This window comes from Cibotium barometz, chromosome 52 (assembly GCF_041138505.1).
Source record: "Cibotium barometz isolate CiBa-2024 chromosome 52, ASM4113850v1, whole genome shotgun sequence".
NCBI classification, from domain to species: domain Eukaryota; kingdom Viridiplantae; phylum Streptophyta; class Polypodiopsida; order Cyatheales; family Cibotiaceae; genus Cibotium; species Cibotium barometz.
Window position 1 is genome coordinate 5,908,328 of NC_141097.1, and position 144,179 is coordinate 6,052,506.

Genomic DNA, 144,179 nt, shown 5'->3' on the forward strand with positions numbered 1-144,179 from the left:
TGGTCCACTGCAGACTTCATCTTTGGGAGGAAATTTTTACTTTGTGACCTTCATTGATGATTATAGCAAATTCACTTGGTGTTACCTCGTGAAAGCAAAATTGTAGGTATGTTCTCATTTTTAATACTTTCTTGCTTTGATTGAGAATGAAACTGGTTTAAAAGTCCAAACCCTCTGTACAGATAGAGGGGGGAATATTTATCTAATGCTTTCAAAGACTTTTGGGCACAAAGGCATTAAGCATTAATGCACATCTCCTTATATACTATAGATCAGCATCAATGAGTCTTATGCCTAAATAGGTTAGAAGCACCTTGCAAGATAGTAAAGTGTATGCTTCTTTGCAGAGTAGAACCAGATCCGATGCTAAAACCATCTCTTGGTGAGTTTTCATTCCTTAGTTCTCTATATAATGAAGATGAACCTGAGTCTTTTGAAGATGAAGATGAACCTAAGTCTTTTGAAGAGGCTCAAGAAGATCCAAATTGGGTTAAAGCCATAAAGGATTGAAATTCAAGCCATTCAAAAAAATGGTACTTGGGATTTAGTGGATCTATCTCTTAGTAAGAAAGCAATTGGTACTAAGTGGGTTTACAAAGTCGAGAGAAAGGCTGATGGATCTGTGGATAGGTTCAAGGTCAGACTTATTGTAAAATGTTATGCCCATCAAAAAGGACCTTGAAGAAATCATCTTAGGTGGCTTTTGGTGTGCCTTTGGATAAGTACTTCTCAATAATTAATTGACTAATCAATGCAAACTATTACCTTATGGCTCCCAATGAGTACACTCATAATGATCTTACGAGAAGAGGAGACACTGGCAAAAAGGGAACCTTCACCACCTAAAGCCATGGAGCCTGAACCACAACACCTGAACTTAACCCTCTTCTGAATCCTATAAGATTTGATGTAGGATTTAAGGCCTTTAGATGAATCAACGCACTTCAACCCCAACTTTATCCATGGCACTTCAACCCCAACTTTATCCATGGCATCAAATCCTCTAAGATTTGATGCAGGATTTAAGGCCTTTGGATGAATCAACACACTTCAACCCCAACTTTATTGATGGCATGAACATAATCTCATGACCTTAGAACTATGGGAGTTAGTACGTCAACTTGCAGTATAAGCTCATCCCCCTAAGAAAATTCCTTTTACATAGGACATGAATTTGCCATGTATGGGGTACTGTGAACATACAATCTAAACTAGCCCTCTAACTGCAAGTTCTTTGTGGTTGAGTTTGTGTTGGTTGGAAATAGAATTAGTTATGAGATGGGAATGGATTATTTCTACCAATGCAAAAACATCCTTAAGGAGTAATACAATTGCCTTGAGTATTCACAACATAGAGATGGTGATAGCATTTTGTGATGGAGAGAATCTGACATTGAAGGATTTGTATGATGTTGCACATGAAAGCCTATAAGGTTTTTTTAAAAATCTCTTTAACCTTAAAACTTGCCTTCTCTATTGAAGGATCTTCATAACAAAACCTCCATTCTTTTAACTCCATCCTCACCATAAAAAGAATAGGCTTCCACCTTTAACTTCACAATCTCACAGTCGACACCCACTCTGGAACACGTGAGGAGAATCTAATAAATAAAATGTATATAGCATGGTGTGAAATGGATCCAAGTGGCCAAAGTGACATGGCAACCAGGTGTATTCGAGCAGGTGCGTAAAATGGAAAAACCAACAGTGTGGTGGAAAAAAGAAGACGGGTAGCGTAAGTTTCGAGAAGGAAGGCAAGGTGACGATAGGTAGAAGGAGAATCGCAGTTGATTGAAGAGTGTGGTTCGTTGAGGGGGTGGTTTGTCGCGGCGAGGGGGTGGCTTGTCACAAGAGTGTGGCAAGAGTGACCACCAAGGAGGGAGACCGCCGGTGAGAGACTGCAGTTGAGTGGGCTCCTTCATGTCTATTTGTTTTGTTGAAGGTTATAGGTTGGAGTTATTGCTATTTTTTCTAAGTTTTCAAAGAAGAGGACAGTGCAGTGTGAGAAAGATTGGTTGGATCAGAGTGGAGGGAGAGCTGGAGACCAGAGAGTCTTGAAGGAGGTGTATCCCCTTGGATCTCTGAGCAACTAAACTTTGTTAGATACTTGGTTCAGACTAATTCTGATCAATTGTAGTTGTTTTCTATCAGCTGAGTGTTAGCTTGTTTGAGTTTGTGTGACCTGTTGTTCGTGGCAAAGGATTGGAGTGTTGTCGCCAGGGTCGTCTTGCAACAAGGGATCCTTGAGCTTTTTATGCTTTCTTCTGATATGTCGATGCCTAAGTCTCAAGGTTGTTGAGACATTAAAGTTTCTTGGTTTATTTAAAGCATGAATAGTGTTTGGGTATATAGTCTATTGTCTTGATGTTTTTGTTATGATGAAAGTGTGGTTTTGGTTGAGTTTATGGAGATGAAGCTCCTGAGTGTGTAAGTCTAATGATTGGGGAACTAGTTTTGAGTTAGAACCACATAAGATAGGGTATAAAATCAATTGTGTGTCAGCTGAGCTTCAGTATCACCAGCTGGAGGTGTGCTTGTGGGTCAAAGCTGACAGTCAGGAATCAGCAGTCAAACGGTTTGTGTGTCTGAGTGGTGTTTTTGTGGCAGCTGTGAGTTAGTTGTGATTAGGTGAGTGTCTATATGGTTGGATCCATGTTTGATTTGAGTGCCTTGAAGGTATAAAAGTGCCTGCCGCCGCTGCTGACGACATAGGAGAGAGAACCTACATCAGCCGAGTCAGTTTAGTCATCCTTGAGGAGAGAGTCAGTTTGGAAGCAGCTTTGTGTCAGTTGTGGTCAGCAAAGGGTCTTTATGGGTGACGTCTCTTCGAGTTTAGCTACATGAGGACCTACGGATGTCAGAGGACACTTGGGGAAGGTTTTTGTTTCAATTGAGGCTTTTGAATCAATTGGTTGTGTGTCATATTGTTGAGGTAGAATTCAGGAGTACAGGTTGTGTGGCTGTGGACCCAGACTTGGAGGTAGGAGATGTTGGTAAGGCAATGGCGGGTTGCCCAGTTGTTGGTGAGTCTGCTGTGGAGGAGCAAGTGGTCCCTCGTATGTTGGAGATGTCACAGGTACCTGAATTGAGGAATGTTTCAGCAGAGGATGCTGGTATGGAGTGTGTAGATTTGTTTGATGATGTGGTAGAGTGTGAGGGAGGGTTTGTTAGAATTGCCTTTGTACATTGACACAGGTGTAGATGATGCTAGCATGAATCAACAACAATCAAGTGCACTTGAGTGTATGGATGGTGGTGTGGATAGTGCTATGGATGTGTTGTTGGATGATGACTTGGAAGGTGTTTTTGTTTTTTTTAAAAGAATCTGTGGATTTGCTAATGATGTTAAGCCGATTGATGCCTGGCCTATGGATGTTAGAGTATATGTCAATGATGATGAGGAGCTTTTGGTTGCAGTGAGTAGGCTATGGGAAGAAGTTGAGGATGCTGAGGAAATGGCAAGTTTTGCTGATTTGGGCTCTTTGCTTGATGGAGTTCAGGATGGTTTGGTCAAGGAGTTTTTTTGTGATGACAAGGATGTATTGGGAGAATGGAATGAAGGTGTGATGGGGTTACAGAGAATTGCAAAATATTCTGAATCATTTGGGGAGAGGAAATCTGATAAGAGTGAAGAGATTAGAGGGGGGTTGGGTAGTAAGTATACAGGAAAGATGTAACCATTTGATAGGGGTAGGACCCTGAAGATGTTTGTAAAGTTCTTGTAGGTTTTTGATCCAGGTGGCTGGATCAATTCATCTGGATGGCTATGGAGGAGGGTATTATATCCATTTGATCCACGTGGATGTTGATATCCGGGTTGATGTTGATATCCAAGTGGATGTTGATATGCTGAATCATGCCTTTGTTGTAGAAAATAAAGTTTTATAGAGTGTGGTGTGGAAGAGAGAGTTTGAAACACAAAGAGACAGTGAGTTTTCACTTAGGGGGTGGGCTATATGTGAGGAGAATCTCAAGCCCCTCCCAAGCATGATGTATAGATAAATCAAATGTCTATAGCATGGTGTGAATTGGATCCGAGTGGCAAAATCGACGTGGCAATCAGGTGTATTTAAGCAGGTGCATAAAATGAAAAAAGAAACAGTGTGGTGGAACGAAGAAGATGGGCGACATAAGGTTCGAGAAGGAAGGCAAGGCAGCGACGACGGGTAGAAGAAGGAGAATTACGGTTGATTGAAGAGTGTGGTTCGTTGAGGGTGTGCTTCATCAAGGGTGTGGCTCACCGAGGGTGTAGCAAGAGTGACAATCGAGGAGAGAGACAACTAGTGAGAGACTGCAGTTGAGTGGTCTCCTACAGGTCTGTTTATTTTGTTGAAGGTTGAAGGCTGGAGTTCCTACTGTTTTTTCCAAGTTTTTAGAGAAGAGGACAATGCAGTGTGAGAAAGATTGGTTGGATCAGAGCGGAGCAAGAGCTGGAGGCCAGAGAGTCTTGAAGGAGGTGTGTCCCCTTGGATCTCTAATAAGGAGCTGAACTTTGTTAGATACTTGGTTCAAACAATTTCTGATCAACTATAGTTGTTTTCTGTCAGCTAAGTGTGCTAGCTTTTCTGAGTTTGTGTGACTTGTTATTCGTGGGGCAAAGGATTGGAGTGCTTTCACCAAGGTCTTCTTTTTGCGAGGGATCCTTGAACTTTTTATGCTTTCTTCTGATATGTCGGTGCCCAAGTCTCAGGGTTGTTGAGTCATTAAAGTTTTTTTGGTTTATTTGAAGTAGACAGAGTGTTTGGGTATACAGTTTGCTGTCTTGATGTTTTTGTTTTGTGATGATGAAAGTGTGGTTCTTGTTGAGTTTATGGCAATAAAGCTCCTGAGTGTGTGAGTCTGATGACTGGGGAACTAATTATGAGTTAGAATCAGTTGTGTGTTAACTGAGCTTCAGTATCATCATTGGCTGGAGGTGTGGAGTCTTTGCTTTGGTGTGTTTGGAGTCTTTGCTTTGGTGTGTTTGGGCTGAAGGGAAGTGCTTGTGGATCAAAGCTGACAGTTTGGAGTCAATATTTGAACGGTCTGTGTCTGAGTGGTGTTTCTGTGTGGTAGCTGTGTGATTAGGTGAGTGACTTTAAGGTTGGATCCATGTTTAATTTGAGTGTCTTGAAGGTATAGAAGTGCCAACTGACGCAGAGGAGAGAGAACCTACATCAGCTGAGTTAGTTTAGTCATCCTTGAGGGGACAATTAGTTTGGAAGTAACTCTGTGTCAGTTGTGGTCAGCAGAGGGTCTTTATGGTGACATCTCTTCGTGTTTAGAGTTGCATGAGGGCCTATGGATGTCAAAGGACACTTGAGGAAGGTTTCTATTTCAGTTGAGGCTTCTGAATCAGCCGGTTTTATGTCAGACTATTGAGGCAGTACTTAGTCGCGTTAATGTCAGACTGTTGAGGCACTACTTAGTCGCATTAATGTCAGGGAAAGGTCAAAAGAGGCAGTACTTAGTCGCATTAATGTCAGGGAAAGGTCAAAAGAGGGTTAGCAAAGGGTCCATGAAGTTCTTGGGGATGTGGATGTGAGTTCAATTGATGTTGGAGGACATTTTGGAGGTGGCCTAGAGGACAGGTTTCTTATTGAGGACTAGTGGAGGATTTTGAAGCAGTTTATAGAGGCAGTTCTGAGTCAGCTGGGAGAGCTGTTTTGGTCAGAATGGAGTTAGTTGAGGTCAGTTGAGGCTTGTAGGTGTTTGATCAGTGCTTTCAAAGGTTTGTGATGACTTGGGAGAACAATTGAAGCAGACAGCTGGATCAGATAGGGAGGTTGGGAGGGTCTTGAGGTGTCCCATTGTTGAGTCATATGGAGGGCTAGGGACAGTAGCGAGGTTGATTGGTGCCCTTGGTGCTGGGATTTCAGTGTCCCCTATTCTAATCCCATTGTGTCTTTTTCTTGTTTGCTTGCTGGTGGTGTAATAGAGGCCATCACCCAACCACCACACAACATTCCACCATCACTGCTTGAACCTTACTCTGGCAAGGGTAACCTCTCCGCAACGACATCAATAGCGCCTATGCCGAAGCAAGTAGCCACTCTAGTGATTTCTCATTGATAATAAACACCTACCCTATACATTGATAGTATCTCATAATGAAGCTTCTACTAGGAGTCAGCAATTTCCGTCTCACAAAAACCTTATTATCAATAACCTCTCTTGAATACAATCCTAACTCATTGATGATGACACCAAAGGTTATCTGTAACTCACAAAGGTAAATCCATCCAACTAACCTTGCCATTATAGCAGATCCTCTTATGAAGACTTAAGCATGACCAGATCGATGCTACCCAAACCAAAAAAATCATTGCTCCCTTGTAAGCTAATCGTAAGAAGGGTACCAAACCTTTAATTGCACAAAATAATATATATCCACCAAATAAGTCAATGTCAAGATATCTTCATTGTATCAAAAGGTGGGAGGAGAACACCTTCAGTTTCACAAAAGGTGGGTGGAAAAAACCTTCAGTTTCATAAAAGAAGGTATATCCACCAAATAAGTCAATGTCAAGATATATACATGGTATCAAAAGGTGGGTGGAAAAGCAATCATTATTTCTCAAGGCTATTATGAGGGTGGAAATTTAATTTGCTCGCCTTGCCAACCAAGGAAACAACCATTTCGGGCGCCCATCTAAGTTATAGATTTGAACACTGTTGCTTTATAGATTGATCATACATGCTTGTGGTGTCTACTCGACCCAAGATGTTTGCCCCTCCCTAAGAAGTGAATTGTGTCCTATCACATGACAAGGAGAGAGTATCATAGAATCAGCTAGATAAGGGTTAAGGAGAGAGCTCGTGAGAGGGAATAGGAGCAAGATTGACGAGATTTTTTAAATCTCTGTGTACATAAATAAACTTGATATAATAAAATATGCGATGTTTTTTTGGTTTGCCTACTATCTTCTATTGTAGAGAGCATTACTTTGGCCAACCGTATCAACCTCTTTTTGTGTGGAGACATATTTGGGATCAAAGTGGAGCGAAGTTTAGTACATAAATTGACATTAACTATTTACCTTATTATGCTTTGAACTTATCCTTCGGCATGATCATGGATAAATCTAGTAAAGGGATATAAGATTTGTGGTAGATGCTAGTATACCTTAGACAAACATTTGTTTAGGTTAAATCATTTGAGTATGTACCTCTCTCAGATAGTTTCATTTGTTTAATTCAAAGGGGTTGATGAATTCCCTAGTGATGTCACAAAGCCTTAGATGAAATAAAGATGTTATTTTCTTATCTTTATTAAGTTATTGGATTTTCAAAGCTTTAAAATGATTGAACAAATTTTGAGAAAATTTAAAATTTCTTCAGAGCAACCATGAGCCGATTAGCGAAATCTACCCATAATGTGGTGCCTATTGTTGAAGAATTAGACAACAATATTCATGAAACCTTAGATAAACCGCAATCTTGTTGAAGCTGTATGAAATTGGATAAACACTATGTATGAGACTAGAGAAACGCCACGGATGAGTATTTTTACATAGTAGCCTATCAAGAGCATAGTCAGATGGCCTTGGCATGTTTAAAGATTACCAAGATAGCTCATGATAGCCTGATCTAGTTGGAAGATTCATTTGGAGGCAAATCAGGCACCGATCATTGGTTCTATGATTGGCTCTAGAATGGGGTCAACGATATGCTAAGGCGGGTCAAGTATGAGGTCCTCTTCTTTTGGATCTTTGGTTCAAGTTGATGCAGCCTTTGGGGCTTACGCCTCTAGCTCTGGGTTGTTGGGAAAGCCTAAGCATTTTGCTTCTTTGTTGCCTTGGATGTTTCCTTGGTCGCCAACTTAGTCTAGAGCCTTGTGTTGGCATAAAGGGGGGCTGTATAAATGAGTCCTCCCTATATGCTTAGCAAGTTAAGGCTAGCCATAGTGGTTGATGTCCCTACCTAATGGGGTGATTCACTTTGTTGGGACAATCCTTGAAGGAATGTTCCAATCCACACTTGTAACATGTGCCTCCGTATGGAATGACACTGGGGTTTGGCATTGGATGAGATGGGGTACTTGGTGCGATGGTAGCCACTCGGCTAGCAACACGGTGTGGGCCCTTGGAATGAAAACATTGAAGAGGTGTCTTGCATTATGGCCTTGAACAGAGAGGCATATAGTCTATGGTTGGAGTTTTCTCTGGATACCCGTATGAGTCGTATTGCTCATAGGTCTCATTCTCCTGTTCGCAACTTTGAGTCCGTTGGCAATGTCATTGGGTATTGCATTGGGGGTGGTTTGTATATACCTCTTGGTATAGGGTTTTGAAAAATGGGCACTGGATTATGCGCTCGTTGAGAAGCAATAGGTATGAGTGGTAGGGCTAGTTGTTACTTTGGTGCCACGAGTATAGGTTATGGTCCTAGGTGTCCATGGTACCAACAATGAGATGTGTCATGATTCCCATGGCACTCGCAATGAGCACAAAGTTGTTGTTGTCTAGGCCTCAACTTTGGACACTTTGTACTTGTATGATTCCAACGGCAAATTGTGTACCAACCATATCTCTTTGTTAGAATAGGTGTGATTATTTTGCTTGAGGTGCCAGCTAGGGTTGGCCTTAAGGTTGCCCTTGGGACTATCCCTGCTACTGTTAGCCTAAACGGTGTAGTAAATTCTATGTCATCTCGTCCATGCTTATGTCCTTACCTAGGAATCCAGTTGGTGTTAGGTTGGGCACCCTTGGCGAATGGGGATTTGGATGCGCCATCCACTATCTCTTGGTTCAAGTGGGTGACTTCTATATCCTTATCTTGTAAATTGTCTACTAGTCTATTACCTCACGGACAACACTCATTAAAGACATAGAGATAGTTATGAAACCTCTTAATCTTAAGACCGATCATAAATTAATTAATGAGCAATCAATGAGTGATGAATCATCAATCATAAATTGATCAATGAGCAATGAGTCATCTAGTCTTTCTCTCAGGGGGCTACGTCACATATGGAGATATGTGGTTCCAACAATGCAATCTCGTAATGTTTCACCCTCTTGCTTCAGGTTATAGATCTTTGTGATAGGGCTTTATCTGGCTCCACTAGGCAAGAATCCCACAATAAATGTGTGTCTCAAGACCTATTAGCTGGCCTTTTCATGTGGGTTTAGAGACATTAACCACTGGCCTACTTTGCCTTCAAGGCAAAGTCCGAATGAACAGATGCTGGTGGGATCATCAATCCTTCCCATGATCTAACAAATTTGATCGAACTTTTCTAGTTATTGAGTAGGATCTCCAGTTCTATCAAATTTGAATATCATCATTGAGACGTGGATTTTCTTTGTTTTGCCCAACTCTCAGCCTCTTGGTGCTATGTTGGTTTGTGACCCCCCCCCCCCCCCCCCCTTCCCATTTCAAATGCCATCCTAAGCATATCTTCTACGTATTCACGTGGCAAGGAAACATAAGGAGATGGTTGAGCGAAGGCCTATTTCAGGGTATGGGATCTCTTACCCCATAAGGTAGTCCCTAACATTGGCTTTTTACCCCTCCCCATGTTCTATGTTCCTCATCTAAACGGACAATAAATGAAACTAGGTTTTGTAGGTAAAAGCACTTCTAAAATGAGCTCCTATGCAGAGCGAGACTTTTGCTTACCTTGTGTGCGCTTGCTATTGGGTGTATTATGGAATCCTAGTTCTTGGTGGTACAAGAAAAGAGACATGTCTCGTTTGCGTTAATTGTAGTTATTGGGTTGCTTGTTGGTTATGGTCTGCTTGGGATAAACTGAGCTCATGATCGACATTAAATGTTTGAAACATTGTGGCATGGGATATGGTTTGATCACTTTCTGTGGGAGAGAACCTTGAGATTCTTGGTACCGCTCCCACTCCCTTTGCTGGAGCTGCACTTAAAAATAAAGTGGTTGAATGCCTTCTTCATAAAATTCAAGGTGCTGTTAACAGAGCTAGTTGGTGAATTCGAAGCTCGGATGACCGTGGTAGCTTTTGTTTCCAAGTAGTCCGTTGTTTCTCCACTCATGTATGTTATGTTGGCTCATTTCTTCCCAAAGCTTCTCACTAGAGGTGGATCCAAGGTATAGCCTTCTTAACGGAGGAGCACTCTATTGAGTGTTGGTTATTTGTTAGGATCAAAGGATTGATGAACTTGATAAAGTGTGGTTTGATATGCAACAGTTAATTGTATAGTCTTTTCCAACGATTAGTCTAGATTGGGTTCATATCAAAAGGTCTCTGGTGTTTCTGGTGCAAGTCAAAAAATGGTTTCGAACAATTGTTTTTTGGTTGGTGCTAGGCACATATCCAAGTTTGCACCTCTAGACTTGTGTCTCCAAGCTTGTGTCTGTAAGCTCACGTTTATAGATTCACATATGCAAGTTCACATATGTAGCTTCACGTCTCTAGGCTTATGTGTCTAAGTCTACGCCTCTAGACTCACGTCTCGAGGGTCACGTATGTAGGCTCATGTGTCCAAGTTCACGTATGCAAGTTCATGCCTCTAGACTCACATCTATAAGCTCACACTTTTTTTGTATAATCTCGAATAACACACTTCCCTTGTATGAAATGAGCCTACATGGGACACAAAAATCTAAGAACTAGACCTATATAGGATTGGTGTGCAATTATTGAGTTTTAAGTGTGCAATTAAGTGTACTTAATATCCCAATAATTGTGAAAGACAAGTATTTTTCTTAGAAAATTCTCTAGTACAAATTGTAGTATGATAAAAAATTCTTCCAAGAACATAAGTAGGCATATTAGTACATCTTTAAGACCGTAATAATTTGCTCCATACTATATTAGGTTCAAGGCTCACATGTCGAGACTCACAGCTCACGTATCCAGACTCATGTCTTTTTATACGACACTGTGGACTCATGTCTCTGATTTGACTTGATTTTTGATATTTTTTGATGATTTTAAAGATTTTTTTGACTTGATGAGAAGTGTGATTAATGACACGCAATTAAATATTTTTATTTTTAAAAATAATTTAGCATGCTTTTAATCTACCAATTGGAACAATGTACAAAAAATTATAAAATACCTGAACAAGAATTGATAATCCCACTTTGATTCAACCGACTAGACTCAATGTACATGTTTTTAGAATAGATTCTACTTTTAATCACAATTGCTAAGCTAATTCTTGAATTAAAACAAGAAAAACTAAGCCTCTTAAGTTCAATTTCATGTAAATCACCAAACAATTAAGATTTTACCTTACCAATAGATGAAAAAAGAATACCCTAATGTAAATAAACTCTAAATCAAAATTAAAATCAACAAACAAGTTTATCCAAAGCTATTTTTTTTGGAGTGTGATCTCCTTATTAACATCGGACAATATTGGATAATCACAATAGCTTGAAATGAACGGATAAACAGAGCCATGTTCTAGACTGATCCTCGACAGTGATGCCAAATATGTTCAAGTCAAAAGCTTATCTTAGTCTTACTAATGCATGTGTCATTGGATCTTACCTTAGCCATAAATTGCAACTTTCCAATGTGGATGCACTACTTGTCCATCATGTCCTCACTCTGTTCTCACACCGGAATGCTCCTTTCTCAAAGGGATGAAGAAAAAGCTCTCTATGTCTTAATGGAGACAACAAGAGATCCATCTTAACGATGATTCTCTCATAAAAGGCAAGAAAAGAAGAGGAAGCTAATGCAAGAAAAAAACCTATAATTAAACCTATTTAACATGCATCCACTAAGGAAGCAAGATTCAATAGCACCTAATCAAGTAAGAAGAGACAAGAAAATCTCACAAGAAACTATTACAAAAGAATAATTGTCTTGCTTATTGTAAAAATGACATAAAAATATCTAGTTTTTGCACTAGGTTGATCAAACTTAAAAATGATATAGTATCTATTGCTAATCTTGAACAACAATGTACACTAAGTCCGCAAACTTTCCCTATTTGAGGCCTAAACTAAAACCTCCCAATATGGATGCACTAGCTCGTCTATCATATCCTCACTTCGTTGTTACATAAAAGTGCTTGTTTGTCAAAGGATGAAAGGAGAGCTCTTTATGCCTTGATGGAGATAACAAAAGATCCATCTTTCTAATGATTCTCTCACAAAAGGCGAGGAAAGAAGAAGCTAATGCAAGAATAAAGCCCATATCTATCTAGCATGCATCCACCAAGTATACAAGATTCAACGGCATGCAATCAAGCAAAAAGAAAGAAGGAAAGCTCTCAAGAAAACTATTGCAAAAGAATGATTGTATCTCAATGTTGAGAAATAACTAATTTTTACACTAGACCAACCAAACTAAAAAAAGATCTGACCTTTCTTAATAACCTTGCAACTATATATACTAAATCTGTAGACTTTCCCTATTTGAACTATAACCTACAGCTTCCTAATGTGAGTGCACTAGGTTGTCCCGTTATGTCCTCACTCTGTTGTCACACCGAAATACTCCTTTACCAAAAGAATGAAGAAAGAGCTCTCTATGTCTTGATGGAGACAACAAAAGATTCCTCTTCACAATGGTTCTCTGTCACCAAAGACCGGGTTAGAAGAAGAAGCTAATGCACAAAGAAAGCCTACAATCAAACTGATTTGACATGCATCCGCCAAGCAAACAAGATTCAATAGCATGCAATCAAGCAAGAAGAAGAAGAATGAAGAGAGAGCTCACAACAAAATTATTTCAAGAAAATGATTGTCTTGCTTATTGCAAAAAATGACTAGTTTTCAAACTAGACTGACCAAATTTAAAAATGATCTAATCTCTATTACTAATCTTAAGCGATTATGTACGCCAAGTCCATCAACTTTCCTTATTTGATATTAAGTGCATGGTAATGATTACGCTATATTTTTAATGTTGTCTTACAAAAGTTAAGTGCCCGTTCATGTGGGTAAAATGGCAAAGCACCTATATGGTAAGTCGGGCGAGTGAAACCATGTAGACCAATGCAATGGTTAACAATGACTTTTATTTTTCCGAGAGACAATGGCTGTTTTTTCTTTTAGCTCTTGTTGGGTTTTTTACATTTTTTCTATGATTCAATCACTTTATTGTCTCATTGTAATACTTGCAGTCTCATGGACCCTTTGGTCAATCTCTCTCTCTCTCAATTGGCTTCTGGCATAATAAGTGAAATGTACATGCATTAGTATTATAAAGAGAGGCATGATTAGTAACATCGTGACTATTTTAAAAAAGTTAATCCTTATTAATATGGAAGAAATATTCTACAACTCCTGAAAAACCTAAGATTATGCATGATCATACAACTTGCTCTTGGCGCAAACAATAGCTTCAGATAGAATGCACTCAGGGTTGAACGTAGCACGCTTTACGCTTGCCTTACTTTTTGGGCAGCAATCTATACAGAACGGATGAGCTTTTTGACTTCAGCAGTGACTTTGTTTTTAGAGTGAAGCTCCCCCACCTTATTACAACAGAAAAATTGATACAACTCTTCAACCAAAGCTGCATGATAAGAATGCAAGGTGATTGCAACCCTTCAGCAACTTGGCAACTTGCAGACATGTTTCAGAAATTGATCTGCAATAACAACAATGAAGCAAGTCAGCATCACCACACCCACGCACACACGCTCACATTTCAGTCCCTGAGAGTAGCAGGAATTTGGTATGGAAACAGTGACCTCCTTTACCACCATTAAACAGAGACTATGGGCAAGATGGAAGCTTCTACAGTATGTTAGACATGTCTGGTAATATTACCACTTTCCAAGGATTTTGAGTTGGTTTCTGAAGCAATGGCAACACGAGCTGCTTCTGGCACCCAGTTCCACATACTACTCTTTTTGGTTGAAAATTCGAGAAAAAATATTGCTGCAAAGAACGTTGTCCACCACACCTTGTCACAATCTCAAGTGTGTTTCGCAATTTGCAAGGACTAAAAGCCACATCCAACGGAGAAAACTGAACAGCCTCTGACTTTCCAGGCAGAGAGCAAACTCCCATCCATCATAGGGGCCAATTTCAGGATATGTATGTGATGATCCTACCCTGGATCGTACTCCTACAAAGTGGGCATTCTGTACATGCTACTGCACATGATTTACACACTGTATTGACCCACAAACAGCAAGCCAGAAGTCAAAAAAGTGGTATCTAGTATCAACACCCAGAAACTACAAGTTGCAATGATGTATACGGTCTTACAAGAAAAATGGCGGCAAGGAAGGAGAACTGCTGCTGTGGGTGCTTCAAAACAGACTTTACAGATGCGGTCATTCCTTTCTTCTTTACTGGGCTCATCCACTGGTCGTAAGCATCCATTCTCTTTCTCCTCGAACTTCTCCTGCACTCTAGCCTGCAAATAAGTTATATCAAAGCACACCAACCCCTGCATCTGTGGACAACACCAAAGAACAGCCCTACGGCCTGCGAAAATCGCGACAAATTATGAAACATACTTTGGCATGGCACAATCGGGTCAATGCTTCAACATGAAGGGCACTTAGATCTTCCAAAGCAGCAAGATCTAGCCCATCTAGATCCTCACTCTGTGCAGAAAAAAAATCAAAATACTAAGAACTACCGATGTGACAAAAGTCAAGCAATTCTATCATTGAGTATACACATGTTCCATGGTGATCGTTACCCAAAAATTCTGACAAAAATTTACCTTCAACTGAGAGACGAGTGATTCAAGTTCTGCACTGTGATGCCTCTCTTCCTCTAGACAGTCTTCCAAAGCTTTCAAATCCATAATATCTTGAATCTTCTCAGCTCCCAGTCTATCTCCATGTCTAGCACACTCAATATTCATCAAATGCTCAGAAAGCCCTGACAAGTCTTGGGAGTCCAATGCACTCATGTCATCTTTGACTCTACCTTTCTTAAGATTTGAAACAAGCACCCACATTCCAGCAAGATCATTTTCCAAAGCCATTTCCCGTACACTTGCTTCTTCCATCTTTTTCCAGATCTCTGCCTCTTTTAGGTCTCTCTCTGCTAGCAAGGCTTCAAGGGAAGCCTCTCTCTCCTTGCTTGCCAGCAGCTCTCTCCTCAGATCCTCAGATATCACATCTTCTGACTTTCTTGTATTCAATCGATGCCTTTCAGATCTTCCAGTTGCACTCAATGCAATATAAGCTCCATTTAACCCCGACTTCGATCCCACCCGAGCATAAGCCAGCTCTTGAGCAGTTGTGAGCTCAGCAGCCAGCTTTGTATTGTGATAAGAAAGCTTCGTAACCTCTTTGGCTAGGTTCTTAAGCTCCACTGCCGCAGCAGAAGCTAGCTCCTTGGCATATGATGCTTCCTCTGCCAGTTTACAGCTTTGAACTTGAAGAGCATCCTTTTCCTCTAGCAACTGGTCCCTCTCCACTTTAAGCATCTCAATCTCCATCACCTAAAACAAAAAAAATCAAACATAAGCCAAAAAATAGGTCAGGCCATCATGAATTATAGGCACCATATGCCACATAATTATTACGTATATCACGAATGCCAAAGCATGAGAAAGGCAAGCTGATTCCATTTATGATGCTTTTGCTGGCACCTTGGAGATTAACTAGGCCCAAGCTAGCCATGGCACACGTCTTCATGCCACGTTCATTGAGCGAGAGTATGGTTTGTGAGAACTGAGGTTCCAGGTTCCTTAGAGCACATTGATACCGCATGTGTGCTAGGGGGTTGGGAGGGCGGGTGGCCATGAAGAGGGAGATGGAAATGGAGATGACCCTTTGGGACCAAAAATTCAGAAATGGAGATGATAACCATCCTTGTGAGAGGAGGACCTTGAACAAATAGACTCGTGGAAGGAGCTACTACTGAACCAACATCTTGTCAATGCTCCACTCTCAGTTAAGTGTGCCAAAATTCAAGATTACTCGCGAGGCCCCCTATGCGAGGGAAAGCTAGTTTGAGCAACCCAAACACCCCAATCCTCATTTGCACACCAGTATTGGGCATGGCATGATCCTGTTTTTCAGTTGTGCTGCTATCACAGCAACTGTTGTATTCTTGCATTGTCACAGAGCTTCCGCTATCTGCAAGTAGTTCCTATCCGGAACAAGTTTCGGAGGAATGGCTTTGTATGCATCATTTCAACAAAACATGACATCCTATTGAGCCAAATGATGCAAAGGGTATAAAAGCTGAGGAAATGCATCGAAAAACCTACTCAAGTGTGTAACAGTAACCCTTGCACAAATGTCTTTAATTGCTTCACATTCCTTGGTGGAGCAAGAGATAAGATGGCATCTACCCTCTGAGGTCTATATGAATGCCTTCACATGATACCTGATGGCCTAAAAGAGTGACCTTTGATTCAACTACGTGGCATTTTGTATGATTAAGGTTGCTTGTTAAGTCATCAAGCTTTCTAAGAGCCAATTCCACCTTTGCAAAATGTGTAAAGCTTCGAGCTATATATGCAAAAGTCATCAAGATAGACTACCCTGACAAATGACCCATGGACATTTCCCTTTCCATTCTCGCAATGAGAGCAACCTCAAACAGCACTAACTAGCCACTTTGAAAGCTGTGTGAAGGTAATCCTCCCACATCTTCGCAAGTATAAGACATGACATCTGATATGGAGAAGGAATCAGCACCAAAGAGGCAGTTGGAGCAAATTATGGTTTTAAAACCTACTGTTTTCAATTGACGGCAGTCATCCAGTGAGGTTTATATGTAGATTCTAATTAGTCAAACCTTGCTTTTCATATTCTCCATATTTACACGACACAAACTTTCTAATGAACTTACGCCAACACACCACCTGCAGTTACCTCACACGATTCACCCCATCCCCTTCCGTCACAACTCCACCACCTTGACTGCCTCCCTTCTCATTGGCCTAACCAAACCAAAGGTCCTCATCACTTGGCGGATGGTCCCAACTTGGCCTACAGTCAAGCTCCTCCCAAATAGCTTCTTTTAATTTCATGGTGAACCCACAATTCACAAGACACACCTTTATAAGGCCTTGCAGAGTATCGGTGATGGAGTCAGTTTCCTAGCTCTCAAGGCCCAAGTACACTGACGATCACCTCCATTGCACTTAATGGTCTCTTTCTTGTAAACGTAAGCCAAGAGCTCAACTTTTTTTTCTAACTTAATTGTTTCACGAGAATCAAAAAATTAATAATCTTATCTTTTATAAAGGGTGTACATGAGAACTTATTATGAGCAAACGTAAACAGAGCATGTAAAGCCTTGGCAAATTCATACATTCGAACAATCACAGCAAATACACTACTGCCAGATAACCAGGAATAAACCTTATACATGAGAATTACAAACATGGAGTAACCCACCTGTTGAAGAATTTCAGACCGCAGCTCAAATGCTTCCTTTGCACCTCCTTGCTTCAGAGCAAATGGACCTTTCATTTCTGCTCCCTCTGCATATCCAATGTCCAGAGACATGTTTTCGGTACTCAACAAACCATCCGCCTCCTCAATACTTTCTACAGAAGCAGTTGTCTTGTAACAATTATCAATGTGTGCAGCTGCACCCTCTCGTTGTGTAGAGTCCTTGCTTATTGCAGCAAGTTGTTCACGAAGAGCCACAATAGTATTTTGCAGTTCCTTGTTTTCTGTTACCTGCAACCAAAAATTCACAAAGATCATATAATTTTTCATTGTTATCAGTAATGGCTACGTCTAGATTCTTCATATTAAGACAAATCTCAATGGGGCCTTATTATATTATCTTTTTCCATGTGTCACAAGGGCACCTTCTTTATGATTACTTTCTATGATTTATCCTAACAGGTCATGCATATGCAAAGAAGATAATGCACGTTTTCTTGCGTTATGAACTAGTCCAGGTAAACCTTATTAGCTTATGTACTATCTATTGCTTGTCACTTCCTCTTCTCCTCTACAAGTCACATCCTCTTCCCCTCCCTTGCACCTTATGACCTCTTCCTCTTCATCTCCATACCTTCCTCTACACATCACTAGGTCTTCCCTATGTGTGAACCCACCCTTATGAGTGTCATAGTATGTTTGTGTGTGAACCACCTCTTATGGGTATGAATAATATCTAGATATTTGTGTAAGCTGTGACATAAGGAATGATGTCAGGAGGTAGACCTTTGTAACCTATAAAGGTACTTGGAACTTCATTGAAGCAAAAAAGCAAACAGTCACATCATTCAAACATGTACTTCACTCTCTCTAAAAGAGCTTTGTTCTCTCTCTTCTCTCTCTATCCTTCTGCACACACCTATGACATGAAGATCTTTCAACCACCATAGCTGAGTACTATACCTGCAAACCCTAACCCTAGCTGTTTCATCATTTGTTATTAGAGCCGGTGCATATTGCCTCCATACACTGCCTCGACTAGCACTGCCTTGCTGCTCAAGCCTCTCGTCCACTGCACCACTACTGCCAACAAATGCCACCACCAGCACTCCATCCAGCTCATCGTCTGTTCGCGTGCTGCCAACAGCCACCTGGCGCCTCACAACTCAGCACCACGTCTGCTCCGCCTGATGCAAACTGCAGCTGCCACCTTGCCGCCAGTAGCTATCCGCTTGTACGCCGACGACACCAGCCCAGCATGGCAGACCAAAAGTAGCAAAGCAACATCCCTGTTGCTACACACAATCCAAAGGCGATCAGGCTCAGAGGACATTGTGTGATGATGGTGTAAATGCAACCTGTGCAAGCACCTGTTTACATGCAGTAGTGCTTTCAGATAGAAGGTACAAAGCATTCATCAGAAAAATTTTGGGACTTTTTTTAATATTTGCAAATCCAGCTTAATCATAGCATTCATCCCAAATCTTTCGTCTTTTTTCAAAATTGAGGGGGTGGTTGGTGAGCAAGATAAATATTTAATGATTCACATTTGGGTTCTTGGACAAATAGAAATATGTGGACATCCCCAAGTGTGAAGGGGGACCAAGGGATTTATTATTTTTAATGTTTTAACCTTGGGTGGCCCCTAGGCATAAGTGACCCTTAGAAAGTTTGATAAATTTGAGAAAGGGGCCACTAGGATATTTTTGGGGAAAAGGGGCAACTCCACTTTGGGAGGTACACGCCTCTCTCTTCTCTCTCTCGGAGATCGTGCAAGCTACCTGCGTGGAGGAGAAGAAAAACACTATCGACTGCTGCATAGAGTGTGGCTGCTGATTTTGCTGCGTGAAGAGCAAGCCATACAGAACACTAGCCGTACAGACCAAGTGGTTGCAGGCCGTACAGAGCAGGCTGACAAGGACAACCCTGTCCAGCAGGTACAGGCGACGGAAACTGTACGGACAGAACAGGTGGCTGCAGTTCCGTACAGCTGGTACAGGCGGCGGCTGCTGTACGACAGCAGGTACAGGCTGCTGCACATCAACTGGCGCAGGACAACCAGGTACGAGCTGATACTGAGCAGGCAACTGCAGGCGCAGAACTGTATGTACTGGTACAGGCGGGTACTGCAGACCTGTACGGGACAGCAAGCGGGTACAGTCTTGTTCAATCCTGAACAGTTGTGGGTGGCGCATCATAAGCTGCAAGCGGCGCATCATCAGAGTACAGTCGGTGCATCAGTCAAGCAGCTGCAAGGAGAAAAGTACAGACAGCATGTTGCAAGTACAGATTGGTACGGTCAGTCCCTTTGGTGCAGAACCACGCGTAAAAATTGGTAAGCTCTGAACATATCAATCTTTCTTTCTTTCCACTGGCTTATGTCTGCTGCAGAGTTGTTTCATCTGCCCCTTTGTGAGGAAGGGTATAGCAGTTTTAAGGGTGGAAACAGAGATTGGACAGTGGATGTGTATTTGAACTGAGTTTGAAACCATGTTCATGGAACAGCCAGATGTGTGCTCAAGGCTGCCCTGTTGAATTGTCTTGGTTGATTAGAGGGAAGCACAGTGTGTTGCTTTTGTGGGACACAGATCTGTGTGTGAATCCTCTGTGCTAAGTGGTCTTGAGGGCTGCCAGATTGGACATGCAGGTTTACTTTCCTGGACTGGCTTTGTTGTACTTAGTTATACATTTCATTGAATTTGAATAAAGAAATACCGAAAGGGGCGCCAAGCTTTGGGGACAACAGGTGTCGATTTCCTTTCAGTTCTAGAGCATTCTAGCTCCTGTTAATTTGTTATTTATTTGGACTACAATTGGAAGGGTGTCTACTAGTCTACCGCACTTTGGTTTCTACCAGAGGCCGGTTTCAAGGTTCCGTTGCCGGGACCCATCATCAACTTTCTTAAGGGGGTGAGCTCGTGGTTGACTCGAGGAAAGTCGGTGCTGAAAAATTCAGCAGCATGTCAAACACAGAAGATGAATATTTTTATGATGAAGAGGAAGAGCAAGAGACCTCTCTTGAGAGAAATGAATCTGAGGATATTCTTGCAGGAGAACAGGCTGCAGATGATGCAGAATATGAGGATGTAACACAGCCAGAAGATATGCCTAGTAAAGAGGAAGATGATGCACAATTTAAAAATCGTTTGGCAGGTGTAATCAGGAGGAGCAAGAGAGAGGCCTGACAGGGATCTGGGGTAGAGACAGGCTCAGCATCGACATTGACTCAACTATTCGTCAGGAGTGGCTGACTCCTATTCCAGACCCGACCCCCCGGTGTGGCTAGGCGTGTTTACCAGACACGATATCCTCGTGGCGGTCCATGGAGCAGAAGAGGACAGTGGTATGCTCACTTTTCTATTGGATCCTATGGCAGACTAGAGAGATCAGAGCTCCCCTTGGAGGATTTTAGAGACTGCACCTTGCAGAGGGTGAGGGTGATTGGTTTTTGGGCACGGGAATGGCACATAGATCCAGCATCGGCCAAGGTGGCCAGGGAGAGATTATGGCGGCTATGGATTTGGGAGTGCCGACCTCTCACGCGGCTGCAGTGGTGGACTTGGCATGATCTCACGGATCGGGAGAAGACTCTAGATGCCCCCATTTTTGCATATACAACATGGCTTGGCCGTAGGATCCAGATGCTGTTGGGGTAAAGGCGATTATCGTCTGTGACCCCCCCCCCTCCCCCAAATGTGAGAGCCATAGCCACAAATTTTTTCAAATCCCTTCTCACGGGTGCCTCCATATCCTCACGCGCGTAAGCGGGTTTGGCGGCACACAAGTGAGGTTGTTTCCCTCGCTCTCCAATCTTTCCTATTGACTCCCTTCATAGCCGAGGAGCTGGGAGAGGCCTTGACGGCACTCCCTAGGGGAAAATGCTCGAGAGGAGCAAGCTTCCAGTCTTCTTTTTACTTCATCACTGGGACCTCATGGAAGGTGGCCTTAGCACGGATGAGAGCTCTGTCTTGCTCACTTTTTCAATTAGACCTCATGGTAGATTAGTGAGATCAGAGCCCCCCGGAGAACTTCAGGTGATGCACGTTACAGAGGGTGAGGGTGATCGGATTCCATGCACATGAGTGGCACATTTACCCACTACCGGCCAAGGTGGCCAGGGAGAGACTCTGGCGTTTATGGATTTGGGAGAGCCGCCCATCACGCGCCTCTAGTGGGACCCGAGGGAGTTGGTTAGATCCTGCAGACAAAGAGGAGACTCCGGGTACCCCATTTTTTGCATACACCGCATGGCTTGGCTGTAGGATCTAGATGCTCAAGGTCAAGGGCACTCCAGCAACAGCAACAGGACATTGGTAGTCTCACCACCTCTCACCATGCTTTCTCTCAAATTTCTAGAAGGCTCTTGGACAATTTTCGACCTTGGAAGATCACTCTCTTTTTGTGGCTGGCACATAAGAGTTTAGCGGTTGGCACGTGGTTGGCCATTAGAGGCAGACCAGCAGCATGTCTGAGATGTGGCCATCCCCACGAGTCTCAGCGACATTGTCTTTGGGATTGCCCGAAGGCTCAGCAAGTTTGGGAACGGATTCTCCGCATTTTCACTATGGACAAGGCCTCTTCCCTTATTATTACATGGGGCATTGTCGCTTGGGCCACTGAGGCAAAGGTTGTCATGGCTTATGTGCAGAAAGGTGGGGGGCTAGCCCTTCAGGTCTCTCACCTTCGCAGCTTGACAGCAGTCCCAACCCCATCTACTAGTCACTGGACTACCAGTTCGAGCCAGAGATGGGAGATTTGTAGCAGCATTGTTGCATGGCACATCTAGAGAGCTCGATGCAACGAAGCCATCGAAGGCACCCCCACTCCGCCTGCGGAGTCCATCAAGAGCATCTAGCTCGACATCATTCATACCCTCCGCGGCCAGTAATAGGGAAAGCTTCAAGGTGATTCTCACCGTATGCGGAAGCGTTGGGAAGCCTTCCCGAGGCTCTGGTGACCTAGTCCTCTTCTCACATATAGTGATGGTGAGCCCACTTGGCACTACAGAACCCCTGTGTGGTTATTCACACAGAGGTTAGGACCGCCCAAGACAACATAGACCGAGAACTGATACCATGTCAAAGTCACGCAGCAACAGCAGCACGCACGCCACCCTAGGGCACTGAGCAACGTCGGTGGCTGGGCTCCCATCTCCTAGCCGTTGCTCCCCCCCAAAAACCCAACCGGAGGAGATATCTATGACAAGGTGCCACCACACCCTATATATGGCTCTTCGACTTCCCATGCTCTTGCATATGGGATAATCCACCACAACTTCTAGTCATGCGATAACCCGAGAGTAGCTACGAGAATTGCCACCTCCAACAACCTCCAATTCAAGCACCTCGATCAAATAGAGGCTAGGACCGCCCAAGACCACGCAGGCCGGGCTCTGATACCATGCCAAAGTCACATAGCAACAGCACGCACACCATCCTAGGGCACTGAGCAACGTCGGCGGCTGGGCTCCCATCTCTTAGGCGTTGCTCTCCCCCAAAAACCCAGCCGGAGGAGATATCTATGACAAGGTGCCACCACACCCTATGACTGGCTCTTCGACTTCCCATGCTCTTGTATATGAGATAATCCACAACTTCTAGTCATGTGATAACCCGAGAGTAGCTACGAGAATTGCCACCTCCAACACAAATGCCCGCCCCACCACCTCCAACTTCTTCACAAAGGGTATGGTCCTCAAGGCCATCCGTAGACTATGTAATGGGCAGGCCCAGGATAACAAGGCACCCACTGTCAAGTACATCTAACATGCCGATGATACCCTAGCACCCCTACTAAATACACCCCTTTGTGATACCCCATCCTGAAATCCGGAGATCCACTTGATCCTAATAACTACACAACAATCATGATTGGCCACATTGGCCAAACTCTATGGATCGGTGCTAGAGGTGAAGCTCAGTTCATTTGCAGAGAGACAAGGATGCAGAGCCTCAGGACACCGAATGAGGATGAACCCGAGTTGGTGGATGACGGAGGATTATAAGAGATCTTGGTACTAGAGCAGGTTTGTTTTGCGCCAGTACAAGCGAGGTTCTTGTTGGAAGCAACTACAGTATCTTCTTGAGTTCAAGGGCTGTCCGATCCAATAGACACTCTGGTTTGATGAGGATCAGTAAACGGGTGAGTCTCGCCCATTGTTAAAAGCTTATCAAGAGGCCATGGAGCTAGGGACAACTGCAATGCAAGTGGGGGAGAATGTGACACACGGTACATCTACGGGTGTTTCAAGCACAGGCCGCACACACAAATCAGCCATGCATCAGTTTGCCCCAGCCAAGCATCAGATAGAAGAGAGCGCCCAGAAGCTGGGCGGACCAGCCAGGTGTGAAAGGCCACAAGCATGGTCGGGCAGGGTTTGGGCAGGTCCGGCAGGCCCACACGAGTGAAAACATGATTATTAGTTGGTCGTGGGCATTATTACTGGCCAACAGTAATTTACGAAGGCCAACCAACAAAGCGATGCATATATATACGTACGTAGCAAATTCGTAGAGAATCATTTGCATTTCTCAACGCTGGTCTTTCTACAAAGTGTTTCTCTTAGAGAGTGGGCTGGCCAGGAGATCTTCAGCAGTGTGAGCTGAGAACTGGCATCTTCATTCTCAATGTGTACTTGAATACAGTTGTAACACTTCTTTCTTGTACATATACAGTTCAATAGTTTAGGAGTCTCATGTGTGCTCTATGTGTGATTCCACTACACTCTTTTCTATCTTTGAAAACCCTAGCACATAGGCACGAGTGTTCTACACTTTCAAACCTTTGCAAACAAATCTTTTACCAAATATAGCCTTTCTATTTCACCTGAAATGCATGGACTCAGCAAACAATTCACTCATGGACAATACGCAATCACTTATGGACAATACGCAATCACTTCCTACACCGGCTTGACTTTACAACTGAGTTCATTCTCTGCTGTCGGTGTATCCATAGATTGCTTAGATTGTGTTATTCTGAAGTGCGGATACTAAATGATGCAGACCGTAATGTAGCTTAGACCACTGTTGACTTCCTCTATTTCCTGCCTTGCTCGTGAGGATTGCAGGAGTATATGGATTGAACTTTTGGTTGAAACGTCATTCATTTCATGCGTGGTGTTTTATTGTTCTAACAGCTGGCTGATTAACGTGGATGCGACACATTGATGCCCTTGTATTGGCCTCTCAGCTCATCTTTTAAGTACTTGCTAGATCCGGAAGCATTTCGGCACTCAAATCTTGACCCACCATCTAGCATAACTGTTAATGCACTAAAAAACTTCAAAAGCCTTTCAGAGATTCAATCTGGATAATCATGTGCATGGGGTTTCCCTACGATAAATACCCTTGCTGAGTAAGCTAATGAATCTCATGTACTGCTCTGCCTTAGAATGTGCTCATTACATATACCTTCCATTCAAAACATGCCAAAATAACAGTCAAAATATGAAGAGAGGAGCTAGTATCAGTTAACGGACCTACCTTTGCTTGCAACTGCTCCTGAAGAATCCTGTTGTCTGCACTTTTGATCTTCAAACACAATCAAATAGAATCAGTGGTTGCACAAACTGAAAAAATATGCTCATTAGGTTTACCTTTGCAGTCTAATTGATCAATCAACAAACAATCCTAGAGCTTAAGGAGTCCACCATACCTCGAGTTCAAATGATTTCTCATTGAGCTGGTTTGTCACCTTAGAAATTTTCTGCGCATCCATCCAACATTCAGAGACCTTTCAATTTGCATTTAGTGTTGTGTATGAACTGAATGGCAACTTGGTCACTTTTCCAGTTCAGTTAAAAGTCATAAAAACAGACAAAACCATTACACATATGCACATGCATGCAGGCACGCGCACACTTTTTTTTTTTGTAAAACCAGTTGAAATTGCATTATATCATAAATGTACAAAAGGGTTTGACATCAAGAGAATGTCTGAACCCTAGAACTTAAAAACAGCAGTAAAAAAGTTCTATGCAAGATCAGGGCAGTGCTCAAGAAAAGAGCCTATGCCCTATCCATCAGAAACAGTAAAAGAAAAGCTGAACACAAGAAACATCCAAATCTTCCTCATGTACGGCATCATATAAGGACTGCCGCAACGAGGCTCGGAAGAACTCATAAGGGTGCTGAAGGGGTGAATTCAGATATGCATGATTTCGCTGTAGCCAGAGGGTCCATAAGGCCCAGTATCTGATCCAATGGAAGAAAAGAGAATACTGTGACAAAAAAGCTGATAACGTGCCAAACATCCAAAAAAACGTGTAGAACCTGTGTGCAGGAAATCTGAGAGATAAAAAATAGGAGATCTTGTCCAGAAGAATATGAACAAGACCACAATAAATGCGGAATACTCTCAGTAGTATGATGACATCTTGGACAAAGAGGAGAGGCAATCCTTCTTTGAGCTAATTTCACTCCCTACACACACGCGCACACACACACACACACACATGCACACACGCACTCACTCAGAGGGTAGCATTTTGAACATTGAATACTTGCAGGTATATATTAAGCACTGGAAATGCAAGGCCATAGCTTGTAAATGCCATCCTTACGTACATATGAAGACGTCTTCATACCTGGGAGAACTCCAAAATGGCAGAATTATTTGGTGCAGATTCTCCACTTCCTATTATGCGCCGTTCAAGCACCCGCATTTGCCTTTTCTTTTCCTGCATCTCATCCTTCAAGTTTTGCATCTGTGCCTAAAGCACAAAAAAGGAATCTCGATGAAACCATGACAATCAAAGCAGTAAACATTTCCTGTTCTTGTGCAGCTGCAGAAAGTTGTCTTACTTGAAGCTGGATATCATCTGAATTTGATGCAGCTTGTTCCGATAACCTTTTTAATGAGCTAGAGCATAATGCAACTTCACCAGCAAGCATCTTTAGTTGCTCTCTCAGAAGATCCATTTGATCGGCCATAGTTGTCCCTGACTGTGATGGATAACTACTGTTAAGATTCTAGAAAAACTGCTAGATCAAACTGCAAGAAAGTTGTAAAGCAAAACAGTTGACAATATTGAATTGCTGACAGTTCCCCAACATCCCCTCTCAACACCAAATCCATATCTATTTATAATAACATGTGTGTTCATTTCTTCCTAGAGTATGAAATGGTGATTGGCAAACTCTGCTATGATGAAGGCTAGAACTCAATGACAAATGCAATAGAAGCTTCACGCGTTCCAAACTCTCAAGATCTCTTACATGTTTACACAAAGAGGGGAAGGCAACAATGCCACTAGCATTGACATAATTCATGCATGTCCCCATTACACCCACCATGTATGCTATGTGCGTACTTATGCCCGCATGTGCATGCAAGAGAAAGAGACAGAAGATTTGTTAACTTCTCTAAAGGCCAAAGTGGCCTATGAGACCGAAATAATAGAATGTGTAAGACAATCTGTAATAGGAGATGCAAGGGCATGCCCTATAACTATCGATACCTAATGGAAAATGTTATGTGATTTTTGAGTGCAGAAGTCACATGGTAGAGTTAGTGACTCCTGCTCAAGTAGTCTGCTGCTGCTATGTCTGCAAGTTCATAGTTATGGCCCTAAAGGTCATTACTTTGCTTGTGACACACCTCCTCATCATCTGGGCAGGTCCCGAACAGGCCTAGCAGACCCCGAGCACTTGCGCAGGCACTACGTGCAGCCCATATGGCAGGCAGCCCTAGCCCAGTCAGGAAGCCTTGAAGCTAATCGGGCAGCAAGCCGGCTCCTACATAATAAAGATTTGAGGAAATTATGAGGTTGTCAATAGCCTAAGGTATTTTTACAAAGTCAATTATAATATTACACTTAATACAAGGTGTCCCATCTGTCGTCACTCAATCCCCTCGGATGTCAGTTGTGCTGAGTATCTATCACAACCACCTGGTGGGATCCAAAGAAGTCAGTGATGGATGACTCAGTGGTATCCTGCTGATGCTGACGCCCTGTCTGTAGCTTCAGTAAGACCTCTCCGAGATGGTGCAGCTCTAGTACATTTTTCCACCTGAGCAAACTAGATCTTTAATTCTAGAACATGAGCGCATAGCACAGGCACGTGCATGGTTTCTATCCCTACGAGTACCTCAAGACGTCACATGAATGAAAACATTAAAAGAATTAACAAAATAATAAAGTCTCACAATATAAATGCATACTTAAAACTTACAGGGGGTGGCCTCCTGCCTTGGACAATAGCACTAAAAAGTTCACCAGCCTGTGTAGATTCCATGGATTCGACTAGCAAGACCTCGTCCACCTTTCGACTAACAGACTTACGACGACCTTTGAAGTCATAACTAGGATCCACTTGTAACCCACTTGTGGAAGGCGAAGCATTTGAAGAGTTATCTGAATCCAAACTTGCTGCAGAACTGCCATGTTCATTTTTCTACATGAAAACATCACCGACACCACCAAAGCACTCCCGAGTGTAAGCTATTATAAAGTTAGAACACTATCAATCTGCTGCTTTAGAAAAACAACTAGCCACTATAAGGCATGCGCATATAGAAAAATGAGAAGCATGATAGAAATTTATGAGATTGTTCAGGCCGTTTCCATCAACAAGCACAGAAAGAGAGTCCATTCACAAGGCTTCAAAGAGCAGACCACTGTCACCAGCATCAATAGCCTAAACGACACACTCAATTCCTACAAGTTATAGTAGCCCAGTTCCATCAATGTCCAAAATTAGGTGCATCCTCACCAAGATATATAAATTGTCAGGCCCACAAAGGTTGTTCCAGGGCTACCAAAAAAAGTGCATCCACAGACGAAGGATGCACATGAATTCCCACTGCCAACTCTATTTCCAGCTGCAAATAGAAGGCCAAGAACTTAATGGCACACTACAAAACTGAGGGGTACAGTCAACAAAGCAGCTGACAAGAGATGCAAATCGGTAGCAAATCCAGTATAGTAGCCAAGTCATGCAGTAATCAGTTGCAAGTTGTTTAACCCACACAGAAATGTGACACAGAGAGAGCAGTTATCTACTGGTATTGCAGTACCACCCTGCCCCAGCAAGTGCAATCCTTGATAGGCAATCAAGTGCTAAGAACCTAGTCCTATGAAGGTAAGTGATGACCTGGAAAACAGCATCAAACTCGAGGTGCACCTCCAAACTCTGAAAGATGATCTTAAGTGGCTTCTCAATCCTAACGAGGACCCTTTTGATCAGGGTGACCCCCCAAAAAACTGCCCCATGAAAAGCTGTTGGGCAGACCATGGAGTAAAACAAAAAATTCTTTATTTGGGAATTTTGTATATAGACCTGGAAACATTGACTCTCTAATCGTGCAAGATAACCATTTCCCTTACAAGGACAGAGAATCAACAGCCTTCTTCATGATATAGCCTATCCCCCAGCAAAGGTGGATGGAACGGGAATGGAAAGAGAAATGAAAACAGCTGATGTCTACCAAAAGAGAACAGTCCAAAGGCAAGAAATAAAATGTCAATAAAAATATCTAATATAAAAGTTTTGGTGATCTTAAGAATCAAGGAAAAAGTTGAAAAAAATGGAAGAATTTAGATTAGGTCATACTTTGGGTGAACAGAGAGCAAATTTGGGGGAAAGGCATAAATTTGGGAGCACTAAAAGGGGCAAATCAATGGGGGATATTTTAAACGGAGAGTAGGAAATGGGAAACTGATACCGATGTATGTCCGCAACTACTGGCTCCCCTTTACATTTGAAAATATGTCTGTTCTTCCCACCCTAGATCTAAGAAAGATGATAAACTTCTTATATTGATGTTTACATGCAGATTCTTCAGCTCACAGAAAGGACTAGTGTGCACACAAAAGCCCTTTCAGAGAATGAGAAATTAGTATGATGTCATCTGCATGCAGTAGAAGAGTTGTTGAAGGTGATCCATACTTTAAAGCTTTCCAAGCATTTCCTCTACAGTGCAGAACTTGCAGTGAAGATTGATCACCAGAGCTTCAAGTCATATCTATGGAAACCAGACAAAATGAAGGTCTTCAAAACACAACATTGTTCAAGGGGTCCCTGGGTCAGACACATGTTTCAGCTGACGCCGGAGATCTACGTATGTCCTGACCTGAAGACCACCTGCCTGTTTTCTTCTCCTCCTGCCCACCACTCTTCCCTTCTCCTTCTGCCTCTGCCAATCCCCCTCTTTTCTGTGCATTTCTCTCCCGTCCACCATTCACCCCTTTACCTGAACCACACCCCTCTGTGCACATTTCCCTCCTGCCCGCCATTGCCTCGCCCCCTCCTTTCTGTTTGTCCACCTTCTTCTCCCCTCTAAGCCCCTCCTCCTGCCTCTCCTGTTTCTTTGCTTGCGTCAACATACGAAAAAAAAAAAACTATGTTCAAGTCTGCCGCTCGCCCTTTGATTGGCATTATGGCTTCTGCCCAAGCCAATTATCCTCCACCCCCATCGCCCAGGAGAACAATCCTTTTCTCCGAAGACAAACTTACGACCTTAAAGGCAGATTTTGATAAAGAAGTCAAGACCACACTCATTGGAAAGATCTTCGGGTCTAAAGATAAACACATTTGTGTTCACGGGAAAAAAAAACAGAAGTATAGTTTAAAGTTTAATTAAAATAGATATACTAAAATAAAATTATGAATATAGGTGATAAGAGCTCATATTTAGAGTACTTTTACATATTTCGAGACTGCATATACTAAAAATATAGAAAAAGCGTGTGTTTTTCAAAGATGTCGCGTTTTTGGTCATATATGAACATTCCTTTGTTACCCATGGCCTCTCCCATAACAAGGAATGTGTTAGACAGCTGTGAAACATGCAAGAGTGCTCCACTGCCTGCTTATTATCAGCAAAGGCTCACTCCCCTCAAAGGTATAGGGCAAATCAAAAGGTTTGGAAGTTCTTGACTAGGATGATTTCGGATGACATGTGTGCATTACTTGATGCCCCTTTTTCGGCAAATGAGCTAAGACATGCGATTCAGGCATTACCACATGGTAGGTAAATGTCATGGGGATGATGGCCTCTCCCCCATGTTTTTCGTGAGAATTTTGGATGACATTGAGGATGAGATCACTGAGGCATTACAGGGGATATGTGAAACACGAGCTCTATGCCTCCTTTTCTTACCGAGGGTCTTGACTCTTATCCACCTCATCCCTAAGGGTGCTGATAAGACTAACATTTCCCACTGGAGGCCTGTCACATTGCTTGGGACTGCATACGAAATTCCTGCCAACACAGCGAGCATGAGATTGCAGCTAGTGTTACAGATAGTCAATCATGACACACAAAATGGATTCCTCCAAGGAAGAAGCATCTTTGAAAACATTTTGCGAGGAGGCGGTAGTGTGGGCCAAGGCAAGTAATCAACCCTTGGAAATCTTGCTCCTTGATTTTGAGAAAGCCCATGACAGAGTGGATTGGGACTTCTTAGAGGGTGCTCTCACACGTATGGGATTTTCTCAAGATTATATCAGAGGTCTCTTGCCTTCAGGAGACTCACAGCACTGTGCTTGCTCGTGCAGGTCGAGGTGAGCGCTTCCACATCTCTCACTTTGTACATCAGGGCTGCCCCTTAGCTCCCTTGCTATATCTCATTGTTGTAGAAACTTGGAGCGCCGTAGTATCTGGATTGAGATTGCCAGGAGCTTTTGGACTATGAGTTGGCTAACGATACACCGAGTTTCTTGAGGCATCTGATGGAGAGAAACCTGAATTAGGGTTTAGAGTTCATTCATGGGAGACATACACAGAGAAGCAAGGGAGAGAGAGAGAGAGTTGTGGGGATAAGTCAACTCATGAAAAAGCATGAGTGTGTGACTCCCCTATCACACATGTATATTGCACTTAGTACACATAGTGCACTTAGTACATTAAAAGTACTAAGTGTACTATGTACTATAACTTATGGGCTTGTACACACTATAAGGGTGGGCATAACGCCTTTACCCCAACAACCTCCCACTTAAAGGCAAAGTGCCCTTAAGTAAAGGAAAAGAAAAAATCAGCATGTACATGATAATATACAAGGCCATATCAAGGCTGAAAATGGCCTCATCCAATGCCCATCAAGTGTCTGCAATGAGCAAACCGCTCCGGAGGCAAACTCTTCGTCAACAGATCAGCCGGGTTGTCATCCGTATGAATCTTAACAAGCTGAATTTGCTTGTTCTCTATCACCTCTCTGATGAAGTGATACTTCACATCCACATGCTTCGTCTTTGCATGAAAGACAGGGTTCTTTGCCAACTGGATGGCACTCTGACTGTCACAATGCAACAATGGAATATCCCCTGTATAACCCAAATCAACCACTAACCGAGATAGCCATAATGCCTCCTTGCAAGCCTCTGTGGCTGCAATATACTCGGCCTCTGTAGTAGATAAGGCTGTGCACTTCTGCATCCTGGATATCCATGACACAGCACCTCCTGTGAATGTAAATACATAACCGGTAGTAGACTTCCGGTTATCTGGATGACCGGCATAATCCGAATCCGTGTAACCATGCACTAATGCATCCTGTTTGCCAAAGCAAATGCACAAATCCTGTGTGCCCTTCAGGTATCTCATGACACCTTTCACTGCTTCCCAATGCTTCTTGCCAGGGTTGGCCATGTATCTAGAAACCACTCCCACTGCAAATGCAATGTCCGGCCTAGTAGCAACCATGGCATACATGAGACTGCCACAAGCTGAAGCATACGGAATCTTGGCCATATCAGCCCTGTCTCTATCTGACTGTGGGCTGTCCATAGCACTGAGTTTCACATATGGAGGCAAAGGAGTACTAGCTTTCTTCCCCCCGTCCATATTGAACCTCTGCAAGACTTTGCCAATGTATTCCTTCTGAGACAAATACAACACATGCTGATTTCTGTCCCGAAGTATCCGCATACCCAAGATGTGATTTGCATCACCCAAATCCTTCATATCAAAGGTTTCATGCAGCCTCTTCTTCAAAGCATCCATCTCTTTACGAGATTTCCCGGCAATCAACATATCATCAACATACAAAATGAGAATCAATAGACTGCCATCCAAAGCTTTCTTGGTGTACAAGCAGTGATCTATGTCACTTCTCCTGAATTTTTGAGATTTCATGAATGTATCAAATTTATGATACCATTCTCTTGGTGCCTGTTTGAGCCCATAAAGACTCTTTTTCAGCTTGCATACAAGCTTCTCCTTTCCACTTACTGCATAACCCTCTGGCTGCTGCATATATATCTCCTCATGGAGATCACCGTGAAGAAAAGCAGTCTTCACATCCATCTGAATCAAGTCCAGATCATCATGTGCAACCAAAGCTAACACAGCTCTAAGTGTGGTCATTTTGACCACTGGAGAGAAGATCTCATCAAAGTCCACACCATATTCCTGCTTGAAGCCCTTAGCCACTAACCTGGCTTTGTATCTTGGCTTAGCATCTGATGCAACTTTGAGCCTGTATACCCACTTGCATGGCAAAACCTTCTTGCCTGCAGGCAAAGGCACCAACTTCCATGTTCCATTTTTATGCAGAGAATCCATCTCTGACTTCATGACACGCTCCCATAGAGCTTTGTCTGCCCTCTGTAAAGCCTCTTTATAACATGAGGGCTCCCCACAGTCAGTGAGCATCAAGTAGTCAACCCCTGGAACAAACCTGTCAGGGACTCTGGAGGGTCTTGTGGACCTCCGTACCCAATGACCATCATTTGCAGGTTGCTGTCCAGCCTGCATATCACCCATTGGTGGCTCCTGTTCCATGCCATAAGGCTGAAATATCATGCCCGGTATATCCTCCAACTGTGGTATATCCATAGGGATATCTTCTGCCATGTCTGGCTGTCCATTTGGACCATTTTCAGCACCATTTAAGGGCTGGTTTTCCTGCTGTAATGGCTGATTTACAGCCCTTTGTTGTTGTCCATGATGTCCATCATCATCAAAGATGACTCTGCCAGGCTCCTGTTGCCTTGCAGGCTCCTTATACATGCATGTTTCATCAAAAATGACATCATTGCTGCGTATGATCTTTCTATTCATGGGATCCCAAAGTCTATACCCCATTTCACCTATGTCACCATATCCTAGGAATATGCATTTGTGAGACTTGGGATCAAGTTTGGTGCGCATTTCCCTGCGTATGTGCACGTACGCAACGCAACCAAACACTCTCAAGTGCTTGTATGACGGAGGCTTCCCTGTCCATACTTCTTCTGGCACTTTCCCACCAAGCCTCGTGTTAGGTGACCTGTTTATAAGGTGAACGGCTGTCATAACAGCTTCAGCCCAAAAACCATGAGGTAATGCAGCATGTGACAACATAGAACGGACCTTCTCCTGAATGGTCCTGTTCATCCTCTCTGCTGTCCCGTTTTGTGGAGGATCATAAGGAGTAGAGAGCTCCCTCTTGATGCCTTTAGCATCACAAAAGTCCTGAAACTGTTTGGACGTATACTCTCCACCATTGTCGGAACGCAAAGCCTTCAGTGTTTTGCCAGTTTGATTCTCAACAAGAGCAACAAACTTCTCAAACACTGAGAATGTATCACTCTTCAAACGAAGAGGATAGACCCACACCTTGCGTGTGGCATCATCAATAAAAGACACAAAATATTTTGCCCCTCCCAAAGAAAGCTGAGGCATCTCACATACATCTGTATGCACAAGCTCTAACTGAGCATCTTTCTGTCCAAGAGCTTTCTTGTGGGGGCACTGTAGTTGCCTACCATAAATACAATGCTCACAAAACTGAAAACTTGAAAATTTGAGAGAAGGCAAGTAACCCAAACGAGACAATTGCTCCATTCCTTTGACACTCATGTGTCCCAACCGGCTATGCCACATAGAAATTTCCGGCAGCTCGGTTGCATTTACATTAGCATGGTGACAAACACCTGCATGCATAAAGTAAAGAGTGTCCACCTTAGAGCCTCTGGCAACAACCAGTGAGCCCTTACTAATCTTCCACTTTCCACTACCAAATGTGGTAACATAATCAGCATCATCAAGCTGTCCAGTAGAAAGCAGATTCTTCTTGATCTCAGGCACATGCCTGACATCATGGAGCATAAGCTGTGAGCCATCTGAAAATACAAGCCTCACATCACCTCTGCCAAGAATTTTGCATGCATGGTTATCACCCAAATAAACCACTCCTTCATTGCCAGCAGTGTACCTGACAAACAAGTCTCTGCAACCTGTGACATGAAAGGAGGCACCTGAATCAATGATCCATGAGTGCATACCATGACCACCTGTAAGAAGTGAATGGGCATCAAGTGAAGAAGTAAAGAGGACCTCATCCTCACTGCCACCTGCATGTGACACATTGATTTCTTCGATCTTGACTCCACTTTTGCCCTTTGGCTTTACATCTTTGGCTTCATCCTTCTCTTTGTCTTTGCCTTTTCCCTTTTCCTTTTGATCATTTTTCCATTTGTAGCATTGCTTTTTGATGTGTCCCTTCTTGCCACAATAATGGCATTCCAAATCCTTTTTGGAGCGAGACTTGCTCCTTCCCCTTTCTTGGCTTTTCCCCCTTTGCTGGGATCTCCCACGTGCATTCATTGCATTAGACTTGCCAACAGAGTTGTTCTTCCTGTTCATTTCTTCTTGAAGAAGAGCACCCTCAACATCTGCATATGACAGCATAGCATTCGAATTGCTAGTGGCTGTCCTGAATGTGTCCCAACTCTCTGGCAAAGTGCATAACAAAAAGGTGGCTTTGAACTCATCGTCCATTGCCAACTTTTGATTTATAACCTGGCTGACAATACCATTAAACTCATTGAGATGGGCTGTCATAGAAGCCCCTTCCTTCATCTGAAGACCTATGAGTTTCTTCAACCAATACACTTTGCTTGAGGCACTTTGTTGGGCATACAAGTCCTGCAATCTCTGCCACATTCCCCAAGCTGTCTTCTCTTCACGAATGCTGAAAAGTAATGAGTCTGACACAGACAACATGATAGTAGATCTTGCCAGCTCATCCATATCTTCCCACTCTTCAGCTGTAAGAGAAGCGGGCATCACACCCCTTTCTTTGATAGGCTTATGTTGCTTTTTCTGAAGCAACACATTGTAGCACTGGGTTTGCCAAATATCATAGTTATGCGAGCCTTCAAGCTTCTTGATGTGAAGCAATGAAGAGCTCTCACCTGTGGTTGCCATAGCAAAATGCAACCTGTCAATGCCTGACTCCCTGCAAATGTGCAAACACTGCACCCAAAAGATGTGCAAACACTGCACCCAAAGCACACAAAGTGCTTACAAATGTTCTCTTAAGCTTTATCTCCCACTGCGAAAGCAAGAATGCAACTTTTCTCCCACTTTTTGTGATGAAAACACCAAAATCTGGTTGCTGCAGATTTTGGACAGCACCTTGAATGTGCTCTTTTGCCCTTTGAAAGTACTGTACAGCAGTACTAAGTGCTTACAAATGATGTACCAAACCTGTACCGGCAATTTCAGCAGCTGAATTTGAACCTTTTGATCACTCAAAACAGTGTACAGCCATGTCAAAACATGCACAAAGCTGTGCCAAATCTGTACCAGCAGGTACAATAGCAATAAATGCTCTCCTGGCTGTCCAAATGAGTGAAAATCAGACTTTTACAGTCCTGTACACTGCATAAAACAGTCCCGAACAGAAATTGGGCAAAAGCCCCTTGACTGCAAGCTGATTTTTGAGGATTCAAGGCATAAATGGCTTGCCTGCTGCTTTGCCAAGCTCAACAAGCATACAAACTTGAAAAAGCCCCTTGATTTGAGATCAATTTCTGATCATGCATGGTACATTGGCGCACATGAAGGCATCCAGAGTGTTCACGATGCTTCCCCCTGGCCACATATACATCAAATACATGAAAGCCCCTTGATTTACAGGCACATTGAGTGCTTGTAAGGCATCAGCACATTATCCACAGCATCAAATGCAATTGCCTGCATGCAAATCAACCAAATCGGCACAAAAGCCCCTTGATTTGCACTGCAATTTGCTGCAATTTGCTGCAATTTTGCCCAAATGTGCGATTTTTCACATCATACAGCATGTATGAGTGCTTAATTGCACATTTACATCAAAAGCCCCAAATTTCAATGCCCAATTTACTGCCAATTGACTGCAAATGTGACCAATGTCACCGATTTCCTGCCAATTGACGTGGGATGTGACCAATGTCACCCAATTTTGCCAATTTTGCTCAAAAATTGAGCAATTAAGCACCTGTACCTGCTCAATTAATTGAATTGATGAGAAATTCCCAAAATTGAAGCAAAATACCTCTGATTTTCTGATTTTCGGGCTAAATTTGAGGTTTGCAGGAGTCGATTTTGATTGATCCTGACTTGTGTGTTGATTTCTGATACTTGCAGGTGAAAGGGGGGGGCTCTTCTTGCTGACTCGTTGCTGGTTGCTGGTTGTGCAGAGAAGGCGGATCAGGTCGCTTCTGGCATCTTCACCGAGTAGCAGCGCTACATACGACCAGGCGCCTATACTTGCAGTCGACGAGTTGGGTGGATGTCCGCCTGGATTCGCATTCTACGCCAGTTGGCCAGGCGTCTAGCGTGCAACACGCAGCCAGACAGCACACGCCTGCAGCACACGCTTCACGATGCCTTCGCCTACTTTTTTGGACCAGCCGACGCTACTTGTTTAACGCCTTTTCGCTTCACTCGCCTACGCCGTTTGCCTGCGCCGTGTGCTGACCTCCTCGCTCGTGGCTGCTGTGCAGCCCGCCTGGCTGCTGGGCAGTCATCGCTTGGCTGCTGGGCAGCTGGGGCAGTCCACGCTGCTGGCTGGGCAACAGCTGAGCCAGCCCACGCCTACTGGCTGGGCAAGGAATGACAGAAATCAGCACTCAAGAAGAATCTGGAGAGACCAACGCTCTGATACCAGTTGATGGAGAGAAACCTGAATTAGGGTTTAGAGTTCATTCATGGGAGACATACACAGAGAAGCAAGGGAGAGAGAGAGAGAGTTGTGGGGATAAGTCAACTCATGAAAAAGCATGAGTGTGTGACTCCCCTATCACACATGTATATTGCACTTAGTACACATAGTGCACTTAGTACATTAAAAGTACTAAGTGTACTATGTACTATAACTTATGGGCTTGTACACACTATAAGGGTGGGCATAACGCCTTTACCCCAACAGCATCGTACTTATGTCTTTGATCATTTCGCACTGCTGTGCAGGAGTGTTGTCTAGCAGCAAGGGCCTTTATAAATTTGCATAAGACTGTCAGATTTTGGGTCAGTGACTCCGAGAGGATTGATTAGGGAATAGATAATGGCTTCACATGGATTGAGAGAGGAAACGCTGCCAGATATCTTGGATAGCAAGTCGGGATAGACATTACACCTACCCAGCAGTTTGCCCATGTGCTCATGAGCATAAAGAAAAAGCTCCTTCATTGGAGCTCCAGGAAGCTTGATCTGGCGTCTAGAGCCCTAGTACGATCATAACCAAGTGTAGCTTGCCACAACTTGGTATGCCACTTCTTGTTGGTGTTATGACCGTAGATGAATGACAGTTCTGGAGGGAGATCCGTGACTTCTTATAGTCAGGGCTTGATGGTACATCAGATACCAGGGCCAGTGTTGCTTGGGAAACTATTATCCTTCAAAAGCATGAAGGAGGGGATTGAACATCATTGATCCAGAGATCCAATGCAAAGCTCAGCTTTGCCAGTTGGTGATTAGAGCATTCCTTCCTGGTACTAAAGCCCTGGTAGGATTTCTTCATGTATGATTTTCTTAGATGTGTCCTTGAGAGCAGTCGTGACTGGAGGCACAACACACGTTTTACTTTCTCTGTTGTAAATTACCGCCCCTATCCTCCCCACTGGTTTCGTCCATCATCCAGGCTTGGAATAGTATGCAGATATTTTATGTCATAGGGCCCCAAGCTCAGTAGATGAGGCTGACACCCTCATTAGAGACGATCTTGGCAAACCCCTAGGTGCATCAAGAATCAACATATATGCAATGGCCAAGCTAGGAGAGATGCACAACGACAATACTTGACTGGAAGAACTTTAAAGGTCTTCTAGTTGATCAAAGAGACGCATCTACCCACCATCTCAGAGGGAGTCACAGATGGATTGCACAGATTGATGCAGCAATACCTAACCTCTAGATCACTAGTACATTTTTAGATGAGTATCACCACTTGTGGTTGGGGGTTTTTACTAGGCCAGGCATGCCCCTTCATGTGATGGGATTCCTGAAACCAGAGGAGGAAGAGGTTGTTGTCTTCTATTCCATTCAGTCTGGATGGTGGATGGAGAGAGGTGATCTACGCGTGGATATGTAACATGCAAAAGCTTACAGACGATATACTTTGATCTACGAGTGGATATGTAACATGCAAAAGCTTACAGACGAGGAATATACTTTGATAAATACCTTCAGCCCTTGGTTCTTGACGGTAGCACACTCCCAAGCTTTCTCCCGCTTTCAAGAGTGGGTGGCTCTGGTCAAGAATGCGACCACGCAAAAGGTTCAACAAGTCCATTCAGACAATGGAGGAGAATTCGTCTCCGAAGCCGTCCACAACTTTTGTTCACAAAAAGGTATTGGCCATCAATTCTCTACACCAAGCACTCCACAACAGATAGGTGTGGTTGAATTTCTCCAATGTTGGGTTCATGCCCCTATGGCCACCCGTAATGGCGTCATGGGTGTCATGGAGAATTGTTGCCTCCCAAGGGCCAAAAATGCTTCAAGACACAGAGTCAACTTCTATAGAAAAGCCAACCATCCCATATCAAGAAATAACATGGTCCTTTGGCATCCAATGCATGTTTCCACAAAAAGCCGATTCATCAGAATCTACGTACTTGTGCTTCATATCGTCTGGCACTACACCAACGAGCTCCATTTGAGTGGATTGGATGTAGGAAGTTGTTCCTTTCTTGCTTAATGCAACAACCATTGGATTGGACTTTCTTGGAAGATACTCAATAATGCCACCAAACTACTACAAAAACTAGCTCTAGCGGTGCTGCCAATCACTCCATTGTGCACTTGGCATCGTCTGAAGCCAGCGCAAAGCCTGATGATCCGTGCAAACCTCACATCACACACATATAGAAAATGTTACCAATGCTTTATGACCTGGATTACGCCTAAGAGTTCCCGATCATAGACCGAGAAATTCCTCTGCAAGAATCAACTTATGAGACATGTAAGCCACTGGATGATCAACTCCAATGGCGATGTTACTTGCATCGATAATTACCTAGAATGGATCATACCAAAAGACAAGTGCTAAACAAGGGACCTTCGATAAAGCAACCTTGAGGTCCTTGAAACAGTGAAATGTTCCGAGTCACAACAAATGCGAAATGAACAGAACTTCTTATTTATGAAGCATCTATAATAGCGAATTTCTCGGCACTTGACCAATTCCAAATGAGGATTGGCAGAAAATGAGCCGAGCGAATTAACACAAACTGTGGGCTCTGAGTGACCTAGACTAATTCGTGAATGCCATGCGTTCACGGCAGGCGCAAAGCGTTTGCCTCGCCGGCGGCATTTGAGGCGAATAGTTGCCTTGCCGACAATTGAGGCAAATGATCTATTGTGTGTGAATTGAAGTATATATCACATACACAATACTAATCACATATGTATTAAGAGGGAACAATAGGAGTTAGCTATTTAATTGCTCCGCTAATGATTTACGAGACTTGTTTGGGCTACTTTCCCTTCCCGTTCTAGAAAAGCCAGTGTTTCCCTATTTCATTCTTATAGGGAAGTTTCGCTCACAGTCCCCAGGGAGTCATGCGGATGCATTGCCTACAAATCTTGACTCCTTTGAGCAGATCTATCAGAGTTGCTGATACATCAGAAAACTTGTCAATGTGGATGGAATATACCTCGCAAATCCCCACAAAAACCGTACATCGTACATTGCTTCTCGAATCTCCCATTCAAAATTTCTGCCACTTTGGCGAGATCTGATCAAATGCCTTCGGCACTAATTATCTTTCCAAGGTAATGAACCTCATACAAATAAAACACTCATTTCTTTTCATTGGCATAAAGCACTTGCTTTCCAACTTTATCACTTTTCCGACATCAATGTTGTTTTGCTCGACTGCAGCTGAAAAAACTAGTATGTCAAATGAAGACACTTTCCGATTAAGTCCCTGAATAAACGCATTATCATGCGATTAAATGTTGTTGGGGCGTTCATGACATACCTTCCCCTTCAATGTAAGGGCTAGCTAACACAACTTTCTCCACATCTGACTTCCTACCAGCGACAAAGTAATCCCCCAACTAATGAATCCATGAGTACAAGGATGTGTGATCGAGTTTACTATTATACTTACTAAAATTCTCCTTCTCGTGGAGGTGAGTCGAGGATGGAGCCAATACTGCCCTTGCGTCGAGAGCTGCAAGAAAACGCTCATGCTTCAAGAATCGTCTTTGTTCCTCCTATATGAGGCAACGCGAGCTACCACCCGCGTCCGGAGCTCGGACTCTCGTACCTGTAAGTCATGTAAGGCACGGACTGTTGTGTTAACTCCAATGTTAGCCGAGGCAGAGATCTAGGAAGGGAAGAGGGGCGGAGGAATGGGTGATGAGGTATCCTAAAGAGCTAGTCACTTCTCCAAGGCCTGAATCGTAGCCTTGTACTCAAGCATTTGTTCCCCGTATTGTGTTATGACATGATAAAGCCAGAGATCCCATGGACCCCTACAATTACAAGACTATTATGATTGGCCACACACTGGCCAAACATTATGGGTCAATAATTTAGATAGAGATCGCACACTAGCAAAGAGACAAGGACACAGAGCTCTTTCGGAATGCTTCCCACCCATCTAGACAGCCCCTACCATCACACCCATCCATATAGCAGGAGATCCCATGGACCCTAACAATTACATGACTATTATGATTGGCCACACACTAGCCAAACTTTATGGGACAGTACTTGAGATGGATCTCGCACACTAGCAAAGAGACAAGGGCACATAACATCATCAGGGCAAGCACGCTTCCGCAAGTCATTCTCCACTTTGGATCACATCTTCACCCTCCGAGTCATCATAGAGGAGGCCAGAGCACGACATCGATAGGTTTACTGCTACTTTGTGAATTTCCACAAAGCCTTTGATGTGGTACCTCGAGCCAAACTATTGCAGAGACTCCAAGATTTAAGGGTACCATCACACATGATATGAGGGATCATTGCATTATATGAGTCAGTCATAGGGCACGTGAGATTCCCATGAGGATTATCAAACGAGATCTTGGCGGAATATGCAGCGGATATGAGACAATCAACTGAGACCACGAAAATGCAAAACTCCACGCTAAAGATGTTTGTCTCATATCCGTTGCGTATTCCAACATGGTATCAAAGCTCGAGGTTGCTTGAAGACCTTGGAGATATTAGAGAGCTTGCGGGACTGTTGAAGACCTTGAAGACCTTGGAGAGCTTGTGAGAGTTTCGGGACTCTTCGTGATTGGTGCTGATTGGAGACTTTGGTGGACCGTGCAGGACGTGGAGAAGTGGGTCGAAGCAAGGAAGGCAGCCTTTTCTTCAAATTTTTTCCCACCCATCCTCTCTTCACTCCCCAAGATGGCAACAAATTTGCTTGAGATGGCTAAGACGCACGTAAAGATCCCTACTCTGCCCACATTCCCGGTGGATCGACATTTGGATGGGACCAACTACGTCATATGCAAGGTAATGATGGAGTCTATCAAATCCCCATAGGATCTCCTCATAGAACACCCCTCGTACAAGACTCGAAACCTGCAAACAAACCAAACAAATGTGACGGGGGTGCAAGCCTGACTCACCTCCCAACCTTGACAGTCGTGGGCAAGCCCACAAGTCTTGGCTGTCCCCACCGAGCCACGAGCAGAGCTAACTAGATGGACGTACCGACCAATCTCTACCTCTGATGTCCCATACCGCCACGAAGCTACCCTCGCGGGCCTAAAGACTGCTACCAGCCTCGGCTACATAAAGCAGGTCCACGTCTGCACTAGATCTAGGCTCCTGACCATAGAGCTCTCACAAAGACACGTGAGACTCTATGAACCAATGACTAACCTTGGCCACCCTTTTATAGGCTCTTGGCCGGTCATCGAGCGTCCCCACTTGGGTGCCCTCCCGCTAGACTATCCCTGACTCAACTCGCCAATCAGCCTGCCTAGCTCCAAGCTTCCCCAAACCTCGAAGCTAGTCTTGTGTGCGTGTAGCACACGGTAGATACACACTATGCACATGACATGCTCCCCTTCCTCTAAGAGCTCACTCCTGAGCTCACTAAAAAGCCAAGGTAATCCCTCTGAAGAGTAGTCAATGTCTCCCATGTAGCGTCCTCCTCAACACGATCCTTCCACTTGATCTTGTATTCCGTGATAAGCGTATTATGCAATCTTCTTTCACAAAATCCAAGAATCTTTTCACGTTCATGTGGAACAAATGTCATGTCCTCGACATCTATGATTTCTTGAGGAGTAACTAACTGGTCTGTTCCACCCAGTACTTCCTTAAGTCTACTGACATGAAATACAGGATGAACTTTCACATGAGAAGGAAAATCCAATTCATATGCGACTAAACCAATCCGTCGTGTAATACGAAATGGCCCACAATATCTAGGGAATAATTTCGGAGATCGACCTGTCCGTAAAGTCTCGGAATCTTTGGGAACTCGCAAATACACCATCGTTCCTTCAGAGAACTCTCTGGGTGAACGATGTCTATTAGAATAAAATCTGTCTCTGTCTTGAGCACTTCTAATAGATTCTTTCGCAACTTGTAACATTTCTTGCATATCTCTGATACCACTGTCAAATCCCCATAGGATCTCCTTGTAGAACGCTCATGGTACAAGACTCGAAACCTGCAAACATGAAGGCCTATGAAGTGTTAGGATTAGGGTTTGGAGATGCTGCAAACAGGCGTGGAGAGCAACAGAGAGAGAACACGACTGCTGTATATCCAGATGATCAAAATGTGAAGTATAATAGCCACATAATAAGTGACCTAAAGAGATGTGTTCACATGTCCGGCCATAAAATGTGCCGGGTGGACCAAAACACTTATAAACTGCTTATAAGTGAACCTAAGCTAAACTGGGGAAAAAAACCTCCACTAACTGTGTGATCACTGTACATCATCCACCAAAAGGAAACAAATTCAAAGCAGTGCGGAATGCTTCGAATTTCGGACGTGGTAATGCCTTGGTGAAGATGTCTGCCACATTCTGATCTGTAGGACAGTAGATCAGACTGATATCTCCTGCCTGGAGTCTCTCCCGAACAAAATGATAGTGAATCTCAATGTGTTTCGTGCGAGCATGAAACACAGGATTCCTGGCCACAGCAATGGCACTCTGACTATCCGTATAGATAGGTGTAGGCTCCTCCACTGAAATATCCATATCAGTCATGAGACGACGCAACCAAACACACTCAACAGTAGTAGTGTAGGCTGCTCTGTACTCTGCCTCACAAGACGAAGTGGCCACTGTGGTCTGTTTCTTGCTTAGCCAAGAAATGCATGAAGAGCCAAGAAAGAAACAATTTCCACTAGTGGAATGTCTGGTATCATATTCACCAGCCCAATCTGAATCACTGTAAGCGTATAACTGCATGTCACCCCCCTCAGGATAAAGCAATCCAAGAGACAAGGTACCCTGCAAATACCGGAATACACGCTTCACAGCTTGCCAATGTGACAACCGTGGGCTGTGCATGAATCTGCTCAACTGAGAGACTGCATACTGAATATCTGGCCTTGTATTACACAAGTAAATAAGGCACCCAACAGCCTGAGCATATGTAGTGGCATCAAAGGAAATACTGTCATCTTGTAGTGACAGTTTCATCCCAGGCTCCATAGGAGTACTAATAGGCTTGCAATCCTGAAATTTAAACTTCTCCAGAAGTTTAGCAACATACCGTGATTGCAACAACCCAATGCCTCTGTTATCCTGCACAAACTGTATGCCCAAATAGTAGTGTACAAGCCCCAAGTCAGACATGTCAAATGTCTGTTACAGTATCTCTTTAAAAGCTGCAATTTTGTCATCATTTGATCCCATGAGCAAGAGATCATTTACATAAAGACTGATGACCAGCAGATCTGTCTCTTCTTTCTTTACATACAGAGTGGCTTCTGATGGACTGTTCACAAATCCCTAAGTGAGTAGGAAAGCATCTATTTTTGCATACCAAGCTCGTGGAGCTTGTTTCAAACCATACAAGGCCTTTTTCAGCCTGCATACTTTCCCCTCATGACCATGTTCTGCAAAACCCATGGGCTGATATACATAAACTTCCTCCTCGAGGTCCCCATGTAGGAATGCAGTCTTTATGTCCAACTGGTGAACAACCCAACCACGATGTGCAGCCAATGCAATGACACACCTAAGTGTCGACATACGGGATGTAGGAGCAAATGTCTCCTCATAATCAATGCCCTTCTTTTGTGCATAGCCCTTTGCAACTAGACGGGCTTTGTACTTGTCAATGGATCCATCTGCATGTCTTTTCAACTTATAGACCCACTTAGTACCAATTGCTTTCTTGTCTTTGGGCAGATCAACCAAATCCAATGTTTGATTCCTTTTAATAGAATCAAGCTCATCTTGCATGGCTTTGTTCCAATGCACATTGTCTCGTGCATCCACAAATGAATCAAGCTCATCATCATCCTGTAAACCGGCTACCATAACTAGATTCAAATCCATGATGTGTGCATGCTCATTGGTCCGTGTCTCCCTACGAGTACGACCAGCAAGAGGACCCTCTAAATGGCTGTCCTGTAATGTCCTCAAATACCATCTAGGTATGTGTCTGACCTGTGGTGCCTGCTGCCCCATATTTGGTTCAGCTTCTGGCTCCATGTGCTGCTGAATTTCTGCACCACCTTCATCATTTGCTGGCTGTCCTGTACCCTCATGAGTTGGATCACCAACTGTGGAATGAAACTCCATAGGTAGTAGACCTTCAAACACATCATTTTCAGCCTGATTTGCATCATAACCAGCCATGGATATTTCTGATTTTTCATCAAAAATCACATCCCGACTAGTGAATATTTTCCTGGATAGTGGGTCATATAACCGTTAGCCCTTGCTCTCACGGCTATACCCAACAAAAATGCATTTTGTGGCTTTATCATCCAACTTCCTCCTCAATTCTTCGGGTTTGTGTGCATATGCAAGACACCCAAAGATACGAAAATGTGATACAGAAGGCTTACGGCCATGCCAAGCCTCAAAAGGAGTAATGGAAACCAATGCCTTTGTGGGACATCGATTCAAAATATGACAAGCACACATGACAGCTTCCACCCAAAAGATATGTGGTAGCCTTTTTGCCTTTAGCATACATCTGGCCATCTCCATGAGTGACCGATTCTTCCTTTCTGCAACCCCATTCTGCTGTGGAGTATAAGGAGTAGTATACTGATGTTTTATACCTCTACTCCCAAGAAAGGAATTCAGCATGTGTGACATATATTCTGCCCCTCGGTCAGAACGGAGAGTCTTGACCTTGCATCCTGACTCTGTCTCAACAAGTGCTACAAAGGCCAAAAATGCATCATATACCTGTGATTTCTGTGTCGCAGGATAGACCCAGCATATATGAGAGAAGTCATCAATAAATGTTGCAAAATAGAAGCAACCACCTAATGACTTCGTCTGCATGGGACCACAAAGATCACTGTGTATAAGCTGCAACTTTGCACTTGCTCGTAGAGCCTGATCACGTGGGAAGGAAAACCTATGCATTTTTCCCAAAATACATCCTTCACAAATGTGATCTGGAGGCTTCTCCATGAGAGGTAGATCTGTAAACATGTTATGTCGCTACATAAGCATAAGACTACCAAAATTTACATGCCCCATGCCAGCATGCCATAACTCCATCATCAACCATAGCTGGAGTAAGAGTGAATGCATTATAAGCAGACTGATCCATTGGCTGAAATCATCATCAAAGTGGACTTGCATACCACAATGTGCTAAAGAAGAAATGGACAACAAATTCTTCTTTATCCCTGGTATATATAAGGCATCTGTAAGGCGAAGAATGGAGCCATCAATGGCTGTGAGCTGAATCTCCCCAATGCCACGAACTGGATATGAAGCATTGTTGGCACACTGAACAGTTTTGCCAACATGGGCAGGGCCAACATGACAAAACAAATCCCTGCGAGATGTGATATGCTTTGAGGCACCACTATCAAAATACCAAGTACATGCATGCTCTGTCATACTGAGTGCCTGTGAAGACCAAGAGGCATCATAGCTGCATGTATAGAAACAATAATCCCTGTCCTCAACAAAAGAAGCAGTCTCTGGAAGAGCTTTAGAAGCATCATTTACAGACATCCCAGCTTCCTTTGCCTTCTCTTTGGCAATCCTCTTCCTACATTCAGTGATGTAGTGACCTGGCTTCTTACAGTAATGACATTTGCCCTTCTTCTTGGGCTGTCCATCACCTTTCTTGGTATCCTGAGATGAACCACCATCACCCGAATTCTGATTTGAACTCTTTGGCTGAGTTTTTCCTTTCCCCTTTTGACCTGTAGTAAATGCTTGTTCAGCACTTGTGTTCATATTCATATTCTTCCTCATTTGCTCTTCTTGTAGCAAGAGAGCAACAAGTTCCTGATACTTAAGGGGTTCAACAGCATTCCTCATGCTGAGGTTCAAAGAGGTATGAAAAGCCAAGTAAGATCTTGGCAAAGAGTGCAAGATGGTGGACACAAGCTGTGTCTCAGGAATAATCTCATCCACATTGATGAGTTGCTCTCTCAAATCCTGCAGCTTGTTTAAGTGGCTAGACATATCATCTCCTTCATTCATTTTCTGTTTTTCAAGCTCTCTTTTCAAAAATGAGATCCGAGCCTCATTACGAGCAGCATACATCTGCTCCAAAGTCACCCATGCATTCTGTGAAGAGCCAGCTGAACGAATATGAGATATAATAGACCTCTGTACTTACAATGCAATGAGTGACAAAGCTTGTGCATCCCTGGCATCCCATGTCTTCTGAGCATTTGTTCTTTGAACAGGCAATGGCTGCCCTGGAGCCTGTACCTGTTGTCCTCGTCCACGAGCACCCCCTTGGGGAGGAGTCTCTGGAGCCAATGGACCTGGACGTGGTTCATCACCACTAACAAAATCCCAAAGACCTTTTGCAAGCACATTTTTCAGCATAAAACTCCACAAGGAGTAGTTCGTGCCGTCCAATTTGTCTTCCTTAGACAAATACGTGAATACATCACTCTGCTGTTGATTTGCCATTATGCCTATGCACAATGTTGTACCTGTGTATCAAAAAACCCAATAGCAAGAACCCTGAAAACAACTGTACACTGAATACAGTTCACCCAAATATGCCTGCACTCTCAATCCTCTGAATGTGCAGCTCAATGCACCAATGACTAAGTAGAGCAGCAAAAATGGCGTACACAATGCCAAAATGCCCCAAAAATGCCCAAAATTACTGCACCCAAAACTGTGCAAAAAGCCTGTAGACTTCTTGCTAGAAAGTCTGCCTGTAGTGCCTGTAGATTTTCACAAAGAAAATAGAATTGCCCAAATCTATTGAGATCTCATTGTAACCGATTCATCTAATATAGCTGCATTGCATTGCATTGCATTGACTATCTGTCTTTCTTAAGCATCATTAAGTGCAGTTTAGTTAGCCTAAGGTTGTGTTTACGACGGTCAAATCACTCGCATGTCACAAAAGAGCTTCCCATAGAGATCTTCCTTGTGCATGAATCCATTCTTAATTAGTGAGGTAGTGTGTTTGTGTGTGAATCACCTCTTGGAGGGGTATACTGTGACATAAACAATGATGTCAGAAGGCCAACCTTCATAACCTATAAAGGTACTTGTACTTTATTGAATTAATCAAGCGACTATCACATCATTTCGTCGGGTACCCCTCTCTCTCTAAGAGCTTTGTTCTCTCTCTTCTCTCTCTATTCTTTGCAAACACACACTCCAATGACACGAAGGTGCAGCTCTACCATGAACTTCATGTCACGTGCACACCAGTCAGGTGTACAGTGACATGGCTTCATTCTAGCATCATTAGCATCACAGATTCATCAGGTATTTTTACCAGCATTTAATCAGCATTTTACAGGCATTTTTAGGCATTTTATGAGGCAGCCGACTGGTATTTTATGAGTATTTTATGGGGATATGAGCTGGCCGACTGCCTTAGTGCTGGCCGACCAGCCCTCTCAGACACATATATATAGGCGCCTCTCCATTCAGTAGTTCATCAGCCACTCAGCCATCAGGAGGCTCATCAGAGTGAAGCGCATCATCCTTGGGATCATCTGGCGTTTCAGCATATCAGCCTCAGCAGCATATTCAGCAAACGCAGCCTCCTCTGGAGCATCATGCGTTTCAGCCCACCATCAGCATCAGATAAGTTAACGCATCACTTTCAGTAGCATCTTCAGTTAACGCATCTTTATCAGCAGTCGTCCTCAGCAAACGCAGCCCCATTCAGTTCAGTCCAGCCCATCAGTGCTGCGTTTCATCATCAGGACAGCATTCAGCATCATAATCAGCAGTTCATCCCGCATTTCCAGCATATAGTCAGCATATTCAGCAGCACAGATCCAGTTGGATCTCATTGTAACCGCATTCATTCATTTAATATAGCTGCACTGCATTGACACAGACTTGTCTATCTCTTGTATATCTGTTTGTCTCTTAAATATCATTAAGTGCAGTTAAGCCAAACTAAGGTTGTGATTACTACGGTCTTCATCCCTCTCATGTTACATTGGTATCAGAGCGTTACAGGGTAACCAGCCTTAGAGCATGTTCATTCCAGTAGTCATTCAGTCAGCCATCATTTTTATCGCTTCCGCACAGTTAAACCCAGTTCTGAAAATTTTGCAAGCCACCCTTAGGGATTTTCCCTTAGGTCTGCATCAGTAACCCATCCATCTGCATTCTTGCACAGCATATAGGGTTGCACATGGTTTGCATAGCAGTCATCTTAGCAGTCAGTCCTGCATACATGTTGCCCATGAACTCTCAGGGAAGAATGACATCCATCATCAAAGGAGCACATAAGTTTTGGCTTCAACTGGCAGCAGGGAGTTTCTCTTCCACAGAAGACGGAAGTTTGCTCCAACATTCGCCTCAGGAGGTTCAGAGCTTCAGGTACGACGGAGATGGTAGGTGAAAGGTTTCCAGGAACAGGTCAGGGGTGACTCAGGTAGTTGCCATTCAGTTCCCACAGTACATAGCGTCTTGGCTCAAGGATTTTTACTCCTGCAGACGGCCTCAGTCCCAGCAGAAGACAGAAGGGGGCAGTGGTTCGGAGGAGAAGGATCGCAGACGACGAGTCGAAGGTTGCCAGGTATCCACCCAGCAACAGTTTAGCAGCGGGGAATGTCACGTGCACACCAGTCAGGTGTACAGTGACATGGCTTCATTCTAGCATCATTAGCATCACAGATTCATCAGGTATTTTTACCAGCATTTAATCAGCATTTTACAGGCATTTTTAGGCATTTTATGAGGCAGCCGACTGGTATTTTATGAGTATTTTATGGGGATATGAGCTGGCCGACTGCCTTAGTGCTGGCCGACCAGCCCTCTCAGACACATATATATAGGCGCCTCTCCATTCAGTAGTTCATCAGCCACTCAGCCATCAGGAGGCTCATCAGAGTGAAGCGCATCATCCTTGGGATCATCTGGCGTTTCAGCATATCAGCCTCAGCAGCATATTCAGCAAACGCAGCCTCCTCTGGAGCATCATGCGTTTCAGCCCACCATCAGCATCAGATAAGTTAACGCATCACTTTCAGTAGCATCTTCAGTTAACGCATCTTTATCAGCAGTCGTCCTCAGCAAACGCAGCCCCATTCAGTTCAGTCCAGCCCATCAGTGCTGCGTTTCATCATCAGGACAGCATTCAGCATCATAATCAGCAGTTCATCCCGCATTTCCAGCATATAGTCAGCATATTCAGCAGCACAGATCCAGTTGGATCTCATTGTAACCGCATTCATTCATTTAATATAGCTGCACTGCATTGACACAGACTTGTCTATCTCTTGTATATCTGTTTGTCTCTTAAATATCATTAAGTGCAGTTAAGCCAGACTAAGGTTGTGATTACTACGGTCTTCATCCCTCTCATGTTACACTTCAACACATATATCAATGCCGGAGTGACCAAGGTGTCAAATAGCCACATCTTGGTTCTCGGCTCTTGGAAATGGGCTTGGAATCACTCTCTCCATGAGAGAAGCTTACCCTCGCATTAGTCTAGTCTCTGTAGCATGGCTCATTGAGAAGATTGGTCTGGTAAAAGTGACTCCCAAGTACACGTGAGTGTGCAATCTCCACTGGCTTTGAAAAGAGGGGATGTGTTCAAGACCATAACCTTGGTTTTCCCAAGGTTTACTGTGAGATCCGATTGTGCACAAAAGTCTTGTAAAGTGTCAAGATGCCTCTGGAGAGTCTCTAGAGAATTTGCAATAATCACAATGTCATCAGCATAAAGTAGTATGGAAACAAGGATGTCTACTAGTGATACGCTTTCTTCCCCTCTCCTATCAATGAAGGCTGAAATCTCATCGATGTAGAGGCCAAAGAGAGTGGGAGACAGTGGGCATCGTTGCTTCACTCCAGTGGTACTAGAGATCTGTTGGAATACGCAACGGATATGAGACAAACAACTGAGAGCAGGAAAAGGCGGAACTCCATGCTGAAGAGGAGCCCACGTAGAAGACAAATACAATAGAGAGAAAAACGTAGAAGAGAGAGTGAGAAGCTGTATAAACTTTGCTATATACAAGATCCGGTACAATGAGGTGTGGGGAACCATGGGTGGTATTTATACCACCCACCTATGCTGGTCGGCCATCCATAAGACAACTGACAGCAGTCCTTGCTGTCCATGATTGGAAAAATAGCCAGTCGGTGAGTAAAGCCAAGTCGGCGCCAGGACAACAACAGTTGGCCAGAAGAGAATTGCTCCACGACTAGGAGAAAATGGAGAAAATACATGGAAAAATGGAGAAACACCTAAATGGGTGGGCACACCCACAACAATGGCCCTAGTGTGTATTGTACAGACAGGAGATGATTGCTAACACCCCCTCTCAGCTCCTGGATGTGGAACCAACCCTAGTGAGTTGGAGTGCTGTCAAAGCATAGCCTGAGGTAGAGACTTAGTGAAGAGGTCCGCTGCATTGTCCTCCGTTGAACAATAAACAAGTAAGATGTAACCAACCAAAATCTTCTCACGAACAAAGTGATATTGTATCTCTATGTGCTTGGTTTGGGCATGGAAGGCCGGCTCCGAGTAATAGCTATACAGCTCTGGTTATGGCACTGGATGACCGTGGGTTCCTCTAATCGACAAACGCAAGAACTTGAATGTTCCTGCCTGCTGCCATCATCTGGCAAGCCATCCACCATTTGGTCTCGGAAAGCTTGCCGCAGCGTATCCACTTTCAAGTGGATACGACGAAACTGCCACAAATCACCTAACTGAGAACTTGAATGTTCCTGCCTGTTGCCATCATCTGGCAAGCCATCCACCATTTGGTCTCGGAAAGCGTGCCGCAGCATATCCACTTTCAAGTGGTCATGGACGAAACTACCACAAATCACCTAAGTGAGAACCTGGAAGAGAGTGCTGAGACTTTGTAGATCCCATTCTCCACTCCGTCTTCCCATACAATCTAGCCTATTACTTTGTCCCGTAGAGCAACAAAATGCTCATCAAACTCCACACGTACGCTAGTCTTGCAAACCTCATGCATTGACAATAGATGAAAACCAAGGGATGGGACATAAAGAACATGGGAGGAATGCTTCCCTCCTCTGCCATTGGGAACGATCTCTAACCTGTCCTCACTGTGAATATGGATATTAGACTTGTCACCAATCAGGATGTGATTTGCGTGCCTTCTAAGATCTTGTAATAAATCTCGGGAAGGAGTCATGTGCTTGGAAGCACCACTGTCTAGAATCCAGTCCCGAGTGTCCCTAGCGGTGAGTCCAACCGCCTTCTTGCTCGAAGATGAAGCATCTGTGCCCATAATCTCCAAGTGCACAAAAGCTGGAGTCTTCACGGTTACTGCTGAGGAATCTGCACCCTTCTCGGTGCTCTGCTTAGGACATTTCCTCCAATAGTGGCCTTTCTTGCCACAATTGTTACATGTCCTCTCTGCCTTCAAGGCGTCACGATCCAAGTCGGGTTCTTGCTCAGAAGACTTCTCTTGTGAAGACTTCCCTTTGCCCTTATTGTGGCCTTTCGACCGTTGGCCTGTCAAGGCCTGAGAACCTCCGCCTTGTGGAGGGTTCGTAAAACGCTCTTCTTGGTCCAAGACCATAGGCACAAGCTCCTCCCATGTAATGGTGCTGAGCATGCCACTAGTGATCAAAGAGGAGTAGAAAGCTGAGTATTGAGAGGTTAGACGAGACAACAAAGTGATGGCCATGTCCTTTGAAGATATCTCCTTCCCAGCTTGAAGAACCTCCTACTGAAGAGCTTGCAACTTGTTGATGTGCTCCCGCATCGTTGAAGACTTTGCAAGATCCATCACCCACATCTGCACTTCCAAGGAGATCCGCTTCATGGGTGATACTCTGTTATAGAGAAGGCAAATGTTGCCAAATCCCTATGGCCAGTGTCATATGTTTGATATGATTAATCACCTGTGGTGTGCAATTAAGGAAGATGAAAGAACGCACACGGGCATTGACATGATTCCACAGTTGTGCCTAAGCCTCCTGTTCTTTCTGAGTAGAGGGTAAAAGCTCCCCGTCCTCCAACTCCGGCCGTGGAACACCAACCACAATGAAATCAGCCAAGTCATAAGACTCCAAGACAGATTATGTCATGTGCATAGTGTGTATCTACCGTGTGCTACACGCACCCAAGACTAGCTTCGAGGTTTGGGGAAGCTTGGAGCTAGGCAGCTTGATTGGTGAGTTGAGTTAGGGATAGACTAACGGGCGGGCACCCAAGTGTGGACGCTCGATGACCGGTCAAGAGCCTATAAAAGGGTGGCCAAGGTTAGTCATTGGTTCATAGAGTCTCGCATGTCTTTGTGAGAGCTCTATGGTCAGGAGCCTGGATCTAGTGCAGACGTGCACCTGCTTTATGCAGTCGAGGCCAGCAGCAGTCTCGAGGACCGCGAGGGTAGCTTCGTGGCGGTATGGGATGTCACAAGGTAGAGATTAGTCGGTATGTCCATCTAGTTAGCTCAGCTCGTGGCTCGGTGGGGACAGCCAAGACTTGTGGGCTTGCCCACGGCTGTCAAGGTTGGGAGGTGAGTCAGGCTTGCATTCCCTTCACGTTTGTTTGGTTTGTTTTGTTGGGTTTTATGCTGTGTATGCACCCAGAGGAGTGCTAGTGATCATCAGTAGATTACTGGGGCACTTTTTACTTCAGTTAGTGGAGGTTTTTTCCCCCAGTTTAGCTTAGGTTCACTTATAAGCAGTTTATAAGTGTTTTGGTCCACCCGGCACATTTTATGGCCGGACATGTGAACACATCTCTTTAGGTCACTTATTATGTGGCTATTGTACTTCACATTTTGATCATCTGGATATACAGCAGTCGTGTTCTCTCTCTGTTGCTCTCCACACTTGTTTGCAGCATCTCCAAACCCTAACCCTAACACTTCATAGGCCTTCATTTGGTATCAGAGCTGAGTAGGCCTGCCATTGCCCAGCTTGTATAGAGCCGCCTTTTGTTTCTGTCCGTACTGCACTACCCGTACAGACTCGCCAGCAACAGCTTCGCCTGCAGCTGCCGTACCTGTTCGCCGTCGTCAGCAGGTGTACTGAAGATTTCCGTACAGGTACCTGCCCGTACACTGTGCGCCGTCTACAGCACCTGTCAGCGCCGACTGCACCTATCAGCTGTCAGCGCCGACTGCACCTGACAGCACCCTTCGTACTGTACCTGCCTGCCTGCATACAGTCGACTGCACAAACATATGACCTGTACCAGCTGTACCTGGTCGCCTTGCTCCATACTGTGCTCAGTACAGTAAATGTACCTACACAGTACCTGCTACGAATATCCATCTACAGTCTCCTTTTGTTCCGTACAGTACAAGTCGATTGTACTTGCACAGTACAGTCAACTGTACTTGTTCATTTGGTGGACTGTACCTGCATATGTTCATTTGGTACCACAACCTACTCAGTACAACGGTGGTAAGCATTACAAATTTTGTCTATGATGCTGTCCTAGATGAATATCCTTCTCGGGATGAGAGGAATAAGCTGAATGTTGATGCTGAGGACTGTTCCTTGCTCCAACGCTGAGGTCCACCCTTCGATGCCTGCTTCCCTCTATGTAGGAGATAGGAATGATGACTTATATGCTGAATATGCTGCCTATATGCTGAATATGCTGATATGCCGGATGAACTGTTGTCCCACTGTCTTTCCCTTGTCTCCTAGGAAGGAAACGCTGAAGGGATGGCTTTGGAACGGATGCGATGCTGATCTGATGATGAGACGCAGATGCTCTCCAACACTGAGGAGGTGGATGCTCTCTGCGTTTGCAGATCTGATGGACTGAACTGAACTAAATGCTGCTGAACTGAGACGCGATGATCTATGCGTTGAGATGAGATGCTGAAAACACTGATCTGAGATGCGATGATGGACTGAATGGAGGGATGCCCTTCTATTTATATGTGGGTACTGATGCAGGTCGGCAGGCCTTGCTGCAGTCGGCCAGCCTTGCTGAATGCTCACGACTAGCATAAATGCCTTAAATGCTTGTCGGCTGCCCACCATGAATACCATGTAAATGCCTGACTAATACTTAGATGTCTGATTAATGCTTGATGATGCCATGCCACTTGTACACCTGATGGGTGTGCACGTGACATCTTTCTTCTCAATGATATTTGCATCTACTTTTTTGTGAAAGCAGTTCTTTTCATTGTGGTTTTTTCCACGTCAGCATGGGTTCTTTAAATAAGAGTCCTTCTCACCATGATCGTTCCTACCACAAAGGGAACATTTTATAACTTTGAAGCTCTTTTATGTGAAGAAGGAGTTGTTCCCCCCACCCCCCCGCTTCTCTATTTTTGAGCCTTCTTTCTTCTTCCTTAAAGGAGACTATGACTCCTTCCAAGGTGAGATTGGAAGATTCTTTAGTGTGGTGATGTGGTTCCCATATTGCTCTTCAGGCATTGATTTTAACAATACTATTAGAGTCACATCTTCTTCCACATTTGCTTTAAGTCCTACAAGTTGGTTCATTGGAGACTTCATTTTATTCACATGAGCATCAAAGCTCTCATATGGTTGCATTATGAGTCCATAGAACTCTATGGAGTTTCTTGCTTGAGCTTCGAAGAGCTTATCCAACTTTTCATAAGCCTCTTTGGAGGTAGCGAGATCTGCAACATGATGTATGAAATTATGAGAGGCCAAGGACTATGAGGCCAAAGGCTTTTTGATCTCTAAGCTTCCAAGCTTTCTCTGCTGCATCTTCAATCTCCGGCATCTTCTCATCCCCTTCAATGAAATGCCTAAGGCCTTCTCTCGTCAGACTAAACTTCAACTTAGTCTACCAAGTGTGGAAATCTTTCAATGAACATGTGGAAGCCATTTTATGCTTTGAAATTGGAAAGGTCTTAACACAGGAATGTATCCAATTCAATCTTTAATCACGTGCAGATAATGCCCCAAATATTAAGTTTCCAAAAATTAGGATTTTCTAAAATTAGGGTTTTTTAAAATTAAGATTTTTTTGAAATTCGGGTTTTCCAAATATTAGGGCTTTTTGAAAATGATCCTATAAGAGGCTATAGCAACACTTGAATGCTTGATATACATCCCTTGAACTCATCCTCAAGCCACTCAAGATAATGAGACGATAAAAACCATTGCTTGAGATCAATGACAAACTGGTCCCATACATAGGCAGCAACTCCAAAACGAGAATCGGCTTGGGCCCAATGAGTCCACAAACAAATGACCTCACCCTCAATATAGAATCCAGATAACACTACCTTATGAATATCTGACTTTCTACATGCAACAAAATAAGCTTCAAATTGATGAATCCAAGAATACAAAGCAATGGGATGAAATTTACCATTATATTTATTGAAGTTCACCTTCTCATGAAGATGAGTTGTTGAAAAAATCGCCAATATCGCACTTGTGTCCAGGGCCACAAGGAATCACGTGTCATCCTTGGTCTTCTCGCGTGCCAACGCAAGCTGTTGCTTCAGTTTGCCTACATCCAAAGCTTCAGCTCCCATATCTGTTGCAGCTCAAGTGGAGAATGGGCTTGCTCCATCGTTAACCCCTCATCGGAGTTCGTAAAAGTAGGGATTGGGATAGGGATATGGATGAGAATTGGCAAGAGAGGAAAAGATGACTAGGAGAAGAAGTGATTGGAAGAGGCAATCCCTTCTCTAGGGCGTGGATCATAGCTTTTTGCTCAAGCAATTGATCTCCATGTTGCTTCATGAGATTCATGAAATTCTAGAACATAAATGTCATCTGGCCCCCATTGTCAATGCTCCCTGATGCGGTTGCTATAGAAGTGGCAGTTTCTTCCTGGGTCTGTTGTTCTCTCATCATCAGAGGTCACCATAGTGGGAGTGGTCAAGGTTCTTCCTAACTGCAAATAAACCATCCACATCCACTGTGTGTCAGAGACATTTCTGATTGCGTTTTGGAGGCTGAAAACCAACCGTCCTTCAAACGCAAAAAGTCACACCGGAATGGAGAGTGCTTCTGACGTCTATAAACCAACCACACAAGAAAAAAAAACTTTCTTTTCTCGGCTGAATTTCTTCGCCAAAAGGCAAAGCTCTGATACCACTCATAGTCACAAAACAACATGTTTCGCACCAACGAAACCTCTGAAACGTTTCGTGCGAAACATTTCTACGAAACGTACAAAACTCCTAACTAAAGACATTTCGCCCAAATCCAGAAATGCTTGTTTTCTCACCCAGTTGCGCGTTTTATCATATGTGCGGTGTATTTTTTTCCGGTTAGGTCTATGTGCGTTTTTATTGGCTGCGCTCACTTCTCCATGCCCTTCACGTTGATTGTTGCCTGCAACCCAACTGTAGCTTGCTTCTCCTCTTTCTCTTCCTTCACCTCTCCTTCTCTTCACTGCTCCTTCTCTTCCTCTTCTCTCCTTCCTTCACCTCTACTTCTCCTCCTCTTCTTCTCCTTCCTTCCCCTCTTCTTCTTCTTCCTACCTTCTTCTCCTTCCTCCCTTCTCCTCATCTTCTCTCCTTCCTTTCCCTTTTCTTCTCCTTCCTCAATTCTCCCATCTCCTTTTTTACCTAATTCCAAAATTCCTCTTCTTGACCCTATTCTTAAATTCTATAATGCCTCGCCGCAACAAAAATGACAATACCCGGAATGTGTGGGATGACACTGTATTCATCCACTGATCTATGGTCTTTGATACTTTACAATTTCCATCTATCTTGAATAATGAATCTTGTGACTTGTCATTCTTGTGCTTGCAGCTTGCATGAAAGTCTCTGAAATTGTGCATCTATCTTGTGAATTATAATTTGTATGTATGTATGTATCCATACACACACACACACACACACACACACAAATTTATAATTTATTTTTGTAATTATAAATTTTCGAAACCTACAGTTTTTTTAGTGAGATGGGCGAAACCTTTTGTAAAAAAACCTTCAAAACCTCGAAACGTTTCTTGTGACTATGATACCACTGTAAGATGCGGAAGCTTATGGATGAGGATTATACTTTGATTAATAACTTTCAGTACCTTTGTTCTTGACGATGTACAGCACAATTTAATGAGAATAAGAGTGCAAAGAGAGAAGAGAGACAATACATAGTGTTGGGTCCCAAATACCCAATGAAGGCCCCCCACATATAGTGTTATCGAAGCATCAAATTACAAGTTACTGATATGCAAAAATGCAACGCGCGCAGAAAACAAAACCCCAAAAAAAAAAGTTTTGGAAGGAGAAAAAAAAATGTGACGTGGAACTAACACATGGCAAGATAGCAATGGAAGGTCACCTTATAGGCTTGGAATGATGTGACTAGCTTTTGGAAAGCAAAAGATTAAAAGCTTTTTAAATACTAAAAAGAGGACAGCTTTTATTACTAAAAAGATGCTTTTTGGACTATAAGTGAGTTTTAAAGTGCTTTCCTCAAGTGCTTTTCAACAAGAACTATAAATTCAGCTATTATCTAGCTCTAAGAACTTGTACTCAAGACTCCTCCAAGGAGTTTTATCTAATATAACTCAAACGTAGGGGTCGGCCCAAGGCTATTTCGACACCTAGTGTGTCAGCATTGAATTTACCTCTAGTCTCCTAGATAGAGCATCTGCAAGCACATTCTTCTTTCCAGGTGTATGGATAATCTAGAAATGAAACATGGACAAAAAGTCTGCCCACCTTATATGCTTCTCAAAAAGCTTAGTTTGGGTCAAAAAATATCTCAAACTTTGATGATCCGTCGTCACCATAAAATCAATCCCAAGCAAATAATGCTTCCATGAAGTAATAGCATGAATCACAGCTAGAAGTTCTTTCTCATAAACCTGCAAGTGTTTCTCGACATGTTGCAACCTTCGGCTCTCAAAGGTAACCACACACCCTTCTTGTTGCAAAACTACTCCTATACAATCCCCACTTGCATCACATTCCACCACAAAAGGGTTCACTAGGTCTGGAGTGACCAATATCGGTCCACTAGTAAGCTTCTCCTTCAATAAGTTTAAGGCATGTCTCTAACGCTCACCCCACTTTCTTCTTGGTTAGATCATGCAACGAAGCGGCAATGGTGGCAAAGAGAAGGTTTATCCTAAGTTGTCCAATAGGTACTATGGACCTTTCCAAATATTGGAAAAGATCAACGATGTGGTTTTCAAACTAGCATTACCCGATGATTGGAGGATTCACAATGCTTTTCTTGTGAGTCTCCTAAGAGACTATAAGGGTCCCGAACCTTTGGAAGGAGTGAACGAGGATCCACCAGAAGTTGAAGAGCTAGAGGAAGTTCTTCAACCAGAGCCTATCACCAGCCTTTGTGTTTTGACATCCAAGGAACCAAGAACAAAGAGGAATGCTCAAGGTTTATATTCCATTGTAGGGAATTGAGTATTCTAGAACTTGAGGGTTGTTGTCCAAGTTGTATCCAAAAGGAGCAGCTATGAGATTGAACAACACTAAATCTTTTGTACAAGTCATGGGACTAGCCATCTCGTGGAAGCATTGTTTATCAGTGAAGGAAATCAGAACTGAGTACATGGATATGAATATTGTTAGTCTACCACAGTCAAACTTTGACATGGGTAGTTGGACTACAGTTGGAACTGGTGTAAAAACCAAGAAATTGGTGTCAAAACCAAGGAACTGTTTGTGCATCCATTTGTTTATTTGATTTATGCTTATGTGAGCATATTTGTGTATGTGTGCCAAGGGTCAGGGACGCCCAGTTAAACCCAAGGATGAGCATGTGTGTACGTGTTTGTGTCTTCTGACATATAACGCAGGCGTGTTGCTCTTAACCGTAAGAGAATGGGAAACTCTGTTAGAAATCATCTCCTGTCCAGTTTTATACACCAGGGCCTTTGTTGTGGGTGTGCCTGCCCTTATGAGGTGTTTTATCATTTTTCCTCACTCCTCGCATTTTTCCCCTATTTTTTCCCATTTTTCCGTAGTGTGGATGGATGCCAGATGGTTGGCAGGAGCCCATGGGGCTGGCCGACTGCACCCCATGGCTGGCCGACCTGTTTTACACAGTCGTGTAGGTGCTGGTGGCTGGCCGACTTGGTTCTTCAGACGTAGAGGCTACTACTGCTGGCCGACTGCTTTATGCAGTCGTGGAGAGCCTCTAGCACAAGCCGACTGCATCTATGGGGCATATTTACGACTGCATCTATGGGGCATATAAATATGCCCCATGCTCCCCACTACTCATTGTATCATTCCGGGATCTTCTTGTGTATATCAGAGCAGAGTTACACGCCTACATCTCTCTCTCTCTCTTATGCTGTTTTTCTGCCTGTGTTTTTTGCTCTTGTGTTCCCAGAACTGGTCATCATCTCCGCTGCATATTCTGACAAACTCCTGCCTGAGGGCAACTCTAGAGGTGCAAGGAGTGGAAGTATCTGCCAAAAATGTCAAACCCAAGGTCACTTTATGTGAAGGGTGAAAACCATGAGGAAAAGATGCTCCCAAAGCCAAGCACAAGAGAAGAGAAGGAAATTCCGCACGAAGAACCATGTCTCAAGAGCTAGAGAGAGAGAGGAGCTGAGCCCACAGCAAGGAAAAAAAGCAGAGGAAAGCAAGATCTAACAGTTAGGACAACTGTTTAATAAGTTGGGGAGATGTCACCAAAGCATCAAAATAAAGGTTGCTGATCTGCAAAAAAAACACAACACGCATCCCCAAAAAAAGTTTTGAAAAAAAAAGTGGTGGCGCTAATGACATGGCAATGGTGACGTGGCACTAACACGTGGCGAGATAATAGCGCAAGGTCACCTTACAAGCTTGAAATGATGCGCCTATTTTTTTAGAAAGCAAAAGATTAAAAGCTTTTTAAACACTAAAAAGAGAAGAGCTTTTATTATTAAAAAGATGCTTTTTGGACTATAAGTGAGTTTTAAAATGCTTTTCTCAAGTGCTTTTGGGAAAGAACTATAAATTCAACTATTCTCCCAATGTTGAGCCATGTAAAAAGACAAGAGAGCTCTCTAGCTCTAAGAACTTGTACTCAAGACTAATCCAAGGAGTTTTATCTAATATAACTCCGAGGGGGAAGGAGGGGAGAGTGGGGGGGGAAGGGGGAAGAGGGATTGGCCATAGTCACATGGAACGTCGGTCCCGAATCCTTGGAACGTGGGAATGCCACTTAGCACATGTGGAGAGCGTGGGAACGTCATGGAACGTGTGAGGCGGCTGGTCACACAACTCGCATTCCGAGAACGGATGGAACGCGTTCCGAGAGTGGATGTATGTGGGGAGCGTGGAATGGAATGGAACCGCGTTACAGAATGTCCCCATTTTCTATCTTGCAATCTCTCTCTCTAACAACTCACTCTTTTTTTTTTCGTAATGGTTGGTTGATTAAATTACGAAAATCTAATACAAAGCAAAGGTCGCATGACTAGCTATACAAACATGTACATAGAGGCCGTCAGACCGCACACACTAAAAGGCCACATGGGGCATGCCCACCGTACGAAGAGCATGTAACCAGGGGTCATCGATCAAAGAAGAAACTTGCCAAAGCAATAGATCACGAACACGCTGGACATGACCTTTCACCCCTGATTGTGAATCAAATATGAAAGCATTTCTCATGAGCCAATTATGCCAAAGACCCAACCATCGAAAGAAAACAAAGAAGACCTCATGTTGCTGATTGTTCCCCCCTGGCTGATCATGTCCAAATACCCACTGCTTGGGTGACAAAGTGTGTCCAGTCACCATTTGCCACACTGAAGAGATGAACTCCCATATCTGGCGAGCAACCTGGCAAGAAATAAACCTGTGCTGACTAGATTCTGGACAAGTCTGGCAGAAGAAACAGTTGCCATTAGAAAGTCTCCAATGCCGAAGGGCAGCAATGGCCAAAGGCAGGCCCCCAACCATGACTCGCCAAATAAACACTTTGCCTTGAAAAGGAAGCTTGGAATGCCAACCACAAAGTAGGATGCACTTCCACCAAGAGGCCGTTTTCTTAACATTCCATACTTTATTAGCTTTTTCTGCAAGCCATCTCTTCTCTTGGACCAACTCACTCTACTCTTTAGAGTTTAGACTCTCTCTCTCTCTCTCTCTCTCTCTCTCTCTCTCTCTCTCTCATTCATGTTCCCGTTCTGAGTCCAAACGTCCCCATTCCCCATTCCAAAATCGGGCCTCGTTCCTCTCCCTATTCCACGTTCCATGTGACTATGGGGTCAGCCCAAGGCTATTCCAACCCCTAGTGTGGTGCCTTCTCTCTCTACTCTCTCTCTTTTGTTTATTTTCAGGGTTTTACGCATGAAATTGTTGTTTTCTTGAAGATAAGCTAAGTACCTGTGCCACAACCCTTACGAGGGCCTATTTCATATGGTGTATTTGCTTTATTGCATGAGTAGGATGACTAACTGCTGGCTATAAATAACCAGGCCTGAACTGACCTTGGAGACCTTCAATTGGCTGAGGTGACACTCAACCTGAAGATGACCCTTGATCTTTCACCTTCCACCTTGCCCCTGGAAATATATGAGATGATTTATGCAAGGGCCTGGAGATCACTTATATATGAACTCACATATGCTGGTTGGTTTCCTACAGATTCTATCAGCCTGTTAATATGCTCACAACTTGGAGAAAATAAGCATTAAATGCTATCGCTTTTTCCTATGCGTGGCTGGCTTCTCTTGCTTCTGCTAGCCGACACGCCCCTTGGGACTGGCCAACTGAGCAATGGCTGGCCTAGTCCCCCTAAGGCTGGCCGACTGGGTCCTAATCCCTTGGATGGCCCTTAGACACAAGCCCCCTACATGGCTGCCCATAAGAAAGACTCTTCAAAGCCTGTCTCCTGAACCCAAACTGGTGCCCATGCATCTAGTTGGAAGCCTAATAAATGCCAGGTAAACCTCTACATCATTCCAGAGGGTTACACAGACGTGTGGGACATGCGCTGACTTCATGTGCGGGACATGCACACCTGACCATGACCCTCTACAGGATCCTTGGTTGACTCATCCCGGACAAGGGCTCACAAAGGGCCAATTACCACTCTTAAGTCTTGCACCTGTTGTATATATATATATATATATATATATATATATCCACGTGACATCCAAGTGCAGGATGCACACAACACCCTACGGGGCTTTTATGGCAGCATAGTGCCCCTGATTGGTTGAGATCTCCCTACCTTTTGGTTTGAGATCTCCCTTTGTATGATTTTATTTACTTAATAGAAGTCTCTTTTCTGAATTTTTTAGACACATGTTTCAACCAGTTATGCCATGGAAGTGTGTTTCCCTTGTTCCAGCCATTTTCCCCAGAAAAACCTGCCCTTTCCCATTTCCACCCCGGATTTGACATTCAAATTAGTTCAGATAACTTTGTGTACATATTTTTTTTCTTCTATCCCATCTCTCCTCACTTTATCTTCCGACTCCCACCCTTTCTCCTCTCTTTCTCCTCCTCCCCTCCCCTTTAGGGATGGCAAACCTGGTTTAGCAGCCCATTGTCTACATACAAGAACAAAATATGAGGAAACCAGGAAGCTAACCATAAGGGCATCCCAAACTCATATTCAGCATTCATTATCCTCAGCCCATACAGCAGCCTTGCACACATTACTCAGCTTCAAAGCAGTCTGAACGCAGCAAAGAAGCAGATGACGAGCAGGGCCCCTTTGCTCTGTCCCCAGCCCAAAGGAACCAGAAAGAGCACTGTGAAAAATGCACAGTTGTTTCACCTCCTGACCATTGAGACCCCATACTGTGAACTGATCAACTAGATTCTTCAATGGTTCAAAGAGATAAAGTAGAAATATCATTTGAAGTTCTCAAACTAAACAAGTCCATATCCTTTGAACAAGGAAAACTTCATGAGAGCTCCAATGCAGACACCTTAAAAAAATAGTGTGAGACTTGAACACTTGCCTTAAGTTTGAACCATGCCAACATGCTCCGCCTCTTGGTCTTCTTGTCTCCTTTGAAAATGTCATCCCCAATTATGTTATCGCTCCTCCCATCTAAAAATAACTCTGAATCATGGCCATATTTCTCTTCAAGAACGAATTCACACCTTCTATCTGGTAAATATGCAAGCTGCACAATCCAATAAAGCGGGCCAATGAGCAAACAGGATTCTATATGCAAAGCAAACAAACAGCTTTACAATCACATGATGGAAGCTCAGGATGCATGTTAACAGATTCAAATCCTTAAGAGATGTAACATCCACAACCTCGTCCTCCCCAAAAGAGTGCCTCCTTTGATGACTTTGTCTCTCCGGAAGGCTTTGAGGAGCCGTGTTTTTGGTAGAAACCAGTATAAGCTTGGTCAGCCTTTGGATTCTGCCCATTAAGGCTTCCTTTGCTTGTTCTTCTTCCTCTAGCCTTGATTGGAGTTTTATTTGACCAGCTTCCAGCTACCAAAAATTTCAAAAACAGTGCATCAAATCATAACATAAGATTATAAAGTTGAGGCATCCAAATGATCATTGTAATGGATCTTCTAAAACAAGCACCTAATAGAAAACAGTCATAGTGAAGACTAACTCACACAAAAGCTTTGTTCTTTTTAGCGGTAACAAACTATGAAGGACTACAGTGAGAGCTAACACATGGAAAGGAGATGTTAGCCTGAGCCATAGCAAAGTTGGTTAACACAAGGGATTCCTCGGAATCTTATAAATATATATTGTTTCCCCATTCAAAGCACTGGAGAGCCTTTGAGTACCCTCACCTTGCTGACCAAGCTCTACAGCAGTTATCACTGAGCATACAGAGTGCAAGCTTCAAAGAGGAGTGATAATTAAAGATGATGTCAAGTACACAGTGATTGCCTTAAATCATGCAAGTACAGAAGCTTCATTGATGCACTTCCAGGGTTGGATGAGAAATAAGTCAACTTGACTAATGCCCATATAAGTTTCAAAACTGGTCTAAACTTACACTCTCTCTATAGTCCTTGCCATAGGTGAGTGTTGAGAGTAAACCTTGCCAAAACCAAGGTCAAGTTCTTCAGAACCTTATATGCCTACAGAGTACTTAGGATGTGCTGAAGCCTCAGAAGAAGTGGTCGAATTGATATGCACAATTAGGATTGTCTTCTCTTGGAGCTCACTTGCTTCCTTCAAGGCTAGCTAGAGGCCATGCATCCTAGAATAGAATACAGCAACCATTTTTAGGCATTCCTAGCAAGTGCATATGAAGTAGATCTTGTTTGACAAGCAACTGTATGCAGGGGCCTTGCATCTATTCAGGAGAAATTGAGTAAGTTCTTTTTTTAAAATCACAAGTCATGCTGCTTCTATGTCTCAAATCATACGCCTTGCATTCAAAAAAATGATAAGCTGCTGCCAGCAGTATGACTGCTTCCAAGAAGTTAGTGTAAGCAGAATGCAATCCTGCCAGTATGCCTAGGCGATACTAGCATTGCATGGCTTAGGTATAGATCATGCAAGCTTGTTAGCACATTTTGCTTCTGCCTGTAAATCAAGAATCCACTCCATTCACAGATGGCTCCAGGTCACAAGCAGTATTTTTATTCATATTTCTTGATCATTCAGCTGGGCCCCTAATCATCTACTCAAGATCATAAAGGAACAGATTATACGCTCATCCCACATGTTTTATTACAAGGTTGAGCTACCATAGCAATGCGTAAGTATCAAGATAGATGGATAAGTATATAAGACAACAGGATAAAGTTGTTGGAGCATCATTGAAGTGAAACAAATGATCCTATTCCCTTCACATTGGACAACTTCCCTTCACGTGGTACAGTTTAGGAGTATCGTTAGAGTGAAACAAAAGATGCACCTTCTCCCCACGTGTTTTATCTTTCGCATCACTTTAATTAACTATGCAATGCAACATACTCAGCTTTATGTTCACGAAGGGATGCAAAATCCAAGTGTAAAAAGATAGGAACTGAGCGCTGACAGATAACACAGAAAGATGGGAAAATTGAGGAATGAAGGATTACAAAGGACAAGACCTCTAACCTGCTTCTTGAGTGTTGCAAGATCTTCTCCGCTGTTACCCATAAGGTATGAATTGCCGATCATCCCTCTCTTGAGTTGTTCCAGTTCATGTTTCAAACTTTGAATTTCCTTCTGGTACTTCTTTATCAACGACTTCTCATCCATTATCTGAAACCGCAAGAGTTTCTTATGTACATGTATTATGTCCCATCACTCTTCCATCTACACAAACACACAGCACTAGTGTCTAGCAGAGAGGAAGCCAGATCTACCTTGTTTTGGGAGGCATGAATCTCCACATTCTTTGCTCTATGAGCAAACTTTAGGGTATTGTGTGTTTCTTCATTAGTGCTAGAAGCTGGGGTAACAGTGCATATGAGCTGAAACAGGAAGAAACGAAATGCTTCAATGGAGATGCATCCAGCATACTGATGCAAATTTTGGCCAAGTTTAAAGCCAAAAATTTACCGATACACGACCATGCCCACTTAAGGAAGACTGTAACAATCTGGTCAATTTTGAATCTCTGTATGGTACATGTGCTGCTTTTCCATCTGTTAATTTAGATATGACCTGCAAGCAGTAAGAAGCCTAAAATCAGTGACTACCCTAGTGAATGCCTAAAAAGGTAAATTATATGGCAAAGAGACCAACAATTTATCCAAACAGCGAGTCTTACAGTTCCCAACGTCAATAAGCTCTTGTTGATGTAAGATCCTTCTTTGCGTCGCAGCCCAGTAGTCTCAGTCTTGGAGCTCTCAGAGCCTGCTAGGTCAATGAGATTCTGTGAATGGCCAATCACAAGCCTATAAGAGGGTGTTGTGAGTAACAACAAGCTTCACCAGATCTGCCTACTCTCACTGCATCTGGCTACAAAAAGATAATGGTTGAAAGAACATACCAGCTGGGAAAGGGTCACTTCTTCATCACTAAAGTCATCCCCCCTCGGGCTACTTTCAATCGTCTGCAAAGAGTTCACATAGGCTCTTAAACCCAGGGAAAAAAGACACATAGGAGAGGATTATCTGCACTAAATGTTTTCAAAGGAAAACCACATATTACAATAAGAATAGCCAAAGCTTAAAAAGTGTGCTGGCTTGCCTACCAGCGTGAAGAGTGTATGACTGCGGCTGCTCAATAGATTGAAATTGTTTGACCCCACATGGCGATGCTCTGAGACAGAATATTTGCCCATGCAGATTAGACAAAAAACACCCAGCGTGCAGTAAGTACATCGCGAGATCCCTTAGAGCCCAGAAAAATCTAAAGCCTGAGTGCAGCATTTAAAGTTGAGCAAGCAGTCTAGATACTCAGGCAATCAATGCTTTTCCCTCTAATCTTTGCATCGGTGGAATAAGTAATCTTAACACCTCCTGCCTTTTTGCCTTAGCTTTCTCAAAATTTAGTTAAGTAACTATGAGGTTAACTCAAAACAGGATGTATCACCTTCTCCTGTAGCAATCAAAGAGAGACAATGAGCTGGAGAAAGAACTACTTCTTCCTTGATTCCTTCAACATATGTGCCCTTCAAGAAAATTAAGCAGTAAAGCAAAAACCTCTAATCGAAACCCACATGGGAAAGCCACCTTCATAATTTTGCAAAACTTTATATCCTCTTATGCCGTACAAGTTCTAGATCTCCTCATGAAGTCACTATATCATGCAATTGAGCACCAATTTGCAATCAAACTGCTAACAGCTCAATAAAAGAAATAAGTCCCACATCATATAGCTCTAGTGGAGAGTAACAAACAAATGTACTAACTTGTGCGTCTTCCCGAACCCTCAGATTTTGACCTGCAGGATCTAACAAGTCATTGATAACCTGAAAATTCATAAAAACACGTCCTTGTGACTACTCGGTCTCTGGTACCAACAAGCATTTGTTGCAACAAACAATATCCTCGCACTTCAACATTTGAGAACATAATCACTAGACTAGTAAAGAACCATCCAAATAAGCAGCGACCTCATTGTAGATTTCAAGATAAGAGACCCGAAGGAGGAACTCCCGCCCTGGGGTCTGCAAAGCACACCATAAGCCAGAACCACTTTAGTTGCAAGCAGAGGCACCACAATAAGAAAAAACTCAAAAACTTGCATTTTATAAGAACAATCAAGATGAGGAGCAAATAGAAAGATGTTACATATCCTCATTCAAATGTGAAAGGTGGAAAAAGGCAGAAGATGCACCTCTTGAATGATACTAAAAACATTTTTCACAGCCAGAGGAATGATTCCAGGAGACTTTTGATCACCCTGCAATGGTAAACCAGCAAATTAGCATAGAAAACTAGTCCCAAGTTTCAAATTAGCATAGAAAACTAACCCTAGGTTTCAAACCTACCAGACGAAACTTAAGAAGAAAGCATACCCTTCGGCCATTACTAAAGGTGTGTGCACACCATGAGACTTACATAGTCCAGGCTTACCATACCAGCAAAAAAAATGAAGTGTACCATTTGCCTACTTTCTAAAGACATGTTAAAGCCATGAGACTTACATGCATGGTGTGTGTTTTCCCACTGCTGGTGACACCATATGCGAAGACAGTACCTGCTCAAAAGCACAAGGTTGAACAGAGAAGTTTTCACAACTTCAACAACAATGGCTGAAACCATGAGAACATAGACCAAAAAACAGCTCAAAAAAGGAAGCAGCTAAATCAAACCAACACATTGTCAAAACAAACAGATCTCACCATTGACGCCCTCCATTGCACCACTGACCACATGTTGGGCAGCAGCATCATACACATGTCTGGTGGTGGTTGCAGGACCAAACACCCGGTCTGCACATCAGGAGATTCTGACAAAGCCTAGGTGAGGTTCTGATCAAGGTCACAGTAAATGTAAAATTATTGTAGCTGAATCAAAATAAATAAATGAATTTTCTTCGACTGAATAAACTAAGTGATTTTTTCAAAAACAAAATAGCATCATCCATCCACAATCTCAAATGTATGCCAAAGATGCAACACATTTGTCTAGATTTTGAATGGAATCTTCTCGTGTGCATCAGCCAACATATGCATGTTGTTGGGGTTTCGGAGCTCTCGTGTGTGTATTCACTGTCACGATTGTGACTTAGTTCATTATACACAATCTCCTCATGATTACAGATACTGAAGTGACATGATTACAGAGGACCCCTACACTTGGATGGTCACGACTATTCGCTCTAGAGACATGCCTCTTCATCAAGAGCCACACTCCTTCGACGACTGGTCACACCCCTTCGCTCTAGGGTTGCAACTCTTCACCCAATGGTTGCAGCTACTCGTCCAAAGGATGTGTCTCTTCGCCTAGAGTCATGACTATTGGTCATGGGATGTGTCTTTTCATTCGTGTCTCTTGGACTCCTATATAAGGAGCCTGTTGTATCACAATTTCAATCAATCAATCAAACATCTGTGTTCAAGTCTACTTTCAGTTTCAATCTTAAATACACAGATAGTGGATGAAATACTAAGTAATAACAGTAATCCTCACAGTGGTATCAGAGCAAAAAAAAATTTCCCGGGCCTACGGTTGTGAGCCTCTCACCCTCTCCGCTCTACTCCCCTACCCGGCGTTGTATGGAAGCAGAAGAAAGATGGAACCTACACTTACGAGTATGAGGTAACCCTAAAACTTCTTTATTAATTACACAAGACAAATGCACAGATGTGTGTGTGGCGTACCCGGTGAGTGTGCAGAGATTTCCTGCTGGTAGCCCTTCGTGAGCCTCTTCATCGGGTTGTGCCCTTTCGTGCATGGGTTCGCATCCCTTCACACGAACAATGGCACCAAGAGATGGCACCTCTTCGCATGGCACCCCTTCGCTGCTGAATTTGGACCCCCCCCCCCCCTCTGCTTCGCCTTGTTTGTTGCCAGCGTGCCTCTTGATTGCTAAGAGTGGCTGTCGGTTGTGAGCCTCCTTAATACATGCAGCGACTGCCGGTGGCACACTATTCGAAGATGCGCACCCTCCAGTCGGCGATGTGATCCAGCCTTCGTAGCGGTGCATCCTTCCAGTCGGCGAAGCGTCAACCTTTCAACAACAAAAAAAAAAACAAAAACGTAACGTTTCACATTAACAAAAAGCCTTATGATTTAAGGCTTACACACTTAAGCCTTTTTTTTTTAATACACGTGGCTTCCACCAGCCACGTAAGCAGTCGGGCGCCAGCACCCCACGGCCGCCAGCGCAAGGAAACTTGCCGCCGCCGACCAGCGCAAGGACACCCGCCAGCGACCAGCGCAAGGAAACCAGCCGACCAACGCATTTTTTTTTTAAAAAAACAAAGCGAATATGGGGCCAGCGCAACGAATTAGTCCGCCGGCCAGCCCATTCGCTCCTCTCGCACGTTGTTCCAGGGAAGGTTCGCTCCTCTCCCACGCTGCCACGCTAGGGACTTCTCCCCTCTCTGGCACACATTCCCATTCTCAACAAGGCGTCCAATGGAACCCAACAGCAATCAGCCCGCGCCTTACATCTCGTACATAGACGAGGTCCCGGAGGCCATATTGCCCGAAAATCCTCGCGAGACACCCACACCGGAGCCCGCCCCATTACCCGAACCTGTTGCAGAACCTGTTCCGGCTCCAGTTCATGTACCAGGTCCCCTGGACTTTTTATTATACGTCAGTCACCGCCACGCCACTCAGTTCCAGGCATGGGTGATCTGGCATATTTACTTGACGTGTCCAGCACACCATCTTGCTCATTATGAGTTTATTTTGGGACGGTACCCACATCTTGCATATTTCCTGGACGAGTGCCGTGTGGATGCAGTGAACCGGATCATCTCGCTCCAGCCCTTGGTTCGAGTATACAGCGAGGTCATTGTGCCAGATTACACTCCCTTAACCCCTGCAGAGACACTCCTCTCGACGAGGTGGAAGACTTCGAGCCTTCGGAGTTAGGCTCCGATTTCTTAGCAAAATTGGGAGACGATTCACTGTCACTCTCTCCTCCAGCAGTACCACATATTTCACCAGCTTCTCCGCACTACTCCCTCTAGCAGATCCAACATGCCATCTATCTCAGAGGAAGAGGGCCAGCAACAAGACGAGCAAATGCAGGCCATTACATTATTACGCGAGCAGATGGAGACACTTCAGCAGACTTTTTCGACAAGTCTCTCTACCATCAGCAGACGACTCGACCAGTTGCAGCGGCCCCATCCAGCGCGCACACCAGCCAGTGATCCACAACCATCTTCTTCAGAGACTTCGGTAGCAGAAAATGAAGATGAACCAGATCCAACTGCCGAGGTAAACAATGCAGAACTCCAACTTCTTTATAAAATATTTAATGCTGCACAAAAAAAGAAACTCGACGTCAAACTGCTTGCCCCTTATAATGGTCGCCGCGACAAGCGCGTGCTTGACCAATGGATATTCAAAATGGAGGTATATTTGACCAATACCGATTTGGTCGAAAGCAAGAAGGTGGCTTTAGCCAGTTCCCTACTCAAGGATAGGGCACTTCTATGGTGGCAACGACGTGTTGCAGATGGTAAACACACTCCTACTTGAGATAAATTCAGACGCGTCCTCCGCAAGGCCTTTGAACCTGCCAGTGCGGACTACCATGCCCGGTCTGCTCTCCGCTGTCTGAGGCAAACAGGATCCTCAGCCGCATATATCACAGAGTTCCAACGTTTAACTCTGGAAATTGAGAGCATCAGCCCCGCTGACAAGCTACACAGCTTCATCGATGGGCTTGAACCCAACTTACAGGAAGATGTGCAGAAGTTTAACCCTCTCACGATAGATGCTGCTATTGCCTACGTAGAGCGCCTTGGAGATCTACGACGACAACCCAGGACATCCTTCTTTGGCAATCGGTCCTCGAACAGTGCTCGTTTCTCCCAGCACAATCGCAGAGGAAATTTATCTCAACCTGAGTCTCACTATTCCCAATCCTCTGGTCAGCAATCTACTCGGCAACAGCCCTTTCGGCCTAGATTTTCAGGTCAGGCAGCAGCCTCCCAAACAGGATCCTCTTCCAACAACAACAATCGGAATCGAGGACGCAACTGGCAAGATCGCCGACCCAACAATCGCCGCAATTTTCGCCGCGATACCTCAGCAGGTCAGCAAGCCTCTACATCGGCACCTTCAACCTCTCAAGCCAACCCTCCAGGTCTTTGCACAATTTGCAATGGACCACACAAGTGGTATGAGTGCCCAAAGCGTAATTCTCGCCAGAATTCCAACATGGAATGTTTTCCAGAAGGTGAACATGGACATCATCATCCTTCTACGCCAGAAAAAGGCAAGCAGGTGATTCATGCAGTGCGAGTTTCTAAAGTTGTCAGTGCTTTAATGCTGAATGCCCACAACCATACTTCAGTGTCTGTTAACCTTTCCAATCAAGTTTTGAGCTTATTGGGATTTATTGGCCAGGATCCTATCAATGTTCTTGTTGATAGTGGATGCTCAACTAATTTTGTGGGAACTACTCTCGTCAGCAAGTTACGATTACCTACTCAACAGAGTGCGGAAGTTTTCCAAGTGGAACTTGCAGATGGTTCTTTCTTGCATTGCAGTAAACGGATTCAGCAGATGCATTTTCAGATTCAGGACTATCAGGATCAGCTGAATTTCTCTATTATGCCTTTGTCACACTATGACATGATCCTTGGACAGTCTTGGTTATATGAGTATGATCCTTTGATCAGCTTTCGAGATCATTCCATTCGACTTTATCATAATCATCGAGAAATGGAATTACGAGGTCTGTTTAATTCTAAACCGATTACTGTGGTTTCTGCTATGCAAGTCAAACGCTTAGTGCGTAAACGCGACAGCACTTCTGCCTTAGTTATGTTGCGAGAAGCAGAAGACAATACAGTTGATCAATCGGAATCCTCGCCATCAGATATTTCTTATTTACAGCAGCCCTTCTTTCAACCTTATATGGATTTATTTCTTGACGAGCTGCCAACGACATTGCCTCCTCGACGTTCTGTAGATCATACGATTGATCTAATCCCTGGACAACCACCGCCAGTTCGAGCTCCTTATCGAGTTTCTTATTCAGAATCTCAAGAAATTCAGAGACAATTGGCAGAGTTGTTGGATAAAGGTCATATACCTCCAAGCAAAAGTCCTTTTGGTGCTCCAGTTTTATTGGTCAAGAAGAAGGATGGATCTATGCGACTTTGCATTGATTATCGTGCCCTTAATAAGCAGACAATCAAGAATAAGTTTCCCTTGCCTCGCATCGATGAGCTCTTTGATCAGTTGCTTGGTGCGAAGGTATTTTCGAAGATTGATCTGAAGTCAGGCTATCATCAAATCAGGATTCGAATTGGAGATGAGTATAAGACAGCTTTCAGAACAAAGTATGGACATTATGAATTTTTGGTCATTCCTTTTGGGTTAACCAATGCCCCAGCTACTTTCATGACTTTGATGAATGACATCTTTGGTCCTTACTTGGATAAGTTTGTCATCGTTTATCTGGATGACATTTTGGTCTTCAGTAAGACTTTAGCAGATCACAAGCAGCATTTGCAGATTGTCTTCGACGTACTCCGTACGAATGTCTTGTACATCAACAAGAAGAAGAGTCAGTTTTTCAAAGATCATGTGGAATATCTTGGACACATCATCTCTGGACATGGTATTGCAGTTGATCCTAAGAAGATAAAGGTCATTGTTGATTGGCCTTTGCCACTTACAATTTCAGATGTGCGATCTTTCTTGGGATTAGCAAATTTTTACCACACCAAGGTTCACAAGTTCTCAGATATTGCTGCTCCTTTGACGGCCCTTACAAAGTTAGATAAATTGCAATGGTCACTTGAAGCTAAAAAGTCCTTTAATGATCTTAAGCATGCGTTGACAACTACGCCTGTTTTGACTATTGCGGATCCAACTCAGCCGTGTGACGTCATGACCGATGCTTCGGATAGAGCATCTGGAGGCGTTCTTATGCAGAATGATCGTGTTATTGCTTTTGATAGTCATAAATTTTCGGCTATTCAAATGCGATATCCCGTTTATGACAAGGAATTTTTGGCAATTGTTCATGCTTATAGAACGTGGAAGCATTATCTTCTTGATGCAGATTCAGAGGTTAAGACAGATCATCAGTCTTTGACCTACATCTCTACTCAGCCCCAGTGATGAATCCTCGTCAAGGACGATGGGTTGAATTTTTGGCGAATTTTCACATGGCGATACTCTATGTTCCTGGATTACAGAATGTGGTAGCAGATGCTTTAAGCCGCATGCCTCGAGCTACGAACTTTGCTATCTCAAATGTGCAGATGGAGATTCCTGCATGTTTTAAGCATGAGTATTTGACAGATAGAGACTTTGGAGATGTCTTTCGAGCTCTCAAATCTCTTCATCCTACTGTTGCAGAAATGAATATGTTTGCCGCATATACAATTGCAGATGATTTACTTTATTACTTAGATCGCATTTGTGTTCCTCACAATGCATCTTTGCGGAAACTCCTTATTCAAGAGCATCATGAAGTACCCTTTGCAGCTCATCCTAGAATTAACAAGACATATCGTCTGTTATCAGCAACATACTTTTGGCCTCAGATGCAACAGGATGTTATTAAGTTTGTTAAAGCTTGTCACTCTTGTTAAATTATGAAAGCTTCACGACAACTTCCTCAAGGATTGCTTCAGCCTTTGCCAGTTCCTCAGGAAAGATGGGAAAGCATAAGCATGGATTTCATCACTACTTTGCCGCGTTTGCAGAAAGGCAATGCTCAAATTTTAGTAGTGGTTGATCGGTTTTCCAAAATGGCACATTTTATTCCTTGCAAGAAGACAGTTTCTGCTCCAGATCTTGCAGCATTGTTCGTACAGCATATTTTCAGAATTCATGGATTGCCAAGATCTATTGTTTCTGACAGAGATCCGAAGTTTACTGGACATTTTTGGACTTCCCTATTCAAATCTCTTGTTCAGTTCTGCTTATCATCCTCAGACAGACGGACAGACAGAAAGGGTAAATCAAATTTTGGAAGAAATGCTTAGACATTATATTCAGACAAGATTAGCTTCTTGGGAAGAATATTTGCCTCTTGTGGAGTTTGCTTATAATAATTCTCCGCATTCAGTCACTAGAATGACTCCTTTTCAAGCAGCATATGGTCACACTCCGCTTGTGCCTACAAACTTTGTTCTTCAACACAAGGTGGCATTAGCAGATCAGTTGATTCAAGAAATGCAAGATATTCTTGTGCAAGTTCGAGACAGACTGGTTCATGTTCAGCAGAAATATCAGAAGTATGCGAATAAGCACAGAAGGCATACTGAGTTTCAAGAAGGTGACTTGGTTTTGCTTTATGTTGCACCGCATCGATATAAGACAGTAAAGTCAGTCTTTCCGAAGTTGCGACCGCGTTTCTATGGTCCATTTAAAGTTATAAAGAAGATTTCAGTTGTCAGTTATAAGTTGGATCTTCCACCATCTTGGAAAAAAATTCATCCGACATTTCACATCTCTGGGCTCAAGGAATACATACAAGGAGATTCATCTATTCCGGAGTTATCTTCTTATATTCTTGAGATTGAAGATGATCATATTATTCTTGTTCCTGAGAAGATTCTTGACGTTCGTCAGAAAGAAACAAGACGGAAGATTACTACAGAATTTCTTGTTAAGTGGATGGACTTGGATGAGTCAGATTCTACTTGGCAGACAGATGAAGAAATGCAACAATATCCTCAACTCCTCCAAGAATTCTTTGGCAGACAACCGACTCTCATTTAATCACAAGGGTTTTATTTTAAATGGGAGGGAATGTCACGATTGTGACTTAGTTCATTATACACAGTCTCCTCATGATTACAGATACTAAAGTGACATGATTACAGAGGACCCCTACACTTGGATGGTCACGACTATTCGCTCTAGAGACATGCCTCGTCATCAAGAGCCACACTCCTTCGACGACTGGTCACACCCCTTCGCTCTAGGGTTGCAACTCTTCACCCAATGGTTGCAGCTACTCGTCCAAAGGATGTGTCTCTTCGCCTAGAGTCATGACTATTGGTCATGGGATGTGTCTTTTCATTCGTGTCTCTTGGACTCCTATATAAGGAGCCTGTTGTATCACAATTTCAATCAATCAATCAAACATCTGTGTTCAAGTCTACTTTCAGTTTCAGTCTTAAATACACAGATAGTGGATGAAATACTAAGTAATAACAGTAATCCTCACATTCATCGTGTATGTGAACCATTGTTTGTGTCCCCGCTTATGTGTGTGTGAACTGCCCCTAAAGAGCTAAGTGAGTGTATGTATCCCAACCCTGGACTACCTCTGCTCCCCTGGTATACTCTGTGACCCAACTCCGGAGTCTGGACTAGACACCCGGTCTGCGCATCAGGAGATTCTGACAAGGCCTAGGTGAGGTTCTGATCAAGGTCACAGTAAATGTAAAATTATTGCAACTGAATCCTTCAAATGAATACACTAAGTGATTTTTTCAAAAACAAGATAGCATCATCCGTCCACAACCTCAAATGTATGCCAAAGATGCAACACATTTGTCTAGATTTTGAATGGAATCTTCTCGTGTGCATCAGCCATCATATGCATGTTGTTGGGGTTTCAGAGCTCTCGTATGTGTATTCACCGTGTATGTGAACCATTGTTTGTGTCCCCGCCTATGTGTATGTGAACTGCCCCTAAAGGGCTAAGTGAATGTATGTGTCCCAACCCCGGACTACCTCTGCTCCCCTGGTATATTGTGTGACCCAACGCCAAACTAGACGTAACGCCGAACTAATGGTTGAACCATCAACCAAAAGCCACTCCCACCCTTACTTCATCGCACATCGGGATAGCTCCCGTCTTCACCTGTGTCCTTGAGCCTAACTTGAGAAAGGCAAGAAATAGGCCAAAAATGACCAAATCAAGCAAGTGGGATGGATTGCAAGGGGAATAAAATAAGGGAGATTCGAACATTACATGTGCGGGCAGCAAGAAGGAGAGTTTGCCAAGGCACGCCACCATACTATGTCGGAAAATGGGCATAGAAGGCACACCATATATGGATGCATGGAGAGTAGGTGAGCACTGAGAACACTACATGTGCCCGCCCACTACTCCTCAAATTGAAGGACACCACCTGTAACGCGCGGAAGCTCTAGGTAGTCTTCTTTCAGCCCTAAACACTCTTGGAAAACCTTCTGATGCAAAAACGCACCATCTATGCCAAAACGCAGGTAGAGAGAGAGTAGAGAGAGAGAGTAAGAAGTGCTGGAAATTCAGTATATACTATGGTACAAAAAGGTACATATCTGTACAGCCATGGGCTGCCTTCATAAAAAGGTTGTTAACCCTAAAATCTGTCCCCTATGGGACCTCCTATGATCCAATCCCCTAGTGGGAGAGAATGACTAAAACAAGGAGCAAGGAGCCCTTTTTATATGGGATTTTTGACACTTTATGCTGGCCGACTGCTGGTCAGCCAGTTCCATGTCCAAACAATCCCTTTTTGCCCTGCCCGACTGCTGCTGGTCCTTGTCTTTGATGCGCATGCTGCCCACCCTTTCTGCTGACGTCAGCCGACAGCCAACATCCTCTTTTCCTTGCAGCTGACAGCCCTTGTCTGGGTTCATGTGCTTCAGCCGACTGCTTCCCTCCATGATCCCACTTGTCCTGCTCCATGCTCACCTCAGATGCTACACCTGAAGCTCCTACATTCTGGTTCTACTGGTTCATAGTCTTTATCTGTTTGCCTCTTCTGGATCTAGCCCTAGAAATGTCCATGGCATCTGTGATGCACATGACATCCCCCTCTGCTAAACTTGATGACGGGAATCCAACCTGCTCTTGGATGACTGTCATCATCCCAATCCTGTCCTGAGTCCCTCTGTCATCTTCCATCCCTGGCAAACCTTTTTCTCTGAAAATCCGATCTGTTCTCCAAACCACTCTGTCTCTGATGAAGATCTATGCATCTGGTTCCTCTAGTCCACCATCCATTCCGGCCCTGACTCTGAACACTGTCTTGGTCTTCGTTCCTGGAACTGAGTCTGGCACTCTCACATCACCCTTGGAGGATCAACCTCCCTTGGGACCGTTCCCTTAGAACCTATCTGGCTCACGGAACTGCCATCCCCATCTGGCACTGTGGAACACCACAAACAAACCTCCTGGGAGTTCTTCCCGATCTGTGTTCCCGCCTTGGGCTTCGAATCCGTGTACTTTCCTGTACCTTGGACCTGTACACCATCATCTGGGACTGAATCAGTGTTTAGCTTTGCTGAGCCTGATGCTCTGATACCAATGTAACGCGCGGAAGCTCTGGGTAGTCTTCTTTCAGCCCTAAACACTCTTGGAAAACCTTCTGATGCAAAAAACGCACCATCTCATGCAAAAACGCAAGTAGAGAGAGAGTAGAGAGAGAGAGTAAGAAGTGCTGGAAATTCAGTATATACTATGGTACAAAAGGTACATATCTGTACAGCCATGGGCTGCCTTCATAAAAAGGTTGTTAACCCTAAAATCTGTCCCCTATGGGACCTCCTATGATCCAATCCCCTAGTGGGAGAGAATGACTAAAACAAGGAGCAAGGAGCCCTTTTTATATGGGATTTTTGACACTTTATGCTGGCCGACTGCTGGTCGGCCAGTTCCATGTCCAAACAATCCCTTTTTGCCCTGCCCGACTGCTGCTGGTCCTTGTCTTTGATGCGCATGCTGCCCACCCTTTCTGCTGACGTCAGCCGACAGCCAACATCCTCTTTTCCTTGCAGCTGACAGCCCTTGTCTGGGTTCATGTGCTTCAGCCGACTGCTTCCCTCCATGATCCCACTTGTCCTGCTCCATGCTCACCTCAGATGCTACACCTGAAGCTCCTACATTCTGGTTCTACTGGTTCATAGTCTTTATCTGTTTGCCTCTTCTGGATCTAGCCCTAGAAATGTCCATGGCATCTGTGATGCACATGACACCACCAGCCGGCAAGCATTCTTGGATTGTAGAGCAGCCCTCAAAGGTGAGAAAAATTATCTTGGTGATGACCTCACTCCCACACAGGTGGAGCATAGGAAAATGAGCATGCCGCAAGTGCTTGAAGCCCGTAAGATCGGAAAGTGAGCAGTTTATAGAGATAGTAAGGTCATCATTACAGACAGACGTCCCAAATAGGGACACGGGGTCTATGGGACCACACATCTGAGAATGGCACTCTAGAACTGCAACGGGACTTTGTGGCCAGACAGTATAGTGGGCTCAGCAGAGCAGGCAACCTCTAGCCATTTTATTGTTGGATTTTATGACAGAGTGGACTTCCTCATCTAAGTCTTCATTCAAATCAAAACTTCTCTCACTAATGGGCATGGTCCAACCAAACATTGCATTGATTGTATGTTGGCCCTTCTTTTTTGGAGCCATCTTTTTTTGACTTTACTTTATGAAAACAACAAAATGATTCAATGTTTAGTATACACAAATACCAATTTCAAACACTAATAAGATAAAAGATTATTACTTGGACTCTTGGAGAAGAGCGTTACATGCACTGAGGTTGATTGTGATAGCGCACAACCAAGCCTTCTTTATACCTTTATGCGGTGAGATTCTTTAATATCCAATTCAGAGATTAGAGAGAAGAGAATGAGAATGAAGTAGATAACACCTTATTGGGTCCCAAATACCCATTGAAGCGGCCCCCCTACAAGCAAGAGTATTTGTTTATATTATTCTTTGGAGAATGTTGACAATGCTTGAGCAAACAAGCGATATGAATGTCCAATGCAAGGACAAGGAAGACCGTTCGTCAACTGAGTATCCACCAAATCCAAGGCTCTGGTGAAGACTCTTCGGGCCACTGATGCAAGTCTAGATAGCTGTCACGTGCACACCCATCAAGTGTACAAGTGGCATGGCATCATCAGGCATTTAATCAGGATTTATCAGGCATTTTATGGACATTTAAATGAATGTTTTCAACATGTACCACATGGTATGGGTTGGATTCAGCATTGTAGCATCATATTAACCATCTAGACAAAAGCATTGGGGCTTGTGGAGGCAGCCGACAGCATTCAAGTCAGCCGACCAGCCTTTAAAGCATTTATGGCATTTAAATGGCAGTCGTGAGCATATTCAGAGCTGGCCGACTGCTGCAGCCAAGCTGTCCGACCAGCACCAATTCCCCATATATAAAGAAACGCATCATTTCAGCATGGATATCTGGATCTCTTCAGTGTTTGAGTGGATGAAGGGGCATCTGACATCAGCGTTTCAGCCCTTCACCGCATACAGTCCAGCATCGCATCCAGTTGAGCATTCAGCAAAGTGTCCCTCAGCGTTTCTACTCCAGGAGGGCTGAGAACAGCAGCGCATCCATCATCATCAGCATTCAGTCCAGCAACGCATCCAGTTCAGCCAACGCATCTGTCTCCTCAGCGTTTCCTTCCCAGGTAACAGGAGAGCATCTGCGTTTTCAGCATCCCATCAGCATTGCTTCAGTCCCAAAGCCATCCCTTCAGCGTTTCCTTCCCGGGAAACAAGGGAAAGACAGTGGGACAGCAGTTCATTCAGCATATCAGTATATTCAGCATATAGGCAGCATATTCAGCATCATAGATCTATTCAGATCTCATTGTAACCGCATTCGTCATCTAATATAGCTGCATTGCATTGCATTGACACATATTTGTCTATCTCTTAAACAATCATTAAGTGCAGTTCAGTTAGACTAAGGTTGTGTTTACTACGGTCGAAGACCTCACATGTCACAATAGCTGTAGGACTGCCCATATGCTAGCTGAATGCTGAAGAGGACCTTGTTTGTACCACAAGAGGGGACGGAGGGAGGAACCAGCTCAGACAAAAGAGATATATGCCGATGGAGAGGCCCCTAGTGATGATGATCTCGCACATGATTAGGAGTAAGCCTTCAATGCCACATGAGGTTGTGTGAGTAGATGGGGGTTGCACTGATCGTGACAAAGGCTCTATTTCAAATAGTGATGTACTGGCACAGATTATGGGAGCTCCCACCAGATAGATACCCTCGGCTCGCCGTAGAGTCCTCGAGACAATTTGCACTCGACGGAGACATGTAGTGCTGGTATGCACAGGTGAGCACTTGGTTCGGCATACATGGCATGCAGATGGGGGCACTCCCCCCATTTCAAGACAACATAGAGGCCCCCTCTGCTCTCAGCCACACAAAGCTAAATAGGGTCATCGAGAAGGACATTGTGAGACTAGCTACTCAGAGGACCTAGTGTTCACTTGCTCAGCCCCTAGGGTCGAAGATGGCATTCTACAGAAATCATCTTCTTCACTTGACAAAGGACGGTTTCATCATACGCCCATGTTACATGGACACACAGCTATCATTTGGGGTGCAATGTGTGATTGGACAAATCCGCACCTCATCCCATCAATTGAGAGCGGAGACCGCCAAATATGGGCAAGGGGCAACTACACCGGAGGACAAGCTTTGTCATACAGAGGCTAAGACAAAGGCCCACTATATATGCCGATGCTCCGTATATATTGACACCAAGGGGAGGATTTGGACCACTTTCCAAGATCAATGGATTTCCCAAACCAGAGATGCTTGGGGCTCTTCCTTTTGGAACTCCGCAGACACAGGGAGTCCTTATTGCGGCCTAGACCAATCGTGCCACCCGAGGACCAACTCAAAGAGCTCTCAATGACTCCTTCCAGACTAGAGCTCCAAAGCAAATCCGCCCACTACACTCGACCTCCAGGTTAATGCAAGAGCTCGACCAAGAGGAGTGACACTAAACAAAGCCATCAAGCTATGTAGAGCCCGACGCCCCCGCCCACACTCACGTCACCACAGGAGGATCAAAGCCATCATTTCCCACCACCACAAGACTTTCTCCCACGGCTTAGCTTTACTACATTGGGTACCATGATGCAGCACCCTATGAAAGATATTTTAAGGTGATGAGAGAGCTCGACGCTCTTGTTCCTTTCATTTATTTTTAGTGTCCATGATGATGTATTCCATGGACATGATGTAATCTTTTGGTTTCATAGGTCATTTTGGCCTTTTGTAGACGTTAATATAACTCTCTCTCTCTCTCTCTCTCTCTCTCTCTCTCTCTCTCTCTCTCTCCCGGAGGATCGGGCCATCATCACACGACCTTCTCACGCCGGCTCAATTTTACCAACTTGAGCACCATGTCACAACAGCCCATGAGGGATGTATTAGGGTGATATGAAAGCTCTCTGCTCATGTACCTAGATCAGATTTTATAGTTCTAGATTTTTGTTCTCTCTCTTTATTTGCGTGGATATGCATTATGCAATGGATATATCTCCCGTGTCTGGAACCTGTAAATAGCAAGTCTTCTCAAGCACAGAACTGGTTCAGTGGGAAGCCTAAACTGGGATCCTTGACATTGGGTTCCACATCCTGGCTACACTACGGGTGACACGAGGCCTGGCCTTCTATAGGAGACGCGTGTTTTGGCCTCAGAATGGGTGACATAAAGCTCCTTGGCCTCCCATACCTTGGCATGAAATAGGGGAAGACCACTTGGGTGGCCAAATGGTGACAGAAGCTTACATACTTTGATAAGGAATATTCAACACCTTGGTTCTCGACGATTGCACAATGTAGCGGTGATGAGAGAGAGAGAGAGAGAGAGAGAGAGAAAGAAAGAAAGTTGTATTAACGTCTTCAAAAGGCCAAAATGACCTATGAGACCAAAAGGTTACATCATATCCATGAGGTACATCACCCTGGGTACAAAATAGTTCTCTACTTGCTTGAAATTGTTTTCACGTGCCTAGTTTTCGCGTGCCTGCTTGCTATGACGTGTCGAGTTCACGGGCAAGGGACGGCCACCGTGAACCATCTGAATGCCCGTATTCTGACATGGTTTATGGCATGTGAACACGTGGTAAGTATTCATTTAAACCTTTGTTTATTTCTCTAAGACTTTATAACCTTGGCAATTCACATTCTTTTAAGTAGGGCACATTCCATTGGCCGATGCTCGGGACCCAAGGACCAAGGTATGGCCAGCTTGGCCACCCTTTTATCCCATTAAAACCCATTTGTGGCACTCTTTAACGAGGAAACACCTTATAGAGGTGCCCACCTTCATTAAAGGGGGTGCCATGTGTCCTATAAACAATGGACCCTTCACCCTCATAGGATTTCCCTTGGTTGTTGTACATGTCGTGTGTTGTACCTATTGTGCATCTATTGTACCTATTGTGAACCTATTGTACCTGCTATGCACCTAATGTACCTGCTGTGTACCGGCTACACCTATTGTGTACCTCCGTGCATGGTCCAAGAACAACAGTTTTCGCGTGCACTCCCCTCCAGGTGTATGAGATTGGTGGCAAGGCTACTTTGACTCATTCGACGAGTCCGGCATTGACAGTCTACTCCAACATCCTTTTGTTTGGGTAACTTGTCTTCATGCTTGCATTGCATTGAATTATCTAGCAAGCAAGCCCTTAAAACTTTGCACAAATTAAAATACTCCAATAATATACTGAGTATTGAGGGGGACATCGGCCCGTTCAGTGGTGTCATTGTGCAGTCCTACTTTCAACATTGTTATTTACTTTGATTCAGCATCCATTGCTTGAGTGTTGATGTGCTATCTATTTCACAAGACAGTATCCAAGAACGTTCACACCTAGCCAAGTGTATTACAGCTTCCGCATGTTACACTATCCAAACCCCTAATTAATTTTTCAATTTATCCTCCTCAGATGCTGCTACTGCACTGACATGATAACTCTCTTGGAGTATGTCAGTACTAGAAGCCCATTTTGGGACAGTCTATAAAACTCTCGGTTCTTTTTATGAAAACAAAACATCATACTAAAGGGACAGTGATGCTCGGGCGACCATGTTTTTTACGATGCCTATTAAGTAAGGTGGATTTCCACAAAGGACTTGGAAATTGTTTTACACCTTGCTTAGATGATGTAGCATGAGAAAGGAGTAATTCGCAAAGTTGTTCTCCTCCCTAGGGGTGAGAAAAAATAGAGCAACGAACTCTTTTGGAGCAACATTGAGGGTGCAGACAGTATACATGCACATAAGGCCCTGTAGCTGCTTTCATTAAATGGTACTCCATCGTCATGAGAAACTGAGTGGTCCCCATGAAGCATCCATCTCCATACCAGCATAGATTATAATATAAGATTGACAGCCAAATTGAGAAGCTTATGTTTGAACCCACCCACCCCCCCCCTTGGGCCCGAAAAAAAAAGGAACAAGTAGAAGATCACGGACCGAAGGCATAAGCAGTAGCTGCATTGAATTCACTGCGCACCGTAGTATCACCATCTGCATACCAGGCTAGTTCATCTCCTTTCTGGATCTCTCTTGTACTGCATCACACGAGGACGAATAAAGAGCGTGAATAAAGTCCAATCAAAATAACAGAGCATGTGAGACTGATTACAGTGAGGACCCATCCAGGCCACCTGTGTCAGAGATAGACATGCAACCTTGCTCGTCTAACTCCCTACCGTCGCTGTCGCATAGGTGAAGAATGTGGTGTAACCAGCCTTAGCAAGTTTGAATATAATGCCATCTCAAAGTGACAGAAGAATGTCATGAATTCAACAAGCTGACACTTCAAAAAAGCAGTGAACGAAGATCTAAAGGCAATGTAGCCATATGTCAATCATGCCATAACATCCAAAGGTAATGTAGCGCATGTCAATCATGCCATGCATCCCAAAGCAATGTAGGGCGTGTTTAATCTTAATCAAGTTTACAAAACGGAAAATCTGATGGAGAAATGAGCTTACCTAAGAGGCCTGAATCGAACAGTAACGGTGACGTTCTCCTTGGACCTGGTGCTAAGGCTGTCTGATCGCTCTGAAGTGGGAGTGTAAGGGCTTCTGGAGTCGACGGAAGGGTCGGAGCTCAGTTGAAGCTTCTGAGGTATAGGCGATGGGAGGGGCCTTCCCTTGCCCGGCGTAGAGGAACGCCCTGATAGAGATGGGATCCTGGACAGGGAGCTGGATTCGAAGGACGCCACGGAAGCTGGAAGCTGGCCTGCAAGCTTGCCATTGCCATGGCTGTTCGGAGAAGATTGCTTGCGGAACCGAAATGGCGAGTTCGTTCTCGACTTTGACGACATGGATTTTCGCAGTAGGAGAAGACCAAAATTGGCAAAAATGCAGGTGAAGTAGGCGATGCATGTGCAGAAGAAGAAGAGGAGATGCAGCGATGTCGATGGCCCCGATCTGCAGAGCGAAGAAAAATGTTGATGGAAGCTAAGCTATGGTGAGGGCAGCATCAGAGCAGTCTTTGCCGATGGTCAATGAGGCATCAGGATTAGTTTCCCGAAATTAGGGTTGCATGCGCAGAGAAGCTGTGAGAGAGAGAGAGGAGAAGCTGCTGTTTAGCTTTCTGCATGGCTTGGCTGAGGCGAGAAGGCGGGAGTGGAGGAAGATTTAAGGCGTTTCACCTTGAAAATTTACTTCGCTTCAATGTTTTGTGTGGGCCTCCCGTGTGAGACACCACCATACCTAACTTCATTTTCCACCACATTTGAATCTTTGATAACATTTTATACACTTCTAGTCAAACTTACAACCAACGAGGTGCTTAATACCTAAGGGGGGCTTCACGTGAAGGCGCCGGCTTGCAGTGTACATGAATCTAATATATGGCCCTTCGGTTCACCTACAATTCAAAGCCCCCTCTCTGTCTTCCCTTTAATTAATTGTGTGCATTAATTGGGACTCAATGCCGTCTTCTCACATTCAAAGAGCTCTCCATATCTGCTACGAAATGCTTGCCTTTGGGCTTGGAGGTTAGTTTTTCCAATTTGAGCTTCCATCATTAATTAGAGAGATGACTTATGAGCAATCGAGAATAATTATCCACTTCTATAGCCCATCGTTGGAGTTTTTTCCATGTATTTGCTTGCTCCCATACTTAATGGTTTTCCATAACTTAGAACTTAATTAGATGATAATCAATGATTGATCTTGGAATTTGCTCAACTCTAATAGCCTATGTATGGTGGACGTATCTACCCCATATCCAAGGGAGTTTCCCATCCAAATGATGTAGAAAAGAACGACCCATGGAGTAAAGAGCCTTAAATCTCTCAATTTCTCATTGTTTTTTATGAACCATAGTGTTTAAAGCACCCATGCTTGAGGTCTTGTCCAATTAATCCACTATTTATGGTTGATACCCATACAAAATGTACATGTAACAAATATAACATGATAGAGAAGTGGATGTTGTACAAGACAAAAGAGGGTTAATGTGTGTGTCTTTGTAGCTAGGATTTACACATACACAGAGGATGTGGATTTAAGATAATGGGGTAGAACTGTGTTTGTGTGAGAGAAGTCTATCTAACTTACAACAACAAGACCCTGGTATCGATTGCCCATTTACATTCAGACAAAGAATACTAATGCTTAAAGACTATTTGAATCTTGTCCACCCTAATTGACCAATGTGATCATACATATTTATGTAGATGGGCTCCACACAAAAACTCAAGTCTAGCAAAATGAGCTCCTAATGGTAAGCATTCCAAAGTTGAACAAGTGGTTAACAAGCCTTTTCTAATCTACAAGAGGCTTCAGATCTTCCAATGGAGGTCTAAAATTGATTTTATTCCTTGCCAAGATCATTCAAGGTCTCACCAAAACCATATCATCATCATCTACTAGTGATCTAATAGAAGCAATGGCATCTACAATCCCTTTTCACTTTTCACTAAGTAATCATTTATACTCAGTTTCTCTTTGGTCACATGATGTATCTCCTACTTTAGCTGCATCTTTTGAGCTTGAGTATTTATGTTGTACATCTTCATCAAGGTGTCCCAATCATCTTTAAGCATTTGTGCATCTTATATATGCACAATCATAGAATCTATCACACTGATACATACAACCAATACATCACCTTTTTGGTTCTTTCATGCCATGCTTTCTTTATATGCCCACACTTGCTAAGGGGCAGGTCGAATTTTCTTTAGCTATCTCCGGCTTCTTTTCATCACCTGTGATTTGATGAACTCCCAATATCTTTTTCTCATAAGGAAATTGGTCATTCTGAACCTCCATGCTTGAAAGTTATTCTTATCTAACTTCTCGCTCACAATCTAAGATAGAGTGTTAACATGATTACTTGTAGCAACTTATTAAATAGTGTTTACAAAAAACTTCTACACTTGTAGTAAACTTGCAATCTCCAACACTATGGTATTGTAAACCTCTTATGATGCCAGTGTTTGTGAAACTAGTCAAGTACACATACATCGCCAACACTTGTAAGACTTAAATTCTTTGCACAGCACATATATTCGCCAACTCTTGTAATGCTTAAATTCTCTACATAGACTGTTGTACAACTAAATTTCTACTATAACTTTGCATAGAACTAGAAATTATGCATATACATTCAAAATTGACACTTCATAGAGTGCTTGTAGAAAACTTATAGAGCCAAAATGGGGCCAGAAACACACCCGAATCGCATCTAAATGCATAAAATTTGAGTGAGCATGTAGTTAACATAATTAACTGCACACAGTATGGTCTACTTCCTTCACCTAGGAGGATGCTTTATTAGTTAACCGCACATAATATGGTCTTCTTTCTTCACCTAGGAGGATACTTTAAAATTTGAGTGAGCATGTAGTTAACATAATTAACTGCACACAGTATGGTCTACTTCCTTCACCTAGAAGGATGCTTTATTAGTTAACCGCACATAATATGGTCTTCTTTCTTCACCTAGGAGGATACTTTAATCTAAGATAATGACTTCTTTGTCTACCTGCAGCTCTCAGAACTACCAAAGGTGTTGCTCCAAAATCAAAGAGGGAAAGATATGGAAAAACCCTTACCTATGTCTGCTTCCTTGCTTGCCTCGTAATTGCCTCTTGCTTACCTCCTTAGCTCTCACATGATCCTAAGCTCTGATACCATTAAGATAATACGGGGGAGAGGGAGAGTTTGAGTACCTTGCAAGTAAATACACACACACACACACACACAACAAGAGAGAGCAAGATACAAGAGAGAGATGGATGGCTGAATTTTCTTCTATCTTTTTCTCTTCTCTACTATGACTATTGACATAAAGAGATAAGAGTACATACTATAAGGAAAAGTAATCTCCTACTATAACATTTTAAGTTCGGTCCACAATTTGAACCCGACTACATGAGCTGGCGTTATAACTATGTCATAACTCTAGTGCTCCAAAGTAGCTTTCACACAACCTATCATCCCACTAGTAGCATATTACCCATAAAATCACCAACCATGCCAGTGGCCTAAATGTAAAAGATGTCACACAGGCAGTTCATCAATGTTTTCAATGCTAGTTGAGCTTGATATCTCCCCCCCCCCTCGATTTTGAGACCCTCACTAACTCCTTTACTTGGTTTCAAACTCAGAAGCCTATGACACCCATACGTATTTAATATTACATGAGAGTGCTCTCTATCACTACTAAGGAATACCAAAACTCTCTATCACTCCTAAGAAATACCAAAACTCTCTATCACTCCTAAGGAATACCAAAACTCTATCAAAAAATCTATAAGCATCTAGAATAGATATTGGTATTCATTGTTTATGACTTTGCTATTGAACATATAGAATACCCCACTATGACTTTGATATCATAACACAAGAAGATGAATTAGATCTTGATATGTTCATTAATAGCACCAAGCCACCTCCATCCTTAACATTTGATGATTAAGAGGGAGAGAATACATACAACTATATACATCCCCTTTATAGGCCTCTCACCTCTAAACTTCTCCCCTCTCATGAGCCCGCCTCTGACACAACCAACACTGAGCCACCTACTAATGTAGCTTCTTCTTCTCTCCACTTTGACTTTCCCACTAACAATCTCTCCCCTAAGGAGTCACCCCAGCACTAAGTCAACTTTAACTTTCATACTAACACTCTCTCCCCAACTTTGACTCTCCCACTAACACTCTCTCCACTTTGACTTTCCCACCAACACTCTCTCCCCCGAGGAGTCACCAGCACCAAGTTAATTGTGGCCCCTAATTTTTCCTTTAATACTTCACACAATCTCTTCACCTTGACCTTGAGAACGGTTCTTTACCTGAATTCACCTTTATTCCTACACTCAATTTCTTCACCTTGAACTTTATTCGTGTACACAATGCCTTTTATATTGTTGTTATAAGCCAGGTGACCTTAGATACCAAACCATCATTATCACAATAATTTCTTTGCTACTTTAATTATTAGTGTGTAAAAAAAGTGAGAACATCCAATATGGTTTTGAGCTGTATAAGAGCTGACATAGAGAGAGAGAGAGAGAGAGAGAGAGAGAGAGAGAGAATTTCCTAGGTAGAATCTTGCATGATGCAACAAGTGTACTTGAACCTAAAGACATAAGGTAACGCCATAATCTACTACCTTGCATGTAGACTAAACTAATCAAGATGTCTTAGAGAAGATCTAAGTTACAAGATATGAAGATATTATCAAAGTTGGGAACCCAATCCTATGCGTTGATGCAGGGGACACCTTTTAACCCCACAACAAGATTATTCTGCGAGGCCTATATTACAACTCCACAAAGCCTTCCCTACACACCATATCTAATCAGGGCACCTACGATGAAGTGGGAGGTATTGATGCTAATGGAAAGGGACCCCTCGAATGGTATCCTAATGCTTGATGGCTCAAATTAAATAATGTTGATTTCAAGAGACCCCAATGGCATCCAACTGCTTGGAGGATCAAATCAAACACTATTTTATCTAAGGATATTGTTCGATATCTAAGGACACTCTTTGGTCTAAAGACACCCCAATGCCATCCTAGTACTTGAGGGGGCACAAAGAGAACAATGATTTGAGGACACCCAAATGAAACACTTGAGGGCTCAAATCAAACATTATTTGGTCTAAGGACACACTTATAACATCCTAGTGTTTAAGGACTTAAAGAGAATAATGATTTGAGACCCAAATGGAATCCCAATGCACTTTAGAGCTCAAATCGACCACTATTTACTTTGAGGACACCCTAATGGTATCCTAGTGCATGAGGGCTCAAATTGAACAATATGTCTAAATTTAGGGCACTCCATTGGCATCCATGCGCTTGAGGGCTAAAATCAAACAATGTTTGATTTTAGGATACCCTCAGTAATATCCCAATAATTAAGAGATCAAGTCGAACATCATTCAAATGAGGAACCTCCAATGGCATCCCAATGCTTGAGGACTAAAATCAAACATTGTTCAATTTGTTCAATTTGAGGACACCCCAACGGCATTCTAGTACTTGAGGTCTCAAATCAAAGATTGTATGTTGATTTGTTTAATTTGAGGACACCCCAATTGTATTCTAATGCTTGATGTCTCAAATCAAGCAATGTTAATTTGAGGATACCCCAAGGGAAATTCAAGGATAATCCAATGGATGCTCGAGGGCTCAAATAAAATAATGTTTGATTTGAGGACACCCCGATCGCATCCAATTCTTGAGGGATAAAATCAAACAATGTTTGATTTCAGGACACCCCAATGGCATCTCAGTGCTAAAGGCTCAAATCAAAGATTGTTATGTAGTGTGTGTGTGTGTGTGTGTGTGTGTGTGTGTGTGTGAGAGAGAGAGAGAGAGAGAGAGAGAGAGAGAGAGAGAGGACTTGGATGTTTTGAAGATGGGGACTAAAGTGAGCTTACTTGCCAATGGTTGTGAGGTGGATTTCAAGAGCATTCTTTGTTTAGTTTCAATGGAATTGTGCCAAGGAGTTATGCTAGTAGGGGGTGTGGTGTATAGTTTTCAATGGTATTGTGCTAAGATTTTTTGTATAGTTTTCAATGGAATTGTGCCAAGGATTTTTTGTATAGTTTCGATGTAGTTGTGCCATGGAGCTATGCTCATGCAGTTATTGTTAGAATTTATGTATCTCATGTGTGGGAACAGAGCCCAAGTCTTTTTTTTATTAAAGCCTTTTTCACTCTTATGTGAGTCGGGCAGATTCCTCTATTGGGTATATATTAAACCCTTTGCCCACCATTGTATTTCACTCATTGATTGCTAATAAAGTTAACGCTTGTTCGTTATCTCTCTCTCTTTCTCGTCTCTCTCATACGTTATTGTCCTTTGCTTCCGCGGTGTCATTCTTGACATGGTATCAAAGCTCGAGGCTCTCTGATCTCGGTGTGGCAAAGGAGAAGACAAGAGTGCTGCCTGCGAATTGAAGGTTCTGTTGTGCGAGCTGTGGTGCACCTTCTGTGTGTTGTTGTGTTTCCAACTCTTGCCACCCTTATGCGTTGTTGTCTGTACTGGTGCTCGTAGTGATGCTTGTTGTGATGGTGCTGCTCTTCATGGTGATGACCATGGTGTTGTGCAGGCATGCGAGTTGGTGATGGTGATCACACGAGTGTGTGCAACAAAGAGAGAAAAACGAGTTGCATTTTCTTTTGTAGACTTGCGTTATTCTTCTTCAAGATTTTAAAGGTTTAAAGCCTTAATTAAAACCTTTCTAACTCCCATTCCCATGCCCAATCTTCTCAACTCCAGTCTTGCCCTCTTTCCCTCCAAGTGATCGTATCTAGGCATGGCAAGGATCTCAGTTATTGGTACCGTAAATTTCTTGAAACTGAAGTTTTTAAAAGCTTTGTTTCCTATGGGTTTATTGGAATGTGTTCCTGCGGGTTTATTGGAATGTGTTCCTGCGTACGTCGAAATTCGAGTTCGTTCGAACATTTTTTCAAAGATCTTTGGGGACTTTGAGATGATGACTTTCGGCAAGGTTAGGAGTTTTTGGAAAAGGGTAATCAGTTGGCATGATTGGTTGATCCAGTGGACAAGGCTTCATTGTCCAGAGGATCATTCTCGAGGATCAAGATTATGATACACTTCTAGGTTGCGGTTCACGGAGGACAACTTACCAGGTTTTCAATTGCTCGTCCTTGGAGGTATGGATGAGTTTTGTGTAGTGGACATTTGACGGACCATATGGATCAAGTTTCCCGTGATACTTGTGCGACGACACTTCGGGTTCCCATCATGCTAGCGGAGCAGAGGGAGATCGGGAGGTGTTAATTGCAAACATAATTATACGGAGTCTCGTCACATGCTTCACCCTGAGAGAGGCACGTGAGCAAGAGAGGGGGGCTACCCAAAGCTTCTGACAGGTGCATTGGATCCATGTGTCGGAGTTCAAGGTAAATGCATCTGGCATGGAACAGCTTGACAACATTATGGACGTGATTTGTTCGTAGTTCATCGTTTAGTAGACTATGAATGGGATGTATTTTGAGTTCATTGTTAGTAGAAGATTTTGGACGGGATGTGTTCCCAGTTCAATATTTGGAGATTTTTTGGATGTGATGTGTTCACAGTTCAATGAATGGGGAATCATGGTCGTGGAGGTGTCTACAGTTCATTGTTCTATGTGGTAGCTGAAGCTTAAGATGGCATTTTCTTGTGGAGACAGGTAGAGTGGTGCATTTCTCGAGGTTTACCCTCCTGTAAGGGCCATACTGGGGTGTCCATGGTTGCATCTTCATTGACTTGTTTGATCATTGATGCCCACTATGAGCTACATAGGGGGTGTTAGAATTTATGTATCTCATGTGTGGGAACAGAGCCCAAGTCCTTTTTTTTATTTAAGCCTTTTTCACTCTTATGTGAGTCAGGCAGGTTCCTTGATTGGGTATATATTAGACCCTTTGCCCACAATTATATTTCACTCATTGATTGCTAATAAAGTCAACGTCTGTTCGTTATCTCTCTCTCTCATCTCTCTCCTACGATGTTGTCCTTTGCTTCTGCGGTGTCATTCTTGACAATTATGTTAGAATGTTTTTAAAAGAAATCAAGTGTGCACTTGAACATCTTGCTAGCATATACATTTAAGTGATGTCCTGACATGGTTTGTCTTTCATAAGTGTTAAATTTTGAAGATAAATTTGATGGGAATTCGATTCAAAATGATCACCTAGTAGGAGGAATGTGATCACATGCATGTTAAAGATTGGTTGGTTAAAAGTTACAAAAAAGGATTAGATTCAGAAGGCCTTTTATGGTCATCAAGCATGGAAACAAAGATTGATGAAGGTGCAATCTTGCTAGTGCATTTCCATAATGCTACTGGATGATTTGAGGAATTAGGTGATAATCATATTGGAATAAATGGAGGGATTTGTTCTACCAAAAGATGATCAATGTCATGATGAGGTCAAGGTATAAAGTGGCATATGGATCAGCTTAAATTTGAGGATGGAACAAAGTTAACAATGCAAGAGCATCATAATGATAATGATGATTTCGTACATGATGTTGCTAAAGTAATTGATTTTGGTGAAAGAAATCATAAGAATCATGCACTGCATTTAAAAGCTGAAATACCCGGTTCTCACAAGGACAGGAAATCAAACATATACTCAATGTTGTCTATTCAACAAGTTGCAGGCATAGACTATTATCAAAACTCAATGCTATCAAAAAGCAAACCGTGAAAAGATAATGCGAAAAGGTTATACATGCCTGCCAATAATATTGGGAAGAAGAATATGGTGATCAAGCAGCCTTTATTGTTTATAATCTTTTAAAAGCTTCTATTGATGTGGATATGGAAGGAAAGCTCTTGTTCAAGTTTGTTGATTCTAATGTGTGTGCAAAAGGCCTGGTACAAAGTACATGGTGTTCCAAAGACTACATTTTATAGGTATAAGGAACAACATGAGTGGTGGGCTCATGCATGGAAATACTTCTGTTGTTCAAAAATAATAACAATATGTCGAGATGGAAAAATTAATAACCCATGACTTTGTATTAAACAATACTAAGAGAAAGCTTCATAGAAGTCATACCATGATGGATGGTGAACTTGATATACACAGTTGGTGATTGGTGTTCCGATTGGACATCTTGAAAGAGGTTAACAAACATCTTCAAAGTCTTTGATATAAAATATTATCTAAATCACTATCTCTCAGCAAAGCTATGATCAAATGTTCACCACATGAATGGTGAATGGTATGTAAGAGAGATGCTTTTAAAGAATCTTTCTCACCATGTTGTTGTCACAAGTTACAATGGATAATAATAGAAGTATTTAACCTAAGACACTACATAAGCCTAGATGTCACTATTACTTGTCCTTCTTTGCTACTTTTGACATGTGTCTCTTTGATTTATTTAATCAACAAGTAATTAACTTGGGAGATAAGAACTAAAAACACATTGAGCCCACACAAAGGCCCCTCTCATGTACACATGCATCAAAATTCTCCTTATCCCACATAAAGGCCCCTCATATACACACGTGTCAAAATTCTCCTTAGCCCACTTTGAGCCCACATAAAGGCCTCTCATATACACGTGTCAAAATTATCCTTGGCCCACATTGAGCCCACACAAAGGTCCCTCATGTACACGTGTGTCAAACTTCTCTTTAGCCCACACTAAGGATTCTTCTCTATTATTAATATATTTCCACACTCCTCCACATGCTCTCCACACTATTCCGCATGCTTTCCACATAGTCCTTCACATTCCTATAAGGATTCTTTTGTATGCATATACTTCCACACTCCTCCACATGCTCTCCACACTCTTCCACATGCTTTCCACACACATTCCTCCATGTTCCTGTGCAAGCTTACTTCCACACTCCCCACGATATGCTTTCCACACACAATCCACAAGCCTCTACAAGATTGGCATGTGCTTGCCATCTTATTTTAATAGAGTTTACCAAGCCATGTAGACATAATGCCACTATTTCTCATCCATAAATTATATGTATTGGCACTATTTCCCATACCATTGTATTTCTCATCCATAAATACGTGTATTTATGATGTAACACTCCACTCATTTCCAATACATATTTTTACATAGAAAACTTGGAATCCTTCATACAAAATAATATATTTGAAGTCAAATCATCATAAAGCCATTAAGATAAAGCATGAAGCTGCCAGGTTCTCATGCAAGCTTCTCAAGTTACCATAAAAAAGCCCCTTCCAAGTGATGAGAATTATTAGTGTACCAAATGTTCGGTTCCACATTGATAAACACCACACATATATATCATACATTTGGGGTTCCACATTGATAAACACCACACATATATATCATACATTTTGCAATATATCTAAGCCTCAATAAAAGAAAAATTTTGGTATGACATCTTTAGCTAATTCATATGTAGGTTATAGCATTCCATTAGCTTTACTAACACACATATCAACCCCACCATATCACCTTTGCTATATTACCACACAAATGAGCCCCACCATATTATAAAGGTAATATGGTGGGGCTAATTTTGTGTGTTAGTAAAGCTTATGGAAGTCTTTAACTTGCATATGAATTGGCTCAAGATGTCAACTTACGGAAGGCTTCAACATGCATATGAATTCTCTTAACCCCACCATATCACCTTTGCTTTACTATCACACAAATAAGTCATTCTATTTTTCAGTTGGTTTTTCCAATGTGCCAAAGTGCTTTTGGTAAGAAGGTTACCTTGGTAATCCCATGCTGAAATTGGCAAAGTTTGGGAAGCCCTTCAAAGTTATTATCAGTACTAGAGGATTTGTTGTTGGAGGTATCTTAATGCAAAAACGACATCCCATAGCTTATAAGACTCGAAAGCTAAGACGTGTGAAAAGGAACTGCGATGTCTATGATCTTGAGTTATTTATAGTAGTGCATGCCTTGAAGCTTTGGCAACACTATCTTCTCAGATAGAAGTTTACTTTGGTTACATATCATAAGAATTTAAAGCGGATTTTCACCTTGAATGATCTTAACATGACTTAGAGAAGGTGGATGAAGATGCTTCAAGAGTTTGATTTTGAGATTACATCTAGATCAGGCAAGGAGAATGTAGTCACATATGCACTTAGCAGAGGTAGGATTCCTTACTCATGGTTGCAATAAATTTCTAACCCTCTACGCGTTTGCTAAGATCAACGAGAAGATCGCATTTCATAATTTTTTGCACCTGTTATCATATTACTTAAGCAATAGAGTAAGACTTCTCAAGAATTTAACAAGAATTTAATAAGATTCAAGGATTCAATATTGAAGATGGATGCTTATACTTCAATAATCAGTTGTGTGTTCCTCAAGATAGAGATTTGAAGAGAAAGATTTTAAATGAAGCTCATGATAACCTTATAGCATGGCACCCCGGCTATGTGAAGACTTTCATGGCAGTAAAAAAGAGTTTATTTTGGCCCAGACTTAAGAGAGATGTATTATAGCATGTTCGAGTCATGCTTAGTCTTCCAAAAAATAAAAGTCAAAAGGATAAAGATTCAAGAAAGTTGCATCCCTTAGATATTCCACAGATGAAGTGGGAGTGCATAAGCATGGACTTCATTACTCGATTACCTTCAATTAATGCTAGATATGATTCCATCTTAGCTATGGTAGATCGATTGATAAAGGTCACTCATCTGATTCCAATAAAGAAGACAACACTTGATGTTACTAAAGTTTTTTTAAAGGAGATATTCAAACTCCATGGATTGCCCACCCAAAAGGATTGTCTGTGAAGTTCACATCCCACTTTTGGACTGTATTCTTCGAGGCTGTGGGAACCAATCTGGATCTCAGTATTGCCTATCATCTAGAGATTGATGGCTAGACCGAGAGAGCAAACCAGGCAATCGAAGGTATCATTTGAGTGGACGAGAACCCATAACTATCTTGATTTTCTAGAGTTTTCTTATAATGCATTTTACTATCGGAGCATAGGAATGAGTCCATTTAAGTCACTTTACAAGAACAATTATGTGACACCCTTGAATTGGTCCAACCCCCATTGATCAAAGTGGACGTGTCGAAGTAGATGTTAGATGAAATGGAAACTTGTTTAGAATAGACAAAAGCAATATACCGATTTGAAGCGTACTTCCAAAGAATTTGAAGAAGATGATATGGTCTTTCTTCAAGTACGACCCAATAGAAGTTCACTTTCCTTAGGAGAGTACAAGAAGCTATCACCCAGATATTGTGGACCCTATGTAATTGCAAGGAGAACTGGAAATCAAGCTTATGAACTTTTGCTTCCTCCATACTTAAAGATCCACAATGTTTTTCATGTAAGCTTATTGAAGAAGTATATACCAGATCTGAGTCATATTTGATAATGAGGTCAAGTGGAACTGGAACCTGAAGCAGTTTTGGATGTCAAAGAAAAGCCCATCTGGAATATAATCTTAAAAGGGCATCTAATTAAATGGAAGTTCTTCTAGTTGAAGATGTTACCTAGGAAAAGAAATAAGATATAGTAAGAGATTATTCCCAGTTCCCGAGATAAGGACATCTTAGATTTTCAAGTGTGGGAGAATGTAACGTCCCTCTTACTAGGCAAAAAATTTTAATTGATTATGAAAAATAAATTTATTTATTAATTTTAAAAAAATTATAAATAAATAAATTAAAGCCTTTTATTTTTAATAAATAAATAAATTAAAGCCTTTTATTTTATAAAATTATAAATAAATAAATTAAAGCCATTTATTTTTAAGAAAAAATGTACAAAAATGAAGGGAAGACCCATGGGTACACATGTGCCCATTAGTGCACACACCTATAAATTAAATTAGATCAAAAAGAAAAATAATAAAAAATAATTAAAAAAAGAAAATAAATAGTTAAATCAAGTGCTAGTGATTAAGTAGAATATTAAAGTATTAAATTGCAAGAGTTCCCCTTGGATAAATCAAACTAATCATACCTCTGTATGTACACATTAATTTCCCTAGTTCTAGAACACCATAGTTTAGGAAAAACCAAGGTAGATTGGATTGGTGGGTGGTGGTTTATCTACCTACATTAATTGTTGGTGGTTTATGCTAAATGGTTTATGCAAAACTAAATTCATGCACTTTCTATGAACTTACTTTAGATAAAGTGCATGCATAATAGTCTAAAGTTTAGTTTGGCCCCAATTTCTATGGTATGCATGAGTTACATGATGGTAGGTACGACATGAGATTAACTCTAGAGGAATATTAGCATATGGAGGCTCCCAGTCAATCAATTTCTAGTATAAATATCCCCTTCTCTCAAAAAGGAAATCCACAAGATTTTTCTTCGTTTTTGTGACTCCATTTTATTGCTTTATGTGCCAAGTACTTCTCCTAGACTAATACAACCCCCTCTCTAGCCATTAAACCTCTTCAAAAGTAGCAAAACCTTGTCATTTCGAGTATTGTAAGTACCTAGGGAGAAGTAGAAACATTTGCGGACTTCTAGGGTATTGTGCAAGTCTCCTTCATCAAATTTTGAATCTACATCAAGTTAAATTCAAGCCCAAAAATTACATGTCATATTTATCATTCAAAATTAAACTTTTTCAAGCATTTTTCTTGTTCTAAATTGGTCCAATTTAAATTAAATATTTTTTTCATAAATAAATATGTAAGAACCTCAAGAATTTATCAACGTCAAAGGTTTTCATATGGGTATATGCCCAGTTTTAATTAATTCAATTAAATGAGCACTATGTAAATTCTAAAGCTTGGAATAGACCTTAAATAAATGGTTAAATTCTAAAGCTTGGAATAGACCTCGAATAAAGGATTAATTTAATACTTTACAAGAGGAATATTCTTTGATTTTTCCTTTAAAAGAAAAATATCACTTGACCTTAGTAGTTACCTTAAGTTTAATTATTCAAATTAACCCTAGGTTTAAAAACTAGTCTAAGGATAAAGCTCAATAATGAAAACAATTGATATCCTAGAATTTATGAGGTTGAACCTTAGGTAGGATAGAATAGATGATCTGATTTTTAGAAATTACTTAGGGTTTATTTAACGAAGTACATTAAGACATAAGTGTGTAAAGGAAACTTGGCTAAAAGGATATTAATCAAGTGAGAAATTATATTTTTGAATAAGACTTATTTTAGAGAAAACCCTAAGTTTAGAGAAAGAAAATTAAGGCTAGAGTTTTAGAGAGAGAAAATAGCTTTAGGAGAATAAAGGAGGCCCTAGTTCAATTAAAGATGTTTAGCTGGATACTTAGAATTATTTTTGAACATTGATTAAAGAATTCTAGAGAGAGAATAGTCTCTTATGTAGAATTCTAGAGAGAGAAGGAGGAAATTTAGAAAGAGAAAGTGAAATGACTCCTTGAGTAAATAGGATTAAGCATAGGAATAAATTATTATCCTAGGATTATTCCAAGATAATCTAGTTGGCCTAAAAAATGATTAGATTGAGCCCGATTCTCTTAGAAAAATGGAGACTTCTAGAGAGAGAGTCTTTGACAACCCTTGACTCAAAAGTTGAATCCTCTAATCAAGAAAAGCGTGTATCCCAAAAGCATATTATGCGAGATTCAAGAAAACCCATCATTTAAGAAGTTTGATAAGAAATTTGTAAGGAGAGGTAGCCTTTAAGACCCTCAAGAATTACTAAGGAATTTTTTATATGTGATAAGGCTTCATTTCTAGTTTTAGAAATGACCATCCTTATACGTGGAGAACCTTAGACAAAGATTGGTTATTAAGAATTGGAAAGATCCATGAGAAGGGAAGATTCTTGAGAAGACCTTGCCAAGATATGTTACAGCTAGAGGAATTCGGCTTATTCATAGTTTCGACTCGAGAGCTACGATGGTTTACTCTGCTTCGGAATGAGATTATGATGTGTTTTCATTGCAATATTGCTTATTGTTTGGAATGCTACATTCATGTGTTACATATGTTTGTTTGTGTGTAGCTTGTGAAGGTACCACAGGTTCATGGATTGTCGTGTGAGTGTTATCCGAGAGGTGCATCACACGAAGGCAATCGTTTGAGGCCTTAAGCCCTCTCGACCAAATGTGGGTGCGCTCTTGGAATGATTGGTGTGTAGACAGGAAGAGACTCTAAAGTGAAACGGGCAGAGTAGTGTCTGGTGATTGAGTATGACTCCTAGTGGTGGTACCTCGAGTGTTCATGCTTCTAGGATAGGTGATGACCATAGAAACAACTCCTACGATTTATTGACATTTGTATTGAGGCGGATGTGAGACATTATAGGGCTCCTCCGATCATCATAGTGTTCGAAGAGTGTTCGGGCTCATTGGTGCATACCATCCTAGTCAAAGGATCACAATCATGGTGCAAGGAAGGCTACAGACCCATGGGATTTGACAGGGCTAGGATGTACAGTTGATCAAAGTAGAGAAAGAATTAAACACTGGAAAGTGGGTGGCCGAGTGGATATGTGTCTTTTAGAGTGATAAAAACCTGAGTAGTAGTAGTTTATTTGGCAAATCATGAACAAGGGTCGATGCATTGCTTTCATAATCGAGGAGTCGAGACAACTTCTTGAGGCTATAGAAGCCGCTCGATGTGACTTACTTGTGAGAATTATTAAGATAATACACCTGGAGAAATCATTTACCTTTCCTGCATCAGAATTATTCTAGTCAGACTGAGAGGATGTGATGGGATAGCCAAACGTTAGGCCATTATGATATGAGCCCCAGGCGAGTCGCTCTACCCTTAGTATGATTCTTCTCTCTGTCATACTAGTGGCCCTCTATTGGAATAATATTCCCTTTCCAGGTAAGATTATCAAGGCAATTCGCTCTAGTAGCTATCCATGCTATTTTTGTGCCATGTTTTAGAAATGATATGCCCTTAATCTTCTTCTTGCCTTTATTGAGAGGAATTGGTACTAAAATTGCGCGCCATCACTTCCTTTATTACACCCAAGAGGCTACGCCCTTAATCGAGGGGATGCCTTAGATTATTCGTTAGGTGTCACTAAAAGCCCTTAATCGAGTGGTTTTACAAAATGAGTAGAGGAGCATGTTTATGCGAGGGGCTGACTTGCATTTCGTTAGGTGTCACTAAAAGCCTTGTTTCGTTACGGCCAACGTAAATTCGATGGCAGCATTGAATGTAACCTTGTCATTCTATAACTTTGCCCCAATAATTTTACCTAGCCCTGAATTTAAAGGTTCAAATTTTTGAAGTTTACTTATAAAACCGATTAATCTATGCATTTTTTCAATAAAAACTGGTTGGGGTTGAAGGTCATCCTTATTTTCACTAGTTAAAAAGAAAGTTTATTTTTGACACTTGCCCAACGATATTTCGTGGGTCTCATTATAATGTTAATAAGTCTCCCTGATAGCATCAAAGTTATACAACATATGATAACGTGTAATAATTTTATGCTATGATGTGTAATAAATCTCATGATTAACGATGTGTTCAATGGTATCAAAGTTATTGAGACTTCATTTTCTTACATGTTTTCATCTTGCTCTGTCAAAGGGAAAAATGCATTCAAATAGCTACTCTATTTGACATTTCTTTTGGTTTTTTGTTCCCATTTCTTGATTTCACTTCTACTAAAGGGTTGGGTTTAACATGTTACATTTATCTTCACATCTTACTTAGTGTGGGATTATGTTGTGCATGATCTTTATGTGCTTACAATCATCCATGCCCCAACGATATGGAGACACTATTTGTTGGGAAAAAAGTTGACCCAACTAGATCAAGTATCCATGTCCTAATGTATCCGTTGGGACAAAAGTTCACCCAACTAGGTCAAGTTTCAATGTAAATGTCTAGAAATTACACAGCATAGGAACCTTACTGGGAGTGATAGGGTGTATGAGTCTCAAGGATAGCATAGGAGTCATTAGCACCATCTACTCACCATCCTTTGTCACATCATTATCTAATCAACAGATGGCTTCCAAGTTGCCGCACCTAGATCCCCAAATTAACCAATGCAGAGCTAGAAAAAGCCAAGACGGTTCAAGAGGCACTTTGGATTAAACTTCCTCATGAATGATTTCTAATTATGGGCCAGCAAACAGTCGGTCCCAAGGTATTTGCCTTCAAACATCTTGCATCTTCTCTTCAAGAATCTGTGTCTCTAGCTTTCAGGCACCTATAAGCAGAACACTGTTACTGGTGGACCTCCTTCTGGGTGTATTCACACCCACTCCGATGTTCAATAAGCAGGCCAATTCCAACATAAATTTCTTACCTGGAAGAAGCAACAAAGCTTTCTCTTGACAGTTCCATTCTGCCTTTTGAACAAAATCCAGATGCCTGCCTGCAAGTCCACAATTAGGTTCACTTGGCCCAATACTGCATCACTCAACGTCGCCAAATTAATCTTTGGACTAATCGAGTAGGTTGGGTTTGAGAGTGTTCGTACCTTCAATAAAGGCATGCCTACACATTATGCAGTTGGCTTACAACAACAAGCTTAACTGCATCGAGCGTGTCCATCAGAACCTGCACAAGAATAGTTTGAAAAAGTTGAGCATAATATTTGTATGGCAGAATTTGAGTACACTGGATCCTTTACATCTTTATTTCTTTTGATCCCTTTCTCTTCACAACAAAAGCTAATTTTTCTCATACCTTCAAAATTGGTTTTACGGGGCTTATGTTGCTTGAAAGCAGGCCACTTCCCTTCTCTTCATGTATTATGTTCACCTTTTGCTTTTCCCAATCAGCTTCATGTAAATTCATGACTAAGATGTGAAGGCAGTAGTGGTTCCCTTTGCTTCTTGGCAATGGCATCCTCCAACACACCTAAGTAGCTCCGTGGGGGTATAATCTTCGGAGCAATCAACCCAAACAGCATGCTGGGACGCTCACATCTGGATGTGGATGCTGGTTTGGCATGGCTATGGTGAGAACTGGTACTGGTGTTTACCAAAGCTTGGTGATCTTTATTGACCATGCTTGACAATCCCTTCACATCCTTTGGGCGCACAGCAGGTGTGGTGGCCATGTTAGCTCTCTTGAACTCCCTTTCAGAGCCTGCTTGTGCGCCCAACGGAACCTTCAAGCTTAGCATCTTGAGCTCTTCAGCGACCTCTGCCATGGTGGGTCTTCTGGAGCTAACAGTGTTCACACAACGCGCTGCAATTCTCGCCATATCCAGCACCACCTTGAGGCTTTGAAAGGGCGGTCTTATCTTTGGATCACACAGTAGGATAGCCTTGTCTTTGTGGATAAGAGGCAAAGCCCAATCCACTACAAATGGAGGATGGTGGTTCACATCCATGGCCTTTCTGCCACTGATGATCTCCAAGAGCAGCACACCAAAACAGAAAATGTCAGTCTTAGCACATAGATGCTCTACAGCTTGGTAGTCCGGGTCTACTGCTGCCATGGCCCTCGGTGGGCACTTTGCTGCTACTATACCAGTAAACCTCTTGCAAGCCCTCAATCCAAACTCAAACCCGCCCAGCTTTGCATTCCAGCCGTGATTGATCCACACATTCGATGACTTCACATCCCTGTGGATGATTTGAGCACTTGCACCGTGCAAGCCTCGAATGGCCACAGCTATGTGGTGAGCTATTTGGATGCGGGCGGGCCAACTCATAAGGCCATGGGTGTCATGATGCAAAGCATCATGAAGATTGCCATGGCTAGCATATTCAAGGAGCAGGATTCTCTCTGGTGTATCATCAGAGACACCAATGAGATTCAGCAGATATTTGCCCTTACAGAAAGAGAGGATTTGTGTCTCATTTTCCAAGGCAAGCTGGCCCTCCCAGTACCTGTACCCTGGCCAGGCCCTCTTCACCATCACCATAGACCCGTCATGAAGCTTTGCTTTGTAGACCTGAGAGAGAACGGCATGCCCAACAGAGAACTCTCTGTCAAAACCGCATGTAGCTAGGCCTATGTCGTTGAGCTTGAACCTGGAAATCCTCTGGAGCTTTCCTCTTTTGTAAGCATCATCGCCATCATCGTTCCTGCGAGAGGAGGGCGAGTCAAATTCTGGCCCTTTTGTGGCAGAACCGCAAAAACCCATCTTGCAGTATCACAAATGCGTTTCATCCACGCGCTTCGACAACCCTCGGTCCTGTGTATGATTTTGCATGTCGTGTGTGCACGCCGTGCGGCGCTTTTGCCCGTGTCAAAAACGAGGGCAGTGTCAAGCCAGCCTTCGAGGTCCAATGGACGCATGATCCCGACTGGTAAAATCTCCTTGCATAACAAAGTTCATTCACACAGGTATTTGTTCCTTGAACCTTCTTAAGGATCCATTGGTGAATGTCTACTATTGGCCCTCTCAAGAGAAGACTGTCCCAAGGGGGATGGGGTCACAGCTCAGTGGTCAGGGGAGCGACCTTGTAACCATTTTACATGGTAGTGATGTGTGGGCGTAGAAGGCTAATAATAGGTTGAGGCACTTTTTTCTTCCTTGAGCGTATGTACACAATCTTATTATGAGTCATTGTGTATAGTGACCTTACCATGTCACTTTACTTGTACTTCACTCATTCTTATCAAACTACTTTGAGTGGTAGGCTTCTCTCTATCTCTTCTTTCTTACTGCATCAGTATGTGTGTTGCTACCTTTGTCTCCACTCCAACAATTAGTTTCAGAGAAAGTTCTCTAGGCCATCACCCCCTCATCGTCACCTCCTCAATCTACTCGTTGATTGTCTCGGATTTAGCTATCCTTTTAGGTGGAGAAGATATACCCTATAGTGTTATATTAATTGTGTTAGCATGATTTTCAAGCATGTTTTGACGGACGCGTTTCAAGACTCATTCGCATGTTGTAAGCTTTTCGTAGACATCCCTAGGGAGTGTCTAGTTCGAACTATCTTTGTTCAATTCTTAGGTTTTCTCCATTACAACGGCATACACGTGTTGGTGTGTGGATAGGACCGTCATCGTCGCACCTCCATCGTCTCAACATCGCATCTTCGAGCTTATCATTAATAACTTTGTTAGCATCATCATCATCATCATCATGGACTTTTACATTCCCACTGGTAGCATTTCTACACTTATACAACCTACCATTTTTTATACACTTTATAGGTTTCCTCATCTTCAGGGATCTAATGGTAGCTATCTCAGTTGCATTCAATGGGCATTGATAATACCTACAGGTTGTTAGGATATTTACATTTTGTGTCAAAGATTCGTTATTTGTAGGCTAAACTGAGAGGTAGTAATATATTTGGAATGCACTAATTCGTTATTTGCAAGCTAAATTGGGAGGCAATGATATTTGGAATGCTTTCCACTGAGGATAAGCTTGATAGGACTAACTACCCATTAGGTCATATGTGATGCATCATGCATTGGTTGTGCTAAAAGCTTTGGAATATTGTTATTAGCATTGAGGCACACCTTGTCTCGCCAATGCAGGATAGTACAGGTACTTTGAATAGTGATACTAGTTCGAACATAACTATGGCATCTGCCTTCTCAGTGGAACAAGCCAAGTGGATTGGCGGGATGCACATGCACATGCATCCCTAGCATCCCACCTATCCATTGTGGTCATATATGATGTGTCATAAATTGTTATTGGCATTGAGGCACGTCGTGTCTCACCACCAGTGCACAGGATAGTACAGGTACTTTAAATGGTGATACTGGTTCAAATGTAGCTGTGACATCCACCTCCACCTCCCACAGTGGAACAACCCAAGTGGGATGGTACAGATGCATAGACACATGTATTATTAGCACTTTCAGTGAAAAGGAACATGATTCCTCATATTCACTCATGTAAAACTGCTAAGCATGCTTAGGATGCACTTTACCAAGTGTATGAGGCACAAGAGTCCGAGCATTAGTAAATGAGGGAGACTTAATGGATGAGTTTCTCATAAGGATTAAAGCCCTCAATGAGCAGCTTGCATGTATTAATAAGGCCTATCCAAACAATTCATTAGCATCTACTATTCTCACAGCTTTATCGGATTCATACTATGGTTTTGCATCCACACTTTGGCTCATGAAGGTTAATTGTTAGGATCTTATGACACCTTGGAGAAGAATTACTCAAACTCAAACACAAAAATTAATAGAACATAGACTTTGCACAAATTGAAGACCAAAACCTTACGTAAACAATTCAAACACAAAAATTAATAGAACATAGACTTTGCACAAATTGAAGACCAAAACCTTACGTAAACAATTCAACAAAATAACATAAACCATGAAAGCTTGAAAATAGAGAAGAAGTCACCATCGACACATGGTTGGGTTCAATCTCCCCTGGGTGAATGTGGCCCATCGTACTGCTCACCCATATTTAAATATATTGATTCTTGCTTTTACAAAAAGATACTCCAAAAATAAAGCCTAATAGCTTTTTGAAACTTTGAACGTATAAGCTCCTTCCAAAAAACCTAATTATAGAGTCTTAGGTCTACCAGAAGCATAAAAATACTATTTGGTATGTACAAAGGCTTAAGGTTAAGGCCTTCCAAAAATATAAATGCCAATATGAAAACCTAAGAGGTGATTACATGTCTTCTAAGATATCTCATTGTGGTTCAACACTTGTTCCACCTGCGAACTAACACATAATCCACCATTCAATTATCGCCTACACCAAAATAATATTAATCAGCAGACATAGGTGATTAAACACGTTAATCCTAACTATATCATACTAGCGCACACAACTAATTAAACATATTAATCCTAAAAATGATATAAATAAAAAGGCACATCCCATACACAAATACTGACCTGATTTATATATGGAATTAAAATAACGGCATCACCCACATTCCTATGTGAAAGCAATGACCACATGGGCGTCCCCACTTGACCATAGAGTTCATGGCTAACATTCCCTCTTGCTTGAGTTACAAAATTGACCTCAATTGCCTGTATATATGGTATCAGTGAATGGGATTCTGGTAAGAACTGAAAAACCTTTCTAGCATCCATTTAGCATCTTCAATAGGATGGTCCTTAAAGGTCACAAGATACTTGACATAAGTGTTGCTAGTGCATGTAGTGGTGGTCTCATGGTGGTCAATAATAGAATCATCTACTAATTCAGGAGGTTCTTCTAGCATATGATGAGAAGGTAGAGGTCCCCTGAATGGTCTCAAAAGACTAACATGGAAAGAATTATGAATATGCCAATTAGAAGGTAGCTCCAATTTAAAGGCATTGTCATTAATCTTTGCACTGATCTTGAAAGGTCCATAAAATCTAGGAGCTAGCTTAACTATAGTGTTGGTCTCTATAGACTTAAGTCTCCTTTTCTCAATGTGAAGAAGTACATAGTCGCCTTCGTTGAAGATAGCATGCTTGCATTTATGATTTGCATATTTCATGCACTTTTCTTATGCTTTTTTGAATGTTCTCTTTCAATAAACTATGGATTTAGTCAAAGTCTCTAACAAACAAGTTGTAGGAGTTGGCAAAGCCTTTCCATAAACTATCTCAAAAGGTGCTTTCTTGGTAATAGTGTGAGGACAGTTATTATATACAAATTGTAAAATGTGTAAATACTTGTCCCACTGCTTAGGCTGGGATGAAACATAGGATCTAAGCAAATCAAGAATGGGGCTATTGTAACTTCAGTTTGACCATTGAACTAAGGATGAAAAGTAGTAGAAAAATCAAGTTTTGTACCAAGATTGTCAAACAATGTAGTTTAAAAATCACTACAAAACTTTCTATCTCCCTGGTCATGAGTTGCTCTTTATCTACAGGTGGTGAGTATTTGAGTAGAAGAGCGAAGGCTTGGTGATATTCCTCGATGGTTTTGCTCCCGTGCTTTAGCTCTAAGAATTCGTTCATTTTGGTTTCCAAAAACCCAGGGGGACAAAATCTCTTCCTCAAATAGGTTTTAAGGTCGTTCCAGGACCGAGTATTCCTGTCCAGACGGTTGGTGTCACAATGGTTCCTCCATGCCACCCTAGCTGTTTCCACTATTTTCAGCCTGGCAAGAGCCATTTTGCTCTGCTCATTGTAGCCTGTGACGTCAAAATATTCTTCCATAGCTTCCACCCATTTCTCCACAGCTTGCCCAGGTTCTCCCCTTGTCCTTTGAAGGGTCCTGGTAGCTGAGTTCTATGAAGAGTCTTGTGAATGTCGGGGTCAAAAATGATATCATCCACGATCTATTAGAGATAATAATATTACTGTCAAGAAAAGGTATCCTATACTCCATGTAGATGATCTCTTAGACAAGTTGAAAGGAGCTAAGGTATTTCCAAGATTGACCTTGAATCAAGTTACCATCAGGTTAGAATAGCCAAAGAGGATGTCTACAAGATTGCCTTTCACACGCAAACGGGTCATTATGAGTTTTTAGTAATGCCATTTGGACTTACTAATGCTCTGGCTAAATTTAGTCGTATGATGAACCGTATATTCTTGAACCACTATAATTTCATGGTTGTCTTCTTTGATGATATTTTAGTCTTTAGTAAAGATGAAGACGAGCATGAAAACCATTTAGAGAAAGTGTTCAACCTGTTGAAGGAGAAACAACTCTGTCAATCTAGACAAGAGTGATTTCTTCTAAAAAGAGATTGAATATCTTGGCCACATCATGTCTCACTAGATGGAATTTGTGTTGACCCTAAGAAGATAGAGAGCATTAGAACATGGCCTAGACTAAAGGACATTCATGAATTGAGATCTTTTCTTGGATTGTGTTCATATCATATGAGATTTGTGAAAAATTTTACTTAAAAAAGTGCATTCTATAAGTAAATACTTACCTGATCTGCATACTTCACATATGGAATTAAAATAATGGCATCACCCACATTCCTATGTGAAAGCAATGATCGCATGGGCGTCCCCACTTGACCATAAAGTTCATGACTAATATTAACTAACCCCAATGCCTTTACATTTGATCAGCTAGTTGCAATGCTCTTACAAGAAGAGCAATCCCAGTAAAATCGAACTAGTATGCATGTGGGAGATCAAGTATTCACTCTACCAGTCAAAAAGGTAAAAGTAAAGCCTTCTCTAGCTACAAGCCACCAAAGGCAGAATCACCCCAATCTTTTGACAAGGATGCCAAGAAGGGGGGGTGATAAGCCTAAGAAGATAGGTAAATGTAACTATAATCGGAAGGTAGGCCATTATATCAATGAATGTAGAAAAGGTTAAAGAAGGAGAAGAAGAAAGAGTCAGGCATGGTTATGGCTGATGCATCAGTACCAAAAGTGTAGAAAAGAAGGAGTCAGTGAACTATGCTAATGGTGATTGGACTGACAATTTGCATTGTAGTTACAACCCTTCTGTCCATGATGTATGCATGTCAAAGACAGATCAACACGTCTAGTATTTTGATAGTGGTGCTAACAAGCACATTACTTCTCAACATGATTTATTTTCCTCCCTCGAGCTTACTCCTCGAGAGGGCACAATCACATGATTGGACTGACAATTTGCATTGCAGTTATGACCCTTCTGTCCATGATGTATGCATGTCAAAGACAGATCAACACGTCTAGTATTTTGATAGTGGTGCTAACAAGTACATTACTTCTCAACATGATTTATTTTCCTCCCTCGAGCCTACTCCTCGAGAGGGCACAGTCACATGTGCAAACAACTCTTTAAGTGAAAGGAGTTGGTAAGGTTTGTTTGCACTACTGGAAATGGTGGGACAATCACTCTCTCAAAAGTCTTGTTTAATCTAAGAACTTGTTATCCATCTCTACCATTGCTAGGGTTGGCCTAGTGGTTATATTTGTTGATGCCAAGTACACAGTTCATAATCAAAGTGATGGAGACATCACTGTGGCATATTCAATACTCTAAGCCATGGGATTTACAAGTTGGAAATGTATAAGAGATTGGCACATAATGCTTGTTTAGTTACTGTCATACATGCTATAAGTTTTGCAGAGCTATGTCATACTTTAGTCACTTGAGTTTTGGCAATTTATTGTGTCTTAAAAGAAAAGAGATGATGTCAAAGTTTCCATAATCTTGAGGTGCCTATAAACATGTACGTGATAGTACATTGTGGTCAAGATGCAACATGTATCATTCTTAAAAGATAGACCTGTAAGGGTTGTCCAAAAATTACAGGTTATATATAGTGATGTGTGTGGTCCTATGAGGACATCATCGATCACATCAAGCAATCTTTGTGACTTTTATTGAATAACCAATCCACATGTATGTGAAGGGTGCATTTTGGGCAAGATGTAACAGGCATCTAAGATGGATCTATAGGGGTTGTTTAGAAATTACAACTTATACATAGTGACATATGTGGTCCTATGAGGACACCATTAATTGAGGGTTATCTCTACTTTGTGTCCTTTTTAATGACTACTCCACGCATACCTATGTGTATCCATTGAACACAAAGTCAGAGGTTTTTACATGATTTAGACACTTTGTTCTATGGCTAAAATGTGTCTGCATATGAAAAGTTGGCACTCTTTATACAAATCGAGGGGAGTTTCTTGCATATATTGCTAAAAGAGACATAAAAAATCAATTTATATAGGTAAGCTCACATATCTAATTAGCAAAATAGGCGGAAAAGCTCCACTCTAGCTAAGAATTTAATCTCCATTTTATTCTACACATATGATGTAACAATATTGTCACACACAATAGAAGACCATATAAGAAGTTCAAGGAAAATCTAAATTTTCACCTTGTCAAGATTTGGACTAATTTTTCTAAATTGAATATACAATGGTGAGTAATTTCTCACCTCAAAATCGACAAAGATTTGGATAAGATTTAATAAATTCAACACATTAGTGATGATTTCTTAACAAATAATTTATGAAGTATTGGACTAGATTTTACACATGAAATATAATAGAGAAATTTTATTAGCACAAAATTATTATAATTAGCTTTGAAATATGCATTTTATATGGTAACATGCAATAGCTTACAACAACATATCCCCTTGGCAACATGTGATAGCTTGGAATAACATCCCCTTGGCAACATGTGATAGCTTGGAATAACATCCCCTCTAAATTACACAAATCCATTCATATTCGAGAATTTATTTTTTGAAAATATGAGCCATAATAGTGTAAATCATATAAGAAAATACACTAGCAAAACTCGATCACAAGACAAAGTACTTAAAGTCTTAAGCTCAGGAAGTTACTGATCTACCAAGCTCGAGCTGTGCTCAAGAGCTCCATCGTAGCCGCTCGTCCACCGCGATCCTCCTGCACTCATTATCACACTGAGGTGGTTACTAATCCTACGGTAGGTGGTGTAATCTCTCTCCTCGCGAAGATCGTGTGGGATCTCTGCGAAAGATAATTGCGGTGATAACCTAATTGCTCAAGCAAGAGGGAGAGAAGAAGCAAGAGAAAACAGGCGATTAGCACTAATCACACCCAAACCCTAACCCTCAGCATACCACATATGCTAGATTAGAGTTGCAAGAGAGAGGGAAAGAGAACACTCCACTTCTATTGCATAAATGGGAGAATGAGTTACAAATAAGAGAAATTGGCTTTTATAGTTCCAAGCCTTTTCCCACTAGGCCGCTTGGGAGTAAGTGACCCAAGGCGCCCAAAACATAGTTACAAGGCTTTTCTTTATGATTTGGCCAACTAACCAAGATCCTCTTGTTTGTCCTTTGACACTCAAGACTTGGGAGCGTCTTTAGGGCATTTCCCTCATCAAATGATGGGATTTATTATATAGTACAGGTGCACATTACATAAGTGTGTGGTTATAGTTGTCGTAGAAATGTGTTAACCATATGTGGTTAACATACTCCCCTTCCTAAACTCGATCGTGTCCTCATGATTAGTAAGAAGTTGTCAAGGCACGCTCGGAAGTGTCACACTTGTTCAAGGTAATTCTTCACCATTTCTTGGACCCCATCTTGCATTTATTTAATTATATGAGCATTTCTCACATTTAAAAACTAAAGTCTATTCCAAATGTAAAAATTCCTATTATTATTTTCTTATATATATATCTTGGTTATATGTAAGGCATGTGGGATTTTTTTAAGATTTCACCATATAAGATGAGTAATAAGCCTAGTAGAATAAGTTTGGTGGCAATCCAAGTCAAGGAGGGTGGGAATAATGGCTTAAATTATTTTGAATTGGGATAGTATTATAATCCACAAAGAGGGCCCAAAGACTTGGCATTTATTGGAATTTTCCACATGTGCACAAGTCTTACATCACCAAAGGAGAGGAGGTGAGCATTATGCCTAAATAATTCAAGATTCCATTTGATATTATATACATATATGTACACTTTTTCTTCCCAAGATGGCTTGGCAAAAAAAGTCTTGGAGACATGGGAGACCCACCAAAAGGACCTTTTTTCAGGGTATACATTTTTAAATTCAAATTTTGACCATCTTCCACTCAAAATTTGGGGATGAGACTTTTCGGTTTATACTTGTATGAAACCATAAGTCAAATTTATAGAGTATGTGGCGAACTTCAATTTTGGTTTTGGAAGCTCCTCAATCCGAGCTACACAGAAAAAGTTACAGCCAAAACAGTGGACTACAAAAATTCTCGATAGTTTACCCAAACCTCTTTCTCACTCATTCTCTTACCCACAATTACATTCACCATGATTTCACCCCAAACCTATTTAAAATAGCCTTTGAAAATCTTGGCTCAAAAGAAAATTGTAATCATATCTTTTGAATTTTTCTCCACCATCTTGGACCTAGCAGCAGTTGAGACTTGGTCCAATTACAACCTCTTTATCGAACCATTTTCACACCACTTAAATCCTTGCTAAGGGAGTCCCTCTCCACCTATAAAAGGGGCCATCTATCATGTTATATGCACATTATGTGTGCATATACTAGGAGGCTAACCCACATTAGGCTTGTGAGCATGGGAGCATGGGAACAGGCTCTAGTGGAGCATGGGTTAGGACTAACCTTAAGGGTTAAGGTTAGGGTCAGGCATCCAAGGGTCACACATGGGAGATAGAGAGTCAAGAGTCACTTGAGGGCCCTCCTATATAATAGGGGCATGGGGCACACTCAAGGGGGGCTTAGGCTATGGTATCTTGATGTTATCTTGAGGCTAGGTTATGTTATGTTCTCTTGTGTAGAGGATCATAACTACTCGCCTACCATTTCACACTATAGCTACATGCTGGTGGATTGGAGTTATACCTCTTGATGGTATGGGACATCAAGGTAAATGTATGATGTACTTCATTATATATCATGTGTGCATCCCTTGGGCTCGGGGGTGGTTGGGTGGATGAGTTTATGCTTGATTTATGCATGTTTATGCATAACAATTATCTAGAGAGATCTTAGGGTTTTAACAGTGGTATTAGAGCAATCTCTAGTTAATTGTTGTTATTTTTTCTTTCTTATCGTAATTTTTGGCATTTTTTGAAGTAAAATTTAATATTTACTAAATAAAAATGTTATTTTGTTGATTTGTGTTGATGATTTGCACGTGGATCGTCGATATGGCGGTTGGAATGCGTGTTACTACTATTCAATGGACGAATTGACGTTACGGGGGGATTTCGTGAGTTTAATGCTATTTTTTTCTATTTTTTATGGTTTAAAATAAGCATGAATGGAAAGTTTTACCAAAATACCACATATTTTATTGTGGATATTTTTGGTAGAATGGATTCTATAATTTTTAGGAAAATGTTCTTAATTTTTTAGAAAGTTTTTGAGCATTTTTATGGTTTAAAATATATTTTTTAATCCATTTTATGCATTTTCCGCGGATATTCTATCCATTTTTTGCTGAAATGCAATAGGGGCAGCATGTTGATGCATGAAATACTCTCCCGTGTGCGTGGGATCCTCTTCGTCTCTCAAATCTGAATTTTCTCTTCTATTTTCCTCTCGCCGGAGAACAACTCTTAGTTGGCATAATTATCATAATAAATATTATTGATTATGATTAATTTTTTAAAATCCAATGCTAACCTCTCTGATTAACAGAGAAGAGAGAAGAGAAGGAAGAGGTGGAGAGTGAAGTTTAATTTGGGGAAGAAGGAGAGAGGAGAGTGGAGAGGGAGACCCTTCTTGCTCTCTCTCAATTCTGCGCGCACGCGGGGGGGGAGGGGGGGGCTGCGTAGTAGCCGCCGGGCAAAAATTTACCCCCTCCTTGAAATAGTTTTTTTGTTGAAAGCTTAATGATAAGCTTATAAAAGCTTTTATTTTTTAGCTTTTAAAAAAATATATAAAAAAAGATTTTTTTTAAAAAATTCAAAAAAAAGCTTTTCAAAGCTTGAAAAAAAAGCTATAAAAAAGGGGGAGAAAATATGAATTTTGAGACAAAAAAAATTCTCTAAAAATATCTGAAATTTTTTCTCTTAAAACCTCTTGGATTTTCGCATTCCCAGGAAACCTTTTGGCTTTCCGAATTTTGGAAAATCTTTCGACCTTTCGAATTCTGGAAACTTTTGACCTTTCACATTCTGATTTTTTTTTTGTCTTTTCATTTTCCCGAAACTATTGGCTTTCCGTATTCCGGGAAAACCATTGGAATTCTGAAATTTTTTGACCATTCGTATTCTAATGCGTTCGGGGTAAATTAAAAATTTCACAAAATTCTTGAAAATTAGTGGAAAATTAGACAAAGGTTATTTTAAATTTCTGGAAAATGCGAGGTTGGTGTTTGGCATGTAGTGTGTCCATTCGAGCGCATGTGACCATTCAAATTCCTTTAAAAATATATTTGTGACCTAGAAAATTAAAAAATCTATTAAAATTATAAATTTTCATTGGATTCGAGAATTGTCGGGTGGAATTGGAAATTTTGTGAACGATGGGATTCTCAGGAAAAATTAGGAAGTTTCTAGAAATTATTTTTAAAAAACCCAAAAATTGATATTTTTAAAATATCAATGGTATTTTAGCAAATTTATTTGTTAAATTTTTTTTGGAAAAATATAGGTTTGAAATGCCATAAGATAGGTTTGGTGAAATTCAAAATTATCGTATTTTGAGACCCTATAAAATTAGAAAAAATTTGAAAAAAATCATGATAATTATTTTTCTCGAGAATTTAATATTTTCGAGGGTTATTTAATGTTGAAGTACGTTTTCTCGTGCTGCTAACATTAGATAGATGCGAGTTATTTGCATATTATGAATACGATTATGGCTCATATTAGTAGATATTTCTATTTGGATTAATTCTAAACGATGTTTTCATGATTTTTTACCATTGTTTAGCCATTCTTGTTGGACATGTTCCTTAATTTTTTCAATGATGGCTATAATCTGTGTTCAAAGTGTGTCTCACCTTTGACACTTGTCCATGATAATTTATTGTGCACTTGTTTAAGTGTGGTCTATGCTTAATTTCTTAAGCCTAAGACAAATTCTATCATGGGTTACTTGATCTGTTTGTTTTGGTGGATTTTATTGGATGTTTTCCAAGTTTTATATGGACTCATCAGGTTCTGCCTAGATCACTTGTGTCTAGGGGTTTTTCAATGAGTGCTACACACGTGTTTCACTTGCTTACTTTGGAGTTTTGCTTGAATGACACTGCGTTCATATACTCCGGATTGATGAGTTGGCCACCAATTTTAATGCTTCTTTTGGCATGATTAATGATCATTAGAGGGTATGCATTAATTTTTATGTTCAACTATGGTTTTTATGGATTCGAGGAGCTTCTACGCTTTTATCCATGGTTTTATAAGGATCTTGTGATCTTTTGGTAATATTATGTGCTTTGAAGATAGCATTTGCCTTCATTTTTTGGCACATAATTTTGGACTATATTCCTTGTACTCTTGTACATATTCCAACTTGGATACCTAGCTGCTTAATTTGGGCTCAAGATTGTTGCTTTGCTTACATCACTTAGCATGTTGACCTCAACATTCAAAGATAATCTCATTTTTTGAATTCATTTAAAGTTATTATTTGGGCATTCTCTAGATAAACTTCTTTTATCTATAGCCTACATGTATTGATGAGTGTAATCTCGTCGGCATTTTCACTTGTTGAAATTTCTTTCTTTAGAGTTCAACGAGTTTATCTTGTTGTGTTCAGATTAAGAAAATTTAGAATTTTCCTTTGTTGGCATTTCTTTCTCTAGTTCTGTACTTTAGGTGATTTATACAGTCAACTTGATGGTTTATGGATGGACATATGTGACTCATCGAGACGTTGATGACTCTCTATGTTGATATAGGTAACTCGGGACGTCGATAACTCCATGAGCAGATGTGGGGTACTTCGGGTCGCCGATGGATACCTGATTCCTGCTGTTATAATGCCATGTTTTTCTACTTTATTCCGAATGGTTTACAACGAGGAAACTACTTTGAGTATGAATTCCTCTGATCATCCGGCAGTCTGATGGGCAAACAGAGCGTATGAATCAGATTATAGAGGATATGCTTTGTGCATATGTCTCTAGAAAAGCATCAAATTAGAAAAAATATCTTCCAATGATGAATTTGCCTATAACAGTTTTAAACATACGGCTATTGGTTTTAGTCCGTTTATGCTTATGTATGGGTATCAACCCAGGGTACCTGTTGACGTCGGTCTTAAGGACATCGAGCTTGATGCATCGAGGGATTTCTTGCGTGATATGCAGGAAATGCTGACCGAAGCTCGGGATTCTATCAGGAGTGCTCAGGATAGGGCACGGTTCTATGCTGATAAAGGACGTCCAATTTGGTCTTTTGAACCAGGAGCGTTGGTTTATTTAAAAGTTCCTAAAGATTTTTAGACTTTGTCAAAAGAAAAATACTCGAATTTATCTCCTAGATATTGTGGTCCATTTCGATTAATACATCGGATTGGCACGGTTGTGTATGAACTTAAAATTACCTCCACATGTTAGAGTTTATCCAGTCTTTCATATCAATAGATTGAAAGGGAAACTGGGAGGTGAGGATAACATAGTTACTCCTCAAGAACTCGTTGAAGTTGAAGAATTATCCTATGTTCCACATGAACTTGATAAAAGTGAATTCAGGGAAGGAAAACTTTGTAGTTGACTAATCCCCGAGGCTAAAATTAGATGGAAAGATAGGGAAATAGAGGATTCGACTTGGGAGTCGGTTGAGATTGTTCAGCGCAGTTCTCCTTCTTTTCATTGCAAGAGTGCAATGTTTTGAGAGAGGGAAGTATGTTATATGCACATTGTGTGCATATACTAGGAGGCTAGCCCACATTAGGCTTGTGAGCATGGGAGCATGGGAACAAGCTCTAGTGGAGCATGGGTTAGGACTAATCTTAAGGGTTAAGGTTAGGGTCAGGCATCCAAGGGTCACACATGGGAGGTGGAGAGTCAAGAGTCACTTGAGGCCCTCCTATATAATAGGGGCATGGGGCACACTCAAGGGGGGCTTAGGCTATGGTATCTTGAGGCTAGGTTATGTTATGTTCTCTTGTGTAGAGGATCATAACTACTCACCTACCATTTCACACTATAGCTACATGCTGGTGGATTGGAGTTATACCTCTTGATGGTATGGGACATCAAGGTAAAGGTATGATGTACTTCATTATAATTCATGTGTGCATCCCTTGGGCTCAGGGGTGGTTGGGTGGATGAGTTTATGCCTGATTTATGCATGTTTATGCATAACAATTATCTAGAGAGATCTTAGGGTTTTAGCATATCACCATCAAAGAATAAGTTTTCTCTTAGTCCTTAAGCTCATGCTAGCCTCTTTTTTCCCCATCACCCATATCTTCACCAAAGTATTTGGTTTTCCTCTCTATGCTCACTGCATCATGTGGCTCTTGCCAACATCACCCTAGGTGTGTGAAATCCATGTGTGATTAAGCCACTCTCTCTCTCTCTCTCTCTCTCTCTCTCTCTCTCTCTCTCTCTCCATGTATTTTGAGAATTAATAAGTAATCTTTGGTCTATTCCATATGTTTCAAGCCTTAGTTTCCATTAATGGGTTGTGTATTTATGACATGGATGCTCCCTTTTTTGTTCTTCCATTGAGTTGGTTTAGGATGAAGAGCTCTCTTCTTTTTTGTCTTTGTGAGTGTGTTTCTTTTGGGAGGTGATAGAGGCCACCGTTCAAGAAAATCACCCCCATTGGATGGCTGTCGATTTGATGAAGCTTTGTACAGTGTGTGTGCAAATGATAGAGCCCAGTGAGAATTGCTGGTGTTGTGCATGGGCGAGGGCAAAAGGTGTGCCCGTGGTCTTAATCACCTCACCTACTAAAAGACTTTTTCTTTTTGAATTTTCTTCTTCTTCTTCTTCTTCTTTTTTGGGTCATCCTTGTGGGTGAGGACTTACTTGTGTTTATTGGTTAGCACCTCAAAAGAGGGTTTTGTAGTAATGAGCCCATTTGGCTAGATTGGTGAGCTTACACTTGATGTTGTCTCTGAGTGGCTCTATAAAATCTGAAATTTGTGGCTCTGCCCTTTGTTTGGTGATAAAGTTGAGGGACGAGGTGGAGCTTCGTGAACGAGGCTCTTTTCGTTTTGAAAGGACTGGGCAAATTGAACTTGTGAGTGCCCATGTTTTGTGTGTGGGCAAGTCCGCAAGGAATTAGTTGATGAAGAGGGGACTTTCTTCCTCGTTGGCCGCCAAACCATTTGCATTGATTGGACAAGAATTGGCTTGGTTTGTGTGTTTGGGAGAATTGTTAAGGGTTATTTAGTGGGACCCAAATGATGGAGTTACCATCATTGCAACTTTGGGCTTCTAAGAGATGTTTTGGCACCCATCATTTTGCCGAGTGATGAGGGCCCGTGTGGTTGACGAGGCTTCTTGGTTTTTTGTCGACGGGGCTTTGAGTTATGAGTAGGTTGTTTGACGTTGAGGACAAGCTTTTGATTATGGCATGGGGAGACACATGTGTGTGTGTTGCCTTCATGGGGAGACACATGTGTGTGTGTTGCCTTCATGGAAGCCTTGAGCTTTGAGCACGTTGGTGCCTACCCATCGTTGTTGCCTTCGTTATGCTTGGGGTTGCCTAACCTTCAGCCATTAGGCTTTGTGTCTCACACCTCCTTGGGGAGTTTTTGTGGTGGATGAGCATAGGGTGCATTATTGGGTAGCCAAAGATAAACGTTGCCTTTATAGTATCCTTGTGCTCCTAGTAGGCGATCGGGGGCTAGCTAATGTTGAAGGTTTGGCTTAGCAGGCGGTCGGGGACTCACAGCTCCTTGGGGAGTTGTTGGTGGATGAGCACAGGCTGCATTCTTGGGTAGCCAGAGGTGAATGTTGCCTTCATAGTAGCCTTGTGCTCTTAGCAGGCGGTCGAGGTCTAAGCTAACGTTGAAGATTTGGCTTATGGTTGGTTTTTGTCGGCTTGGTTTTCTTTTTTTCTCTTGTGTTTTTGAGTTGGCCATCTTGGGATCTAGAGTTTTGTGTAGCCATTGTAGAATCCTTGAGCTACAAGAAGATTCTTGGGCACCCAACATTGATTAGCATGATAGTGGTAAGAGATTGGGGTACTTGTGGTGTGGATGGTCAAGGATGTAGAGTTGAGGGTGATGGATGGTGTCGACAATACCGTTTCGACTGGCTTTGATGAGGCACAGGGTGTGGTAACAAAGGGAGACTACCGGTGATGAGGATGGGATTTGAATGTGGACGGCAGTTTTGAGGGTGAGGTTGTGTGTATGATTTCCTCTATTGGACACAAGAGGACTGTGGCTTTTTTGCCGTTAACTTCTATGGTGGCCGTTTCTTCTCGCCAATTGATTTAGCAACAATGAGTGGCATCAATCCACTATTTTCCAATTATAATCCGGCCTTGGAGTGCTCTTGCATCTAGGACATGAAATCTTCACTTTCTAATGGATATTTTAGGAATGAAATACCCAACACTCATTAGACAAATTTCATGTGAAATTTGAATGTAAGTGTTTTCAGGTGTAAGTGTGGGGTTTCCAAGAGTTTTCCACGCCTCCAAGAATATGACATTGGTGTGGACCATAGGATATAAGTGGGCTTATCACCGTTGTGTAGACCATAGGATATAAGTGGGCTTATCACCATTGTGTAGACCATAGGATATAAGTGGGCTTATCACCGTTGTGTAGACCATTCTAAGTCCAATCCATATTCTTGGTGGGTTTAGTTCTTGTGGTAGTTCAGGAGCGGTGGAAGACTTACCAGTTTTAGAGTACCCTTTGTGGATGATACTGGCATAGGGTCGGATATGGTGGACTCCCTGTCCCAGAGGATCCTCGTTACCTTACTCGTGCAAAGCTCGAGGGTAGTTGTGTTGTCAGCTCAGTTGATTGTACATGTGGCATTCTTGACCCAGCGCCCTCCAAGGATGACTGCTTCTTTGGTATCACCTATGGGAACCACATAAAACTTACAAGCCAATGGGTTAGAGATAGTATGTACCATTTGTGTAAAAGACCCAAGGTTTTCTTATCCGTTTTCTTACCCCCTAGGCAAACCATCCCTTCACAATGCTCATGCTAAAATTCAGCTAGGCTGGACCGGAAATAGTATATGGAAGTTCAATTTGGTCCTTATTTGACGGGTGTTAAGGTCAAGACTTGGGTGTTCAATTTGGTCCTTATTTGATGGGTGTTGAGGTCAAGACTTGGGTGCCGTAGGAGAGTAAAATAAATTAGCAAATTTTGTGTGGATACCTTGTGAATTTTTATTGGACTCTATGTCACTGTCCGCATTCAAGTTCTTTGATCTGAACGTGGGATTTGGTCTTGGCCTCGTGTGGAAAAGGCAATGGAGGGTTAGGAGGCATGGGTGGGGCAAGATCTTCATGTGTCAACGCCATGTGGGCAAATGGATCTTCCTCAGCCTCAAGCGTAAGCTCAGGCTCCTGTGTGAAAGTTCATGTTCTTTTCCCAGACATCAAGGAAATAGTTCGACAAGGGATTGCATGTCCTTGGGTATTGGTGGGGATAGGACACGTGTAATGGCAGTTCTTCGAGTTAAGCCTGGTAGTCTCATACCAGTGCTTGGGCTTGTTGAATACGTTGCTTCTCCAGGATGGGGTTGGGATATGAGGTTAGTCATTTTGGTAATTTGGCTCGATTCCTCAAGGTTGCTTGTGTTAGTGACATGTTGGCACGATCATCACTCTCGGTGGAGGATGATATCGTCTTTGTTGAACCACTTTGGATATGGTAACCCGATCTTCACCTTTGCCAATATGCTTAGAGCATTGTTTCTTTTTGGATGTGGCACATTCGGTTGCTAAGGTGTTGGACTGCTTTGGTGCCATGGCCTTCTTGAGTTTGGCCCGCATCCATGTGACTACATTCAATGGGACAGTGGATATCTTCCCATGTTGAACGCTCAACACGTTGAGGGATGGCATGCTGTCGATCGTAGAGTTAGAAACTGATTGCAAAGGACAATCCTTGAAGTAATGTAGTCGATCCCACAACCGTCACATTGTGGTGTTCATGGTGGCAAGCTTTTATTATGAGGGAATTTAGCCACTCTATGGGGTCCATGATGGTAGAGGAAACACTGAAGAGGTGGTTTCCCTGAGGGTGCACCGATGGTGTGCACAATTGGTTTAGGGTCCATGTGAGGCACATGCAAAGGAATATGATGTGTTATGGGTGCCTTAGGGGTGTCGGAGTGTATGGGCTCCATGGGCTTAGCAATGGATCAGGTTTTGATCTTTCTATGATCAATGGGGTTCGCCTTGAGAGGCAACAATTGGAATGGAAAGGGGGGCACTGTAAACAGTCATGGCTCTAGGTATGAGTGGTTGGTTGGGGGCGGTGCCACTCATAATGCATGCTGCTTGAGAGGAGATGAGGGTAATGTTATAAATGAGCTTTGGGTTCTCGTTCGCTCTGTGTGGCCAATTGCGTGGAATGAATTTCTTACAGATTATCATCTAGAAAGATCACCCATTTGTAAGCTTGATCAAAGATTGAGGGGTCCTTCACAAATAGTGAAGCTTTGGATTGTGCAAACCCAAGAGGAAACAATCCATTAATTGCTTGTCACTTAATTTTCCCTTTCTTCGCAATGCTAATCTAGGTACTTAATGTGTGCTATGTAGTCGTGTAAGGTTATCTTAATGTGCTTCGTGTGAGCATGGAACACCGGGTTATTTGCAATGGCCATGCAACTTTGATTGTCACACACAATAACTTAATTGGCTACTCATGAGCCAGATTCATGTCCCCCAAAATTATCCTCAACCAGAGTGCTTCACATTAAGTATAGTCTCAACCTCCTCTTACTATCATAATCTCCTACCTAATCAAAGTCTTACCTGTGGTATAGGTAATGTCGTAGTCAAGTGTCGTAGTAGTCAAGTGTACCTTAGATGTATTTTAACACCTGCATCCATGCCTTCCAATGGTTCACCTCTCAATACACCAACTATAAAGTTGATGTCTGGCAGTGTATTGCATAAGAAGAGATCAAACTCCCCACTGACCTCTTTGTACTAATAATAAATGCATGATCTCCTACATGCATTCTAGTTTGGTTTTGCTGAGATTATCAACTCATCAAATGTAAGGGCATCAGGGTTACCCTTCATCATGATCCAAACTGTAGTTTACGAAGCACTGGTATGAATCTAGTTGAGCTGTGATGAGAACAATAGACACCAAAGAACTGTTTGGATAGACCTCATCAATACATGCAAGTTGCTCCCTGAGATCTTTAATCCTTGTGAGAGGAACGAACTCATCCATTTAATCTCCCTCATTCATATGCTCGGACTCTACATGCTCACGTAAGTAGGTCACTCATGCCTCATTATGTGCCTGTTAAAGTGCAACAAGCGCGTCCCAACCATGCTTTATAGTTTTATATGAGCAAATATGAGAAAGATTGTTCCTTTTCACACTGAAAGTGCCACCAATGCATATGTCTACACATTCATGCCATCCAACATGCTGCTTGTTCCGCTATGGGGAGGTGCTGAGGGCAGATGCCGTAGTACATTAGAACTAGTGTCACCATCCAAAGCACTTGTACTATCCTGTGTTGGTGAGATAGGGCATGCCTCAACAACATTCTAAAGCCCTTTGGCAACCAATACATAACACATCATGTATGACCACAATGGGTAGTTGGCCCCATCAAGCTTATCCTTAGGGAAAAGCATCCCAAATACATCACTCCCTGCTTCTAAATTCAAAGGGGTGGGGAGCTAGCCCTGGGGGCAAGTATAACTAGATGGGTTAGAGTGTCAGATTGTGAATTTGAAAAAATGGATTCAAATCCCAAGCATTTCAACCTGCAATCTCTGACACAAAATGTAAATAGCCTAACTACTTATAGGTACTATCAATGCCCACTGAATGAAATGGAGATGGCTATGCCAAATAGATCATTGATGGGCAAAGGAAACTTGTAAAGTGTATGAAAAATTATAGAGTGTGGAAATGTTACTTAGCAAGAATGCAGAAGTCGATGATAATGTTGACGATGCTATTTATCACAGTGGGTAGTTGGTCCCATCAAGGGAAAGCATCCTAAATACAAACATCACTCCCTACCATTTCAGCTTGCAATCTCTGACACAAAATGTAAATAACCCAACTACTGGTAGGTACTGTCTGAATGCAATCGAGATGGTTGTGCCAATAGATCACTGATGGGGCAAAGGAAACCTGCAAAGTGTATGAAAAATTGTAGAGTGTGGAAATGTTACTTAGCAGGAATGCAAAAATCGATGATAATGTTGACAATGCTATTGAAGCTATTAAAGATGAGCTCAAAGATGTGATGTAGAAGATGATGACAGCCCTGTCCACCCACCAAACCCTATTGTTGTAGTGCAGAAACCCAAAAATCAAATAAAAGCAATTCCAATTGACACTCTCCCTAGATGTCTATTGAAACCTTACAACATGCGAACGAGCCCCGAATCAACATGGTTAACAACATACTATGGGGTATATCTTTTCCACGTTGATTCGGGGCTCATTCGCATGTTGTAAGGTTTCAATATTGAGATGAATTGATGAGACAATTCACACATATTTTGCCCATAATTAGCAAGAATCAAAAGGCAATCAAGGGAAATTCAATTAAATTCCATAACACTCGATTCAAAACTTATCACCATAATTAGAACATTAATTAATCCCATTTTAATGATAGTATAGCATAATTAGCCCATTTATCAATCCCATCTTAATGAAAGTATAGCAAAGTGTTATGCACATTCAAACTTCTAAAAATAATCCCCATTTTTAATTTATTGATTAAGCAAATTTATTCGTTTATGAACTATGCATATATTTAGCAATCATTTCTTATTATTCACTCTAGAATATAATCGACAAGTGATCAATAAAGAGAGTAAAAAAGGATTTTCTACACTCTTTTTTGTATAGTCTCTCCTAATCAGAGTTAATGTGAGAATTGAACAAAGTTACGCTCAAATCTTGTTAATCAGCCTGGAAATTTATTGTCTAGCTTAATTGCAGCAATCTGACCACCACTGATTCTACGAATGGGCTTCGAAATAAAGGTAATTATCCAATAATTAGAGTTTTTGATTAGTCTTTAATCAACCCTTAATCTCCACGATGAGACTATAACTCACACAGTTAACATAAATTGTTGGCATTTGCAAGAGACTTAATTGATCACTTAAATACATAATCCAAGCTCTAGCAAAACTACATTTAAAACACATCACTAATCTTTTGTAAATGTTTACATGGTGTCTTATTCTTACATGTCCAAGTTAGAAGAAAAAGAAAAAGAGCTGAAGGCCACAGAGATAGGGCTCAAAGCATAAATGGCGGCCTTGGAAGGACAGTTGGCACAAGCTAAAGCCATTTATGAAAACTATGAGATCCAAGCCAAGGATATCAAGGAAATCCTCTAAAGCCTCCAAATCAAACAAGTGGCAATATTAGAAAGCCACCAATAGGTCGTCTCCCACTTGAATGAGCAGATTGTGGATGCTCACTCAATCTGTGGGGATAACGCTGGGACTGTAGGCAAAAATGGTGGTGCTCCAAAAAGACAAGGATGACCTTGTGCTATAGAATCTATAGCGCTTGAAAGCCCATCAAGAAAGGGATATAGAGTTCACAAAGGCTTTGGCTATTCATGAAGCACGTCACCGCCTTCCTCTAGCAATAGCTTCATCCACACAGAGAACCTGTCTCGCTTGCCACCACCGTGGTGGCACAACAAGATGACCCATTTACTAAACTGGTGGATAAGATAGCCCCTCTGGTCAACTTACCAGTGGTTCCTCAGGCCCCTAACCAAAACCTTTCCTTATTTTTTCTTCACTAACACTCTCTCTTTGCAAATATAACATTACTTTACTTACCAGTGGTTCCTCAGGCCCCTAACCAAAACCTTTCCCTATTTTTTCTTCACTAACACTCTCTCTTTGCAAATATAACATTACTTTCCCTATTTTTTCTTCACTAACTCTCTCTCTTTGCAAATATAACATTACTTTACAGAGTGTAGCAAAAATTGGGTAAACCCATCTGCCACGTTGGTCTATGTAGGCAAACAAATCAAGACAATCTTAAAATGGTAGTAGAAGACGACTACTAATACCAAGAGTTGCCAATAGACAGCGGAGCCAACACATGCCTGAATATTCACAACCTGAAGTGGCTACTCTCGAAAATAGTTGCCAATGTTGGACACTTTAGTGTCAGAACATCATGCCCACCAATAGCTGTCAGTGGAGGTGGCAAGCATAAACAAAACACATATTTGCTTCACTGCATGCCAATGCCAAAGCTGGGGCAATGCTAAAATCTACTCAACTATGACACTGCATACTGAGTTTCCAGAGAAGTCCTGCATATGATTGATGTCCTGCCTAGGTGGTGACAGATTATTTACTTATACCACTAGCATGGTTAGATTATGCTAATGGTGGATGACAGGCTATGTGACAACCACTTTGGAGTACTAGAGTTTTGGCATAGTTATAGCACCAGCTCATGTAGTTGGGTTTACACTCTACGGAGTTGGGTTTACACTCTACAGGACCGACCTTTGTATGTTATAATAGGAGAGTACTTTCCCTTATAGTACGTATTCTTATCTCTTTATGTTAATGGTTGTAGAGAAGAGAAGAAGATAGAAGAAAATTTACCCATCCATCTCTCTCTTATTCTTTTGCAGGGGGAGTTATCATATATATAAGGGACGATGATATTGTGGACGAAGGTGAGAGTGAGCATAGGAATTTGGATTTGACACAGCCACAAGGTGAGCATGAAAGATAAAAAAGGAGAAAAATAGAAAAAGATAGGTAAATATTAGTTTAAATATGGGCAATAAGTGACAAGTACGGGGTAACTAACTTATAAATACGGGTGTATGCAGAGACATGTTTTAATATATCACTAGACAAACTTTTTCATGCGAACAAGTTATTCTCACGACTGTGAAAAACTTTGGTTTTTCATGATGAACATTAGGCCATTGTGTATGATGCCCCTAGGTGGGACTCTCTACTACCCGATATGTGTATATGTCATTGCCATACTTTGGGAAGATGTATTTAGCCCATCTCGCACACATATACCCCATCTAGCCCATCTAGATTACAAACAATCCATCCCACATCCATACATCCCATCACGCACACACGCAGCCTATTTGGTACCCATACAGACCCTCCTGTATACTTTCAACCCATCCATCTCACAAACAACCCACCATCTCGTGCATATACAACCCATCTAGAATTATAAACAACCCATCCTATCATCTACCATCTAGATCACAAACCAGCTTACCCAGCTCAAAAACAGCCCATCCCATTGGCATACATCCTGTCTCACACATATACATCCCATCCCATACACACATGTAGTCCACCACGCTCACATGTAGCCGAACTTGCATACATACAACTTAACCTATCCACCATAAAACCCCTCCCACACACATACAACCAATCCAAACATGTCCTATGGCCATCTCACATATATATAGCCCATCCCATGCACACATGCAGCATCACACACACATGCAACCCGTCGTGCACATGTACAACTCATACTAGTCACATGCAACCTATACAGTCATATACAGTCCATCATGCACACATACACATTGTATGTTCAAAGTACCCCAAACATGGCATGTTCATGTCTTTTGTGAATGGAATTTTCTTTGTATGAGATTTTAGTGTTGGTTGACCTAACAAATCCCATAACAGAGGGTCATGAGATTGTGTTCTCGTTGTGGATAAAGTTGTGCTTGTACTATGGTGATTTTATTATAAAGTTCTAATCCAACCATAACTCTTGAGATATCCTAAGTAATATATGTTGGGAGTTCCAGCTCGGGCCAAGGTCTTTTCCTTCTATAAGAGAAATTTGACAATGCCTGCAAGAGTGTTCAAGGTGACTGTTTGCATGGATTCATCAATTGAATACCATGAGTCATGTACCCAAGTTCCACCAAAAATGACATCATACTCAAGGGTATTTGGGATATCATGGAATCTAAATTCCACATTTCCACGGATTGTTTGAGTAGCATAGCTAAAACAACCTGGAACTTCAATGTTTTGTCCATTGGCACCTCTTGTAAGACCGTTGTATTTAGGGATGATTTTAGGTTGTCCTGAGATGAAATAGACACAAGTGTAGAGAGGCAAACCCTAATTTGTTCTCATTATCTCAAACCATCAACATCTACATGATAGAGAAGCTCCATAGCTTTCCTTCATTGCACACCACAAAACACAACACACTACACTAGTGATAAGTTCACACTAAAACCTAAGTCTAATGTCCACACATTTGGCTAGCTAGTCGTGGGCCATTATTGTCCACCACACACACACTTCTATACTAGTGTCCACATGCCACCACTATCCACTAGATTCCGATGAGCTTGCATTCTCAACACTCCTCCTCCTCAAGCTCACCACTATCCACTAGATTCCGATGAGCTTGCATTCTCAACACTCCTCCTCAAGCTCACCATATCCATCTCATGTACTCCAAGCCTATCTCTGAAGTACTCAAACTTCTCTTTACCAAGTGGTTTGGTAAAGATATATGTAGCCTGCTCTTCAGTCTTCACATATGTCAACTCTATTGATCCATCCAATACTTTCTCCCTGATGAAGTGATAGTGGACCTCAATGTGTTTGGTGTTCGCATGATAGACGAGATTGCTTGCCAACTGTATGCTGCTCATGTTGTCACAATGTATGACTAATTTCCCATCACATGGTTGTCCCAAATCTTCGAGTTGCTTTTTCAGCCATACCACCCCACATGTAGCCATAGCTACTCCTCTATACTTTTCCTTTGTGCTAGATAAAGCAATTGTGGGTTGCTTTTTGCTGCTCCAACTTACCACTGCACTTCCCAATATGAAAACATAGCCACTAGTAGATCTTTTGTCATGCCCAATCTGTGTCTGTATATCCATGAACATCCATAGCTTTTCTATACTCATAAAGGATTCCATGATGTGTTGTAGCTTTCACATATCTCAAGATTCTTCTCATTGCACCCAAATATGGTTTCCTTGGACTTTGCATAAACTGACTCACAAGCCCAACTACATATAGCATTAATTTGATCTAGTGATAGTCATGTATATCAAACTACAAACCATCTTTCTATACATTGTCACATCCTCAATCTCTTCACCACAATCAGCCCTTAACTTCACATTTTATTCTAATGGTGTGCTCATTAGCTTACAACCTGTTATGGCATACTTTGTGAGCATGTTCAATGCATACTGTCTTTGAACCAACTAGATACCTTTCTTTGTTTTCACCACTTCAATGCCAAGAAAGTATCCGAATTCTCCCAAGTCTTTCATATCAAATTCACCACATAACAAAGCTTTCACATCAACAATATCCTTGCTTGAATCACCTGTCACACAATCAAGTCATCTACATAGATGACAATCACCACAATACCAGGTGCTGTCTTCTTTTCATATAGTGATGAATTTGATGTCCCCACATGAAAACCAATGCTAATGAGATACATGCTTATCTTGTCTGTCCAAGCGCATGGTTCTTGCTTCAATCCATACAAGGCCTTCTTCAACTTACATTCATATATGTAGGATATTTGGGATGACGCACATAGCCTTCTGGCTACTCCATGAACACTTCTTCTTGCAATTCACCATTTCAAAATGCGTTCTTTACATCCGTTTGATGATTTCCCAACCATTTGATATAGCCAATGCAATCACAAATGTCACTTTTTCCATCATAATCCAAACCATGTGTCTATGCATATCCCTTTGTGACCAGCCTTGCTTTGTGCCTTTCTATTGATCCATTTGACGTACATTTCACCTTATACACCCATTCACAACCAATGACATTCTTTCCACCTGGTAATGCAACCAAGTTCCATATATCATTGTGTACTAAGGCATCCATCTCTTCATCCATTTCTTTCTCCCGTACATGCTTTCCAATAGCTTCTCCAAAACATGATGGTTCCACATGATTTATCATCATTGATGTCATGTATACATAATGTAAGATTCCTCCCTCCACCTTTTGAGGTGTAAAGGTGTAAGAACCTCCCCTTCTGTTCTTGTAATTATTCCCCTTTATTAGAAAAATCTTCTTTTACCCTGTTTTGGCCTAGATAGAGAAAATGTCTAGAGAGAGATAATCCAAAATTGAGATATCTTTGGATATAAAAATCCTCCTAGTGTCTAAAATGGATTCCCCTGAAACAAAAGTTCAAAATGAACTTTCCAATGTGCATTAGTAATTAATTGAAAATGGTATAAGGGACCTTAGCCTAAGGGTCTATATTTTCAAAAAAATTTAGATTATGGTCCAATTAAAGTTCCAATGGACCAATTGGATTAATCCAAGTGTTGGGATAAGATAAATCCAAAAGAATAAAAGAAAATACCCAAAAATGAGTAAATGCTCACATAAGATGAAGAGTTGACTGAGCACAAGGTTTATTAGTTAAAAATTATGAGATATTACTAAAAAAATGAGATATTTTGGGATAATGATGCAATTTTGACACCTTGGTATAAGGAAAGGGGGACTCTTGAGGTAGGTGCCTATTTCACATGTGTGGAAGGGTTTTTAATTCAAAAAACTTGTGATATTTTTATCTCTCCTCTCTTCTAGATCAAACCAAAACAAAAAGGGAGCCAAACTGGTCCAATCTTGTCCAAATTGAGTCAAACTGAACCTAGAAAATTCTAGAACCCAGTTGGACTTGATTAGTGGCCTCCCTCACCTATAAATAGACCCTCAGTCAATTGTAATTAAATATTAGAGCTATACCATCCCAATATTATATTAAAATAATCATATTTTATATTATCTCTTAAATTTTTCTCTCTCTTGGGAGCTTGGAGCTCTCTCTCTCCACAACAACTCTTGGAGTTGCTCTTCTCCTCTTGGTGGACCAATTGATTGGTCGAGGGCTTCACTGCAATTAGAGAATCAAGCCAAACTTGGAGGTAAAATCAAATTTTTATGGTTTTTTTTCCAATTTTCTCAATAGTTTTCTTCTTCTCAACCCCTCTTAAGCTTGAGAAGCTTTCAAAATGATTGTTTTAATTCAAATCAAGCTTTCCCTTAAAGTCTTAATGTTTAAATTAAGAGAAAGTTAATCTTTGACTATCCTTGGGAATTGGCAACCTTGCTTGTTTCCCAAATTGGCATGCCTATCACAAACATGTGTACTCCCATCATATTTGAATCTAGGTACACCAACAACAACACCTTTTGTTTGCATAGATTTTAGCTTTTGAATATTTGCATGACCAATCCTTTTATGCCAAATGTCAATGTCTGGCACTATCCCACGACTATGAGAAAACATGGCTGACTTCAATTCTGGAATACTTGCATCTAGCTTGAACAATCTTCCTTCTTTTTTACCTTTGGCAATCAATTTGTAGCCATTCTTGAAATCCTCAACAAAGGAACCATGTTCATCAAATCTCACTTGCAATCCTTGTTCAACCAGTTGTCCTAGTAATGCCAAACTCTTTGTAATCGATGGCATATACAACACCTCAAACATAGTTTTCACCCTACCATCATGCATCCTCAATGGCACACTGTCATCATGTGTAATGGGATGCTAAGTATCATCACCTGTAAATAAGCAACATAACCTTGAATTTGTTTTGGCATCATATTATCAAACCACTCTCCATGACAAGTCATGTGGTTTAATGCTCTTGAATCCATGTACCATGTGTCATCACTCTCTTTGCAAGATGTCATAGTACCCATCACATGCTTCATGGCAAACAAATGATCTATATGTCCTTCATTGCTAGATGATGCATAATTTCCATGCTGTGCTCTACCACCACGAATATCATTTTGCTTTTTGTAGAGCAATCTCTAGCCATGTGTCCAAGTTTCCACAATAATGGCACTTAATGCCATGCATATTTTGTTGTTGTGGTTGCCATTAACCTCTACCACAAGATCCAAAACTCCCTCTAGCATGAGGGTAAAAATCTCTACCATCATGTGCACCAAATGATGGCTATGAATCCTGTAACAGTTGTTGTTGTGGTGTCTTTTCATGCCAACCATGTCCACCTATAAGGGTTGTACCATTGACTAGGATTTTGCTCACCATGGCCCCCCATCCATAGATGTATGCTGAAGTTGTTGATGGTGAGGCTTTGGTGCAAATGTTCTCCAGTGCATGAGTATGGATATGTACTCATGGAGCAATTGCTACATTAATTTAGCCAAAAGAATAGTAAGCTATAAGCTTAACAAATATATAAGAGCTATTGAAGATCGTTGGGAAAGTGTTAATGCATGAGATGGCTTAATCCATGTTATGCCATAAATCATGAAAGTGCTAGTTCTTAAGCTGCGAGACTGTTAATCCATGAGAGGCCTGAACTTGTGCGATTGCAGGTTTTTTGGCCGTGAAGGGATATTCTGTGAAATGGAATTTCGTGAATCTTAATTCCATGAAATGTAATTCCATGAAATGTAATTCGGGTGAAATGTAATTCCATGAAATGTAATTCCCTGAAATGTAATTCTGGTGAAATGGAATTCCATGAAATAGTTTAAGGCCGTGACAGTGCAGGTTTTGACCCCGTGAAGTTACAGGTTTTGACCTCAATGGTTTTTTATTTAAAATGATCGTCAGCTAGGGCATGACGTGCGAGCAACAGGTTCTTGTGCACTTATGCTTCACATCTAGAGGGCTGACAAGTGTTGAGATATCAAGCTCATCTAGTGAGGTGGTGGACACTGATGACCCACCTAGGGGATAGGCCCCACACTTACACCACTGGCATGGTTGGTGAGATCATGGGTGATATGCGGCCAGTGGGACGACAGGTTCTAGAGGGCTGACAAGTGTTGAGATATCAAGCTCATCTAGTGAGGTGGTGGACACTGATGACCCACCTAGGGGATAGGCTCCACACTTACACCACTGGCATGGTTGGTGAGATCATGGGTGATATGCGGCCAGTGGGACGACAGGTTCTGTGTGTGACAGCCATTTTAGAGATTAGCATAGTTATAACGCCAGCTCATTTACTTGGGTTCACACTATAGAGAACCCTAGTATGTATTTTGGTTGAGTACCTTCTCATATGTGTGTACTCTTATCTTTGTATACGGTGTGTTGAGTGTTGTGTGAAGAAGAAGAAGATTTTCAGCCTCTCTACCTTGTGTGTTCTCTTTAGGGTTTTGTGAGTGTGTGTGTGTTTGCAAGAGCTCAAGCTCTCTTCTCCCCTACATCTTTTCATGGTATCAAAGCCTGGTTCATGCTAAGGGTTGAGCTGCAAGCAAGAGAAGCACAGGAAGCAGTACAAGGGTAAGAGCTTCAACTACTCTTCCCTATTTGTGTTGGCAATTACACCCTTGTCGGGAGATCTACGGGAGGCACCGAAAAACGATCTCTGATTGAGGAGCTTTCTTCGCGGAATTAAAGCTATAGGGGAATGCAGTTTTTTGGGCCAAAAACACGTTTCGGGCGCGTCAGGACCTCCGTTTTTAAGAAAGCAGGAGATTTTGAGCACTGTGGGTAAGTCATCGATTCTCTGCAAAACTGTGTTTTAAGAACTGCAGGAAGACAGATTGGCTGTGTAGACACTGTGTGTGCTGCAAGGAGGTTAACAGTTGCCATTGGGTGTATGTATGCACATTGAGGTCACTGGTTGTGACATTTGAGTGTACTATAGTATCGCTGCAGAAAATACAGTAGTTTGTGTAGGACAAACTAGAGTGCTATTTCTGGTAAATTTGTGTGTCTGGCAAGATGTCAAATGATGGCATAAACCAGATTATTACTGAGAAACTTGATAAGAACAACTTCCATGCTTGGAGGTTCAGGTTGACAAATTTCCTGATGGGAAAGGGTTATTGGGACTACATAGAAGGTGAGCATGAAGAGGCACCGGAGATACTGGAGATCAATCCGACTGCTACATATGTGAAAGAGTTCAAGGACTAGAACCAAGGAGCCAGAAAAGTTATGTATTGGCTCTCTATCAGTATACAAGACACCATGATTAGGCACATAGAAGATTCCAAGTCCCCCAAGGAGGCGTGGGACACCTTGGTAAAACTCTATGAAACAAATACCAAGGCACAAAAGATACAGTTGAAGAATGAACATACTGTGGAGAAAAAGAGTATGTCTGTGAGTGAATGACTATGCATTGAAGGGTATTGTGGAATCCCTTGAATGACTATGCATTGAAGATAAAGGGTATTGTGGAATCCCTTGTATCTATTAGTGTTTCAGTAGATGATGATGATAAGGTGGAAGTCTGTCTACGTGGTCTCAGGCCAGAATACAAGGCTTTCAAGACATCTATTCAGACTCGGAAAAACATTCCCAATTTCACAAATTTGGTGTCTATGTTGATTATAGAAGAGAAGAGCTTGGGTGAAGACCAACAATCTTCACAAAACAAAAATAGTTCAGAGCAACAGGCCTTCTACACAAGTTCAGGAAGAGGATGGTAATCAAAATTATGGCCAGCAGGCAGCAACAACAACAATCCCAGAATTCACAATAACAACAACAACACGCAGGTGGAAGAGGCCAATTCAGAGGCAAGGGGAGTCAAAGAGGTCGTGGAAATTGGCAAAGATAGTATAATGATACATATGGATGCTTTTATTGTGGTAAGCCTAGACATGTGCAGGCAGATTGTTATAAGAAGTAGGCTGATATGCAAAATGGGAAATTGCAGCAAAACAACTATGCAACCTCGAGCAAAAACAATAAGAATAATGAAAGGTTGTTTGTTATGCAGCATGTCGCTAATGCCATGTCTGAAAATGTTAAAGTAGCACATAAAGATGATGTATGGTACATTGATTCAGGTGCTTCGCACCACATGACAAGTCATGGGGAGTGGTTCAAGGAGATGAAAAACCTTGAAAGACTAGGTTTTGTGGAAACAGGGGATGACACCGCTCATCCGATTGCCCATGTTGGAGATGTACCATTGTCTATGCAGGATGGCAAAGTGAAGTACCTTGCAGATGTACTTCATGTTCCGAACATAACAAAGAATCTGGTTTTAGTTGGCCAGATGATTGAGCAAGGTTTGCAGGTTTGGTTTAATCCCGATGGTTGTTATGTTGATGAAGACTTTAAAGACAAGTGCAAGTTGGTTGCAAAAAGGCAATAGAGTGGGCAAAATGTTTACATTGAATGTAAACATGCCTGAAGTGACTGCCACAATGTTTGCAAATGGTTCAGAAATTGTTGCACACAGACATTTGGCATAAAAGAATTGGACATGTGAGTTGAAGGTATGCAGAGAATATGTGAAGCATGCCAATTTGGAAAGAAAACAAAGCATGTATTTCCATGTAACAGAAATGTGAGCAGAAATGCACTAGATGTTGTGCATTCAGATGTATGGGGTCCTACGAAGACCATGTCTATGGGAGGTTGCAGGTATTATGTGACATTTATTGTTGATGACCACATAAGGAAAATGTGGGTATACTTCATGAAGGAGAAGGGTGAGGTGTTCACTCACTTTTAGAATTTCAGAGTTATGGTTAAAAAGCAAACAGGGAAATATGTAAAGTGCCTAAGGTCAGATGGAGGGGGAGAGTACTTCTCAAATGAGTTCTCTGAATTTTTAAAGGAAAATGGTATTCGGAAAGAGTTTACATGCAGATACACTCCGTAGCAAAATGAAGTTGCTGAGCGGAAAAACAGACACATTGCTGAGATTGCGCAAGCATTGATGGAAGAGAAGAATATGCGGCATAGCTATTGGACTGAGGCTGCCTCTACAGTAGTTTACATCATGAATAGGACTCCAACTGCAGCCATACATGATGTAACTCCAGAGGAGAGGTTTACTGGCAGAAAACCTGATTTGTCTCATCTAAAAGTTTTTGGATGCATTGCATATGTGCATGTGCCAGATGAACCGAGAACTAAGCTGGATCCAAAAGCTGAAAAATGTGTGTTTATTGGATATTACCTTGAACAGAAGGGATATAGGTGTTATAACCCTGCTACACGTGAGTTGAGGGTAAGCAGGGATGTTGTTTTTGATGAGATGAGTATCTGGTATGCTGCTGAAAGAGAAGTTGTTGGGGTTGATGTGAGTGGAAATGTGGTTGCACAGAATACAAGTCAGCAATCAGAGCCTTTGAGTGGACCAGGAGAGTCCTCGTCTAGTGGTTCAGTTGATAGACTATGGAGTGGCAGGCTGCATCATGATACCAATCCTGCAAATGTGATTAGTACATTACACAAAGGCAAAGAGAAGGTAGGTGAGCCCCTTAGTATGTCTAACATTTCTACAGGGCATTCTCATGTTGATGGAGAGTCTAGTGGCTCAGAGATGAGCCTTGATGAGGAGCTTAGGATCCCAGCTATGAGAACACCTAGTGTAAAGAAGGCTATGGAAGCCATGACTGCGAAGATCTAGAAGAGTGAAGAATCGTGTGCAAAGATTTACCTATGATGGTTATGTGGCACATCACTATGCATACATGGCAAAGGTTTTGTAGGTTATAGAGCCCACATGCATTGATGAGGCCGTTGGAAATGTGTATTGGGAGGAAGCTATGGATGAGGAGATGGATGCACTAGATGGAAATGAGACTTGGGAGTTAGTGCAATTGCCTGAAGGCAAGAAAGCCATTGGATGCAAGTGGGTGTACAAAGTAAAACATAACAATGATGGAAGCATAAGCAGGTACACTAGATGGAAATGAGACTTGGGATTCAGTGCAATTGCCTGAAGGCAATAAAGCCATTGGATGCAAGTGGGTGTACAAAGTAAAACATAACAGTGAGGGAAGCATAAGCAGGTACAAGGCTAGATTGGTAGCCAAAGGATATGCGCAGACATATGGCCATTGATTATGAGGAAACTTTCAGCCCGATTGCCAAGATGGCAACAGTGAGAGTTGTGATAGTAGTGGCTGCATCAAAACAATGGTCTTTACATCAGATGGATGTAAAGAATGCATTCTTGCATGGGGATTTGCAGGAAGAGGTGTATATGTTGTAGCCACCTGGTTATGAGGATGTGATAGCAGTGGCTGCATCAAAACAATGGTCTTTACATTAGATGGATGTAAAGAATGCATTCTTGCATGGGGATTTGCAGGAAGAGGTGTATATGTTGCAGCCACCTGGTTATGAGGATGTGATAGCAGTGGCTGCATATCAAAACAATGGTCTTTACATCGGCGGATGGATGTAAAGAATGCATTCTTGCATGGGGATTTGCAGGAAGAGGTGTATATGTTACAGCCACCTGGTTATGAGGATGTGAGTCACCCCGAGCATGTTTGCAGGTTGAAGAAAGCCTTGTATGGCTTAAAACAAGCACCAAGAGCATGGTCTGACAAGATTTTTGAATATCTTGTCACTATTGGCTTTCATGTAGCCAATGTAGATTTCTCGCTGTATGTGAGACACGGTGATAGAGGGGTTGTGCTTGTTGTCATCTATGTAGATGACTTGATCATTACAGGGGACCATGATGCAGAGATCTTTGATGTAAAGATCTTGCTTAGACAGAAGTTTGAGATGAAGGATCTGGGGGAGCTCAGATATTTCTTGGGCATTGAGGTGATTAGGTCACCACATGGTATTGGATTACTAACAAGACAGTATGGCTTGGACATGTTGTCCAAGTATGGTATGACAGGCTGTAACCCAATCTCAGTGCCATTGGATCAGAATGGCAAGTTGAGTGCAGATTCAGGAGAGATTTTGGAGGATCCTACTATGTATAGGTGCATAGTAGGAAGCTTGATCTACATGATGATCACCAAATCAGATTTGAGCTATGCTGTTGGGTTGGTGAGTCAGTTTATACAGGTTTCTCGGAAGCCACATTTGGATGCATTGAGACGCATACTGAGATATGTGAGGTCTACTTTGCATTCTGGACTATTTTATAAAACTGGGACAGAGATATGTGTACATGGGTACATAGATGCTGATTGGGCTGGTAGTATCTCAGATAGAAGATCTACTAGTGGCTTCATGTTTTCTTTGGGGAGTGCTACTGTGACTTGGAGTAGCAAGAAGCAGCCTACGGTTGCTCTATCCAGTACAGAGGCCAAGTACAGAGGTGCTGCTATGGCAGCATGTGAGGTAGCTTGGTTGAGAAAGCTACTTGAAGATTTGGGTCTATCAATGGATAAACAAGTTGTCATTTTCTGTGACAACATTAGGAGTATAGAGTTGGCCAAGAACCCAGTTTTTCATGCTCGCACGAAGCATATAGAGGTCCACTACCATTTTGTCAGAGAGAAGGTCTTGGGGTAGGAGATGTTGACCTTGTTTATGTTAGCACACATGATCAAGTAGCTGGCATCTTCACCAAAGCATTGGGTACAAAGAAGCTCCGCAGATTTAGGGCTTCGCTTGGTGTACATGAGATGGAGTTGAGCTCGAGGGGAAGTGCTCAGATATCGAGCTCATCTAGTGAGACAGTGGACATTGATGACCCGCCTGGGAGATAGGTGAAAAGATACAGGGGAGAAAAGAGCTTGAGCTCTTGCAAGCACACACACACTCACAAAACCCTAATAGAGAACACACAAGGTGAGAGGCTGAAAATCTTCTTCTTCTTCACTCAACACTCAACACACTATATACAAAGATAAGAGTACTCACATATGAGAGGTACTCAACCAAATACATATTAGGGTTCTCTATAGTGTGAAGACAACTAAATGAGCCGGCACTATAACTATGCCAGTCTCTAAAATGGCTGTCACATAGCCTGTCATCCCACTGGCCGCATATCACCCATGATCTCACCAACCATGCCAGTGGTGTAAGTGTGGGGCCTATCCCCGAGGTGGGTCATCAGTGTCCACCCGCCGCACTAGATGAGCTCGATATCTCAACACTCCCCCTCGAGCTCAACTCCATCTCATGTACACCAAGCGAAGCCTTGAATCTACGGAGCTTTTCTGTAGTACCCAATGCTTTGCTGAAGATGTCAGCTACTTGATCCTGTGTGCTAACATAAACAAGGTCAACATCTCCTGCCCCAAGACCTTCTCTCTGACAAAATGGTAGTGGACCTCTATATGCTTCGTGCGAGCATGAAAAACTGGGTTCCTAGCCAACTATATACTGTTAATGTTGTCACAGAAAATGACAACTTGTCTATCCACTGATAGACCCAAATCTGCAAGTAGCATTCTCAACCAAGCTACCTCACATACTGCCATAGCAGCACCTCTGTACTCGGCCTTTGTACTGGATAGAGCAATATAGGATCCTCCAAAATCTCTCCTGAATCTGCACTCAACTTGCCATTCTGATCCAATGGCACTGAGATAGGCTTACAGCGTGTCATACCATACTTGGACAACATGTCCAAGCCATATTGTCTTTGCAGTAATCCAATACCATTCTGATCCAATGGCATTGAGATAGGCTTATAACCTGTCATACCATACTTGGACAACATGTCCAAGCCATATTGTCTTTGCAGTAATCCAATACCATTCTGATCCAATGGCATTGAGATAGGCTTATAACCTGTCATACCATACTTGGACAACATGTCAAAGCTATACTGTCTTTGCAGTAATCCAATACCATGTGGTGACCTAATCACCTCAATGCCCAAGCCATACTGTCTCTGCAATAATCCAATACCATGTGGTGACCTAATCACCTCAATGCCCAAGAAATATATGAGCTCCCCTAGATCCTTCATCTCAAACTTCTGTCTAAACAAGATCTTTACATCAAAGATCTCTACATCATGGTCCCCTGTAATGATCAAGTCATCTACATAGATGACAAAGCACAACCCCTCTATGACTGTGTCTCACATACAGCGAGAAGAGAAATCTGCATTGGCTACATGAAAGCCAATAATGACAAGATATTCAGAAATCTTGTCAGACCATGCTCTTGGTGCTTGTTTTAAGCCATACAAGGCTTTCTTCAACCTGTAAACATGCTTGGGGTGACTCACATCCTTATAACTAGGTGGCTACAACATATACACCTCTTCCTGCTGCAAATCCCCATGCAAGAATGCATTCTTTACATCCATCTGATGTAAAGACCATTGTTTTGATGCAGCCACTACTATCACAACTCTCACTGTTGCCATCTTGGCAACTGGGCTGAAAGTTTCCTCATAATCAATGCCATATGTCTGCGTATATCCTTTGGCTACCAATCTAGCCTTGTACCTGCTTATGCTTCCATCACTGTTATGTTTTACTTTGTACACCCACTTGCATCCAATGGCTTTCTTGCCTTCAGACAATTTCACTAAATCATCCCAAGTCTCATTTCCATATAGTGCATCCATCTCCTCATCCATAGCTTTCTCCCAACACACATTTCCAATAGTCTCATCAATGCATGTGGGCTCTACAATCTGCACAACCTTTGCCATGTATGCATAGTGATGTGCCACATAACCATCATAGGTAAACCTTTGCACAGGGTTCTTCACTCTCCCACATCTTTACAGCTTTTCATTCATGGCTTCCATTGCCTTCTTTACACCAGATGTTCTCATAGTAGCTGGGATCCCAAGCTCCTTATCAAGGCTCATCTCTGAGCCACTAGACTCTCCATCAACATGAGAATTCTCTGCAGAAATGTCAGGCATACTAAGGGGCTCAACCACTTTCTCTTTTCCTTTACGTGATGTACTAATCACATTTGCAGGACTGGTATTATGACACAGCCTGCCACTCCACGGTCTATCAACTGAACCACTAGATGAGGACTCTCCTGGTCCACTCAAAGATTGTGATTAGTGACTTGTATTCTGTGCAACCACATTTCCACTCACATCAGCCCCAACACTTCTTTTTCAGCAGCATACTAGCTGCTCATCTCATAAAAAACATCCCTGGTTACCCTCAACTCACGTGTAGCAGGGTTATAACACCTGTATCCCTGTTGCTCAAGGGAATATCCAATAAACACACATTTTTCAGCTTTGGGATTTAGCTTAGTTCTCAACTCATCTGGCACATGCACATATGCAATGCATCCAAAGACTTTCAGATGAGACAAATCAGGTTTTCTATCCTAGTAAACCTCTCCTCTAGAGTTACATCATGTATGGTTGCATAGTTGGAGTCATGTTCATGATGTAAACTACTGTAGAAATAGCCTCAGTCCAATAGCTATGCGGCATATTCTTCTCTTCCATCAATGCTCGTGCAATCTCAGCAATGTGCTTGTTTTTTCGCTCAGCAATTCCATTTTGCTGCATAGTGTATCTGCATGTAAACTGTCTCCGAATACCATTTTTCTTCAAAAATTTAGAGAACTCATTGGAGAAGTACGCTCCCCCTCCATTTGACCTTAGGCGCTTTACATATTTCCGTATTTGCTTTTCAACCATAACTCTGAAATTCTGAAAGTGAGTGAACACCTCACTCTTCTCCTTCATGAAGTATACCCACACTTTCCTTCTGTGGTCATCAACAATAAATGTCACATAATACCTGCAGCCTCCCATAGACATGGTCTTCGTAGGACCCCCCCATACATCTGAATGCATAACATCTAGTGCATTTTTGCTCACATTTCTGTTACGTGGAAATACATGCTTTGTTTGCTTTCCAAATTGGTATGCTTCACATATTTTCTGCATACCTTCAACTTTAAACTTTGGCATCCCTGTCAATTCCTTTAGTCTGTATATACTTCATTCTCTGCACATTCACATGTCCAATTCTTTTATGCCAAATGTCTATGTCTGCAACAATTCCTAAACCATTTGCAAACATCGCAGCACTCACTTCAGGCATGTTTACATTCAACGTAAGCATTCTGCCCACTCTGTTACCTCTTGCAACCAACCTGCACTTGTCTCTTTAAAGTCTTCAACATAACAACCATCAGGGTTAAACCGAACCTGCAAACCCTACTCAATCATCTGGCCAACTGAAACCAGATTCTTTGTTATGTTTGGAACATGAAGTACATCTGCCAGGTACTTTACTTTGCCATCCTACATAGACAATGGCACATCTCCAACATGGGCAATTGGATGAGCAGTGTCATCCCCTGTTTCCACAAAACCTGGTCTTTCAAGGTTTTTCATCTCCTTGAACCACTCCCCATGACTTGTCATGTGGTTCAAAGCACCTGAATCAACGTACCATACATCATCTTTATGTGCTGCTTCTACATTTTTAGACATGGCATTAACGACATGCTGCATAACAAACAACCTTTCATTATCCTCATTGTTTCTGCTCGAGGATGCATAGTTGTTTTGCTACAATTTTCCATTTTACATGTCAGCCTGCTTCTTATAACAATCTGCCTGCACATGTCCAGGCTTACCACAATAAAAGCATCCACGTGTATCATTATACTGCCTTTGCCAATTTTCATGACCTCTTTGACTCCCCCTGCCTCTGAATTGGCCTCTTCCACCTGCGTGTTGTTGTTGTTGTTGTGAATTCTAGGACTGTTGTTGTTGCTGCTACTGCTGGCCATAATTTTGATTACCTGTTCAGCCACCTCCTTGACCGCGTCCACGGCCTCCTCTCCCTCGTCCTCTTCTTGAACTTGTGTAGAAGGCATGTTGCTCTGAACTGTTTTTGTTTTGTGAAGACTGTTGGTCTTCACCCAAGCTCTTCTCTTCTATTATCAACATAGACACCAAATCTGTAAAATTGGGAATGTTTTGTAAAGACTGTTGGTCTTCACCCAAGCTCTTCTCTTCTATTATCAACATAGACACCAAATCTGTAAAGTTTTCCCGAGTCTGAATAGATGTCTTGAGGTGAACGCCTTGTATTGTGGCCCGAGACCATGTAGACAGACTTCCACCTTGTCATCATCATCTACTAAAACACCAATAGATGCAAGGGATTCCACAATACCCTTTATCTTCAATGCATAGTCATTCACAGGCATACTCTTTTTCTCTACAGTATGAAGTTCATTCTTCAACTGTATCTTGCGTGCCTTGGTATTTGTTTCATAGAGTTCTACCAAGGTGTCCCATGCCTCCTTGGGGGACTTGGCATCCTGTATGTGCCTAATCATGGTGTCCTGTGTATACTGATAGAGAGCCAATACATAACTTTTTTGGCTCCTTAGTTCCAGTCCTTGAACCCTTTCACATCTGCAGTAGTAATCGGATTGATCTCTAGTATCTCCGGTGCCTCTTCATGCTCACCTTCTATATAGTCCCAATAGCCCTTTTCCATCAAGAAATTTGTCAACCTGAACCTCCAAGCATGGAAGTTGTTCTTATCAAGATTCTCAGCAACAATCTGGGTCATGCCATCATTTGACATCTTCCTAGATACACAAATTTACCAGAAACAGCACTCTGGTTTGTCCTACACAAACTATTGTATTTCTGTAGCGGTACTGCTCCAGCCCTTAGCATGAACCAGGCTCTGATGCCATGAAAAGATGCAGGGGAGAAGAGAGCTTGAGCAATCAATGCGCATTTGTGTTTAACATCATTGCCTATAGGAAAATCTAACCATATCAAGATAGAATCTTCTAGAGGAACCATGGATGTTTCAGTTTTTGTTTCAGCTTTAGATCACGTTTGTGTTTCATATTCCCATTCACTTTCATCCTCTTTTTGGCACTCAATTTTTCCAAGAGTACCCAATGTGTACACTAGCACACTTGGCCCTCTGATAATTCTTAATGAGGTATGTTTGGAAACTTGCGAATCCTCACAATCCTATTTTATGGAGTTCTTTATGTCTTGGTATAATGCATGTTGAGTCCTTAAAGGTGCAAGTGCTGATGTTATATTGGCTTCACCATGAGAGAAGAGCATTCCTCCAAATGAGGTTTTGAAAGATTGCTTTAATTTTGTAAGGGAATTATCAAATTCCTCACATGCTTTCTCAATTGCATAATTCATGCAATCTATCTCGAATGACTCTTCTATTGAGAGTATGTCTTCCTCTTGAAAGGGGAAGCGGTCCTCTTTGTTTTGCATCACATCCATCCATTCATTCACATCTATCTGATTCACATCACATCTCATCACATCTATTCACCTCACATCTCACCACCTCTATTCACATCCATCCATCCATCCATCCATTCATTCACATCTATCTGATTCACATCACATCCATCCATCCATCCATTCATTCACATCTATCTGATTCACATCACATCTCATCACATCTATTCACCTCACATCTCATCATCTCTATTCACATCACATCCATCCATCCATTCATTCACATCTATCTGATTCACATCACATCTCATCACATCTATTTACCTCACATCTCATCACCTCTATTCACATCACATCCATCCATCCATTCATTCACATCTATCTGATTCACATCACATCTCATCACATCTATTCATAGAATTTAAACATAGAATTTAAGAGAATCCTAATTTTGATATCAAAAAAATTTATGCACCTATTGATGCATAAAAATCATGCATCATTCTATGCATAAAAATCAAATTTAATAAGAATAACACTTTTGAAATAAAAATAATTCTTTTATGCATCTTTCTATGCATAAAAATCAAATTTAATGAGAATAACACTTTTGAAATAAAGATAATTCCTTTATGCATCTTTCTATGCATAAAAATCAATTTTAATAATTAATATCAGTGATATCCATGCATATTCATAGGTGAATATGTACATGGAGTAATTAGAATATTTCTTTTAGATGCAAAAATGATGGGAATTACTCTTTTGGAATAACATAAAAATAAACTTTCTTTTCAACAAAATTCTAGAAAATTTTACCATAATCTCCTTTATATGGCTGACCATTTCTCATTTTCATCATTCTATTTTTTAACTTAAATTAACCCAAATTAGATTCATAGAACTCTAATCTACATAATTTTCTAAATTCAAGAGAGTAAATAATAAGAAGAGTTTAATTAATCCCTTAGTTAATCTTTCTAGGATTAAGAAATGCTGGAATGTAAAGAAGAGAAGGGGGTGGCCTTTTCCTCAAAGGCATAGCATTTGAAAATTCAATCAACTGTAAAACATGAAAATCAAGAAAACCATAGATTGAAAATTAAACAAGTAAGAAAATTAACTTACATAGAGCTTGTAAGCTCTCCTTTGGCTTGAGGGATTGAGGGTTCTACTCTTGTTTAAAGCAAGAGTGGCCACCAATTCACTTTGGAGAGGATTAGGCCAAAAACAATTGAATTATTAAAAAATTCAATGTAAATGGCTCAGGAGA

At 42.0% G+C, this 144,179-nt stretch overlaps 2 protein-coding genes and 1 pseudogene across 9 annotated transcripts; 1 reads left to right on the forward strand and 2 right to left on the reverse strand.

Annotated features, from left to right (window-relative positions):
* Nucleotides 1–13,152: 13,152 nt before the first annotated feature.
* LOC147608722 (kinesin-like protein KIN-7C, mitochondrial) lies at nt 13,153–85,325 on the reverse strand. Of its 7 annotated transcripts, XM_086788097.1 has the most exons (28): nt 84,680–85,324; nt 84,156–84,253; nt 68,628–68,717; nt 68,430–68,482; nt 68,120–68,185; nt 67,896–67,949; nt 67,692–67,751; nt 67,373–67,451; nt 67,032–67,099; nt 66,828–66,890; nt 66,606–66,710; nt 66,395–66,499; nt 66,199–66,306; nt 65,948–66,094; nt 64,184–64,366; nt 63,877–64,044; nt 27,414–27,635; nt 26,043–26,183; nt 25,826–25,951; nt 24,895–24,945; nt 24,723–24,770; nt 17,242–17,529; nt 14,810–15,329; nt 14,601–14,724; nt 14,389–14,478; nt 14,135–14,285; nt 13,691–14,037; nt 13,153–13,508 (listed from the first exon to the last, which is right to left on the reverse strand). In XM_086788097.1, exons 1-24 carry the CDS (start codon nt 85,012–85,014, stop codon nt 14,675–14,677), a joined length of 3,228 nt encoding a protein of 1,075 aa, XP_086644223.1. In that variant the 5' UTR covers nt 85,015–85,324; the 3' UTR covers nt 13,153–13,508; nt 13,691–14,037; nt 14,135–14,285; nt 14,389–14,478; nt 14,601–14,674. The 7 variants fall into 7 exon arrangements, with proteins under 7 accessions (XP_086644223.1, XP_086644218.1, XP_086644219.1 ...); XM_086788092.1 differs by having other exon boundaries at nt 14,601–15,329; nt 84,680–85,325; XM_086788093.1 differs by having other exon boundaries at nt 14,135–14,273; nt 14,601–15,329.
* LOC147608723 (uncharacterized) lies at nt 70,942–74,049 on the forward strand (annotated as a pseudogene).
* Nucleotides 85,326–101,203: 15,878 nt separating the features above from the next.
* On the reverse strand, nt 101,204–103,948 carry LOC147608724 (serine/threonine-protein kinase-like protein At3g51990). Of its 2 annotated transcripts, none has more exons than XM_086788258.1 (4): nt 102,279–103,948; nt 102,070–102,149; nt 101,896–101,960; nt 101,204–101,796 (listed from the first exon to the last, which is right to left on the reverse strand). In XM_086788258.1, exon 1 carries the CDS (start codon nt 103,687–103,689, stop codon nt 102,376–102,378), a length of 1,314 nt encoding a protein of 437 aa, XP_086644384.1. In that variant the 5' UTR covers nt 103,690–103,948; the 3' UTR covers nt 101,204–101,796; nt 101,896–101,960; nt 102,070–102,149; nt 102,279–102,375. The 2 variants fall into 2 exon arrangements, with proteins under 2 accessions (XP_086644384.1, XP_086644383.1); XM_086788257.1 differs by having other exon boundaries at nt 101,896–101,964.
* Between the last annotated feature and the right edge of the window lie 40,231 nt (nt 103,949–144,179).

Excerpts from the sequence above, each read along its gene's own strand:
- LOC147608724 (XM_086788258.1), bottom strand. The coding sequence starts at position 103,689 with ATGGGTTTTTGCGGTTCTGCCACAAAAGGGCCAGAATTTGACTCGCCC.
- LOC147608722 (XM_086788092.1), bottom strand. The coding sequence starts at position 85,014 with ATGTCGTCAAAGTCGAGAACGAACTCGCCATTTCGGTTCCGCAAGCAA. Across the intron at positions 67,452-67,691 it reads GGGTTCGGGAAGACGCACAA|GGCACATATGTTGAAGGAAT; the intron begins GTTAGTACATTT and ends ATTTTCTTGAAG. Across the intron at positions 27,636-63,876 it reads TGGCATGGTTCAAACTTAAG|AAAAATGAACATGGCAGTTC; the intron begins GCAAGTGTTCAA and ends GTTTTCATGTAG.